Below are 144,179 nucleotides of genomic sequence, written 5' to 3'. Positions count from 1 at the left end.
GGTTGGAGCCAGGGAGGGTGTATGTGTGGGTGGAGCAAGGAAGGGTGTATGAGTGGGTGGAGCCAGGGAGGGTGTATGTGTGGGTGGAGTCAGTGAGGGGGTATGTGTGGGTGGAGCCTGGGAGGGTTTACCAGTGGGTGGAGTCAGTAAGGGTGTATGTGTGGGTGGAGCCATGTAGGGTGTATGTGTGGGTGGAGTCAGGGAGGGTGTATGAGTGGGTGGAGCCAGGGGGTTTATGAGTGGGTGGAGCCAGGGAGGGTGTATGTGTGGGTGGAGCAAGGAAGAGTGTATAAGTGGGTGGAGCCAGGGAGGGTGTATGTGTGGGTGGAGCCAGGGAGGGTGTATGTGTGGGTGGAGCCAGGGAGATTGTATGTGTGGGTGGAGCCAGGGAGGGTGTATGAGTGGATGGAGCCAGAGAGGGGTGTTTGTGTGGGTGGAGCCAGGAAGGGTATATGAGTCGATGGAGCCAGGGAGGTGTATGTGTGGGAGGAGGCAAAGAAGGTGTATATGTGGGTGGAGCCAGTGAGGGTTTATATGTGGGTGGAGACAGGGAGGGTGAATGTGTTGGTGGAGCCAGGGAGGTTGTATGTGTGGGTGGAGCCAGGAAGGGTGTATAAGTGGGTGGACCCAGGGAGTGTGTACGAGTGGGTGAAGCCAGGAAGGGTGTATATGTGGGTGGAGTCAGGGAGGGTGTACGAGTGGGTGGAGCTAGAGAGGGTGTATAAGTGGGTGGAGCCAGGGAGGGTGTATGAGTGGGTGGAGCCAGGGAGGGTGTATAAGTGGGTGGAGCCCGGGAGGGGCGTAAGTGTGGTTGGAGCCAGGGAGGGTGTATGAGTGGGTGGAGCCAGGGAGGGTGTATGTGTGGGTGGAGTCAGTGAGGGGGTATGTGTGGGTGGAGCCTGGGAGGGTGTACCAGTGGGTGGAGTCAGTAAGGGTGTATGTGTGGGTGGAGCCAGGTAGGGTGTATGTATGGCTGGAGTCAGGGAGGGTGTATGAATGGGTGGAGCCAGGGAGTGTGTACGAGTGGGTGAAGCTAGGGAGGGTGTATGTGTGGGTGGCGGCAGTGAGGGTTTATTTGTGGGTGGAGCCAGGGAGGGTGTATGTGTGGGTGGAGCCAGGGAGGTTGTATGTGTGGGTGGACCCAGGGAAAGTGTATGAGTGGATGAAGCCATGGAGGGTGTATATGTAGGTGAAGCTAGGGAGGTTGTGTATGTGGGTGGAGCCAGGGAGGGTGTATGAGTGGGTTGAGCCAAGGAGGGTGTTTGTGTGGGTGGAGCAAGGAAGGGTGTATGAGTGGGTGGAGCCAGGGAGGTTGTATGTGTGGGTGGACCCAGGGAGGGTGTATGAGTGGGTGATGGCAGGTAGGGTGTATGTGTAAGTGGAGCTAGGGAGGGTGTATATGTGAGTGGTGCCAGGGAGGGTGTATGAGTGGGTGGAGTCAGTGAGGGTGTATGTGTGGGTGGAGCCAGGGAGGGTGTATGTGTGGGAGTAGCCAGTGAGGGTTTATGTGTGGGTGGAGCCAGGAAGGTGTATGTATGGTTGGAGCCAGGAAGGTTGTAAGTGTGGGTAGAGCCAGAGAGGGTGTATGAGTGAGTTGGGTCAGGAAGGTTGTATGAGTGGGTGGTGCCAGGGAGTGTGTACGAGTTGGTATAGCCAGGGAGGGTGTATGTGTGGGTGGAGCAAGGGAGGGTGTACGAGTGGGTGGAGCCAGGGAGGGTGTATGAGTGGGTGGAGCCAGGGAGGGTGTATGAGTGGGTGGAGCCATAGAGGGTGTATGTGTGGTTGGACCCAGGGAGGTATATGAGTGGGTGGAACCAGGGAGGGTGTATGGTGGGTGGAGTCAGTGAGGGTGTGTGGGTGGAGAATGGGAGGGTGTACGAGTGGGTGGAGTCAGTGAGGGTGTATGTGTGGGTGGAGCCAGGGAGGGTGTATGTGGGTGAAGCCAGGGAGGTTTATGTGTGGGTGGAGCTAGGGAGGGTGTATGTGTGGGTGGTGCCAGGGAGGGTGTATGTGTGGGTGGAGCCAGTGAGGGTTTATGAGTGGAAGGAGGCAGAGAGGGTGTATGTGTGGGTGGAGCCAGAGAGGGTGTATGAGTGGGTGGAGTCAGTGAGGGTGTATGTGTGGGTGGAGCCAGTGAGGGTTTATGTGTGGGTGGAGCCAGGAAGGTGTACGTGTGGTTTGAGCCAGGGAGGTTGTAAGTGTGGGTGGAGCCAAGGAGGGTGTATGAGTGAGTAGGGTCAGGAATGGTGTATGAGTGGGTGGAGCCAGGGAGTGTGTACGAGTTGGTAGATCCAGAGAGGGCGTATGTGTGGGTGGAGCAAGGGAGTGTACGAGTGGGTGGAGCCAGGGAGGGTGTATGAGTGGGTGGAGCCAGGGAGGGTGTATGAGAGGATGGAGCCAAGGAGGGTGTATGTGTGGTTGGACCCAGGGAAGGTATATGAGTGGGTGGAGCCAGGGAGGGTGTATGTGTGGGTGGAGTCAGTGAGGGTGTATGTGTGGGTGGAGCCTGGGAGGGTGTACGACTGGGTGGAGTCAGAGAGGGTGTATGTGTCGGTAGAGCCAGGGAGGGTGTATGTGTGGGAGGAGTCAGGGAGGGTGTTTGAGTGGGTGAAGCCTGGGAGGTTTATGTGTGGGTGGAGCCAGGGAGGGTGTATGTGTGGGTGGAGCAAGGAAGGGTGTATGAGTGGGTGGAGCCAGGGAGGGTGTATGTTGGGTGGAGTCAGTGAGGGGGTATGTGTGGGTGGAGCCTGGGAGGGTGTACCAGTGGGTGGAGTCAGTAAGGGTGTATGAGTGGGTGGAGCTAAGGAGGGTGTATGAGTGGGTGATGCCCGGGAGGGTGTAAGTGTGGCTGGAGCCAGGGAGGGTGTATGAGTGGGTGGAGCCAAGGAGGGTGTATGTGTGGGTAGAGTCAGTGAGGGAGTATGTGTGGGTGGAGCCAGGGAGGGTGTACCAGTGGTTGGAGTCAGTAAGGGTGTATGTGTGGGTGGAGCCAGTAGGGAGTATGTGTGGGTGGAGTCAGGGAGGGTGTATGATTGGGTGAAGCCATGGAGGGTGTATGTGTGGGTGGAGCTAGGGAGGTTGTGTTGTGGGTGGAGCCAAGGAGGGTGTTTGTGTGGGGGGAGCAAGGAAGGGTGTATGAGTGGGTGGAGCCAGGGAGGTTGTATGTGTGGGTGGACCCAGGGAGGGTGTATGAGTGGGTGAAGGCAGGGAGGGTGTATGTGTGGGTGGAGCTAGGGAGGGTGTATGTGTGGGCGGTGCCAGGGAGGGTGTATGTGTGGGTGGAGCCAGTGAAGGTTTAATTATGAGTGGGAGGAGTCATAAAGGGTGTATGTGTGGGTGGAGCCAGGGAGGGTGTATGAGTGGGTGGAGTCAGTGAGGGTGTATGTGTGGGTGGAGCCAGGGAGGGTGTATGTGTGGGTGGAGCCAGTGAGGGTTTATGTGTGGGTGGAGCCAGGAAGGTGTACGTGTGGTTTGAGCCAGGGAGGTTGTAAGCGTGGGTGGAGCCAGGGAGGGTGTATGAGTGAGTTGGGTCAGGAAAGGTATATGAGTGGGTGGAGCCAGGAGTGTTTATGAGTTGATAGAGCCAGGGAGGGCGTATGTGTGGGTGGAGCAAGGAGGGTGTACGAGTCGGTGGAGCCAGGGAGGGTGTTTGAGTAGGTGGAGCCAGGGAGGGTGTATGAGTGGGTGGAGCCAAGGAGGGTGTATGTGTGGTTGGACCCAGGGAGGGTATATGAGTGGGTGGAGCCAGGGAGGGTGTATGTGTGGGTAGAGTCAGTGAGGGTGTATGTGTGGGTGGAGCCTGGGAGGGTGTACGAGTGGGTGGAGTCAGTGAGGGTGTATGTGTGGGTGGAGCCAGGGAGGGTGTATGTGTGGGAGGAGTCAGGGAGGGTGTATGAGTGGGTGAAGCCAGGAGGTTTATGTGTGGTTGGAGCCAGGGAGGGTGTATGTGTGGGTGGAGCAAGGAAGGGTGTATGAGTGGGTGGAGCCAGGGAGGGTGTATGTGTGGGTGGAGTCAGTGAGGGGGTATGTGTGGGTGGAGCCTGGGAGGGTTTACCAGTGGGTGGAGTCAGTAAGGGTGTATGTGTGGGTGGAGCCATGTAGGGTGTATGTGTGGGTGGAGTCAGGGAGGGTGTATGAGTGGGTGGAGCCAGGGAGGTTTATGAGTGGGTGGAGCCAGGGAGGGTGTATGTGTGGGTGGAGCAAGGAAGAGTGTAAGTGGGTGGAGCCAGGGAGGGTGTATGTGTGGGAGCCAGGGAGGGTGTATGTGTGGGTGGAGCCAGGGAGATTGTATGTGTGGGTGGAGCCAGGGAGGGTGTATGAGTGGATGGAGCCAGAGAGGGGTGTTTGTGTGGGTGGAGCCAGGAAGGGTATATGAGTCGATGGAGCCAGGGAGGTGTATGTGTGGGAGGAGGCAAAGAAGGTGTATATGTGGGTGGAGCCAGTGAGGGTTTATATGTGGGTGGAGACAGGGAGGGTGAATGTGTTGGTGGAGCCAGGGAGGTTGTATGTGTGGGTGGAGCCAGGAAGGGTGTATAAGTGGGTGGACCCAGGGAGTGTGTACGAGTGGGTGAAGCCAGGAAGGGTGTATATGTGGGTGGAGTCAGGGAGGGTGTACGAGTGGGTGGAGCTAGAGAGGGTGTATGAGTGGGTGGAGCCAGGGAGGGTGTATGAGTGGGTGGAGCCAGGGAGGGTGTATAAGTGGGTGGAGCCCGGGAGGGGCGTAAGTGTGGTTGGAGCCAGGGAGGGTGTATGAGTGGGTGGAGCCAGGGAGGGTGTATGTGTGGGTGGAGTCAGTGAGGGGGTATGTGTGGGTGGAGCCTGGGAGGGTGTACCAGTGGGTGGAGTCAGTAAGGGTGTATGTGTGGGTGGAGCCAGGTAGGGTGTATGTATGGGTGGAGTCAGGGAGGGTGTATGAATGGGTGGAGCCAGGGAGTGTGTACGAGTGGGTGAAGCTAGGGAGGGTGTATGTGTGGGTGGCGGCAGTGAGGGTTTATTTGTGGGTAGAGCCAGGGAGGGTGTATGTGGGGTGGAGCCAGGGAGGTTGTATGTGTGGGTGGACCCAGGGAAAGTGTATGAGTGGTTGAAGCCATGGAGGGTGTATATGTAGGTGAAGCTAGGGAGGTTGTGTATGTGGGTGGAGCCAGGGAGGGTGTATGAGTGGGTTGAGCCAAGGAGGGTGTTTGTGTGGGTGGAGCAAGGAAGGGTGTATGAGTGGGTGGAGCCAGGGAGGTTGTATGTGTGGGTGGACCCAGGGAGGGTGTATGAGTGGGTGATGGCAGGAGGGTGTATGTGTAAGTGGAGCTAGGGAGGGTGTATATGTGAGTGGTGCCAGGGAGGGTGTATGAGTGGGTGGAGTCAGTGAGGGTGTATGTGTGGGTGGAGCCAGGGAGGGTGTATGTGTGGGAGTAGCCAGTGAGGGTTTAGTGTGGGTGGAGCCAGGAAGGTGTATGTATGGTTGGAGCCAGGGAGGTTGTAAGTGTGGGTAGAGCCAGAGAGGGTGTATGAGTGAGTTGGGTCAGGAAGGTTGTATGAGTGGGTGGTGCCAGGGAGTGTGTACGAGTTGGTATAGCCAGGGAGGGTGTATGTGTGGGTGGAGCAAGGGAGGGTGTACGAGTGGGTGGAGCCAGGGAGGGTGTATGAGTGGGTGGAGCCAGGGAGGGTGTATGAGTGGGTGGAGCTAGAGGGTGTATGTGTGGTTGGACCCAGGGAGTGTATATGGGGTGGAACCAGGGAGGGTGTATTGGTGGGTGGAGTCAGTGAGGGTGTATGTGTGGGTGGAGAATGGGAGGGTGTACGAGTGGGTGGAGTCAGTGAGGGTGTATGTGTGGGTGGAGCCAGGGAGGGTGTATGTGTGGGTGAAGCCAGGGAGGTTTATGTGTGGGTGGAGCCAGGGAGGGTGTATGAGCGGGTAGAGTCAGTGAGGGTGTATGTATGGGTGGAACCAGGGAGGTTGTATGTGTGGGTGGAGCCAGTGAGTGTTTATGTGTGGCTGGAGCCAGGGAGGGTGTATGTGTGGGTGGAGCCAGGGAGGTTGTATGTGTGGGTGGAGCCAGGGAGGGTGTATGAGTGGGTGGAGTCAGGAGGGTGTGTATGTGGGTGGAGCCAGAGAGGGTGTATGTGTGGGTGGAACCAGAGTGGGTGTATGTGTGGGTGGTGCCAGGGAGAGTGTACGAGTTAGTGGAGCCAGGGAGGGTGTATGTGTGGGTGGAGCCTGGGGGGGTGTACCAGTGGGTGGAGTCAGTGAAGGTGTATGTGTGGGTGGAGCCGGGGAGAGTGAATATGTGGGTGAGTCAGGGAGGGTGTATGAGTGGGTGGAGCCAGGGAGGGTGTATGTGTGGGTGGAGCCTGGGATGGTGTATGAGTGGGTGGAGCCAGGGAGTGTGTACGAGTGGGTGGAGCCAAGAGGGTGTATGTGTGTTTGGAGTCAGAGAAGGTTTACGAGTGGGTGGAGGTAGGGAGGGTGTATGTGTGGGTGGAGCCTGGGAGGGTGTACCAGTGGGAAGAGACATTGAGGGTGTATGTGTGGGGTGGAGGCAGGGAGGGTATATGTGTGGGTGGAGTCAGGGAGGGTGTATGAGTGGGTGGAGCCAGGGAGGGTGTATGTGTGGTTGGAGCCAGGGAGGGTATTCCAGTGGGTGGAGTCAGTGAGGGTGTATGTGTGGGTGGAGCATGGGAGGGTGTACCAGTGGAAAGAGTCAGTGAGGGTGTATGTGTGGGTGGAGGCAGGGAGGGTATATGTGTGGGTGGAGTCAGGGAGGGTGTATGAGTAGGTGAAGCCAGGGAGGGTGTATGTGCGGGTGGAGTCATGGAGAGTGTATGAGTGGGTGAAGCCAGGGAGGGTGTATGTGTTGGTGAAGCCAGGGAGGGTGTATGTGTTGGTGGAACCAGGAGGTGGTATGTGTGGGTGGACCCAGGGAGGGTGTATGAGTGGGTGAATCCAGGGAGGGTGTATGAGTGGGTGGAGCCTAGGAGGGTGTATATGTGGGTGGAGCCAGTGAGGGTTTATGTGTGGGTGGAGCCAGGTAGGGTGTATGTGTGGGTGGAGCCAGGGAGGTTGTATGTGTCGGTGGAGCCAGGGAGGGTGTATGAGTGGGTGGAGTCAGGGATGGTATATGAGTGGGTGGAATCATGGAGGGTGTATATGTGTGTGGAGACAGAGAGGGTGTATGAGCGGGTGAAGCCAGGAAGGGTGTATGTGTGGGTGGAGCCTGGGAGTGTGTATGAGTGGGGTGGAGCCAAGGAGGGTTTATGTGTGGATGGAGCCAGGGAGGGTGTATGTGTTGGTGGAGCCAGGGACGGTGTATGAGTGGGTGGAGGCAGGGAGGGTGTATGTGTGGGTGGAGCCAGGGAGAGTGTATGTGTTGGTGGAGCCATGGAGTGTGTACTTACCTTACCTAATTGTACTTACCTAATTGTGCTTGCGGGGATTGAGCTCTGGCTCTTTAGTCCCCCTCTCAACTGTCAATCAACTGGTGTACAGGTTCCTGAGCCTACTGGGCGCTATCATATCTACACATGAAGCTGTTTATGGAGTCAGCCTCCACCACATCACTTACTAATGCATTCCATTTGTCTACCAATCTGACACTGAAAAAATTCTTTCTAACGTCTCTGTGGCTTTTTTGGGAACTAAATTTTCACCTGTTTCCTCTAATGCGTGAGTCCCTTGTGGTAAATAGCCTGTCTTTATCTACCCTATGAATTCCACTGAGAATCTTGCATGTGGTGATCATATCCCCTCTAACTCCTCTGTCTCCCAGTGACGTGAGGTTTAATTCCCGTAGTCTCTCCTCGTAGCTCTGTCCCCTCATTTTTGGTGCTAGTCTGGTGGCAAACCTTTGAACCTTCTCCAGTTTAGTCTTATGCTTCACTAGATATGCGCTCCATGCTGGAGCCGCATACTCCAGGATTGGTCTGACATATGTGGTATACAAAGTTCTTCATGATTCCTTACACAAGTTTCTAAAGGCCGTTCTTATATTAGCCAACCTGGCATATGCCGCTGATGTTATCGTCTTAATATGAGCTGACGGGGACAGGTCTGGCGTGATATCAACCCCCAGGTCTTTTTCTTTCTCTCTGACACTTAAAGTATTTCATCTTCCAAATGAAATGTATTGTGGGGTGGGTGTATGTGTGTGTATGTGAACACCCTTCTACTTGTTTCTGATCTCCTGCTTCCTACCTCTATCTTCATTACATTGCATTTGCTTGGGTTAACTCTAACAACCATTTGTTCGACCATTCCTGCAGCTTGTCCAGGTCTTCTTCAAACCTCAAGCAGTCCTCCTCTGTCTTAATCTCATAATTTTTACGTCGTCAGCAAACATTGAGATAAATGAGTCTTACCCTGGGAGATCATTTTCGTATATCAGAAACAAGATAGGTCCTATACAGAGCCCTGTGGGACTCAATTTTTGACTTCACGCCAATCTGAGGTCTCACCCGTCACTGTAACTCTCTGCTTCCTTTGTTTAGGTACTCCCTTATCCACTGGAGCGCCCTACCAGTTACTCCTGCCTGTTTCTCCAGCATATGTAACAGCCTTTCATGAGGATACTGAGTCAAAGGCTTTCCGATATTCCAAAAAATGCAGTCCGCCCATCCTTCTCTTTCTTACTTAATCTTTGTCACCTGATCCTAGAATTATATTAAGTCAAAAAGGCAAAATTTACCCTCCCTTAACCCATGTTGATGGGTTCCCACGAAGTCCTTTCTTTCCAGATGTTACTAGGTTTTTTCTCATGATCTTCTCCATCACCTTGCATGGTATACAAGTTAAGGACACTGATCTGTAGTTCAGTGCCTCTTGTCTGTAACCCTTTTTGTATATTGGGACTACATTAGCCGTCTTCTATATTTCTGGTAGGTCTCCCGTTTCCAGTGACCTACTATACACTATGGAGAGTGGGAAGCAAAGCGCTCCTGCACACTCTTTCAATACCCATGGTGAGTTTCCGTCCGAGCCAACAAACTTACTCACGTCCAAACCTAGCAGGTGCCTCTTGACCTCATCTCTTGTAATTTCGAACCTTTCCAAGGCCGCCTTGTTTACTGCCACCTCTCCTAGCGCAGTGACCTCTCCGTCTATTGTGAAGGCCTCCTGGAACCTCTTGTTGAGTTCCTCACACACCTCTTTGTCATTTTCTGTGTACCTGTCCTCACCCGTTCTAAGTTTCATCACCTGTTCCTTCACTGTTGTTTTACTCCTGATGTGACTGTGGAGTTGCTTTGGTTCGGTCTTGGCTTTATTAGCTATATCATTTTCAGACTTTTTCTCAGCTTCTCTTCTCACACTAACATACTCGTTCCTGGTTCTCTGGTATCTCTCTCTTCTGTCTGGTGTTCTGTTATTTCGGAAGTTCTTCCACGCCCTTTTGTTCAATACCTTTGCTTTCATACAATCCCTATTAAACCACGGATTCTTCCTTTGCTTCTCGTTTTTTTCCTGTCGTGCTGGGATAAACCTGTTTACTGCCTCCTGACACTTTTGGGTGACATAGTCCATCATGTCATGTTCGAACTTACTTGTGAGTTCTGTGTCCCATGGTATATCCCCTAGGAATTTTCTCATCTCTTTATAATTTCAATTTCGGTACGCCAGCCCTTTGTTTCCCAGTTCTGTTTTTTGGCTTTCTTATATTAGCCAACCTTATATTAGCCTGCTAGAGCTAGGAGATTCCTAGCTCTACCAGGTACTCAAAGATCAATTCACTGGGATCACTCATTCCTAAGGGGGCTTCCAACTGAACTTCCCTTATATCCGACTCATTTAGGGTAAATATCAGATCAAGCATAGCTGGTTCATCCTCTCCTCTCTCTTCTCGCTCTTTCCCTTGATGTATTGACTTAGAAAGTTTCTTGTAGCTTCGTTCAGCAGCTTAGCTCTCCATGTGTCCGGTCCTCCATGTGGGTCTCTGTTCTCCCAATCTATCATCCCGTGTTGAAGTCTCCCATGATTAGTAGTCTGGATCCGTTCCTGCTAGCAACAGAAACTGCTCTCTCTATTATATTGACGGTGGCCATGTTGTTTCTTTCATATTTCTGTCTGAGTCTTCTGTCGTTTGTTGGGGGTTATATATGACTATTCCTAATAAAATTTGTCCTCCAATTGTTATGGTACCCGTTATGTAGTCACTGAAATCTTCACAGCTCTGAATAACAATCTCCTCAAAACTCCAGCCTTTTCTTATCAGCAAAGCTACACCACCTCCTCCTCCTCCTTCTCTTTCTTTCCTCACTACATAGTAGTCCTGTGAGAACACTGCATCTGTTATGGTTTTCGTTAGCTTTGTTTCTGTAAGTAAGCAACCCGGGACAGCTGACAAACTCCCAGGTACCTATTTACTGCTAGGTAACAGGGGCAGGGGCATTAGGGTGAAAGAAACTGTGCCCATTTTCTCGCCGGCGCCGGGAATCGAACCCGCTACCACAGGATCACGCGTCCAGGGTGCTGACCAGTCAACCACCGGCCCCCTTGTGTGTGTGTACTCACCTAATTGTGCTTGCGGGGATTGAGCTCTGGCTCTTTGGTCCCGCCTCTCAACCGTCAATCAACAGGTGTACAGGTTCCTGAGCCTATTGGGCTCTATCATATCTACATTTGAAACTGTGTATGGAGTCAGCCTCCACCACATCACATCCTAGTGCATTTAGCTGTTAATTACTCTGACACTGAAAACATATTTCTACTGTCTCTGTGGCTCATCTGGGTACTAAATTTCCACCTGTGTCCCCTTGTTCATGTTCCACCCGTGCTGAAGAGTTTGTCTTTGTCCACCCTGTCAATTGCATTTCGACAGGGTGGACAAAGAACAAGGGACACGAACAAGGGGACACAGGTGGAAACGTATTACCCAGATGAGCCACAGCGACGTTAGAATTTTTTTTCAGTGTCAGAGTAGTTAATAGATGGAATGCATTAGGCAGTGATGTGGTAGAGGCTGACTCCATACACAGTTTCAAATGTAGATATGATAAAGCCCAGTAGGCTCAGGAATCTGTACACCAGTTGATTGACAGTTGAGAGGCGGGACCAAAGAGCCAAAGCTCAACCCCCGAAAGCACAATTAGGTGAGTACAATTAGGTGCGCACACACACACACATGATACAGCCCCTAGCAGTTAACTCCCAGGTACCTATTTACTGAATGCACAGGGCCATCAGGTGAAAGAAACTTTGTCCACTGGTTTTTGCCTCAGCCGAGAATTGAACCTGAGTTCTTAGGACTACGACTCCCAAGCCCTGCCCGCGTGTGTATGTACTACATTTACTTTCACATTACACATTACATGTGATTTACACACACATTACATTACATGTATATACACACACATTACATTACATGTGATTTACACACACATTACATTACATGTATATACACACACACATTCACTGAAATATGCTTATATTTTATTGTATATATGTATACATTTAAAAAGTACATAAAACATACTAAACATCCTCGTAAACAATATACTACATACCGCCTTTAACAATACATAACAGCACCACAACACAACAGGTTAAACAGCCCCACTGAACAACAGGTTAAACAGCCCCACTAAACAACAGGTTAAACCGTCCCACTAAACAACAGGTTAAACAGCCCCACTAAACAAAATTATTGACACACAATAGTTACAATGAACAGGTTAAGTGATTTAAAATACACAAATGTTTGAAATCATCACTTTAGCGAGAATTATGTTGATTTTGCTTGATTAAAACCATGTTTGTTTTAATAAGTTTTGTTTTTCCTTGTAAATGTTCGGTTAAATCGTCAGCCTCAAACTGAAACCCTCTTAAAGCTAGTCCAAAGTAAATTTGCTTTGCTTCGTATCACCTCTCCTTAAGGAGCTCCGGTCTCCTCCTCCCACTCTTTGTAGGCTTCGTTATGCATGCACACTTTCTGTTATCTTTCCTTCCTCTCTCTCTTCTCTTGGTGTTACTCCTTTCATCTTCCCCTCCTCCTTTCACCCATGGTCCTGTCTCTCTCTAACTGATAGAGAGAGAGAGAGAGAGAGAGAGGAGAGAGAGAGAGAGAGAGAGAGAGAGAGAGAGAGAGGAGAGAGAGAGAGAGAGAGAGAGAGAGAGAGGAGAGAGAGAAGAGAGAGAGAGAGAGAGAGAGGCAGATAGACAGTTAGACACAGACAGACAGACAGACAGACAGACAGACAGACAGACAGAAAGACAGACAGACAGACAGACAGACAGACAGACAGACAGACAGACAGACGAACAGACAGACAAGCAAACAGAGACACAGAGACACAGAGAGACAAGAGAGACAGAGAGACAAGTGAGGCAGAGAGACAAGAAAGAGAGAAAGAGACAAGAGAGAGACAGAGATACAGATAGAGAGACAGATAGACAGACAGAGAGAGAGAGACACGGAGAGACTGAGAGAGAGAGAGACAGGAAGGCTCACAAAATACGAACAGACAGAGGGGTGATGGAGGACAATACAATCAATCTTTAGATGCCTATCTTATGAAGACGGGAGTAATAATGGCTTCAGACCCGATTGGATATTGCCCCAAAAACGACCACAAAAAAATACGCTCCTCGGAGCATCTTTCCTTCTGGGATATTTTTATCCCCAGCGAAGCGATTATCTCAGGGCGATATCTCCAGCGTAGGAAAAATATTCCGCTTCTTCTCTCATTCTCCTCTTGAAGAAATTTGTGTTATTTTTCCATTTCCTTTCTTAGGCTTGGGTGATAGGTTCGATCTTGCGTCTGGTGGTAATAACTAGCAAAACCCTTCATTTCATCTAAGGTTTCTTTTCTGGTAGAGCTTCTTTTAGCTCTTTTTTCCTCCCCTCATGTTGGGGGTTTCCTATTTTTACTGAGGATTTCTTTCGTCTGGAACTTTTTTTTCAACTTTGCTTTTGTTTGAGGCATCCTCTTTGCTTTTGTGCCTCATCCTTTTTTAGGGGTACACTTTGTGTTTAAGATTTTATGTTCATAAAAGGTTTCTTCTCTGTTGAAGCACATACTTTTGTTTTGGATTACCTTCCTGCACGAGTTCCCTCTTATGTCATTTGTTTATAAAAGCCAGACTCTTTCACTTTTTGTTATGAAGGCTTCCTATCTGTTTAGAGCTGCCTCTGTATATATCTTTTTAAGGTTTCTTCCTTAGGAGTTTCCTCTTTGGGGAAAATCCACGCTATGTAGAGCTTATTCTTTGGTCGGGGTTTCCTCTTTGTATGGAGCTACTGTTCTGCTTGCCGATCACATGCTATTTTTATCACTAATGGTGACAACCATGACTGCCACAGATGTTGGTCACGAGTGCCTTACTGTAAATGTCACTCTAACGAGTGCAGTGCCAGAAGGGGCCAGCTCTAAGCCACAATATTTCTAATGCAAGTCATGACAAAGGAAGTTTGATTATATCAATGTTTGCTGTTGATGGCAAAGAAAGGAGAAGAATGGGAACAGAAGGAAACTGGGAAGAATGACTGAGGGAACTGTGAGGAATGACTGAGGGAACTGTGAACTATGACTGAGGGAACTGTACCTTACAGCATAGAAAGCAAGACAGGACAGGATGAAAGCTTCAGTGTAAGCTTGTTAGACCCCATTTACATTACGCACTTTAGTTTCAGTCGCAGAATTGTGAATATAAATTCATTTGAATGCGCAAAGAGATGCCAGACGTGTAAGGCTTTGTTATTAGAATTCGCAGGATGACCAGTGGGGTGTAGGCTGCTGTCATAGGCAGGTGAAGGTTGGTCCAACTGCAACACTTTAAGGGGGTCAAGCTTCCTTGGACACCCCCAAAAAGTCAGTGGAGGGCAGGCAGGGAGGCCGTGGTGGAGGGCAGGCAGGGAGGCCGTGGTGGAGGGCAGCCAGGGAGGCCGTGGAGGAGGGCAGGCAGGAAGGCCGTGGTGGAGGGCAGGCAGGGAGGCCGTGGTGGTGGGTAGGCAGGCAGGCAGGCCGTGGTGGTGGAGGGCAGGCATGGAGGCCGTGGTGGTGGAGGGCCCGCTAGGAAGGTTGTGGTGGTGGAGGGCAGGCAGGGAGGCCGTGGTGGAGGGCAGGCAGGGAGGCCGTGGTGGTGGAGGGCAGGTTTGGAGGCCGTGGTGGAGGGCAGACAGGGAGGCCGTGGTGGTGGGTAGGCAGGCAGGCAGGCCGTGGTGGTGGAGGGCAAGCAGGGAGGCCGTGGTGGTGGAGGGCCCGCTAGGAAGGTTGTGGTGGTGGAGGGCAGGCTAGGAAGGTTGTGGTGGTGGAGGGCAGACAGGGAGGCGGTGGTGGAGGGCAGGCAGGAAGGCCGTGGTGGTGGAGGGCAGGCAGGGAGGCCGTTGTGGAGGAGGGCAGGCAGGAAGGCCGTGGTGGTGGAGGGCAGGCAGGGAGGCCGTGGTGGTGGAGGGCAGGCTAGGAAGGTTGTGGTGGTGGAGGGCAGGCTAGGAAGGTTGTGGTGGTGGAAGGCAGAAAAGGAGGCCGTGGTGGAGGGCAGGCAGGGAGGCCGTGGTGGTGGAGGGCAGGCAGGGAGGCCGTGGTGGTGGAGGGCAGGCTAGGAAGGTTGTGGTGGTGGAGGGCAGAAAAGGAGGCCGTGGTGGAGGGCAGGTAGGGACGCCGTGGTGGTGGAGGGCCCGCTAGGAAGGTTGTGGTGGTGGAGGGCAGGCAGGGAGGCCGTGGCGGTGGGCTGGCAGGGAGGCCGTGGTGGTGGAGGGCAGGCAGGGAGGCCGTGGTAGTGGAGGGCAGGCAGGGAGGCCGTGGTGGAGGGCAGGCAGGGAGGCCGTGGTGGTGGAGGGCAGGCAGGAAGGCCGTGGTGGTGGAGGGCAGGCAGGGAGGCCGTGGTGGTGGCAGGCAGGGAGGCCGTGGTGGTGGCAGGCAGGGAGGCCGTGGTGGTGGCAGGCAGGGAGGCCGTGGTGGTGGAGGGCAGGCAGGGAGGCCGTGGTGGAGGGCAGGCAGGGAGGCCGTGGTGGTGGAGGGCAGGCAGGGAGGCCGTGGTGGTGGCAGGCAGGGAGGCCGTGGCGGTGGGCAGGCAGGGAGGCCGTGGTGGTGGAGGGCAGGCAGGGAGGCCGTGGCGGTGGGCAGGCAGGGAGGCCGTGGGGGTGGGCAGGCAGGGAGGCCGTTGCGGTGGGCAGGCAGGGAGGCCGTGGTGGAGGGCAGGCAGGAAGGCCGTGGTGGTGGAGGGCAGGCAGGGAGGCCGTGGTGGTGGAGGGTAGGCAGGGAGGCCGAGGTGGTGGGCAGGCAGGGAGGCCGTGGTGGTGGAGGGCAGGCAGGCAGGCCGTGGTGGTGGAGGGCAGGCTAGGAAGGTTCTGGTGGTGTAGGGCAGACAGGGAGGCCTTGGTGGTGGAGGGCAGGCAGGGAGGCCGTGGTGGTGGAGGGCAGGCAGGGAGGCCGTGGTGGAGGGCAGGCAGGGAGGCCGTGGGGGTGGGCAGGCAGGGAGGCCGTAGCGGTGGGCAGGCAGGGAGGCCGTGGTGGTGGGCAGGCAGGGAGGCAGTGGTGGTGGAGGGCACGCTAGGAAGGTTGTGGTGGTGGAGGGCAGGCAGGGAGGCCGTGGTGGTGGAGGGCAGGCAGGCAGGCCGTGGTGGTGGAGGGCAGGCAGGGAGGCCGTGGTGGAGGCAGGCAGGGAGGCCGTGGTGGAGGGCAGGCAAGGAGGCCGTGGTGGTGGAGGGCAGGCAGGCAGGCCGTGGTGGTGGAGGGCAGGCAGGGAGGCCGTGGTGGTGGAGGGCAGGCAGGGAGGCCGTGGTGGTGGGCAGGCAGGGAGGCCGTGGTGGTGGGGGGCAGGCAGGTAGGCCGTGGTAGAGGGCAGGCAGGGAGGCTGTGGTAGAGGGCAGGCAGGGAGGCCGTGGTGGTGGATGGCAGGCAGGGAGGCCATGGTGGTGGAGGGCAGGCAGGGAGGCCGTGGTGGTGGAGGGCAGGCTAGGAAGGTTGTGGTGGTGGAGGGCAGGCAGGGAGGCCGTGGTGGTGGAGGGCACGCTAGGAAGGTTGTGGTGGTGGAGGGCAGGCAGGGAGGCCGTGGTGGTGGAGGGCAGGCAGGCAGGCCGTGGTGGTGGAGGGCAGGCAGGGAGGCCGTGGTGGTGGAGGGCAGGCAGGGAGGCCGTGGTGGTGGGCAGGCAGGGAGGCCGTGGTGGTGGGGGGCAAGCAGGGAGGCCGTGGTGGAGGGCAGGCAGGGAGGCCGTGGTGGTGGAGGGCAGGCAGGGAGGCCGTGGTGGTGGAGTGCAGGCTAGGAAGGTTGTGGTGGTGGAGGGCAGACAGGGAGGCCGTGGTGGTGGAGTGCAGGCTAGGAAGGTTGTGGTGGTGGAGAGCAGGCTAGGAAGGCTGTGGTGGTGGAGGGCAGGCAGGGAGGCCGTGGTGGTGGAGGGCACGCTAGGAAGGTTGTGGTGGTGGAGGGCAGGCAGGGAGGCCGTGGTGGTGGAGGGCAGACAGGGAGGCCGTGGTGGAGGGCAGGCAGGGAGGCCGTGGTGGTGGAGGGCAGGCAGGGAGGCCATGGTGGAGGGCAGGCAGGGAGGCCGTGGTGGTGGAGAGCTGGCAGGGAGGCCGTGGTGGTGGACGGCAGGCAGGGAGGCCGTGGTGGAGGGCACGAAGGGAGGCCGTGGTGGTGGAGGGCAGGCAGGGAGGCCGTGGTGGAGGGCAGGCAGGGAGGCCGTGGGGGTGGGCAGGCAGGGAGGCCGTGGCGGTGGGCAGGCAGGGAAGACGTGGTGGTGGAGGGCAGGCAGGGAGGCCGTGGTGGAGGGCAGGCAGGGAGGCCATGGTGGTGGAGGGCAGGCAGGGAGGCCATGGTGGAGGGCAGGCAGGGAGGCCGTGGTGGTGGAGGGCTGGCAGGGAGGACGTGGTGGTGGAGGGCAGGCAGGGAGGCCGTGGTGGTGGGCAGGCAGGGAGGCCGTGGTGGAGGAGGGCAGGCAGGGAGGCCGTGGTGGTGGAGGGCAGGCAGGGAGGCCGTGGTGGTGGAGGGCAGGCAGGGAGGCCGTGGTGGAGGGCAGGCAGGGAGGCCGTGGTGGAGGGCAGGCAGGGAAGCTGTGGTGGTGGAGGGCACGCTAGGAAGGTTGTGGTGGTGGAGGGCACGCTAGGAAGGTTGTGGTGGTGGAGGGCAGACAGGGATGCCGTGGTGGAGGGCAGGCAGGGAGGCCGTGGTGGTGGATGGCAGGCAGGAAGGCCGTGGTGGTGGAGGGCAGGCAGGGAGGCCGTATTGGTGTAGGGCAGGCTAGGAAGGTTGTGGTGGTGGAGGGCAGGCAGGGAGGGCCGTGGTGGAGGGCAGGCAGGGAGGCCGTGGTGGTGGATGGCATGCAGGGGATTCCGTGGTGGTGGAGGGCAGGCTAGGAAGGTTGTGGTGGTGTAGGGCCGACAGGGAGGCCTTGGTGGTGGAGGGCAGGCAGGGAGCCCGTGGAGGAGGGCAGGCAGGGAGGCCGTGGTGGAGGGCAGGCTAGGAAGGTTGTGGTGGTGGAGGGCAGAAAAGGAGGCCGTGGTGGAGGGCAGGCAGGGAGGCCGTGGTGGTGGAGGGCAGGCAGGGAGGCCGTGGTGGAGGGCAGGCAGGGAGGCCGTGGTGGTGGAGGGCAGGCAGGGAGGCCGTGGAGGAGGGCAGGTCAGGAAGGTCGTGGTGGGGAAGGGCAGGCCAGGAAGTTCGTGGTGGTGAGGGCAGGCCAGGAAGGCCATGGTGGTGGAGGGCAGGCCAGGAAGGTCGTGGTGGTGAGGCAGGCCAGGAAGGTCGTGGTGGTGGAGGGCAGGCCAGGAAGGTCGTGGTGGTGGAGGGCAGGCCAGGAAGGTCGTGGTGGTGTAGGGCAGACAGGGAGGCCTTGGTGGAGGAGGGCAGGCAGGGAGGCCGTGGTGGAGGGCAGGCAGGAAGGCCGTGGTGGAGGATGATATGAGGTGGAGGATGATATTCTTCCCATGATATGAAAACCGCACATTAGCCAATTAATAAACACTGATGCTCTGGGTGCACGTGCACCCAGAGCATCCCCGTGTTACAATGGTGGGAGCGGTGGGATGGTTTCTCGACTTATCTTTCCTTCTTCTCCCCCTCTACCCGTATTCTTACTATTTATTTCTCTACAAGGGACTCCAAAACTTTTACTAAAGCTGAATCCACGCCACGTGGTCCTAAGACGATTGACCAACTTAGGATTCTACAACCAGTATGACGTGACCTAGGCTTTGAGCAAAACCCTAGAGTCGCCTCTGCCGCCACCACTAGACCAGTAACACAGAGCAATGATCGAGGTCTGGATCGATCATGCTAATTAACCAACCTTGGGGCTTGATCCCCACTATAACCGATGACCTTGAGTGTCTTAAGAGTGTGGAATTAATTACACGGGAATGATGAATTCCGACTCGATGTTAGAATCGGCGCCCAATCCAACCCTGCCTCGTGTGGACCACGTGACCAGGACAAGTTCACATACTGTACATATAACAAATACATGGAAACAATAAAAATGCAAATATTAACTAATTAATTTATTAAAAGAAACTAAAACAAAATCTAAATATGTTCACTCCCTGACACTTTAACACTCCCTACTTGACCTGAATGGCAATGAGTTGACTATCCCTATAAATAACAATAGCAACACACCGGGGTAGCTGTCTCGAGATCACCACTACCCACCTGCTGCGTCATCAAGACTGCAGCCATTCCAGCAGTGTTGGAGGAGAGGTCAAGAAATGGAAAGCACGTAGCAGTACTCAAGAATTTCGCCGGAAGATTAATGATTACGTCATCTGAAGTAACAAGAAAGCGGAAGTAAGGCGGTCACAGGTGGAAGGCACGGTTTCCCTACAGAGTACCGGGACTCGCCAATAGAAGGTCGCAAAATTGTCTCCTTTGGCCTAAAGTCGGCGGTACGAGGGTATACACAGTTGGTGTTTACGGCCTAGTAACCTGGTGACATCAAGAAACGCCGGAGATGACATGAGCAATGATGGAAGACGAGATTCACCTGTTCTGCAAACAAGCAACCCGCTTCTACGACCTTCTGACACCACTCCTGCTAAGAGACACCGTTGGTACATCCTTTCCTGCTCTGCTGTGGTCATCTGCGACGTCAAGTTTAACATCAAGACTGCCGTGTGAACTGTGATTGATAAGAAGGCGTGTGGACTGTCGAGAGCAAGATTAATGGCCGAAGTAATAGTATTTTACAGCTGTCACTTGGCACTCCGCTCTACTACACTCTGTCGTCATTCAGGAGTACCGGATGGGAGTACAAGAGGACCAGGTATTGATGTCTACACATGGGAAGAAGCAAGATCGACACCGTCATCGTCAGCGACTACATTCAGCATCCAGCAGCATCGATTTGTTTTTCTCGATTACTCAATATGAACAATTGATACAAACAACAAAGTGGCTCCGAACATCTGTGTAAAGAATATCTGGACACTTTTGTTTAAATGTTGAAAACAGAGTTAGAATCACAATACTTTTTAAATGTTGAAAAACAGATTTAAAATAATTCAGGTATAATATATGAAAATTTTACATCTACAAATTGGTCAGTAATCAAAATCAAAGCCCCTGTGTAATTGTCTCAGCCCAGAACAAACGGTTATGGAAAATTATGTTGTGTGCTATTTTTTTCAGAATGTTTGAACACAGGAGAGGCGGACCAATATAAACATTGACACTCTTACAGTGAGTGAGAACACTTGGCTGTACAGTCAGCTGAAACCTGTGATATAGTATAGGAATTTTTGTTTATATTTTTAGATACATGTAATAAACATTAGGTGTGTTCCTTAGCATGTCAAGGTTGACATTGAGTGGGGAGTGGGTAGTACACGGATGTGAACTTGATAGTTCCGTAGTACGCTCCCGGATGACTGAAAGTTCAGTCTGAAGATATAACTTTAATGTTTGTTTGAGCACGGTGTGGCCGGCTCTAGAGGACACATGGACTTGGCTAGTGAAGAGCCAAGAGAGTTTAATAGCTAGTCTTTGATGGTAGAGTAGGGACATGTTATTTAGCTATGTCAGTAAGGATAGGTTGTATGTTTCCTGATGTTAGAGGATTGCGGTCAGTTGACAGCTGAGAAATTTATGAAATGTGAACATATTTATTATAATGTTGGACTCTATTAATTGTCAAATTTTATTAGTTAGGTTAGCTTTTGTTTGTGGCATGAGTTGAATTCTGGGTTTGGATACTAAACCTCGTGCTTTTTTAACAAATTAACAAGGTTTACTAAGTGCTTGTGCGGGGGGGGTTGTAACAAACTAGGCTGGTTGTAAGAATTATCCAGAGTGGTTTATCGACAAAAGAGAATGGGAAGCTGAGCCCGCGTGGTGACCCGGGACCTGACCCCAGGGGAATTCGCGGTGAAAATAATCGACGCCTTGTTCATAGCTGCGTATAATGAATCATCCTATAGTATTCAATAAGTTAGAGAAATTAGCCTTTATTCCTTTTGTATTAAAATTGTATTGTATAATATTACTGGGTACAATATCAAGAGTATTCTAATTATTGAGTTAAGTCACCATCAGTGACATCACGAATCAGATCTAAGTTGTAAGGCGGAGTGACCTGGCGGTCATAGGTCATCAGTGTTGACATGTCTACTATTTCTCAAAGTTTTAATAACCATTTTGGGGAAGGGGAACAGCTCTGCTGTTAGATGCTTGTGTAAATTAATTTCAGTAAAATAATTCAACCAGTCTGGATCAATTCAGTACAAACAGAGGTTAATTGTTATAACTTAAACCTGGCTAAGTAACTGGGTAAGCGATGCGGAACAATACAATGCTCTAGTCTGGGGTAGACCGGACGAGGAGAGATCAGTGTGGAGTCCAGATCAACTGGGGAGGTCAACCATCTTACCTCTCCCCCAAGACCAGCCCAACATCTTTAGCTGGTAAAATATAGAGGTATAGTTGCTATTGTTATTTATAGGGATAGTCAACTCATTGCCATTCAGGTCAAGTAGGGAGTGTTAAAGTGACAGGGAGTGAACATATTTAGCTTTTGTTTTAGTTTCTTTTAATAAATTAATTAGTTAATATTTTGCATTTTTATTATTTCCATGTATTTGTTATATGTACAGTATGTGAACTTGTCCTGGTCACGTGGTCCACACGAGGCAGAGTTGGATTGGGTGCCGATTCTAACATCGAGTCGGAATTCATCATTCCAGTGTAATTAATTCCACACTCTTAAGACACTCAAGGTCATCGGTTATAGTGGGGATCAAGCCCCAAGGTTGGTTAATTAGCATGATCGATCCAGACCTCGATCATTGCTCTGTATTACTGGTCTGGTGGTGGCGGCGGAGGCGACTCTAGGGTTTTGCTCAAAGCCTAGGTCACGTCATACGGGTTGTAGAATCCTAAGTCGGTCAATCGTCTTAGGACCACGTGGCGTGGAGTCGGCTTTAGTAAAAGTTTTGGAGTCCCTTGTAGAGAAATAAATAGTAAGAATACGGGTAGAGGGGGAGAAGAAGGAAAGATAAGTCGAGAAACCCTCCCCGTGTTACACCACCACCACGGCCTCCCTGCCTGCCCTCCACCACCACGGCCTCCCTGCCTGCTACCACCACGGCCTCCCTGCCTGCCCTCCACCACCACGGCCTTCCTGCCTGCCCTCCACCACGGCCTCCCTGCCTGCCCTCCACCACCACGGCCTCCCTGCCTGCCCTCCACCACCACGGCCTCCCTGCCTGCCCTCCACCACCTTGGCCTCCCTGACTGCCCTCAACCATGGCCTCACTGCCTGCCCTCCACCACCACGGCCTTCCTGCCTGCCCTCCACCACGGCCTCCCTGCCTGCCCTCCACCATTACGGCCTCTCTGCCTGCCCACCGCCACGGCCTCCCTGCCTGCCCACCCCCACGGCCTCCCTGCCTGCCCTCCACCACCACGACCTCCCTGCCTGCCCTCCACCACGGCCTCCCTTTCTCCCCTCCACCACCACAAACTTCCTAGCCTGCCCTCTACCACAAAGGCCTCCCTGCCTGCCCTCCACCACCACGGCCTCCCTGCCTTCCCTCCACCACGGCCTCTCTGACTGCCCTCCACCACCACAACCTTCCTAGCCTGCCCTCCACCACCACAACCTTCCTAGCCTGCCCTCCACCACCACGGCCTCCCTGCCTGCCCTCCACCACCACGGCCTCCCTGCCTGCCCTCCACCACGGCCTTCCTGTCTGCCCTTCACCACCACAACCTTCCTAGCCTGCCCTCCACCACCACAACCTTCCTGGCCTGCCCTTCACCACCACGGCCTCCCTGCCTGCCCTCCACCACCACGGCCTCCCTGCCTGCCCTCCTCCACGGCCTTCCTAGTAGTAGGGGGTAAGCGCTACACATGATATTTTTTTGGGGGGGCAAATATCACGTGTAGCGCTTGGGCGTTTTCAGGTAAATTTAGAAATATCACCTGTAGCGCTTGGAGGTTTTCAGGCTAATTTGGGGAGACACAAATTTGGAATTAAGGATATCTTATGAGCGAGTAATTTCTGAAATTTTAGAAGTTTGTTAAAAGTTCTTATGATGAAAATAAGTTCGTACAAGTTTGTTAAAGTTCTTATGGGAGAAATTCAAATTCGTGTTTATGAGCCAGGGTTTTCAGGTAAATTTTGTCAGTCACAGATTTTAGAAGTTGTTAAAGTTCTTATAATGAAAATAATGTCATACGAATTTGTTAAAGTTCTTATGATGAAAATAATGTCATACGATAATGTCCCTCTCCCCCCTTACCTCACAATATGTGGCCCACCTGTGTTTACTTTTAGACCGTCTGCCAGATGCGGCCTTCAGGTTACCTCTTATCTTATCTTATCTTATCTTCTCCATAATATCTGGACCGTCCCTCACCTTCATATTGTTCATTCATAGTTCCTTTTCATTAAACTATTCAGTTTTACCTATATAAACAAAGTCAGGGACTAGCTCACGTTCCCACCTTAGTTTTACTAATACATCTTCTTTAGTCTCCAATCATTTTCTTCGAGATTTAAAACACAGCTATTTCAAACGTATTAAAATTCAATAATTTTGTTATCGAGCTACAGCTCCTATCCCGCCTTAGTCCCCTGTCGTATAATGAATACTATCAGTCCAATCCCTCTAAAATTTAAAAATAATCATATTTCAAACGTAGTTCAATACAGTAATTTAGTTACCAAACTCTAGCTCTTGTCCTCCGCCTTAGCTCTTTCTCGTATCTTCGTTAATACCTATTCAAATTCCCCGAAATTTCTACCCGCTGTATTTCAGACATAGTTTAGTAAATGCAAACAGTTACCGAACTCTACCTCTTATCCTCCGCCTTAGCTCTCTCTCGTATTTTCGTTAATACCTAATCAAATTCCCTGAAATTTCTACCCTCTGTATTTCAGACACCGTAAATATGATCAAAACAGTTATCGAGCTCCAGCTCTTGTCCCATACCTTAGTTCTCTCTCGTATATTTGTAAATAACCCATCAATTTCCCTGAAATTTTTACCCTCTTTATTTCAGACAGCGTAAATAAGATCAAAACAGTTATCGAGCTCCAGCTCTCGTCCCCCAACTTAGTTCTCTCTCGTATATTTGTAAATAACCCATCAATTTCCCTGAAATTTTTACCCTCTGTATTTCAGACACCGTGAATAAGATCAAAACAGTTATCGAGCTCCAGCTCTCGTCCCCCAACTTAGTTCTCTCTCGTATATTTGTAAATAACCCATCAATTTCCCTGAAATTTTTACCCTCTGTATTTCAGACATAGTATATATGATGTAAACAATTATAAAACTCTAGCTCTTGTCCTCTGTCCAAGTTCACTCCTGTAAATTCATAACTATCAGTCCAAATCCCCCTGAGATTTAAACACCCAACTACATTTTCAGACATAGTAAATAAAAACCAGTTCAGTTATCAAGTTTCAATTCTTGTCCCCCAGCTTAGTTCATTTTGTACAAGTTCTTTATTTTCCAACTAAATCACCCTGAGATTTAAGATCACCTTATTTCTAACGTAGTAAAATTAATCTGGACATTAGCCAAGCTCCATTTCCTCTGTCTTAGATCATCGAACATAAATATATCCGATCAAGTCCCTCTCCAGCCTAACTCTTTATCAGAGTACTCACAAAACCCCAACCTGTGTAATTACCTTCTCATCCCCCAAGGTATCCGAACCTTCAATAATCATACTGTATTTGCATATTTTCTCTATATTCAGCTGTGTTCTTCACATTTTTCCATGTTATCTGTTTTCGCTCCATGTTCTACAAATGTTCACAGCATGCTCTGTTCAATTTTTTTCACCTGTTTTTCTCATTTTTTCTGTTTTCTACCATTTTCCGCATATGTTCACTATGTTCTTTGTCATGTTTTCATGTACATCATATGTTCTCTGTACAACTTTTTATACTCAATATTCATGTTCTCAATGTTCTTAGCTTGTTCTTCACATGTTCTGTGTTCATTCTTTGTATTCCCTATATTCCTTATCACGTTTTCATATTCTCTGTAAGTTCATATTCCCTGCATGTTCACTCTATTCATCAACTTTTCTTACATGTTTTCTGTATTCACCGTATGTTCACTGTGTTCATTCCCTTACCTAGTCTCATTTTTTTATGTTCTTTGTATCTTTAAACCAATTATTTCTTCCATTCAGTAACTAGTTCTTTTTTCAAATATTATCGTCAGCAATACAGTTCCCCCAACAAATTTAGTCACCCAGTTTATTTGCAAAAACTATGTCAAAGTAATTCTCGTAGTCAACTTAATAGTTCTAACAACCCTGTTCTTAAACAAATCTACACTTTATTCAGTTCCAAATTTACAAAGACAAACCTTTCTTGTAACTTCTTAACTAAAAATCTTTTGCCAAACAACTAAAACATAGTCACTTTCGTCATTTCTCAACTAAACTTATTATCCAATCAACTAAAACATAGTCACTTTCGTCATTTCTCAACTAAACTTATTATCCAATCAACTAAAACATAGTCACTTTCGTCATTTCTCAACTAAACTTATTATCCAATCAACTAAAACATAGTCAGGATTAATCTCATTCAACACCGTTCTTAACTAAAAACAACCTTTCTCTTAGCTAAAAATAGTCAGGATTAATCTCATTCAACACCGTTCTTAACTAAAACAACCTTTCTCTTAGCTAAAAATTGTCAAAGGAATCTTTCCAATACTGTTCATAACTAACTTTATCCATCGTCAAGTAATTGAAAATAGTCTTGTTCATCATTTCGTAACAGCCATTATGTTTTCGTCAAGTAAGAAAATATAGTCAAAGATATCTATCATCGTCGTTCTTAACTGACATTTATACTTTGTGGAGCACTAAAATAGTCACTGTCGTCTTATTTTTTTCTTGTCTTTCCTCAACTAAAATAGTCAAATGTAACTTTTTCAGCACTTTCGTAAAAATAATATTTCGTTAAGTAAGAAAAAAAAAAGTAGTCAAAGGTGCTCTCCGTAACACTAAAGTTACTCTTCGAGATAACAAAAGACACTCTCAAACACTCAAAAATTTACTCGCATCCTCAAAGTTATTCTCAGAGTCATCAAAAAGTTAATCTCAGTCATCAAAATGCTATTCTCTGAGTAACCTTTCGTTCATCAGAAAAAACTTTCTAAGACATCTTCGTTCATTAAAGTTAATCTCAGAGGCATAAAAGTTATTCTCAGAGTCATCAAAAAGTTAATCTCAGTCATCAAAATGCTATTCTCTAAGTAGCCTTTCGTTCATCAGAGAATCTTTCTAAGACATCTTCGTTCATTAAAGTTAATCTCAGAGGCATAAAAGTTATTCTCAGAGCTATCAAAATTATTCTCGATGTCATCAAAAAGTATTTTCTCGTTCATCAAAGTTAATCTCAGAGTTAACAAAGGTAATCTCTAACTCACTTTCGTTCAACATATTAATTCTCTAAGTCCTCAAAGTTATTCTCTAAGACAACAAAGTCTTTCTCAGAGCTATCAAACTTGTTCTCAAAGTCATCAAAGTTATTCGAAGAGACGTCAAAGTTAATCTAAGACATCATCTTTCATCAAAGATATTCTCTCTAAGCCATCAATGTTCTTCTCTAAGACATAAAAGTTATTCTCTATGTCATCAAAAAGTTATTCTCTGAGCTAACAAAATACTACTCATGTTCTCAAAGACATTCTCAAAGTCATCAAAGTTATTCTAAGAGCTATCAAACTTGTTCTCAAAGTCATCAAAGTTATTCACAGAGTCATCAAAGTTATTCTCTAACTCACTTTTGTTCATTAAAGTTAATTTCTATGTTATAAAAGTTATTCTCAGAGACATCTAAAGTTAATCTTGCTCATCAAAGTTGATCTCTAAGACATAAAAGTTATTCTCAGAGTCATCAAAAGTTGTTCTCTAAGACATCAATGTTGCTCTCTAAGACATCAAAGATGTTCTCTAAATCATAAAAGTTAATCTTTAAGTCACCTTTGTTCATTAGAGAAACTTTCCAATCCATATTCGTTGACCAAAGTTATTCTCAGAGTCATCAAAGTGATCTCTAATTCACCTTCGTTCTCCAAACGTTGTTCTCTAAGACACCTTCGTTCATCAAAGAAACTCTCCTTCTTCCATCATGTTATTCTTTAAGACATCTTCAGTCATAAAATTTCTCTCCAAAATGTAACTAGTTCAGCTTTTCATACCAAACCTGCACTTCTGTTAAAATATATTTTCTTAGTCGCTTTACCCTAAAACTGTTTTCTGAACTACACTGTTCAAACCTACGTAACCTATCCTCTCCACCCAATGTTACTTAGTTAACGTAACGTTTCTAAACCTAACTTTACATATCCTAACTTAACTTACCTTACCTTTACCTATCTTACCTAACTTAACCTGCATAACCTAACTTTACCTCTCCTAACATAACTTACCTTACCTTACCTATCTTACCTAACTTTACCTATCTTACCTAACTTAACCTGCATAACCTAACTTTACCTATCCTAACATAACTTACCTTACCTTACCTATCTTACCTAACTTTACCTATCCTAACATAACTTACCTAACCTTACCTATCATACCTAACTTACCTAACCTTACCTAACTTATCCTGCTTAACCTAACTTACCTACATTTACCTAACTTATCCTGCTTAACCTAACTTACATAACTTAACCTAACCTAACCTGCATAACCTAACTTTACTTATCCTAACTTAACTTACCTTACCATACCTAACTTACCTAACTTAACCTGCATAACCTAACCTGCTTAACTTAACTTACCTTACCTTACCTATCTTACCTACATTACCTAACTTAACCTGCTTAACCTAACTTTACCTATCCTAACTTAACCTGCATAACCTAACCTGCTTAACTTAACTTACCTTACCTATCTTACCTAGATTACCTAACTTTACCTGCTTAACCTAACTTTACCTATCCTAACTTAACTTACCTTACCTATCTTACCTAAGTTAACCTAACTTATCCTGCTTAACCTAACATACCTACCTTACCTAACTTAACCTAACCTAACTTACCTACCCTACCAAATTTAACCTGCTTAACGTAACTTACCTTACCTAACTTAACCTAACTTACCTACATTACCTAACTTAACCTGCTTAATCTAACTTACATAACTTATCTTACCTATCCTAACCTAACCTAACTTTCTTTACCTAACTTAATCTTACATTCAAAACTGATGTATCCTAACCTATCTAGTCCAACCAGACATGATCTAACTTACATAATTATTCCTACTTGTCTTTTGTGTTTCGTCAATCATTGTCTCATATTCATTTACTCATTTCAAGGGTTAATTTCTCAAATGGACATTTATGCATTTCAAGTGTTATTTGTTTAAGATTGGGTGTCTAACCATTTCAAAGGATTTTTGTTATATATAGGGAATTTACTCGTTTCAAGGGCAAATTTCTCAAATGGTCACTTTTGCAGATCAAGGGTTATTTGTTAAAGTTCATCAAGTTGCTCATAAGTTGTATTTATTATGTTTGTTATCATTTATTCTTATTCCCCAACCCCTTAACCTAACCTCTTGTAATCTTAGTGTATTTCGTAGGTTCTATCATATGTTCTTATTCCCCAACCCCTTAACCTAACCTCTTGTAATCTTAGTGTATTTAGTAGGTTCTATCATATGTTCTTATTCCCCAACCCCTTAACCTAACCTCTTGTAATCTTAGTGTATTTAGTAGGTTCTATCATATGTTCTTATTCCCCAACCCCTTAACCTAACCTCTTGTAATCTTAGTGTATTTAGTAGGTTCTATCATATGTTCTTATTCCCCAACCCTTTAACCTAACCTTTCAGATGTAGTTTATTGTGTTTTTTGACGTATTTGTTGAATATATTATCCTTTTCATAACCTTTCAGATGTAGTTTTGTTTCTCCTTTGTATATTTTTACCCAAACCCACCATCCCACTTAACCTTCTTTCCTTCTTTTACTTTGTTTTCACATACAAGTTCATTCTTTATCTTAGTAATAATAAAATTACAATAATAAAGAATCAGATCTACTAAGACTTGAAATTGAGAAAAAACAAGAGAGCAAGGGAGTGAAAGCATGAAAAGAGGAGAAAAAGAGTAAGAGAGAGGGGGAGGAAGAGCATGGGAGCACTAAGACTTGAATTTGAGAAAAAAGGAAAACTAAGTGAATGAGAGTGAGGGTGAGAGAATGGGAGCATTAAGACTTGAATTTGAGAAACAAGAGAGCATTTGAGCAAATGAGTGAGCGAGAGGGGGAGGAAGAGAGAGAATAAGGGAGAGAGATAGAAAAGGGGGTTAAAAGGGGTAGGAGAAACAAAGTAAAAGAAGGAAAGAAGGTTAAGTGGTATGGTGGGTTTGGGTAAAAATATACAAAGGAGAAGCAAAACTACATCTGAAAGGTTATGAAAAGGATAATATATTCAACAAATACGTCAAAAAACACAATAAACTACATCTGAAAGGTTAGGTTAAAGGGTTGGGGAATAAGAACATATGATAGAACCTACTAAATACACTAAGATTACAAGAGGTTAGGTTAAGGGGTTGGGGAATAAGAACATATGATAGAACCTACTAAATACACTAAGATTACAAGAGGTTAGGTTAAGGGGTTGGGGAATAAGAACATATGATAGAACCTACTAAATACACTAAGATTACAAAAGGTTAGGTTAAGGGGTTGGGGAATAAGAATAAATGATAACAAACATAATAAATACAACTTATGAGCAACTTGATGAACTTTAACAAATAACACTTGATCTGCAAAAATGACCATTTGAGAAATTAGCCCTTGAAACGAGTAAATTCCCATATATAACAAAAATCCTTTGAAATGGTTAGACACCCAATCTTAAACAAATAACACTTGAAATGCAAAAATGTCCATTTGAGAAATTAATCCTTGAAATGAGTAAATGAACATGAGACAATGATTGACGAAACACAAAAGACAAGTAGGAATAATTATGTAAGTTAGATCATGTCTGGTTGGACTAGATAAGTTAGGATACATCAGTTTGGGAATGTAAGATTAAGTTAGGTAAAGCAAGTTAGGTTAGGTTAGGATAGGTAAGATAAGTTATGTAAGTTAGGTTAAGCAGGTTAAGTTAGGTAATGTAGGTAAGTTAGGTTAAGCAGGTTGAGTTAGGTAAGGTAAATTAGGTTAAGCAGGTTAAATTAGGTAGGGTAGGTAAGTTAGGTTAGGTTAAGTTAGGTAAGGTAGGTAAGTTAGGTTAAGCAGGATAAGTTAGGTTAACTTAGGTAAGATAGGTAAGGTAAGTTAAGTTAGGATAGGTAAAGTTAGGTTAAGCAGGTTAAGTTAGGTAATGTAGGTAAGGTAAGTTAAGTTAAGCAGGTTAGGTTATGCAGGTTAAGTTAGGATAGGTAAAGTTAGGTTAAGCAGGTTAAGTTAGGTAATGTAGGTAAGATAGGTAAGGTAAGGTAAGTTAAGCAGGTTAGGTTATGCAGGTTAAGTTAGGTAAGTTAAGTTAGGATAGGTAAAGTTAGGTTATGCAGGTTAGGTTAGGTTAAGTTATGTAAGTTAGGTTAAGCAGGATAAGTTAGGTAAATGTAGGTAAGTTAGGTTAAGCAGGATAAGTTAGGTAAGTTAGGTATGATAGGTAAGGTAAGTTATGTTAGGATAGGTAAAGTTAGGTAAGATAGGTAAGGTAAGGTAAGTTATGTTAGGATAGGTAAAGTTAGGTTATGCAGGTTAAGTTAGGTAAGATAGGTAACGTTAGGTAAGATAGGTAGGGTAAGGTAAGTTATGTTAGGAGAGGTAAAGTTAGGTTATGCAGGTTAAGTTAGGTAAGATAGGTAAAGGTAAGTTAAGTTAGGATAGGTAAAGTTAGGTTTAGGAACGTTACGTTAACTAAGTAACATTTGGTGGAGAGGATAGGTTACGTAGGTTTGAACAGTGTAGTTCAGAGAACAGTTTTAGGGTAAAGCGACTAAGAAAATATATTTTAACAGAAGTGCAGGTTTGGTATGAAAAGCTGAACTAGTTACATTTTGGAGAGAAATTTTATGACTGAAGATGTCTTAAAGAATAACATGATGGAAGAAGGAGAGTTTCTTTGATGAACGAAGGTGTCTTAGAGAACAACTTTTGGAGAACGAAGGTGAATTAGAGATCACTTTGATGACTCTGAGAATAACTTTGGTCAACGAATATGGATTGGAAAGTTTCTCTAATGAACGAAGGTGACTTAAAGATTAACTTTTATGATTTAGAGAACATCTTTGATGTCTTAGAGAGCAACATTGATGTCCTAGAGAACAACTTTTGATGACTCTGAGAATAACTTTTATGTCTTAGAGATCAACTTTGATGAGCAAGATTAACTTTAGATGTCTCTGAGAATAGCTTTTATAACATAGAAATTAACTTTAATGAACAAAAGTGAGTTAGAGAATAACTTTGATGACTCTGTGAATAATCTTTAAGACTTTCCTCCTCAGCTCTCTCTTGCCTATTTAATGCCTGTCCCTACCTGTCCTCATCACAATCGACTTGAGAATGGTCCAGGACGGACCGAAACGTCGTCGTCTCTTCAATTTCTAGTATGTGGTCTGGTCAACTCTGTGAATAACTTTGATGACTTTGAGAATGTCTTTGAGAACATGAGTAGTATTTTGTTAGCTCAGAGAATAACTTTTTGATGACATAGAGAATAACTTTTATGTCTTAGAGAAGAACATTGATGGCTTAGAGAGAATATCTTTGATGAAAGATGTCTTAGATTAACTTTGACGTCTCTTGGAATAACTTTGATGACTTTGAGAACAAGTTTGATAGCTCTGAGAAAGACTTTGTTGTCTTAGAGAATAACTTTGAGGACTTAGAGAATTAATATGTTGAACGAAAGTGAGTTAGAGATTACCTTTGTTAACTCTGAGATTAACTTTGATGAACGAGAAAATACTTTTTGATGACATCGAGAATAATTTTGATAGCTCTGAGAATAACTTTTATGCCTCTGAGATTAACTTTAATGAACGAAGATGTCTTAGAAAGATTCTCTGATGAACGAAAGGCTACTTAGAGAATAGCATTTTGATGACTGAGATTAACTTTTTGATGACTCTGAGAATAACTTTTATGCCTATGAGATTAGCTTTAATGAACGAAGATGTCTTAGAAAGTTTTTTTCTGATGAACGAAAGGTTACTTAGAGAATAGCATTTTGATGACTGAGATTAACTTTTTGATGACTCTGAGAATAACTTTGAGGATGCGAGTAAATTTTTGAGTGTTTGAGAGTGTCTTTTGTTATCTCGAAGTGTAACTTTGGTGTTACGGAGAGCACCTTTGACTATTTTTCTTTCTTACTTAACGACATATTATTTTTACGAAAGTGCTGAAAAAGTTACATTTGACTATTTTAGTTGAGGAAAGACAAGAAAAAAATAAGACGACAGTGACTATTTTAGTGCTCCACAAAGTATAAATGTCAGTTAAGAACGACGATGATAGATATCTTTGACTATATTTTCTTACTTGACGAAAACATAATGGCTGTTACGAAATGATGAACAAGACTATTTTCAATTACTTGACGATGGATAAAGTTAGTTATGAACAGTATTGGAAAGATTCCTTTGACAATTTTTAGCTAAGTGAAAGGTTGTTTTAGTTAAGAACGGTGTTGAATGAGATTAATCCTGACTATTTTTAGCTAAGAGAAAGGTTGTTTTTAGTTAAGAACAGTGTTGAATGAGATTAATCCTGACTATTTTTTAGTTGATTGGATAATAAGTTTAGTTGAGAAATGACGAAAGTGACTATGTTTTAGTTGTCTGGATAATAAGTTTAGTTGAGAAATGAAGAAAGTGACTATGTTTTAGTTGTTTGGCTTAAGATTTTTAGTTAAGAAGTTACAATAAAGGTTTGTCTTTGTAAATTTGGAACTGAATAAAGTGTAGATTTGTTTAAGAACAGGGTTGGTTGAACTATTAAGTTGACTACGAGAATTACTTTGACATAGTTTTTGCAAATAAACTGGGTGACTAAATTTGTTGGGGGAACTGTATTGCTGATGATAATATTTGAAAAAAGAACTAGTTACTGAATGGAAGAAATAATTGGTTAAACGATACAAAGAACATAAAAAAATGAGACTAGGTAAGGGAATGAACACAGTGAACACAGAAAACATGTAAGAAAAGTTGATGAATAGAGTGAACATGCAGGGAATATGAACTTACAGAGAATATGAAAACGTGATAAGGAACATAGGGAATACAAAGAATGAACACAGAACATGTGAAGAACAAGCTAAGAACATTGAGAACATGAATATTGAGTATAAAAAGTTGTACAGAGAACATATGATGTACATGAAAACATGACAAAGAACATAGTGAACATATGCGAAAAATGGTAGAAAAGTGAAAAAATGAGAAAAACAGGTGAAAAAATTTGAACAGAGCATGCTGTGAACATTTGTAGAACATGGAGCGAACACAGATAACATGGAAAAAATGTGAAGAACACAGCTGAATATAGAGAAAATATGCAAATACAGTATGATTATTGAAGGTTCGGATACGTTGAGGGATGAGAAGATAATTACACAGGTTGGGGTTTTGTGAGTACTCTGATAAAGAGTTAGGCTGGAGAGGGACTTGATCGGATATATTTATGTTCGATGATCTAAGACAGAGGAAATGGAGCTTGGCTAATGTCCAGATTAATTTTACTACGTTAGAAATAAGGTGATCTTAAATCTCAGGGTGATTTAGTTGGAAAATAAAGAACTTGTACAAAATGAACTAAGCTGGGGGACAAGAGTTGAAACTTGATAACTGAACTGGTTTTTATTTACTATGTCTGAAAATGTAGTTGGGTGTTTAAATCTCAGGGGGATTTGGACTGATAGTTATGAATTTACAGGAGTAAACTTGGACAGAGGACAAGAGCTAGAGTTTTATAATTGTTTACATCATATTTACTATGTCTGAAATACAGAGGGTAAAAATTTCAGGGAAATTGATGGGTTATTTATAAATATACAAGAGAGAACTAAGTTGGGGGACGAGAGCTGGAGCTCGATAACTGTTTTGATCTTATTTACGGTGTCTGAAATACAGAGGGTAAAAATTTCAGGGAAATTGATGGGTTATTTACAAATATACGAGAGAGAACTAAGGTGTGGGACGATAGCTGGAGCTCGATAACTGTTTTGATCATATTTACGGTGTCTGAAATACAGAGGGTAGAAATTTCAGGGAATTTGATTAGGTATTAACGAAAATACGAGAGAGAGCTAAGGCGGAGGATAAGAGGTAGAGTTCGGTTACTGTTTGCATTTACTAAACTATGTCTGAAATACAGCGGGTAGAAATTTCGGGGAATTTGAATAGGTATTAACGAAGATACGAGAAAGAGCTAAGGCGGAGGACAAGAGCTAGAGTTTGGTAACTAAATTACTGTATTGAACTACATTTGAAATATGATTATTTTTAAATTTTAGAGGGATTGGACTGATAGTATTCATTATACGACAGGGGACTAAGGCGGGATTGGAGCTGGAGCTCGATAACAAAATTATTGAATTTTAATACGTTTGAAATAGCTGTGTTTTAAATCTCGAAGAAAATGATTGGAGACTAAAGAAGATGTATTAGAAAAACTAAGGTAGTCCCTGACTTTGTTTATATAGGTAAAACTGAATAGTTTAATGAAAAGGAACTATGAATGAACAATATGAAGGAGAGGGACGGTCCAGATATTATGGAGAAGATAAGATAAGATAAGATAAGAGGTAACCTGAAGGCCGCGTCTGGCTGACGGTCTAAAAGTAAACACAGGTGGGCCACAGATTGTGAGGTAAGGGGGGGAGGGACATTATCGTATGACATTATTTTCATAAGAACTTTAACAAACACGTATGACATTATTTTCATTATAAGAACTTTAACAACTTCTAAAATCTGTGACTGACAAAATTTACCTGAAAACCCTGGCTCATAAACACGAATTTGAATTTCTCCCATAAGAACTTTAACAAACTTGTACGAACTTATTTTCATCATAAGACCTTTTAACAAACTTCTAAAATCTCAGAAATTACTCGCTCATAAGATATCCTTAATTCCAAATCTGTGTCTTCCCAAATTAGCCTGAAAAACTCCAAGCGCTACAGGTGATATTTCTAAATTTACCTGAAACCCCCAAGCGCTACACGTGATATTTGCCCCCCCAAAAAAATATCACGTGTAGCGCTTACCCCCTACTACTCTCCCTGCCTGCCCTCCACCACCACGGCCTCCCTGCCTGCCCTCAACTATGGCCTCACTGCCTGCCCTCCACCACCACGGCCTCCCTGCCTGCCCTCCACCACGGCCTCCCTGCCTGCCCTCCACCACCACGGCCTCCCTGCCTGCCCTCAACTATGGCTTCACTGCCTGCCCTCCACCACCACGGCCTCCCTGCCTGCACTCCACCACGGCCTCCCTGCCTGCCCTCCACCACCACAACCTTCCTAGCGTGCACTCCACCACCACGGCCTCCCTGCCTGCCCTCCACCACGGCCTCCCTGCCTGCCCTCCACCACGGCCTCCCTTTCTGCCCTCCACCACGGCCTCCCTGCCTGCCCTCCACCACGGCCTCCCTTTCTGCCCTCCACCACCACAACCTTCCTAGCCTGCCCTCTATCACCACGGCCTCCCTGCCTGCCCTCCACCACCACGGCCTCCCTGCCTGCCCTCCACCACCACAACCTTCCTAGCCTGCCCTCCACCACCACAACCTTCCTAGCCTGCCCTCCACCACCACGGCCTCCCTGCCTGCCCTCCACCACCACAACCTTCCTAGCCTGCCCTCCACCACCACAACCTTCCTAGCCTGCCCTCCACCACCACGGCCTCCCTGCCTGCCCTCCACCGCGGCCTCCTTGCCTGCCCTCCACCACCACGGCCTCCCTGCCTGCCCTCCACCACCACAGCCTCCCTGCCTGCCCTCCACCGCGGCCTCCTTGCCTGCCCTCCACCACCACGGCCTCCCTTCCTGCCCTCCACCACGGCCTCCCTGCCTGCCCTCCACCACGGCCTCCCTTCCTGCCCTCCACCACGGCCTCCCTGCCTGCCCTCCACCATGGCCTCCCTGCCTGCCCTCTAACACGGCCTCCCTGCCTGCCCTCCACCACCACGGCCTCCCTGCCTGCCCTCCACCTCCACGGCCTCCCTGCCTGCCCTCCACCATGACCTCCCTGCCTGCCCTCCACCACGGCCTCCCTGCCTACCCACCACCATGGCCTCCCTGCCTGCCCTCCACCACGGCCTCCCTGCCTGCCCTCCACCACGGTCTCTCTTCCTGCCCTCCACCACCACGGCCTCCCTGCCTCCCCTCCACCACCACGGCCTCCCTGCCTGCCCTCCACCACGGCCTCCCTGCCTGCCCTCCACCAGCACTGCCTCCCTGCCTGCCCTCCAACACCACGGCCTCCCTGCCTGCCCTCCACCATGACCTCCCTGCCTGCCCTCCACCACCACGGCGTCCCTGCCTGCCCTCCACCACCACGGCCTCCCTGCCTGCCCTCCACCACCACGGCCTCCCTGCCTACCCACCACCACGGCCTCCCTGCCTGCCCACCGCCACGGCCTCCCTGCCTGCCCACCGCCACGGCCTCCCTGCCTCCCCTCCACCACGGCCTCCCTGCCTGCCCTCCACCACCACGGCCTCCCTGCCTGCCCTCCACCATGACCTCCCTGCCTGCCCTCCACCACCACGGCCTTCCTGCCTGCCCTGCACCACGGCCTCCCTGCCTGCCCTCCACCACCACGGCCTCCCTGCCTGCCCACCTCCACGGCCTCCCTGCCTGCCTGTTACGGCCCTCTCGGGACGCAACGGGGTTCTTACTCTGATGTAGTTAGAGGAAGATATATATCCGGCCCCAAGCCAGTAGAGGCTATCAAGGGATGCGATCCGTGACGCAAGTAACTTAAAGGGAGTAGGGAAAGAAAGGTAAGAACTTAATATAATATAATATAACCTTCACCATTTAAATATATAAAAGTAAAACGTACACAAGGGGGAAGGGTATTAACACTTTACAAAGGGGATCAACACTGTAGTCTTCTGCTGGAGACTATGGATCCTCGAAGCTAGGTGCTGAGTCCGCGGTGCTTTCTTCGTGGCCTCAAGACGTGTCCTTGGAGAACGCCGAGCCTACCCTGGCCACAGGTCAGCCACAACACAGGTCCACTGGGGGCACCGTCGTGGAGGCCGTCAACCACACGTCCAGCAGGTCTGCTGGCAGGTACTGAGCCACCAAGGCTGGTACGGCCACTCCACGAACGATATAAGGGGTACGCCCTAGACAGGAGTCTCGTGTGATATCACCAATCACCCTCCTGTCCTCAATACCCCAGTGGATTATCGTCTCCAACCGTCGGTCCCGGGTAAATCCTTCCACTGCCACTCCACTGGCAGGCTTAACACACCACAGTGTTCTTCCGGGGGGACGACGTCACGACAGCTGCAGCAAACTTCACTGTATGGAGACTGGCTGCCTCGGGTAGACTGACTTCACCTTCAACACAGTGGTCCCAGGTTGGCTCTGTAAGCAGACACGTCATTAATAACCGGGACACTAATACACCACACTCACAGGCTCAGATACAAACGCCCGACATATCCACTCCCTAGATGGCGCTGTCGTCGGAGCACCACCTCACCAGAGGTCAGGAGCGGCGGTGTTTGAGCGCTGAACCAGACTGGAAACTGGTCCTCGAGGCCAGTACACGCTGTCCTCACTAGGTGTCGTCGTTCGTTTGGCGGGGGTTTCGGGAGCTGACCCACAGATGGCGTGTTTGTCACTGCTCCAGGCTCGGACGTTGGATCCGGGTTCGTAACACTGCCCTCCACCACCACGGCCTCCCTGCCTACCCACCACCCCGGCCTCCCTGCCTGCCCTCCACTACGGCCTCCCTGCCTGCCCTACACCACCACGGCCTCCCTGCCTGCCCTCCACCACCACGGCCTCCCTGCCTGCCCTCCACCACCACGGCCTCCCTGCCTACCCACCACCACGGCCTCCCTGCCTGCCCTCCACTACGGCCTCCCTGCCTGCCCTCCACCACCACGGCCTCCCTGCCTGCCCTCCACCACCACGGCCTCCCTGCCTGCCCTCCACCACCACGGCCTCCCTGCCTGCCCTCCACCACCACGGCCTCCCTGCCTGCCCTCCACCACCACGGCCTCCCTGCCTGCCCTCCACCACCACGGCCTCCCTGCCTGCCCTCCACTACGGCCTCCCTGCCTGCCCTCCTCCACGGCCTCCCTGCATGCCCTCCACCACCACAACCTTCCTAGGCTGCCCTCCACCACCACGGCCTCCCTACCTGCCCTCCACCACCACGGCCTCCCTGCCTGCCCTCCACCACCACGGCCTCCCTGCCTGCCCTCCACCACCACGGCCTCCCTGCCTGCCCTCCACCACCACGGCCTCCCTGCCTGCCCTCCACCACCACGGCCTCCCTGCCTGCCCTCCACCACCACGGCCTCCCTGCCTGCCCTCCACCACCACGGCCTACCTGCCTGCCCTCCACCACCACGGCCTCCCTGCCTGCCCTCCACCACCACAACCTTCCTAGCCTGCCCTCCACCACGGCCTCCCTGCCTGCCTTCCACCACCACAACCTTCCTAGCCTGCCCTCCACCACGGCCTCCCTGCCTGCCCTCCACCACCACGGCCTCCCTGCCTGCCCTCCACCACGGCCTCCCTGCCTGCCCTCCACCACGGCCTCCCTGTCTGCCTTCCACCACCACAACCTTCCTAGGCTGCCCTCCACCACCACGGCCTCCCTGCCTGCCCTCCACCACGACCTCCCTGCCTGCCCTCCACCACGGCCTCCCTGTCTGCCTTCCACCACCACAACCTTCCTAGGCTGCCCTCCACCACCACGGCCTCCCTGCCTGCCCTCCACCACCACGGCCTCCCTGCCTGCCCTCCACCACCACGGCCTCCCTGCCTTCCCTCCACCACGGCCTCCCTGCCTGCCCACCACGTCTGCCTCCCTGCCTGCCCTCCACCACGGCCTCCCTGCCTTCCCTCCACCACGGCCTCCCTGCCTGCCCTCCACCACGGCCTCCCTGTCTGCCTTCCACCACCACAACCTTCCTAGCCTGCCCTCCACCACGGCCTCCCTGCCTGCCCTCCACCACCACGGCCTCCCTGCCTGCCCTCCACCACCACGGCCTCCCTGCCTTCCCTCCACCACGGCCTCCCTGCCTGCTCACCACGTCTGCCTCCCTGCCTGCCCTCCACCACGGCCTCCCTGCCTGCCCACCACGTCTGCCTCCCTGCCTGCACTCCACCACCACGGCCTCCCTGCCTGCCCTCCACCACCACGGCCTCCCTGCCTGCCCTCCACCACGGCCTCCCTGCCTGCCCACCACGTTTGCCTCCCTGCCTGCCCTCCACCACGGCCTCCCTGCCTGTACTCCACCACCACCGCCTCCCTGCCTGCCCTCCACCACCACGGCCTCCCTGCCTGCCCTCCACCACCACTGACTCCCTGCCTGCCCACCGCCACGGCCTCCCTGCCTACCCACCACCACGGCCTCCCTGCCTGCCCTCCACCACGGCCTCCCTGCCTGCCCTCCACCACCACGGCCTCCCTGCCTGCCCTCCACCACGGCCTCCCTGCCTGTCCTCCATCACCACGGCCTCCCTGTCTGCCCTCCACCACCACGGCCTCCCTGCCTGCCCTCCACCACCACGGCCTCCCTGCCTGCCCTCCACCACCACGGCCTCCCTGCCTGCCCTCCACCACCACGGCCCCCTGCCTACCCTCCACCACGGCCTCCCTGCCTGCCCTCCTCCACGGCCCCCTGCCTGCCCTCCACCACGGACTTCCTGCCTGCCCTCCTCCACGGCCCCCTGCTTGCCCTCCACCACGGTCTTCCTGCCTGCCCTCCTCCACGGCCCCATGCCTGCCCTCCACCACGGCCTCCCTGCCTGCCCACCGCCACGACCTCCCTGCCTACCCACCACCACGGCCTCCCTCCCTGCCCTCCACCACGGCCTCCCTGCCTGCCCTCCACCACCACGGCCCCCTGCCTGCCCTCCACCACGGCCTCCCTGCCTGCCCTCCACCACCACGGCCCCCTGCCTGCCCTCCACCACGGCCTCCCTGCCTGCCCTCCTCCACGGCCCCCTGCCTGCCCTCCACCACGGCCTCCCTGCCTGCCCTCCACCACGGCCTCCCTGCCTGCCCTCCACCACCACGGCCTCCCTGCTTGCCCTCCATCACGGCCTCCCTGCCTGCCCTCCACCACGGCCTTCCTGCCTGCCCTCCTCCACGGCCTCCCTGCCTGCCCTCCACCACGGCCTCCCTGCCTGCCCTTCACCACGGCCTCCCTGCCTGCCCTCCACCACGGCCTCCCTGCCTGCCCTCCACTACCACGGCCCCCTGCCTGCCCTCCACCACGGCCTCCCTGCCTGCCCTCCTCCAAGGCCCCCTGCCTGCCCTCCACCACGGTCTTCCTGCCTGCCCTCCTCCACGGCCCCCTGCCTGCCCTCCACCACGGCCTCCCTGTCTGCCTTCCACCACCACAACCTTCCTAGCCTGCCCTCCACCACGGCCTCCCTGCCTGCCCTCCACCACCACGGCCTCCCTGCCTGCCCTCCACCACCACGGCCTCCCTGCCTTCCCTCCACCACGGCCTCCCTGCCTGCTCACCACGTCTGCCTCCCTGCCTGCCCTCCACCACGGCCTCCCTGCCTGCCCACCACGTCTGCCTCCCTGCCTGCCTTCCACCACCACAACCTTCCTAGGCTGCCCTCCACCACCACGGCCTCCCTGCCTGCCCTCCACCACCACGGCCTCCCTGCCTGCCCTCCACCACCACGGCCTCCCTGCCTTCCCTCCACCACGGCCTCCCTGCCTGCCCACCACGTCTGCCTCCCTGCCTGCCCTCCACCACGGCCTCCCTGCCTTCCCTCCACCACGGCCTCCCTGCCTGCCCTCCACCACGGCCTCCCTGTCTGCCTTCCACCACCACAACCTTCCTAGCCTGCCCTCCACCACGGCCTCCCTGCCTGCCCTCCACCACCACGGCCTCCCTGCCTGCCCTCCACCACCACGGCCTCCCTGCCTTCCCTCCACCACGGCCTCCCTGCCTGCTCACCACGTCTGCCTCCCTGCCTGCCCTCCACCACGGCCTCCCTGCCTGCCCACCACGTCTGCCTCCCTGCCTGCACTCCACCACCACGGCCTCCCTGCCTGCCCTCCACCACCACGGCCTCCCTGCCTGCCCTCCACCACGGCCTCCCTGCCTGCCCACCACGTTTGCCTCCCTGCCTGCCCTCCACCACGGCCTCCCTGCCTGTACTCCACCACCACCGCCTCCCTGCCTGCCCTCCACCACCACGGCCTCCCTGCCTGCCCTCCACCACCACTGACTCCCTGCCTGCCCACCGCCACGGCCTCCCTGCCTACCCACCACCACGGCCTCCCTGCCTGCCCTCCACCACGGCCTCCCTGCCTGCCCTCCACCACCACGGCCTCCCTGCCTGCCCTCCACCACGGCCTCCCTGCCTGTCCTCCATCACCACGGCCTCCCTGTCTGCCCTCCACCACCACGGCCTCCCTGCCTGCCCTCCACCACCACGGCCTCCCTGCCTGCCCTCCACCACCACGGCCTCCCTGCCTGCCCTCCACCACCACGGCCCCCTGCCTACCCTCCACCACGGCCTCCCTGCCTGCCCTCCTCCACGGCCCCCTGCCTGCCCTCCACCACGGACTTCCTGCCTGCCCTCCTCCACGGCCCCCTGCTTGCCCTCCACCACGGTCTTCCTGCCTGCCCTCCTCCACGGCCCCATGCCTGCCCTCCACCACGGCCTCCCTGCCTGCCCACCGCCACGACCTCCCTGCCTACCCACCACCACGGCCTCCCTCCCTGCCCTCCACCACGGCCTCCCTGCCTGCCCTCCACCACCACGGCCCCCTGCCTGCCCTCCACCACGGCCTCCCTGCCTGCCCTCCACCACCACGGCCCCCTGCCTGCCCTCCACCACGGCCTCCCTGCCTGCCCTCCTCCACGGCCCCCTGCCTGCCCTCCACCACGGCCTCCCTGCCTGCCCTCCACCACGGCCTCCCTGCCTGCCCTCCACCACCACGGCCTCCCTGCTTGCCCTCCATCACGGCCTCCCTGCCTGCCCTCCACCACGGCCTTCCTGCCTGCCCTCCTCCACGGCCTCCCTGCCTGCCCTCCACCACGGCCTCCCTGCCTGCCCTTCACCACGGCCTCCCTGCCTGCCCTCCACCACGGCCTCCCTGCCTGCCCTCCACTACCACGGCCCCCTGCCTGCCCTCCACCACGGCCTCCCTGCCTGCCCTCCTCCAAGGCCCCCTGCCTGCCCTCCACCACGGTCTTCCTGCCTGCCCTCCTCCACGGCCCCCTGCCTGCCCTCCACCACGGCCTTCCTGCCTGCCCTCCTCCACGGCCCCCTGCCTGCCCTCCACCACGGTCTTCCTGCCTGCCCTCCTCCACGGCCCCCTGCCTGCCCTCCACCACGGCCTCCCTGCCTGCCCACCGCCACGGCCTCCCTGCCTACCCACCACCACGGCCTCCCTGCCTGCCCTCCACCACGGCCTCCCTGCCTGCCCTCCACCACCACGGCCCCCTGCCTGCCCTCCACCACGGCCTCCCTGCCTGCCCTCCACCACCACGGCCCCCTGCCTGCCCTCCACCACGGCCTCCCTGCCTGCCCTCCTCCACGGCCCCCTGCCTGCCCTCCACCACGGCCTCCCTGCCTGCCCTCCACCACGGCCTCCCTGCCTGCCCTCCACTACCACGGCCTCCCTGCCTGCCCTCCACCACGGCCTCCCTGCCTGCCATCCACCACGGCCTTCCTGCCTGCCCTCCTCCGCGGCCTCCCTGCCTGCCCTCCACCACGGCCTTCCTGCCTGCCCTCCTCCACGGCCTCCCTGCCTGCCCTCCACCACGGCCTCCCTGCCTGCCCTCCACCACCACGGCCCCCTGCCTGCCCTCCACCACGGCCTCCCTGCCTGCCCTCCTCCACGGCCCCCTGCCTGCCCTCCACCACGGTCTTCCTGCCTGCCTTCCTCCACGCCCCCTGCCTGCCCTCCACCACGGCCTCCCTACCTGCCCTCCACCACCACGGCCTCCCTGCCTGCCCTCCACCACCACGGCCTCCCTGCCTGCCCTCCACCACCACGGCCTCCCTGCCTGCCCTCCACCACCACGGCCTCCCTGCCTGCCCTCCACCACCACAACCTTCCTAGCCTGCCCTCCACCACGGCCTCCCTGCCTGCCTTCCACCACCAGAACCTTCCTAGCCTGCCCTCCACCACGGCCTCCCTGCCTGCCCTCCACCACCACGGCCTCCCTGCCTGCCCTCCACCACGGCCTCCCTGCCTGCCCTCCACCACGGCCTCCCTGTCTGCCTTCCACCACCACAACCTTCCTAGGCTGCCCTCCACCACCACGGCCTCCCTGCCTGCCCTCCACCACGGCCTCCCTGCCTGCCCTCCACCACGGCCTCCCTGTCTGCCTTCCACCACCACAACCTTCCTAGGCTGCCCTCCACCACCACGGCCTCCCTGCCTGCCCTCCACCACCACGGCCTCCCTGCCTGCCCTCCACCAACACGGCCTCCCTGCCTGCCCTCCACCACCACAACCTTCCTAGGCTGCCCTCCACCACCACGGCCTCCCTGCCTGCCCTCCACCACCACGGCCTCCCTGCCTGCCCTCCACCACCACGGCCTCCCTGCCTTCCCTCCACCACGGCCTCCCTGCCTGCCCACCACGTCTGCCTCCCTGCCTGCCCTCCACCACGGCCTCCCTGCCTTCCCTCCACCACGGCCTCCCTGCCTGCCCTCCACCACGGCCTCCCTGTCTGCCTTGCACCACCACAATCTTCCTAGCCTGCCCTCCACCACGGCCTCCCTGCCTGCCCTCCACCACCACGGCCTCCCTGCCTGCCCTCCACCACCACGGCCTCCCTGCCTTCCCTCCACCACGGCCTCCCTGCCTGCCCACCACGTCTGCCTCCCTGCCTGCCCTCCACCACGGCCTCCCTGCCTGCCCACCACGTCTGCCTCCCTGCCTGCCCTCCACCTCCACGGCCTCCCTGCCTGCCCTCCACCACCACGGCCTCCCTGCCTGCCCTCCACCACGGCCTCCCTGCCTGCCCACCACGTCTGCCTCCCTGCCTGCCCTCCACCACGGCCTCCCTGCCTGCACTCCACCACCACGGCCTCCCTGCCTGCCCTCCACCACCACGGCCTCCCTGCCTGCCCTCCACCACCACTGCCTCCCTGCCTGCCCACCGCCACGGCCTCCCTGCCTACCCACCACCACGGCCTCCCTGCCTGCCCTCCACCACGGCCTCCCTGCCTGCCCTCCACCACCACGGCCTCCCTGCCTGCCCTCCACCACGGCCTCCCTGCCTGTCCTCCATCACCACGGCCTCCCTGTCTGCCCTCCACCACCACGGCCTCCCTGCCTGCCCTCCACCACCACGGCCTCCCTGCCTGCCCTCCACCACCACGGCCTCCCTGCCTGCCCTCCACCACCACGGCCCCCTGCCTGCCCTCCACCACGGCCTCCCTGCCTGCCCTCCTCCACGGCCCCCTGCCTGCCCTCCACCACGGCCTTCCTGCCTGCCCTCCTCCACGGCCCCCTGCCAGCCCTCCACCACGGTCTTCCTGCCTGCCCTCCTCCACGGCCCCATGCCTGCCCTCCACCACGGCCTCCCTGCCTGCCCACCGCCACGGCCTCCCTGCCTACCCACCACCACGGCCTCCCTGCCTGCCCTCCACCACGGCCTCCCTGCCTGCCCTCCACCACCACGGCCCCCTGCCTGCCCTCCACCACGGCCTCCCTGCCTGCCCTCCTCCACGTCCCCCTGCCTGCCCTCCACCACGGTCTTCCTGCCTGCCCTCCTCCACGGCCCCCTGCCTGCCCTCCACCACGGCCTTCCTGCCTGCCCTCCTCCACGGCCCCCTGCCTGCCCTCCACCACGGTCTTCCTGCCTGCCCTCCTCCACGGCCCCCTGCCTGCCCTCCACCACGGCCTCCCTGCCTGCCCACCGCCACGGCCTCCCTGCCTACCCACCACCACGGCCTCTCTGCCTGCCCTCCACCACGGCCTCCCTGCCTGCCCTCCACCACCACGGCCCCCTGCCTGCCCTCAACCACGGCCTCCCTACCTGCCCTCCACCACCACGGCCCCCTGCCTGCCCTCCACCACGGCCTCCCTGCCTGCCCTCCTCCACGGCCCCCTGCCTGCCCTCCACCACGGCCTCCCTGCCTGCCCTCCACCACGGCCTCCCTGCCTGCCCTCCACCACCACAGCCTCCCTGCCTGCCCTCCACCACGGCCTCCCTGCCTGCCCTCCACCACGGCCTTCCTGCCTGCCCTCCTCCACGGCCTCCCTGCCTGCCCTCCACCATGGCCTCCCTGCCTGCCCTCCACCACGGCCTCCCTGCCTGCCCTCCACCACGGCCTCCCTGCCTGCCCTCCACCACCACGGCCCCCTGCCTGCCCTCCTCCACGGCCTCCCTGCCTGCCCTCCTCCACGGCCCCCTGCCTGCCCTCCACCTCGGTCTTCCTGCCTGCCCTCCTCCACGGCCCCCTGCCTGCCCTCCACCACGGCCTCCCTGCCTGCCCTCCACCACGGCCTTCCTGCCTGCCCTCCTCCACGGCCCGCTGCCTGCTCTCCACCACGGCCTCCCTGCCAGCCCTCCACCACGGCCTCCCTGCCTGCCCTCCACCACGGCCTCCCTGCCTGCCCTCCACCACGGCCTCCCTGCCTGCCCTCCACCACGGCCTCCCTGCCTGCCCTCCACCACGGCCCCCTGCCTGCCCTCCACCCCGGCCTCCCTGCCTGCCCTCCACCACGGCCTCCGTGCCTGCCCTCCACCACGGCCTCCCTGCCTGCCCTCCACCACGGCCTCCCTGCCTGCCCTCCACCACGGCCTCCCTGCCTGCCCTCCACCACCACGGCCCCCTGCCTGCCCTCCACCACGGCCTCCCTGCCTGCCCTCCTCCACGGCCCGCTGCCTGCCCTCCACCACGGTCTTCCTGCCTGCCCTCCTCCACGGCCCCCTGCCTGCCCTCCACCACGGCCTCCCTGCCTGCCCTCCACCACGGCCTTCCTGCCTGCCCTCCTCCACGGCCCCCTGCCTGCCATCCACCACGGCCTCCCTGCCTGCCCTCCACCACGGCCTCCGTGCCTGCCCTCCACCACGGCCTCCGTGCCTGCCCTCCACCACGGCCTCCCTGCCTGCCCTCCACCACGGCCTCCCTGCCTGCCCTCCACCACGGCCTCCGTGCCTGCCCTCCACCACGGCCTCCGTGCCTGCCCTCCTCCACGGCCCCCTGCCTGCCCTCCACCACGGCCTCCCTGCCTGCCCTCCACCACGGCCTCCCTGCCTGCCCTCCACCACCACGGCCTCCCTGCTTGCCCTCCATCACGGCCTCCCTGCCTGCCCTCCACCACGGCCTTCCTGCCTGCCCTCCTCCACGGCCTCCCTGCCTGCCCTCCACCACGGCCTCCCTGCCTGCCCTCCACCACGGCCTCCCTGCCTGCCCTCCACCACGGCCTTCCTGCCTGCCCTCCACTACCACGGCCCCCTGCCTGCCCTCCACCACGGCCTCCCTGCCTGCCCTCCACTACCACGGCCCCCTGCCTGCCCTCCACCACGGCCTCCCTGCCTGCCCTCCTCCAAGGCCCCCTGCCTGACCTCCACCACGGTCTTCCTGCCTGCCCTCCTCCACGGCCCCCTGCCTGCCCTCCACCACGGCCTTCCTGCCGGCCCTCCTCCACGGCCCCCTGCCTGCCCTCCACCACGGTCTTCCTGCCTGCCCTCCTCCACGGCCCCCTGCCTGCCCTCCACCACGGCCTCCCTGCCTGCCCACCGCCACGGCCTCCCTGCCTACCCACCACCACGGCCTCCCTGCCTGCCCTCCACCACGGCCTCCCTGCCTGCCCTCCACCACCACGGCCCCCTGCCTGCCCTCCACCACGGCCTCCCTGCCTGCCCTCCACCACCACGGCCCCCTGCCTGCCCTCCACCACGGCCTCCCTGCCTGCCCTCCTCCACGGCCCCCTGCCTGCCCTCCACCACGGCCTCCCTGCCTGCCCTCCACCACGGCCTCCCTGCCTGCCCTCCACTACCACGGCCTCCCTGCCTGCCCTCCACCACGGCCTCCCTGCCTGCCATCCACCACGGCCTTCCTGCCTGCCCTCCTCCGCGGCCTCCCTGCCTGCCCTCCACCACGGCCTTCCTGCCTGCCCTCCTCCACGGCCTCCCTGCCTGCCCTCCACCACGGCCTCCCTGCCTGCCCTCCACCACTACGGCCCCCTGCCTGCCCTCCACCACGGCCTCCCTGCCTGCCCTCCTCCACGGCCCCCTGCCTGCCCTCCACCACGGTCTTCCTGCCTGCCTTCCTCCACGCCCCCTGCCTGCCCTCCACCACGGCCTCCCTACCTGCCCTCCACCACCACGGCCTCCCTGCCTGCCCTCCACCACCACGGCCTCCCTGCCTGCCCTCCACCACCACGGCCTCCCTGCCTGCCCTCCACCACCACGGCCTCCCTGCCTGCCCTCCACCACCACGGCCTCCCTGCCTGCCCTCCACCACCACGGCCTCCTTGCCTGCCCTCCACCACCACGGCCTCCCTGCCTGCCCTCCATCACCACGGCCTCCCTGCCTGCCCTCCACCACCACGGCCTCCCTGCCTGCCCTCCACCACCACAACCTTCCTAGCCTGCCCTCCACCACGGCCTCCCTGCCTGCCTTCCACCACCAGAACCTTCCTAGCCTGCCCTCCACCACGGCCTCCCTGCCTGCCCTCCACCACCACGGCCTCCCTGCCTGCCCTCCACCACGGCCTCCCTGCCTGCCCTCCACCACGGCCTTCCTGCCTGCCCTCCACTACCACGGCCCCCTGCCTGCCCTCCACCACGGCCTCCCTGCCTGCCCTCCACCACGGCCTCCCTGCCTGCCCTCCACCACGGCCTCCCTGTCTGCCTTCCACCACCATAACCTTCCTAGGCTGCCCTCCACCACCACGGCCTCCCTGCCTGCCCTCCACCACCACGGCCTCCCTGCCTGCCCTCCACCAACACGGCCTCCCTGCCTGCCCTCCACCACCACAACCTTCCTAGGCTGCCCTCCACCACCACGGCCTCCCTGCCTGCCCTCCACCACCACGGCCTCCCTGCCTGCCCTCCACCACCACGGCCTCCCTGCCTTCCCTCCACCACGGCCTCCCTGCCTGCCCACCACGTCTGCCTCCCTGCCTGCCCTCCACCACGGCCTCCCTGCCTTCCCTCCACCACGGCCTCCCTGCCTGCCCTCCACCACGGCCTCCCTGTCTGCCTTGCACCACCACAATCTTCCTAGCCTGCCCTCCACCACGGCCTCCCTGCCTGCCCTCCACCACCACGGCCTCCCTGCCTGCCCTCCACCACCACGGCCTCCCTGCCTTCCCTCCACCACGGCCTCCCTGCCTGCCCACCACGTCTGCCTCCCTGCCTGCCCTCCACCACGGCCTCCCTGCCTGCCCACCACGTCTGCCTCCCTGCCTGCCCTCCACCTCCACGGCCTCCCTGCCTGCCCTCCACCACCACGGCCTCCCTGCCTGCCCTCCACCACGGCCTCCCTGCCTGCCCACCACGTCTGCCTCCCTGCCTGCCCTCCACCACGGCCTCCCTGCCTGCACTCCACCACCACGGCCTCCCTGCCTGCCCTCCACCACCACGGCCTCCCTGCCTGCCCTCCACCACCACTGCCTCCCTGCCTGCCCACCGCCACGGCCTCCCTGCCTACCCACCACCACGGCCTCCCTGCCTGCCCTCCACCACGGCCTCCCTGCCTGCCCTCCACCACCACGGCCTCCCTGCCTGCCCTCCACCACGGCCTCCCTGCCTGTCCTCCATCACCACGGCCTCCCTGTCTGCCCTCCACCACCACGGCCTCCCTGCCTGCCCTCCACCACCACGGCCTCCCTGCCTGCCCTCCACCACCACGGCCTCCCTGCCTGCCCTCCACCACCACGGCCCCCTGCCTACCCTCCACCACGGCCTCCCTGCCTGCCCTCCTCCACGGCCCCCTGCCTGCCCTCCACCACGGCCTTCCTGCCTGCCCTCCTCCACGGCCCCCTGCCAGCCCTCCACCACGGTCTTCCTGCCTGCCCTCCTCCACGGCCCCATGCCTGCCCTCCACCACGGCCTCCCTGCCTGCCCACCGCCACGGCCTCCCTGCCTACCCACCACCACGGCCTCCCTGCCTGCCCTCCACCACGGCCTCCCTGCCTGCCCTCCACCACCACGGCCCCCTGCCTGCCCTCCACCACGGCCTCCCTGCCTGCCCTCCTCCACGGCCCCCTGCCTGCCCTCCACCACGGCCTCCCTGCCTGCCCTCCACCACGGCCTCCCTGCCTGCCCTCCACCACCACGGCCTCCCTGCTTGCCCTCCACCACGGCCTCCCTGCCTGCCCTCCACCACGGCCTTCCTGCCTGCCCTCCTCCACGGCCGCCCTGCCTGCCCTCCACCACGGCCTCCCTGCCTGCCCTCCACCACGGCCTCCCTGCCTGCCCTCCACCACGGCCTCCCTGCCTGCCCTCCACCACCACGGCCCCCTGCCTGCCCTCCACCACGGCCTCCCTGCCTGCCCTCCTCCACGTCCCCTGCCTGCCCTCCACCACGGTCTTCCGGCCTGCCCTCCTCCACGGCCCCCTGCCTGCCCTCCACCACGGCCTTCCTGCCTGCCCTCCTCCACGGCCCCCTGCCTGCCCTCCACCACGGTCTTCCTGCCTGCCCTCCTCCACGGCCCCCTGCCTGCCCTCCACCACGGCCTCCCTGCCTGCCCACCGCCACGGCCTCCCTGCCTACCCACCACCACGGCCTCCCTGCCTGCCCTCCACCACGGCCTCCCTGCCTGCCCTCCCCCACCACGGCCCCCTGCCTGCCCTCCACCACGGCCTCCCTGCCTGCCCTCCACCACCACGGCCCCCTGCCTGCCCTCCACCACGGCCTCCCTGCCTGCCCTCCTCCACGGCCCCCTGCCTGCCCTCCACCACGGCCTCCCTGCCTGCCCTCCACCACGGCCTCCCTGCCTGCCCTCCACCACCACAGCCTCCCTGCCTGCCCTCCACCACGGCCTCCCTGCCTGCCCTCCACCACGGCCTTCCTGCCTGCCCTCCTCCACGGCCTCCCTGCCTGCCCTCCACCACGGCCTCCCTGCCTGCCCTCCACCACGGCCTCCCTGCCTGCCCTCCACCACGGCCTCCCTGCCTGCCCTCCACCACAACGGCCCCCTGCCTGCCCTCCTCCACGGCCTCCCTGCCTGCCCTCCTCCACGGCCCCCTGCCTGCCCTCCACCACGGTCTTCCTGCCTGCCCTCCTCCACGGCCCCCTGCCTGCCCTCCACCACGGCCTCCCTGCCTGCCCTCCACCACGGCCTTCCTGCCTGCCCTCCTCCACGGCCCGCTGCCTGCTCTCCACCACGGCCTCCCTGCCAGCCCTCCACCACGGCCTCCCTGCCTGCCCTCCACCACGGCCTCCCTGCCTGCCCTCCACCACGGCCTCCCTGCCTGCCCTCCACCACGGCCTCCCTGCCTGCCCTCCACCACGGCCCCCTGCCTGCCCTCCACCACGGCCTCCCTGCCTGCCCTCCACCACGGCCTCCGTGCCTGCCCTCCACCACGGCCTCCCTGCCTGCCCTCCACCACGGCCTCCCTGCCTGCCCTCCACCACGGCCTCCCTGCCTGCCCTCCACCACCACGGCCCCCTGCCTGCCCTCCACCACGGCCTCCCTGCCTGCCCTCCTCCACGGCCCGCTGCCTGCCCTCCACCACGGTCTTCCTGCCTGCCCTCCTCCACGGCCCCCTGCCTGCCCTCCACCACGGCCTCCCTGCCTGCCCTCCACCACGGCCTTCCTGCCTGCCCTCCTCCACGGCCCCCTGCCTGCCCTCCACCACGGCCTCCCTGCCTGCCCTCCACCACGGCCTCCGTGCCTGCCCTCCACCACGGCCTCCGTGCCTGCCCTCCACCACGGCCTCCCTGCCTGCCCTCCACCACGGCCTCCCTGCCTGCCCTCCACCACGGCCTCCCTGCCTGCCCTCCACCACGGCCTCCGTGCCTGCCCTCCACCACGGCCTCCGTGCCTGCCCTCCACCACGGCCTCCCTGCCGGCCCTCCACCACGGCCTCCCTGCCTGCCCTCCATTGACTTTTTGGGGGTGTCCAAGGAAGCTTGACCCCCTTAAAGTGTTGCAGTTGGACCAACCTTCACCTGCCTATGACAGCAGCCTACACCCCACTGGTCATCCTGCGAATTCTAATAACAAAGCCTCACACGTCTGGCATCTATTTGCGCATTCAAATGAATTTATATTCACAATTCTGCGACTGAAACTAAAGTGCGTAATGTAAATGGGGTCTAACAAGCTTACACTGAAGCTTTCATCCTGTCCTGTCTTGCTTTCTATGCTGTAAGGTACAGTTCCCTCAGGCATAGTTCACAGTTCCCTCAGTCATTCCTCACAGTTCCCTCAGTCATTCTTCCCAGTTTCCTTCTGTTCCCATTCTTCTCCTTTCTTTGCCATCAACAGCAAACATTGATATAATCAAACTTCCTTTGTCATGACTTGCATTAGAAATATTGTGGCTTAGAGCTGGCCCCTTCTGGCACTGCACTCGTTAGAGTGACATTTACAGTAAGGCACTCGTGACCAACATCTGTGGCAGTCATGGTTGTCACCATTAGTGATAAAAATAGCATGTGATCGGCAAGCAGAACAGTAGCTCCATACAAAGAGGAAACCCCGACCAAAGAATAAGCTCTACATAGCGTGGATTTTCCCCAAAGAGGAAACTCCTAAGGAAGAAACCTTAAAAAGATATATACAGAGGCAGCTCTAAACAGATAGGAAGCCTTCATAACAAAAAGTGAAAGAGTCTGGCTTTTATAAACAAATGACATAAGAGGGAACTCATGCAGGAAGGTAATCCAAAACAAAAGTATGTGCTTCAACAGAGAAGAAACCTTTTATGAACATAAAATCTTAAACACAAAGTGTACCCCTAAAAAAGGATGAGGCACAAAAGCAAAGAGGATGCCTCAAACAAAAGCAAAGTTGAAAAAAAAGTTCCAGACGAAAGAAATCCTCAGTAAAAATAGGAAACCCCCAACATGAGGGGAGGAAAAAAGAGCTAAAAGAAGCTCTACTAGAAAAGAAACCTTAGATGAAATGAAGGGTTTTGCTAGTTATTACCACCAGACGCAAGATCGAACCTATCACCCAAGCCTAAGAAAGGAAATGGAAAAATAACACAAATTTCTTCAAGAGGAGAATGAGAGAAGAAGCGGAATATTTTTCCTACGCTGGAGATATCGCCCTGAGATAATCGCTTCTCTGGGGATAAAAATATCCCAGAAGGAAAGATGCTCCGAGGAGCGTATTTTTTTGTGGTCGTTTTTGGGGCAATATCCAATCGGGTCTGAAGCCATTATTACTCCCGTCTTCATAAGATAGGCATCTAAAGATTGATTGTATTGTCCTCCATCACCCCTCTGTCTGTTCGTATTTTGTGAGCCTTCCTGTCTCTCTCTCTCTCAGTCTCTCCGTGTCTCTCTCTCTCTGTCTGTCTATCTGTCTCTTTATCTGTATCTCTGTCTCTCTCTTGTCTCTTTCTCTCTTTCTTGTCTCTCTGCCTCACTTGTCTCTCTCTCTCTCTCTCTCTCTCTCTCTCTCTCTCTCTCTCTCTCTCTCTCTCTCTCTCTCTCTCTCTCTCTCTCTCTCTCTCTCTCTCTCTCTCTCTCTCTCTCTCTCTCTCTCTCTCTCTCTCTCTCTCTCTCTCTCTCTCTCTCTCTCTCTCTCTCTCTCTCTCTCTCTCTCTCTCTCTCTCTCTCTCTCTCTCTCTCTCTCTCTCTCTCTCTCTCTCTCTCTCTCTCTCTCTCTCTCTCTCTCTCTCTCTCTCTCTCTCTCTCTCTCTCTCTCTCTCTCTCTCTCTCTCTCTCTCTCTCTCTCTCTCTCTCTCTCTCTCTCTCTCTCTCTCTCTCTCTCTCTCTCTCTCTCTCTCTCTCTCTCTCTCTCTCTCTCTCTCTCTCTCTCTCTCTCTCTCTCTCTCTCTCTCTCTCTCTCTCTCTCTCTCTCTCTCTCTCTCTCTCTCTCTCTCTCTCTCTCTCTCTCTCTCTCTCTCTCTCTCTCTCTCTCTCTCTCTCTCTCTCTCTCTCTCTCTCTCTCTCTCTCTCTCTCTCTCTCTCTCTCTCTCTCTCTCTCTCTCTCTCTCTCTCTCTCTCTCTCTCTCTCCCTCCCTCCCTCCCTACCTCTCTCTCTCTCTCTCTCTCTCTCTCTCTCTCTCTCTCTCTCTCTCTCTCTCTCTCTCTCTCTCTCTCTCTCTCTCTCTCTCTCTCTCTCTCTCTCTCTCTCTCTCTCTCTCTCTCTCTCTCTCTCTCCCTCTCCCTCTCCCTCTCTCTCTCTCTCTCTCTCTCTCTCTCTCTCTCTCTCTCTCTCTCTCTCTCTCCCTCTCCCTCTCCCTCTCTCTCTCTCTCTATCAGTTAGAGAGAGACAGGACCATGGGTGAAAGGAGGAGGGGAAGATGAAAGGAGTAACACCAAGAGAAGAGAGAGAGGAAGGAAAGACAACAGAAAGTGTGCATGCATAACGAAGCCTACAAAGAGTGGGAGGAGGAGACCGGAGCTCCTTAAGGAGAGGTGATACGAAGCAAAGCAAATTTACTTTGGACTAGCTTTAAGAGGGTTTCAGTTTGAGGCTGACGATTTAACCGAACATTTACAAGGAAAAACAAAACTTATTAAAACAAACATGGTTTTAATCAAGCAAAATCAACATAATTCTCGCTAAAGTGATGATTTCAAACATTTGTGTATTTTAAATCACTTAACCTGTTCATTGTAACTATTGTGTGTCAATAATTTTGTTTAGTGGGGCTGTTTAACCTGTTGTTTAGTGGGACGGTTTAACCTGTTGTTTAGTGGGGCTGTTTAACCTGTTGTTCAGTGGGGCTGTTTAACCTGTTGTGTAGTGGTGCTGTTATGTATTGTTAAAGGCGGTATGTAGTATATTGTTTACGAGGATGTTTAGTATGTTTTATGTACTTTTTAAATGTATACATATATACAATAAAAATATAAGCATATTTCAGTGAATGTGTGTGTGTATATACATGTAATGTAATGTGTGTGTAAATCACATGTAATGTGTAATGTGAAAGTAAATGTAGTACATACACACGCGGGCAGGACTTGGGAGTCGTAGTCCTAAGAACTCAGGTTCAATTCTCGGCTGAGGCAAAAACCAGTGGACAAAGTTTCTTTCACCTGATGGCCCTGTGCATTCAGTAAATAGGTACCTGGGAGTTAACTGCTAGGGGCTGTATCATGTGTGTGTGTACGCACCTAATTGTACTCACCTAATTGTGCTTTCGGGGGTTGAGCTTTGGCTCTTTGGTCCCGCCTCTCAACTGCCAATCAACTGGTATACAGATTCCTGAGCCTACTGGGCTTTATCATATCTACATTTGAAACTGTGTATGGAGTCAGCCTCTACCACATCACTGCCTAATGCATTCCATCTATTAACTACTCTGACACTGAAAAAAAATTCTAACGTCGCTGTGGCTCATCTGGGTAATACGTTTCCACCTGTGTCCCCTTGTTCGTGTCCCTTGTTCTTTGTCCACCCTGTCGAAATGCAATTGACAGGGTGGACAAAGACAAACTCTTCAGCACGGGTGGAACATGAACAAGGGGACACAGGTGGAAATTTAGTACCCAGATGAGCCACAGAGACAGTAGAAATATGTTTTCAGTGTCAGAGTAATTAACAGCTAGAATGCACTAGGATGTGATGTGGTGGAGGCTGACTCCATACACAGTTTCAAATGAAGATATGATAGAGCCCAAAAGGCTCAGGAACCTGTACACCTGTTGATTGACGGTTGAGAGGCGGGACCAAAGAGCCAGAGCTCAATCCCCGCAAGCACAATTATGTGAGATCATACACACAAGGGGGCCGGTTGTTGACTGGTCAGCACCCTGGACGCGTGATCCTGTGGTAGCGGGTTCGATTCCCGACGCCGGCGAGAAAATGGGCACAGTTTCTTTCACCCTAATGCCCCTGCTCCTGTTACCTAGCAGTAAATAGGTACCTGGGAGTTAGTCAGCTGTCCCGGGTTGCTTACTTACAGAAACAAAGCTATCGAAAACCATAACAGATGCAGTGTTCTCACAGGACTACTATGTAGTGAGGAAAGAGAGAGAAGGAGGAGGAGGAGGTGGTGTAGCTTTGCTGATAAGAAAATGCTGGAGTTTTGAGGAGATTGTTATTCAGAGCTGTGAAGATTTCAGTGACTTCATAACGGTTACCATAACAATTGGAGGACAAATTTTATTAGGAATAGTCATATATAACCCCCAACAAACGACAGAAGACTCAGACAGAAATATGAAAGAAACAACATGGCCACCATCAATATAATAGAGAGAGCAGTTTCTGTTGCTAGCAGGAACGGATCCAGACTACTAATCATGGGAGACTTCAACCACGGGATGATAGATTGGGAGAACAGAGACCCACATGGAGGACCGGACACATGGAGAGCTAAGCTGCTGAACGAAGCTACAAGAAACTTTCTAAGTCAATACATCAAGGGACCAACGAGAATGAGAGGAGAGGATGAACCAGCTATGCTTGATCTGATATTTACCCTAAATGAGTCGGATATAAGGGAAGTTCAGTTGGAAGCCCCCTTAGGAATGAGTGATCCCAGTGAATTGATCTTTGAGTACCTGATAGAGCTAGGAACTATCTCCTAGCTCTAGCAGGCTAATATAAGGTTGGCTAATATAAGAAAGCCAAAAAACAGAACTGGGAAACAAAGGGCTGGCGTACCGAAATTGAAATTATAAAGAGATGAGAAAATTCCTAGGGGATATACGATGGGACACAGAACTCACAACTAAGTTCGAACATGACATGATGGACTATGTCACCCAAAAGTGTCAGGAGGCAGTAAACAGGTTTATTCCAGCCCGACGGGAAAAAAACGAGAAGCAAAGGAAGAATCCGTGGTTTAATAGGGATTGTATGAAAGCAAAGGAATTGAACAAAAGGGCGTGGAAGAACTTCCGAAATAACAGAACACCAGACAGAAGAGAGAGATACCAGAGAACCAGGAACGAGTATGTTAGTGTGCGAAGAGAAGCTGAGAAAAAGTATGAAAATGATATAGCTAATAAAGCCAAGACCGAACCAAAGCAACTCCACAGTCACATCAGGAGTAAAACAACAGTGAAGGAACAGGTGATGAAACTTAGAACGGGTGAGGACAGGTACACAGAAAATGACAAAGAGGTGTGTGAGGAACTCAACAAGAGGTTCCAGGAGGCCTTCACAATAGACGAAGGAGAGGTCACTGCGCTAGGAGAGGTGGCAGTAAACAAGGCGGCCTTGGAAAGGTTCGAAATTACAAGAGATGAGGTCAAGAGGCACCTGTTAGGTTTGGACGTGAGTAAGTTTGTTGGCTCGGACGGAAACTCACCATGGGTATTGAAAGAGTGTGCAGGAGCGCTTTGCTTCCCACTCTCCATAGTGTATAGTAGGTCACTGGAAACGGGAGACCTACCAGAAATATAGAAGATGGCTAATGTAGTCCCAATATACAAAAAGGGTTACAGACAAGAGGCACTGAACTACAGATCAGTGTCCTTAACTTGTATACCATGCAAGGTGATGGAGAAGATCATGAGAAAAAACCTAGTAACATCTGGAAAGAAAGGACTTCGTGGGAACCAATCAACATGGGTTAAGGGAGGGTAAATTTTGCCTTTTTGACTTAATATAATTCTAGGATCAGGTGACAAAGATTAAGTAAGAAAGAGAAGGATGGGCGGACTGCATTTTTTGGAATATCGGAAAGCCTTTGACTCAGTATCTCATGAAAGGCTGTTACATATGCTGGAGAAACAGGCAGGAGTAACTGGTAGGGCGCTCCAGTGGATAAGGGAGTACCTAAACAATAGGAAGCAGAGAGTTACAGTGACGGGTGAGACCTCAGATTGGCGTGAAGTCAAAAATTGAGTCCCACAGGGCTCTGTACTAGGACCTATCTTGTTTCTGATATACGAAAATGATCTCCCAGAGGGTATAGACTCATTCATCTCAATGTTTGCTGACGAAGTAAAAATATGAGATTAAGACAGAGGAGGACTGCTTGAGGTTTGAAGAAGACCTGGACAAGCTGCAGGAATGGTCGAACAAATGGTTGTTAGAGTTTAACCCAAGCAAATGCAATGTAATGAAAATAGGGGTAGGAAGCAGGAGATCAGAAACAAGTAGAAGGGTGTTCACATACACACACATACACCCAACCCACAATACATTTCATTTGGGAGATGAAATACTTTAAGTGTCAGAGAGAGAGAAAAAGACCTGGGGGTTGATATCACGCCAGACCTGTCCCCTGCAGCTCATATTAAGAGGATAACATCAGCGGCATATGCCAGGTTGGCTAATATAAGAACGGCCTTTAGAAACTTGTGTAAGGAATCATGAAGAACTTTGTATACCACATATGTCAGACCAATCCTGGAGTATGCGGCTCCAGCATGGAGCGCATATCTAGTGAAGCATAAGACTAAACTGGAGAAGGTTCAAAGGTTTGCCACCAGACTAGCACCAAAAATGAGGGGACAGAGCTACGAGGAGAGACTACGGGAATTAAACCTCACGTCACTGGGAGACAGAGGAGTTAGAGGGGATATGATCACCACATGCAAGATTCTCAGTGGAATTCATAGGGTAGATAAAGACAGGCTATTTACCACAAGGGACTCACGCATTAGAGGAAACAGGTGAAAATTTAGTTCCCAAAAAAGCCACAGAGACGTTAGAAAGAATTTTTTCAGTGTCAGATTGGTAGACAAATGGAATGCATTAGTAAGTGATGTGGTGGAGGCTGACTCCATAAACAGCTTCATGTGTAGATATGATAGCGCCCAGTAGGCTCAGGAACCTGTACACCAGTTGATTGACAGTTGAGAGGGGGACTAAAGAGCCAGAGCTCAATCCCCGCAAGCACAATTAGGTAAGTACAATTAGGTAAGGTAAGTACACACTCCATGGCTCCACCAACACATACACTCTCCCTGGCTCCACCCACACATACACCCTCCCTGCCTCCACCCACTCATACACCGTCCCTGGCTCCACCAACACATACACCCTCTCTGGCTCCATTCACACATAAACCCTCCTTGGCTCCACCCACTCATACACACTCCCAGGCTCCACCCACACATACACCCTTCCTGGCTCCACCCGCTCATACACCCTCTCTGTCTCCACACACATATACACCCTCCCTGGTTCCACCCACTCATATGCCCTCCCTGACTCCACACACTCATACACCCTCCCTGGCTCCACCCACACATACAACCTCCCTGGCTCCACCCACTCATACACCCTGCCTGGCTCCACCCACACAAACGCCCCTCCTTGGCTACATCTACTCATACACCCTCCCTGGCTCCACCCACACATACAACCTCCCTGGATCCACCCACGCATACGCCCTCCCTGGCTCCACCCACACATACACCCTCCCTGGCTCCACTCACTCATACACCCTCCCTGGCTCCACCCATACAAACACCCTCCCTGGCTCCACCCACTCGTACACCCTCCCTGGCTCCACCCACACATACACCCTCCCTGGCTCCACCCACATATACACCCTCCCTCTCCCCACCCACACAAACACCCTCCATGGCTCCACCCACACATGCAACCTCCCTGTCCCCACCCACACAAACACCCTCCATGGCTCCACCCACTCATACACCCCCCCTAGCTCCACCTCAAATACACCCTCCCTGGGTTCACCCACTCATACACCCTCCCTGGGTCCACCCACATATACCACCTCCCTGGCTCCACCAACACATACACCCTCACTGGCTCCACCCACACATACACCCTCCCTGGCTTCACACACATATACACCCTCCCTGGGTCCACCCACATATACCACCTCCCTAGCTCCACCCATACATAAACCCTCACTGGCTCCACCCACACATACACCCTCCCTGGCTTCACACACACATACACCCTCACTGACTCCACCCACTCATACACCCTCCATGACTCCACCCGCACATACACCCTCCCTGGCTCCACCCACTCATACACCCTCCCTGACTCCACCCACACATATACCCTCCCTGCCTCCACCCACACATACACCCTCACTGACTCTTTCCACTGGTACACCCTCCCAGGCTCCACCCACACATACACCCTCACTGACTCCACCCACTGGCATACCCTCCCTGGCTCCACCCACTCATACACCCTCCCTGACTCCACCCACACATATACCCTCCCTGCCACCACCCACACATACACCCTCAATGACTCTTCCTACTGGTACACCCTCCCAGGCTCCACCCACACATACGCACTCACTGACTCCACCCACTGGAAGACCCTCCATGGCTCCACCCACTCATACACCCTCCCTAGCTCCACCCACTCGTAAACCCTCTCTGACTCCAAACACACATACACCCTCTCTGGCTCCACCCACTCCCTGGCTCCACCCACTCATACACCCTCCCTGGCTCCACCCACACATACACCCTTCCTGGCTCCACCCACTCATACACCCTCCCTGACTCCACCCACATATTCACTCTCCCTGGCTCCACCCACACATACACCTTCACTGACTCCACCCACTGGTACACCCTCCCACGCTCCACCCACACACACACCCTCACTAACTCCATCCACACATACACTCTCCCTGGCTCAACCCACTCGGACACCCTCCCTGGCTCCACCCACACATATGAACAACCAACCGATATACGCTCTGTTTATTGGTGGAGGTTCTCAGCTAGTGCTATATTCTCAGCACCTTTTTAATCACTTTTCTCTCTTTATTTTAAATGTAGAGTAACGTCACCCTTGTTCTTAGTTTTTATGTTGTATTTTTGACTTGTTTGTTTGCACTGTACATAGCCAAGGGATTCTATTTGTTCAAAATTTTTAAAGTTAATTAAAAGTTCATTGTTCATACTATGTGTTTTGCGTGTCTTCCCTTACTTTACCACAGACAACAGCCAAGCAGTCGATCTTTTTTTTCTAAAATGTGATAGGCATTGACACCAGCCATTAGGAGGACTGCCGAACACTAACACTTCTACACTTTCCCGTCACAATATATATATATATATATATATATATATATATATATATATATATATATATATATATATATATATATATATATATATGCACAGACTACCCTATTCCAGTAGCTGAAGTTTATAACTTTTTAGACACTCAACCCACCAGGAGACTCGAACACTGGCCAACAAGGTGGCAGTTGTACGCTGTATCCACTACACCATACTTCAAAGCCATTAAGAGATGTAGGAATTCTGGGGTATTTAACCAACCAGAACTCCAATCCTCTCCCAGGCATTGAGATAGTGTGGTACCCCCGATGCTCTTTCATCGAGCCCTGTTATATGGGAAAACTCAGTGCCAAATGCTTAATGCACAGACTACCCTATTCCAGTAGCTGAAGTTTATAACTTTTTAGACACTCAACCCACCAGGGGACTCGAACACTGGCCAACAAGGTGGCAGTTGCACGCTGTATCCACTACACCATACTTCAAAGCCATTAAGAGAGGTAGGAATTCTGGGGTATTTAACCAACCAGAACTCCAATCCTCTCCCAGGCAATGAGATAGTGTGGGACTCCCGATGCTCTTTCATCGAGCCCTGTTATATGGGAAAACTCAGTGCCAAATGCTTAATGCACAGACTACCCTATTCCAGTAGCAGAAGTTTATAAATTTTTACACACTAAATATATATATATATATATATATATATATATATATATATATATATATATATATATATATATATATACATATCTATATATATATATATATATATATATATATATATATATATATTTATATATATATATATATATATATATATATATATATATATATATATACATACATATATATATATATATATATATATATATATATATATATATATATATATATATATATATATATATATATATATATACATACATATATATATATACATACATATATATATATATATATATATATATATATATATATATATATATATATATATATATACATATATATATATATATATATATATATATATATATATATTTATATATATATATATATATATATATATATATATATATATACATACATATATATATATATATATATATATATATATATATATATATATATATATATATATATATATATATACATACATATATATATATATATATATATATATATATATATATATATATATATATATATATATATATATATATATATATATATATGCAAGTGTACGGACCCATAGCTTCGGAGAAGAAAATAAAGAATTCTCTGAGAAGACCCTGTGAATCCTCACTGAACACTTTGATATTTTCCTCTCCTACCAGCCCTATTCCCTTAGTGTATGTGTGTGTATGTATATCTAACTTCATTTTAAAATTTCATTACACAAAAAGGGTTACAACATTGGTTACATGCAGGATGTGTATGTAAACAAGGGCCATTTGGAGGTAGGCCCACCCCGATTACCCACTGTGTGTGTATTCTTCCAAATAGTGTAACTTACTCAGGTAACTAGTGCCCAGACACAGAAACTAGATGCCTCCTCTGTAAAATATCTAGTGGGAAATTGCAAGTAATGCAATCTAACAAGTGAACAAAACAAATTAGGAGTGCGACATACATACATATATATATATATATATATATATATATATATATATATATATATATATATATATATATATATATATATATGTATATATATATATATATGTATATATATATATATATATATATATATATATATATATATATATATATATATATTTATATATATATATATATATTTGCAACAATGATCACAAAAACACTGATCCAAGTATGCAGAATAACCACATGTGAAAAATAGAAAATGCTTAACGCGTTTTCGGCTAATTCGCCTTCAACAGAGCAAAGTAGAATGAAGATAAGATTGCTGATCAGACCTTTATATCCGCCTGGGCAGATCACCTGACCACCAAAAATAAGTGGAGGAAAGGAATTATAAGAAAGAAGGTAACTATTGGTCCATACGAGGCCGCTCCTATTAATATCTCCAAGTGCCATACGTGTTAAATGATTGCTGTATTGTTTTGACGTGCTATAATGAGGCTTAAATAGGGATCTAACTTGTACATACCGGGGCTCACATTAAGGCTGTTGTTACAATGTTTGATCAGAGCAGACTCGATCACGTTTCGTTCAACAAAATCCTTACTTTCAACAATACATTTTGCCCCTGTGAAGTCGATAGAATGATTACATAAACTGGAATGTAAATACAATGCACTGGATTGCTGGGCTGTACGAATAGCATATGAATGCTGTTTTAAACGCGAGGAAAGAGATTTACCTGTCTGGCCGATGTAAACACATGCACACTCATTACAAGGGATGGAATACACACAACCTGCTACAGACGAGGGCGAGTTCTTAATTAACATGGACTTAACTGTATTATCATTTTTGAACACTAGATTAATATTAAGGTTATTCAGGGCTGGGGCAAGATTTACTAGACCCTCAGAATATGGTAATACCAACGAATTTTTCAGTTCTGGTTTAGACTTAGTAGTCTGTTTGTAGAAAGTCCTTTTTGCTTGACCAAACGCAAGATCCAAGATCGATTTTGGGTATTTTAACTTCATCCCAATTTCAAATATATTTGCTATTTCTTCATCGAAAAACTCCGGACTGCAAACTTTCAGTGCTCTGAGAAACATACCAGAAAAAACTGCCAGCTTGACCTGAACATGATGATTTGAATAGAAATGTACATACGAGCACACATTGGGACGTTTCCTATACACATTGAATTTGAAACTCCTACCAATTCTATGAATCATGATGTCTAAAAAAGGCAGAACACCATTCACTTCGTTCTCAATTGTGAATTTAATTGACGGAACCAGCAAATTAATTTGATTGAGGATAAAGAGGGCCATAGTTCCTCTAGCACGAACCTTAGTTGCTGAATTGGGACCTCAGCAGCAGTTCTCGTCACCAGTTGACACCTCGCACCCCTACACACCGGTCAGAGATGAGGATACTTACCTAGGTTGGGAATTAGCCTTCTTTTTTCAGAGCACAAAAGTTCGCTAATTCTGTAAGTATCATATTTCATTTTAGTGGGAAAAACTTGCTTATGTCCTATAGAGACTCGGCAATGTATGCCTACATTCTTGGACTACCTAATTCACTTTTGAGGCAATTAAATGTTTCATTTGTTTTAGAAACTCAGTTTCGCTTACTTAGTAGGATTTTCTTGCCCTTATCCTCTTACATGAGTACCGGGTACAAGATTTCCTGCGATCTTGATTTATTAATCATTTACCATCTTGAAATTAACATTAATTGTTAACGATTCCACAGGATAGGTACCAGTTGCCACGTTGTCCTGTTTCTGACATTCACCATATCACAACAGTATATTCGTTGTATATTTATTTGCTAATTTCACCATGTTTCGTCTCCAAGCTTTCCGTGCAGATCCAGCAGGTGAAATAGGGAACTTAAGTCGTGCCAAGAGGATCGAATTACAAGCTCTTGCACACGAGTATTAGCTAGATGTTCCCCATGGAGCCAACAAAAATGAACTGTATAACATGTTACTGGATCATCTCTTAGAGGAAGGTAAGATTGACTCTGAAACTCACGAAACTTACTCTATTGCAGATAAACCTGATTTGGCAACGATGAAACTCAAACTAGAGCTTGCCAAGATCGAACGAGAGCAGCAAAGGGAAGCAACTGCAATACGAAAGGAAGAAAAAGAACGAGAAGCTGCCATACGGAAAGAAGAACAGGAACGTTAAATCGCCTTCAAGGAACGAAAAGCTGCCTTGAGGAAAGAAGACCAAGAACGTGAGATTGCAATACTCCGTGAACGTGAGCGAGTACAGCTTGAAGCAAAACAACGCCACCTGGAGATGCAACGCGAGCATGACAAACAACAAGCTGCTATGGCTATGGAATGTCGTCAACAAGAACTCGCGTTGGAAACTACACACCTCACTGAACGCCAGCAAGCTACCGCCAATCTTCCCGTCAGTTTCAATATCTCACATGCAAGTAAGTTAATGCCACCATTCGTAGAGACAGAGGTTGACGTATTTTTCACCACCTTTGAGACCCTTGCTAATCAACTTAGTTGGCCTGCCGACCAATGGGCTACCCTTCTCAGAGTACATCTCACAGGTAGAGCTGCAGTTACACTCAGTACTTTTGCGTCTGAGAATGACTAGCAGACTCTGAAACAAGGAGTGTTGGACACCTACCTTCTCTCCACCGAAAGCTACCGAAGAAAATTCCGTGACCACCTAAAGGCAAGTACCACTACCTCTCTAGAATTTGCTAATACCAAAAGGAGATATTTTATGAAATGGCTGGAAGCAGCACATGTTTCTACCTTTGCAGAACTCGTCAACCTCATGCTAGTTGAAGAATTCTTGTGGCGTGTGCCGCCTCCTGTCCGTTTATATTTAGCAGATAAAGAAGAGACCGACTACCTAAAGTGTGCTAAGTCGGCTGACACTTACAGCCTCATCCACCGGCTGACACCAGAACCGCCTTCCAGTAAGAAGTCTTGGTACAGTTACGAGAAAGTGAGTACCGATCAAGCTGGCTCGCAATTGTACTGTAAGTATTGTAGACTCTATGGACATACCATAGATAAATGTGGTAAGTCTCAATACAAAGGTACTACTGAATCCACTAAACCCAAACAGACTCCTCCTAAGTCCGGTAAGCCTGTGATGAATGTTGGTGTTCATGTTAATGATCTTTCTCTTTTCAGTAAACACCTGTATACTGGAACTGTCTCTACCAACGGTTCAGATCCGGAGGGACGTTTCAAACCGAAGATCTTGAGGGACACAGCGACTCTTCAATAAATCCTTTTGAAATCAGCTGTGCCCAATATCGCCTACACCGGGGAAACCGTCTTCATCACTGACCTCACTGCTACCACTCCTCATCCTCTCGCCAGAGTCCACCTGGATTGTCCCTTCGTGACCGGAGAAGTCCAAGTCGCCATCAGGGAAAAGCCTTTTCCCATGCCTGGAGTGCAACTTCTCCTGGGCAACGACTTGGCAGAAGACCTGCAACCGACCAACCTGGTCGTCATGGACAAACCCCAGGTGTGTACCTCTGTAATGGATAATCCCATCTTTGAGTATGTTCCAGCAAAGGTTCAAGAGAGTGATGAAGTTTTTCCACCGGTTTTAGTGACCACCCGTGCACAAGCTGCACGACCACAGCCAGCTGACTCTAATGCTATCGCTGTCCCTCAAGACCCTCAGAAACTACCCCCGAATCTGACCACGTTGGAGTTCCGTAAGTTACAGAGGGAAGATCTATCATTAACACCATTATTCTTCCAGGCTGAGACTCAACATGACAGTATCCCTGGGTTCTTTCTTGAGAATCAGTTGCTCTACCGCAGATACAGACCCTGTAAACTGAAGGAGGAGGACGATTGGGCCAACGTCGAACAACTAGTGATTCCTGCCAGCCTGCGGCCCACTATTCTACACCTGGCCCACGGAGCACTCTCCCACTACGGATTTAACAAGACCTACCACGGAATCCTTCAAGACTACTACTGGCCAGGTATGGTAAATAGCGTCAAACAGTACGTCAAACAGTGTCATACATGTCAGTTGGCAGGTAAACCGAACATCTCTATCCCCAGAGCACCACTGACTCCCATACAGGTGCCTGCAGAACCTTTCCACAGACTTATTATACACTGTGTTGGTCCTGTACCTCGGACCAGTTCTGGTAACGCCTATATACTAACCATCCTGTGTCCTACCACCAGATTCCCCATAGCAGTTCCAGTAAAGAATATTACGGCTGCTACGGTTGTGAAACACTTATTGAAGATCTTCACCCAGAATGGATTTCCAAGGGAGGTTCAGAGCGACTGTGGCACCAACTTCACCAGTGATCTCTTCAGAAGGACACTGGAAGAGTTCAACATCACACAGGTATTGTCCAGACCCTATCATCCTGCTTCATAGGGTTCTCTTGAGCGTAGTCATCAGACTATTAAAGCACTCCTGAAGAAGTTTTGCAATGAAACCTCTAAGGATTGGGATAAACAAATAGATTTAATTATGTGCATATTTAGAAGTCTTCCCAATGAGTCTTTAGGAGTATCTCCTTATGAGATGCTCTACGGACGTAAGTGTCGTACTCCTCTCAAAGCTTTTAAAGACTCTCTACGTGATGCCACCTTCAGTGAGCATCAGAATGTGCCCCAGTTTCTTCAAAACCTACAACACATTCTAGAGAGGGTGCATAACTTTGCCAAGGATAATCTATTGAAAGCACAGGAGAGGATGAAGACTCATTACGACCAGAACAGCAAAGTAAGGAAATTTAAACCTGGAGACTTCGTGCTTGCCTATTTCCCTATCCCAGGTTCTCCTTTGCAAAACAGGTTTTCAGGACCATACCGCATCAAGGAGTGCAGAAACAACCACAACTACGTTCTAGAGACTCCAGATAGGCGGCGGAAGACCCAGTTGTGCCACGTCAACCTCCTGAAGCTATATAACGGTACTCCTCCCACTGTATTGATAACATATTCTTCCTTTAAAGGTCCATACATCCACAGTGAGATCTTCCCTGCTTCTCCTCCCGAAAGCACTGACACTGAGTCAGCGCTTTCCAATTCGGAAATCCTAACTGATCTTCCTAACCATTTTCAGGACCATAATAGTGCTCCGTTGCCATATTCTAATCCTATTCTCACCTCGTCAGATATCACCAAGCCTTTCGTCGTCCATGTCGACGCCAGTGGTACCGGCATCGGGGGTGATCTAATGCAACAACGAGGCGAGGAGAATATACCTGTTAGCGACCACAGCTACAAGGAACTACAGAACAATCGACAGGGAGCTACTCATCGTCCTGAACTTGCAGCACTTCAAATAATACCTGAAAAGTGCTTGGTCTACCACCATCAACACGGACCACAACACCCTACACCCATTGCAGCAAGCCCAATTCCACACTCAACGTCTTCTACGATGGGCTTGATAACTGCAGAAATTCAACCTGGAGATCTCTACAACAAGGGGTCTGATAACATCATAGCCGACGCCCTCTCCAGAGTCTATGAAGTAGAGGCAACTCCACCTATCACTCTACCACATGAAGACGTAACTTCTTCCGGAACCGCAGGCTTCGGGGGAGAGTTGTGACGATAATCTCTTTCAAGAGAGATTGAGCCTGCTCTTCCCTACATCATTCACGTCACATTACAAGTACAAGATACTATATTGAAGATACATCCACCAGTATCGCCAAACGTTTTGCCCAGGAAGCAAAGCATACCTTGCACCACCAGACACGCCGGCTCCTCCGCCCGCCTTCAACGAGCAAACTACCCATTCTCCGCCTGCCTGCTCCTGATTGGCTGGTGTATCGCCGACCGCACCTGCACCTGCACTCACGCCCACTACCTGAGTCGACGTCTGGGCCAGCACACGCCGTACTCCTCAGAATATCTCTGTGCTCTTAGGAGTTGACATCTCTCTCTGGTAGACAAAGCCCTGGCTGCCGTGTACTAAGGGAGGTGGCAGCTTAAGCCAGTATTCTCAGCACCTGATTATATTATCATTATTGTATTGCACTTCAGTTTATATTAGAGTAAATTTCACAGCTATTAATTATTCATGTTGTTTTGTTTGTTGACTTGTTTTGAATTTTACGTAAGCCAAGGGATTGTCTTTGTTCATATCTTGTTTTCTAGAGTAATTAAAATAAGCTTAAGCCAGTATTCTCAGCACCTGATTATATTATCATTATTGTATTGCACTTCAGTTTAGGGGCCATGGTACCAGGATATAAGAAATTGTTGTAGGGTATTCATAATTTATTATCCTGATACATGTGAAAGGTGCTGCACCTAGGCCAAGTTTCAGCATCTCAGCCTAAATAGAGACGGAGAAAAAAAAAATTGAATTTTTCAACCATGTTCAATTGATTTCACAGCCCACAATTGTGAACCAAAATCATTTCTACGACACGCAGGTATGACCTTACTATATAATAAAGATTTGCATGTCACATCATTATCCCAGATGTATTTAGTGCAATAATACAGATTTATAAAAGTTTCCCAAAAACGCATGCAACAAAATGAAGTGTATCATTATTTATAAAATCAATAAATCTACGTAGATAAGAATAATGACATAAGTTTATAGAGGCGTAAACTGTACATATAATGTGCAAGTTTCAAGTAAATTGAATAATAAATAAAGGCTGTGAGACCGGATCTAATTGTAAAAGTTGGAGTTGCGTAGCGCGACAAGATACTCTACTCGCGGTCACTCGTGACAATGCGTGATTTACGCATTGCGGGCAGCTCGTACCTTCTATGGAGAGCTCGCATGCATCTGGCTTTCAATGCTTGTCTCTTGTTCGTTTGGTAAGTCATATTGCAGAACAAATAACAATAATAGCATGAGTTCTGGGAGATAGTGTGAGAGCGCGTCAGCGATACAACCACCCCCCACGAGAGACACAGAGTCACTGATGGGGCTGAGCCACATACCACCCTCTCTCTCACATGATACTGTTGCCAATGAGTGAGCTTATATTCATTTTATGCATAACATGTTATTTTCAACGCTATTACGAAAAATAAGACTTCTACAACGTAAGATACAATACCCCACGGCGCACTCACGCCGCGAGGACTAGATTCACGAAAGTTGCAGTGGGAAATTTGACTCTAATTACGTTAATTTTCAAGATATCATTAAACGGTTTGGACCACAGTGTTGCCAGAACGTTGTAGTATTTTTTGTAATTTTTCGTAAATATTCCATTTTTCTTCGGATTTTCGGTTACCATGGCTCCTTATATTAGAGTAAATTTCACAGCTATTAATTATTCATGTTGTTTTGTTTGTTGACTTGTTTTGAATTTTACGTAAGCCAAGGGATTGTCTTTGTTCATACCTTGTTTTCTAGAGTAATTAAAATTTCATTGTTTATACTTTGTGTTTTGTGTGTCTTCCCATTACCTTACCACAGACCAACAGGCAAGCAGTCTCTTTTTTTTCTGTAAATGTGACAAGGCATTGCCACCTGCCATAGGAGGAGTGCCGAACATCATCACTCGAACACTTTACCATCATAGTATATATGAGTGTATATATATATATATGTATATATATAATATATATTATATATATATATATATGAATGAAAACTCACACCCCAGAAGTGACTCGAACCCATACTCCCAGAAGCAACGCAACTGGTAACTACAGGGCGCCTTAATCCGCTTGACCATCACGGCCGTCAAAAGGAAGTGATAGCCGAGGCTATTTGAGCCACTTCCCCGACGGCAACTCGGATGGTAATCTTGGGCATAGCATTTCACCAAATCACCTCATTCTTTGGGGCACACGTGAGGAACACAAATGCAAACAAGCCTGAATGGTCCCCAGGACTATTCAGGCTTGTTTGCATTTGTGTTCCTCACGTGTGCCCCAAAGAATGAGGTGATTTAGTGAAATGCTATGCCCAAGATTACCATCCGAGTTGCCGTCGGGGAAGTGGCTCAAATAGCCTCGGCTATCACTTCCTTTTGACGGCCGTGATGGTCAAGCGGATTAAGGCGCCCTGTAGTTACCAGTTGCGTTGCTTCTGGGAGTATGGGTTCGAGTCACTTCTGGGGTGTGAGTTTTTATTCGCATATAGTCCTGGGGACCATTCAGGCTTGTTTGCATATATATATATATATATATATATATATATATATATATATATATATATATATATATATATATATATATATATATATATATGTCGTACCTAGTAGCCAGAACATACTTTTCAGCCTACTATGCAAGGCCCGATTTGCCTAATAAGCCAAGTTTTCCTGAATTATTATATTTTCTCTAATTTTTTTCTTATGAAATAATAAAGCTACCCATTTCATTATGTATGAGGTCAATTTTTTTTTATTGGAGTTAAAATTAACGTAGATATATGACCAAACCTAACCAACCCTACCTAACCTAACCTAACCTATCTTTATAGGTTAGGTTAGGTTAGGTAGCCGAGAAAGTTAGGTTAGGTTAGGTAGGTTAGGTCGTCGAAAAAACATTATTTCATGAAAACTTGGCTTATTAGGCAAATCGGGCCTTGCATAGTAGGCTGAGAAGTGCGTTCTGGCTACTAGGTACGACATATATATATATATATATATATATATATATATATATATATATATATATATATATATATATATATATATATATATATATATATAAATAATATATATATATATATATATATATATATATATATATATATATATATATATATATAATATATATTATATATATACATATATATATATATATATATATATATATATATATATATATATATATATATATATATATATATATATATTATTAAATATGACCGAAAAAGTATGATTAATAATTCTAACACGAATTTTCTCAATCTTTCGCACATTTCTTTTCACTGTTGGAGGTAAATAAAAAATCAATTCTCCAAAATTCATTTTTATTTCTAGTCTGACGCGACACGAGCGCGTTTCGTAAAACTTATTACATTTTCAAAGACTTTAGTTCACAAATACACAACTGAATAGAACTTACGCATCTCTGATTTTATATCTACATTTGAGTGAGGTGGGAGGGGTGATGTGGCATTAACACAAGACAGAACAAGAGGGGATATTAATAGGGTATTAAAAGTATCAACACAAGACAGAACACAAACAATGGGTATTGAATAGAAGTGTTTGTAGAAAGCATATTGGTCCATATTTCTTGATGCTTCTATATTGGAGCGGAGTCTTGAGGTGGGTAGACTATAGTTGTGCATTAATTGGCTTAAATTAATAATATATGTCTACAGGAAAGACTGCTACCAAAATATACTAATATATATATATATATATATATATATATATATATATATATATATATATATATATATATATATATATATATATATAATATATATATATATATATATATATATATATATATATATATATATATATATATATATATATATATATATATATATATATATATATATATATATATATATATATATATATATATGACAATGTCAGACCACGGAGGAAATTCCTGTTTCATTTTCCTCCGTGGTCTGACGTTGTCACATTCTTAATCACGTGTTTATTTTCGTGTTATACACACACACACACACATATATATATATATATATATATATATATATATATATATGTCGTACCTAGTAGCCAGAACGCAATTCTCAGCCTACTATGCAAGGCCCGATTTGCCTAATAAGCCAAGTTTTCATGAATTAATGTTTTTTCGAATACCTAACCTACCTAACCTAATCTAACCTAACTTTTTCTGCTACCTAACCTAACCTAAACTATAGAGATAGGTTAGGTTAGGTTAGGTAGGGTTGGTTAGGTTCGGTCATATATCTACGTTAATTTTAACTCCAATAAAAAAAATTGACCTCATACATAATGAAATGTGTTGCTTTATCATTTCATAAGAAAAAAATTAGTGAAAATATATTAATTCATGAAAACTTGGCTTATTAGGCAAATCGGGCCTTACATAGTAGGCTGAGAAGTGCGTTCTGGCTACTAGGTACGACATATATATATATATGTCGGGGTGGGCGGTCCGGGGGCTCTGCTAACACTCGGCTGCTAGGGGCTCAAAGGCCCAAATACTCAGCCCCTCCGACTCCCTGGATTCACCGGAGTCTCCTTGGTCACACAAGAGAGGACCAACAATGCCCACCTCTGCAGGTCTTTGCTTCCACCACAAAGGGGTGCCACTGATTCACCCTGGAAGCCCTTCAGTCAAACACGGGGAAACTGCTGTTAACAGTTCCGGCTAAGACCCGTGGGGGAGTGAAGGAAGACTCAGGCTTACCTTGTAACCATAACCTCCCTGAGCCTTGCCTGCCAGACAAAAAAAGGTTGCAGGAACTCCTTTCCCACCTGTCTTCTCTATCTTCCTCTTAGCAAGGTCGCCAGCTGGGTTATTATATCTGCACCCCAGCAATGCAGTTCAGTGGGTGTATTATATATTGTTTGTAGCCAGAAATGTATGCTCATAGAGAAATATCATAAATGGAGGCACACTCAAACACAGTAATAAAATGTGTGGATTTACTGATGCAAATTACATGAACACACACACACAATCACAAGTAATACATGAATATGGAATATGGATAATGAGTCTGGAGATCGTCAGCCTCTTCTTCCACGACCTCCAACACTCCTTCAACTGGGCAGGAAGACAGGAGTCTCACACACTCACAGGAGGGCCTCTTCACCAGGTCGGCACCTCTTCTTCACTGTCCTGCCATCCATACACACTGTCCTCTCTGACAGTCCTGGACACAAGCTGCCTTGCAGCCTATTCTACTATTAAAGTAATCAAGTCTTGCTGCCACATACACAAGCAAATATTGTGGCCTAACTAGCCTACTCATACAAGGGGTAATGGGAGGGAAAAATGATCTACCTTACACTCCTGGCTCACGACGCCTGTCCCTCGATGGTGTGAGGTTCCCACGCTTCCTTGGGTCGATCCTCGACGATCCAGGACGTTCCACAAGTCCTCAGGTGTCGTGAAGCCTTCGCGTCGTCGCCGTTCCAATCCCTGAGATTCAGCTGCCCCAATCCTGGTTCATCGATGGGCGCTGAGCTAATCACTATTTTTCCCCACACTCGCCTTTCCCACAGGGCGTTGCTCCTTGTCCTAGGCACAGTGTCGTCCTTCCAAGATTCTCAGTGGATGTGACCCCAGTCACAGCTAGGCCTGCCCGCCCACCTTCCAGACCTCAACGTCCAGCCGGCGGCGCCGCCCAGCGTCGTCGCCGACTATTTTCCAAGTTTGGCAATCCTCTGCTCACTGAACTTGGTTCCTCTTTTGCTTCCCAGAAGCGCAGGGTCTCCAATAATTGCGATGGGCTGCGATGGCCAGCTCAATCCACTGAACAAGGCTTGCAGAGCCTCCAATCCTTGAGAGCAGACCGAGGCGCGTCCTGTCGCTTCCACGGTCAGAACCACTCTGACGTTGGCGCCGCCCGGTGGACTCGGTGACGTCATGGCGGGCCCTGATTTGTCGCCCGCGACCTACGTCGGCCAATCCGCGATCGGCTTGTGTCCCTTCCAAAAGGTCATATCTGCCGTAGGGGATACTGTTTCATTTTATATCAGGGCGCCAATTTCTCCTTATTTACAACTTATAATGTAACCTCCTTCCATTAACTGGCAGCCGGTCTGGTCGCCACATATATCATTAGACTCCCTGAACCTCAGAGAATCAGTAGGGAGGGCTGATATGACTCTTTAAGCCGGCAAACGAAAGAAATAGGAGAGGGCACCGTAACATACCCCTCCCCTTAAAATAAGAGTCATATCGGAAGAGCGGCACTCAAGAGGGCAACCTATACTCTTGCTCCCTCCGTCCCTGAAGTGTCACTCCTCCAGTTGGTGACGTGGCTCATACCACTTTGCCAGTCACTTGCCTCACTGTATCTCCACCTCGCATAGGAACGGGTGTGATGGGTGTTCCCTGAACACCTACAAGAAATCCTCTCGCCGTGGCTACGAGTGTACCCCCACGGCTCGTTACCACTATACGATTCAGTGCATGCAGCCTCTCCACCGCGTCGTGCACTCCGAGATAGTCTTGCATTTCCACTGCGCCCTACAGGTACTCCATGTTTCCTCTCATGATCTCCTCTTCGCCAATCTTCTCTCTTCTCGGTTCCTCTTCTCCCATAGGTGCGTTGTCTCCTCACAGTGGCACTTGTAACCTGTACTCCATCCAGCAGCTTCCTCTCTTCCACACTAGGCTTTTGCGATGGCCCAATGCCCCTCTGGTTAGGCTGGCGCCTATCCTGGGTGTACCTATTCCCTGCTTTCTTCGTATTGCCTTTCCTATACCATTCGCTCCTTCGCTCCCGACGAACATCTTCACTCCTCCATGAGATTTTCTTACCTGCAGACGTCTTCTTCGGTTCGTGGTTGGGCTCTTCCACCTCCCTAAGGCTCACCTCACCACGGTGGTTCATCTTGCACCTCCCACTATTCATCTGGCCGGCATAGGGTGCACTGCGTCGTGACTCCTCCACTCTGCCCCTCACCGCCGTTCGCTCATCCACTGAGCTTACTTTATTCACGTTTCGGTATGGAAGTAGTGCGGTCTGCAGCCTCTTCACCGCCCCAGGCGTTTGTACAGCTGCTCCTCGCCACTCCTCCACACGCATCATCATGCTTAGTCGGAGGTCCCCGTCGGGGTTTTCCACAACCTCCGACGACCTCTCTGCACTCTCGCCCTCGTTGTCGTCGTCTCTGGCGACGTTTCCCCTGGCGAAGTCGGCTTCCTCACTATTATTTGGAGCGACCGATACCTCACCTGGCAGGGTTGTACCGCTGCTTGCAACATAGGCACTCTTGGCCCAATCGGGTTGTATCCTGCCTCCTCCGAGGTCATTACCCAGCACCATCTGTACATGCTCTAGGGGTAACTTAGGGGCTACAGCTACTATAGCTTTCTCGACTCCGCAGTCGGCAATCAGCTGTACTTCGTGAAGTGGCAACCTGTATTCCTCCCCCACACTGCGTATCCTCACCACTCCCACAGGTGAATCATTAAATTCCTTGGGGAGAATACTCCTGGTTACCATACTTATGTCAGCACCCGTATCTCGAAGCACGGCAACCTCCACTGGGTCTGACCTTCCAAACTTCACGTTGGCCCCGAAAACGAAGGGATGTTCACCCAACTTCACTTCCCAACCATTCACGTTGGGTCCACTATAATATGGGGTGTGAACAAACACTCTCTCCTCTTCCAACATTAATCCTACATTCCTTTGGTGCTCCTCACACTCGCGGGCATAATGTCCTCTCACACCACAGTTGTAGCATCGGCCACCTCCCCTGGGCAGCCACTCGCTAGTCACTCTGGCGGTACCACTTGCAGACGTCCCCTGGGTCCTCCTTGGACTCCCTGTCGTCGTATCCGGGACTGCAGCACTTGCTCCCGAGCTAGGTCCACTGCTCATAGCTTGGGGCTTCCTCCCCGCGTCTCTTGAGCTCTTGAACCGCGTTACTTCATCGGGCACACTACTCTTGGGAGAGTCCCCACTCGTCCTCGCTCCTCCTGAACTCCTAAAGTTCCCTCCCGACCTGGGGTAAGGCGGGTGTCTGGGTGGCCCCTCCCTCCCGAGATGTAGTGCCTCCTCCAGCATGTCGGCTCGGTCCGCTGCAGCCTTCAGGTCCTTAATACCTGCTTCTCTCAACCTTACTCGCAACTCAGGATGGAGCACTGACATAAACTTCTCCATCACTATCAGTCGTTTGATATCATCCACCGACTCCGCTTCCTCCGCCTTCAACCATCGTAGGAATTTCCGTTCCATATCCCTGGCGGTCTCGGCGTAAGTCTTTCCCGACGCTCTTGTACACTCTCTGAACCGCTTCCTATACATCTCCGGAGTCAGCCGGAATGAGTGGAGAACCGCATTCTTAATCGCGTCGTAACTAGTACACTCCTCTAGGTCCAGCATGTTATAGGCTTCCCGGGCCTGACCAGTCAACCTGCCCTGGACCAGAGCAGCCCAATCACCTTCCGGCCACTCCTTCAGAGTTGCTATCCGTTCAAAGTGTTCGAAGAACGCCTCAGCTTCTTGTGGTTCGAACGTAGGTAAGTCACGTTCCCTTACCTTGAGGTCATCCCGCCGTGCAGGTAGTGAGGGCAGACCACGTTCAACGCGACGCAATTCGACTTCTTTCTTTGCCCTTATCTCCTCCAGTCGCAGTTGTCTCTCTCTTTCTTCCCGCTGCAGCCGAGCTTCTCGCTCCTCTCGCTGCAGCTCAGCCGCACGTTCCTCTCGCTGCAGCTCAGCCGCACGTTCTTCTCGCTGCAGCTCAGCCGCACGTTCCTCTCGCTGCAGCTCAGCCGCACGTTCCTCTCGCTGCATTTGCGCTTCTCTCTCCTCTCGTCGCAGCTGGGCTTCCAGTTGCATCTTCATTATTTCCAGTTGCAGGCTCCTCTTACTACAGCTGGACCTTCCACTGCTCCCATGTTCACTGTGAATTCTGCCCACACTGGTAGGCGCTTGGGGAGGCCCTAGTCGGGACGGTTCACCTTGCGACGGCTCTCCTCGGGACAGCTCCTCTTGAGATGGCTCCTCTCCCGTCGCTTCCTCTCGAGCTGTGAGCTGTGCCATGATCTCTATCCTTCGCTCCGCTACCTTAGTCGTCCTCAACCTGATCCCAAAGTGGTTTGCCACTTGTTGGAGCTGGGCCTTGGTACACTCTGCCAAAATTCTCTCGTCCCTTGTGTCAATAAATTTCTTTACTTTGTCTTCCTCCATCTCTATATCATCAAGCATACACGACAGCACAGACAAGTTAGTAGGCACTAATTTCACCGTTTCAGTCCCTTAGCTGGTTGAGTAACAGTACCACCGAATTCACTGGCCACACTGTATTAGTACCCTGGCAACACTTGTCTTGAAATTTGGTCCACACTGTAGCTTGATCCACGCTTCCTGGCGAGGTTCCCAGTTCTTGGCTACTGGGGTTCGAATCCTGGCAAGGTCGCCAGTTCTCTGTCACGTGGGGGTGGGCGGTCCGGGGCTCTGCTAACACTCGGCTGCTAGGGGCTCAAAGGCCCAAATACTCAGCCCCTCCGACTCCCTGGATTCACCGGAGTCTCCTTGGTCACACAAGAGAGGACCAACAATGCCCACCTCCGCAGGTCTTTGCTTCCACCACAAAGGGGTGCCACTGATTCACCCTGGAAGCCCTTCAGTCAAACACGGGGAAACTGCTGTTAACAGTTCCAGCCTAGACCCGTTGGGGAGTGAAGGAAGACTCAGGCTTACCTTGTAACCATAACCTCCCTGAGCCTTGCCTGCCAGACAAAAAAAGGTTGCAGGAACTCCTTTCCCACCTGTCTTCTCTATCTTCCTCTTAGCAAGGTCGCCAGCTGGGTTATTATATCTGCACCCCAGCAATGCAGTTCAGTGGGTGTATTATATATTGTTTGTAGCCAGAAATGTATGCTCATAGAGAAATATCATAAATGGAGGCACACTCAAACACAGTAATAAAATGTGTGGATTTACTGATGCAAATTACATGAACACACACACACAATCACAAGTAATACATGAATATGGAATATGGATAATGAGTCTGGAGATCGTCAGCCTCTTCTTCCACGACCTCCAACACTCCTTCAACTGGGCAGGAAGACAGGAGTCTCACACTCTCACAGGAGGGCCTCTTCACCACGTCGGCACCTCTTCTTCACTGTCCTGCCATCCATACACACTGTCCTCTCTGACAGTCCTGGACACAAGCTGCCTTGCAGCCTATTCTACTATTAAAGTAATCAAGTCTTGCTGCCACATACACAAGCAAATATTGTGGCCTAACTAGCCTACTCATACAAGGGGTAATGGGAGGGAAAAATGATCTACCTTACACTCCTGGCTCACGACGCCTGTCCCTCGATGGTGTGAGGTTCCCACGCTTCCTTGGGTCGATCCTCGACGATCCAGGACGTTCCACAAGTCCTCAGGTGTCGTGAAGCCTTCGCGTCGTCGCCGTTCCAATCCCTGAGATTCAGCTGCCCCAATCCTGGTTCATCGATGGGTGCTGAGCTAATCACTATTTTTCCCCACACTCGCCTTTCCCACAGGGCGTTGCTCCTTGTCCTAGGCACGGTGTCGTCCTTCCAAGATTCTCAGTGGATGTGACCCCAGTCACAGCTAGGCCTGCCCGCCCACCTTCCAGACCTCAACGTCCAGCCGGCGGCGCCGCCCAGCGTCGTCGCCGACTATTTTCCAAGTTTGGCAATCCTCTGCTCACTGAACTTGGTTCCTCTTTTGCTTCCCAGAAGCGCAGGGTCTCCAATAATTGCGATGGGCTGCGATGGCCAGCTCAATCCACTGAACAAGGCTTGCAGAGCCTCCAATCCTTGAGAGCAGACCGAGGTGCGTCCTGTCGCTTCCACGGTCAGAACCACTCTGACGTTGGCGCCGCCCGGGGCACTCGGTGACGTCATGGCGGGCCCTGATTTGTCGCCCGCGACCTACGTCGGCCAATCCGCGATCGGCTTGTGTCCCTTCCAAAAGGTCATATCTGCCGTAGGGGATACTGTTTCATTTTATATCAGGGCGCCAATTTCTCCTTATTTACAACTTATAATGTAACCTCCTTCCATTAACTGGCAGCCGGTCTGGTCGCCACATATATCATTAGACTCCCTGAACCTCAGAGAATCAGTAGGGAGGGCTGATATGACTCTTTAAGCCGGCAAACGAAAGAAATAGGAGAGGGCACCGTAACACATAGTAGGCTGAGAAGTGCGTTCTGGCTACTAGGTACGACATATATATATATATATATATATGTCGTACCTAGTAGCCAGAACGCACTTGTCAGCCTACTATGCAAGGCCCGATTTGCCTAATAAGCCAAGTTTTCCTGAATTAATATATTTTCTCTAATTTTTTTCTTATGAAATGATAAAGCTACCCATTTCATTATGTATGAGGTCAATTGTTTTTTATTAAAGATAAAATTAAAGTAGATATATGACCGAACCTAACCAACCCTACCTAACCTAACCTAACCTATCTTTATAGGTTAGGTTAGGTTAGGTAGCCGAAAAAGTTAGGTTAGGTTAGGTTAGGTAGGTTAGGTCGTCGAAAAACAATTAATTCATGAAAACTTGGCTTATTAGGCAAATCAGGCCTTGCATAGTAGGCTGAGAAGTGAGTTCTGGCTACTAGGTACGACATATATATATATATATATATATATATATATATATATGTCGTACCTAGTAGCCAGAACTCACTTTTTGGCCTACTATTCAAGGCCCGATTTGCCTAATAAGCCAAGTTTTCCTGAATTAATATATTTTTTCTAATTTTTTTCTTATGAAATGATAAAGCTACCCATTTCATTATGTATGAGGTCAATTTTTTTTTATTGGAGTTAAAATTAACGTAGATATATGACCGAACCTAACCAACCCTACCTAACCTAACCTAACCTATCTTTATAGGTTAGGTTTGGTTAGGTAGCCGAAAAAGTTAGGTTAGGTTAGGTTAGGTAGGTTAGGTAGTCGAAAAACAATTAATTCATGAAAACTTGGCTTACTAGGCAAATTTGGCCTTGCATAGTAGGCTGAGAAGTAAGTTCTGGCTACTAGGTACGACATATATATATATATATATATATATATATATATATATATATATATATATATATATATATATATATATATATATGTCGTACCTAGTAGCCAGAACACACTTCTCAGCCTACTATGCAGGGACCAATTTGCCTAATAAGCCAAGTTTTCATGAATTAATGTTTTTTCGACTACCTAACCAACCTAACCTAACCTAACCTAACTTTTTCGGCTACTTAACCTAACCTAACCTATAAAGATAGGTTAGGTTAGGTTAGGTAGGGTTGGTTAGGTTCGGTCATATATCTACGTTAATTTTATCTCCAATAAAAAAAAAATTGACCTCATACATAATGAAATGGGTAGCTTTATCATTTCATGAGAAAAAAAATTGAGAAAATACATTAATTCAGGAAAACTTGGCTTATTAGGCAAATCGGGCCTTGCATAGTAGGTTGAGAAGTGCGTTCTGGCTACTAGGTACGACATATATATATATATATATATATATATATATATATATATATATATATATATATATATATATATATATATATATATATATATATATATATATATATATATATATAATATATATATATATATATATATATATATATATATATATATATATATATATATATATATATATATATATATATATATATATATATATATATATATATATATATATATATATATATATATATATATATATATGTCGTACCTAGTAGCCAGAACGCACTTCTCTGCCTAGTATGCAAGGCCCGATTTGCCTAATAAGCCAAGTTTTCACGAAATAATTGTTTTTCGACTTCCTAACCTACCTAACCTAACCTAACCTAACTTTTTCGGCTACCTAACCTAACCTAACCTATAAAGATAGGTTAGGTTAGGTTAGGTAGGGTTGGTTAGGTTCGGTCATATATCTACGTTAATTTTAACTCCAATAAAAAAAATTTCACCTCATACATAATGAAATGGGTAGCTTTATCATTTCATAAGAAAAAAATTAGAGAAAAAATATTAATTCAGGAAAACTTGGCTTATTAGGCAAATCGGGCCTTGCATAGTAGGCTGAGAAGTACGTTCTGGCTATTAGGTACGACATATATATATATATATATATATATATATATATATATATATATATATATATATATATATATATATATATATATATATATATATATATATATATGACAATGTCAGACCACGGAGGAAAAATGAAACAGGAAATTTCCTTAAGTACTTTCGTATATTAAATACATCTTCAGAAGGTCCATCTTTCTTTTTTTTTTCATTCTTTCTTTCTTTTTCGTATATTAAATGTACTTTCGTATATTTAATATACGAAAGTACTGAAGGAAATTTCCTGTTTCATTTTTCCTCCGTGGTCTGACATTGTCACATTCTTAATCACGTGTTTATTTTCGTGATATACACACACATATATATATATATATATATATATATATATATATATATATATATATATATATATATATATATATATATATATATATATATATATATATATATATATATATATGTCGTACCTAGTAGCCAGAACGCACTTTTTGGCCTACTATGCAAGGCCCAATTTGCCTAATAAGCCAAGTTTCCATGAATTAATATATTTTCTCTATTTTTTTTCTTATGAAATGATAAAGCTACCCATTTCATTATGTATGAGGTCAATTTTTTTTATTGGAGTTAAAATTAATGTAGATATATGACCGAACCTAACCAACCCTACCTAACCTAACCTAACCTATCTTTATACGTTAGGTTGGGTTAGGTAGCAGAAAAAGTTAGGTTAGGTTAGGTTAGGTAGGTTAGGTAGTCGAAAAACAATTATTTAATGAAAACTTGGCTTATTAGGCAAATCGGGCCTTGCATAGTAGGCTGAGAAGTGCGTTCTGGCTACTAGGTACGACATATATATATATATATATATATATATATATATATATATATATATATATATATATATATGTCGTACCTAGTAGCCAGAACGCACTTCTCAGCCTACTATGCAAGGCCCGATTTGCCTAATAAGCCAAGTTTTCCTGAATTAATATATTTTCTCAATTTTTTTTTATGAAATGATAAAGCTACCCATTTCATTTTGTATGAGGTCATTTTTTTTTTATTGGAGTTAAAATTAACGTAGATATATGACCGAACCTAACCAACCCTACCTAACCTAACCTAACCTATCTTTATAGGTTAGGTTAGGTTAGGTAGCCGAAAAAGTTAGGTTAGGTTAGGTAGGTTAGGTAGTCGAAAAATAGTTAATTCATGAAAACTTGGCTTATTAGGCAAATCGGGCCTTGCATAATAGGCTGAGAAGTGCGTTCTGGCTACTAGGTACGACATATATATATATATATATATATATATATATATATATATATATATATATATATATATATATATATATATATATATATATATATATATATATATATATATATATATATATATATATATATATATATATGTCGTACCTAGTAGCCAGAACGCACTTCTCAGCTTACTATACAAGGCCCGATTTGCGTAATAAGCCAAGTTTTCATGAATTAATGTTTTTTCGACAACATAACCTACCTAACTTAACCTAAACTAAGTTTTCCGGCTGCCTAACCTAACCTAACCTATAAATATAGGTTAGGTTTGGTTAGGTTCGGTCATATATCTAAGTTAATTTAAACTCCAATAAAAAGCAATTGACCTCATACATAATGAAATGGGTAGCTTTATCATTTCATAAGAAAAAAAATAGAGAAAACATTTTAATTCAGAAAAAATTGGCTTATTAGGCAAATCGGGCCTTGCATAATAAGCTGAGAAGTGCATTCTGGCTACTAGGTACGACATATATATATATATATATATATATATATATAACTGAAAACTCACACCCCAGAAGTGACTCGAACCCATACTCCCAGAAGCAACGCAACTGGTATGTACAAGACGCCTTAATCCACTTGACCATCACGACCGGACATAATGAGGTGATAGCCGAGGCTATTTGAACCACCCCACCGCCGGCACTCGGATAGTTATCTTGGGCATAGCATTTTACCAAATCACCTCATTCTTTGGGGCACACGTGAGGAACACAAATGCGAACAAGCCTGAATGGTCCCCAGGACATATGCAACTGAAAACTCACACCCCAGAAGTGACTCGAACCCATACTCCCAGAAGCAACGCAACTGGTATGTACAAGACGCCTTAATCCACTTGACCATCACGACCGGACATAATGAGGTGATAGCCGAGGCTATTTGAACCACCCCACCGCCGGCACTCGGATAGTTATCTTGGGCATAGCATTTTACCAAATCACCTCATTCTTTGGGGCACACGTGAGGAACACAAATGCGAACAAGCCTGAATGGTCCCCAGGACATATGCAACTGAAAACTCACACCCCAGAAGTGACTCGAACCCATACTCCCAGAAGCAACGCAACTGGTATGTACAAGACGCCTTAATCCACTTGACCATCACGACCGGACATAATGAGGTGATAGCCGAGGCTATTTGAACCACCCCACCGCCGGCACTCGGATAGTTATCTTGGGCATAGCATTTTACCAAATCACCTCATTCTTTGGGGCACACGTGAGGAACACAAATGCGAACAAGCCTGAATGGTCCCCAGGACATATGCAACTGAAAACTCACACCCCAGAAGTGACTCGAACCCATACTCCCAGAAGCAACGCAACTGGTATGTACAAGACGCCTTAATCCACTTGACCATCACGACCGGACATAATGAGGTGATAGCCGAGGCTATTTGAACCACCCCACCGCCGGCACTCGGATAGTTATCTTGGGCATAGCATTTTACCAAATCACCTCATTCTTTGGGGCACACGTGAGGAACACAAATGCGAACAAGCCTGAATGGTCCCCAGGACATATGCAACTGAAAACTCACACCCCAGAAGTGACTCGAACCCATACTCCCAGAAGCAACGCAACTGGTATGTACAAGACGCCTTAATCCACTTGACCATCACGACCGGACATAATGAGGTGATAGCCGAGGCTATTTGAACCACCCCACCGCCGGCACTCGGATAGTTATCTTGGGCATAGCATTTTACCAAATCACCTCATTCTTTGGGGCACACGTGAGGAACACAAATGCGAACAAGCCTGAATGGTCCCCAGGACATATGCAACTGAAAACTCACACCCCAGAAGTGACTCGAACCCATACTCCCAGAAGCAACGCAACTGGTATGTACAAGACGCCTTAATCCACTTGACCATCACGACCGGACATAATGAGGTGATAGCCGAGGCTATTTGAACCACCCCACCGCCGGCACTCGGATAGTTATCTTGGGCATAGCATTTTACCAAATCACCTCATTCTTTGGGGCACACGTGAGGAACACAAATGCGAACAAGCCTGAATGGTCCCCAGGACATATGCAACTGAAAACTCACACCCCAGAAGTGACTCGAACCCATACTCCCAGAAGCAACGCAACTGGTATGTACAAGACGCCTTAATCCACTTGACCATCACGACCGGACATAATGAGGTGATAGCCGAGGCTATTTGAACCACCCCACCGCCGGCACTCGGATAGTTATCTTGGGCATAGCATTTTACCAAATCACCTCATTCTTTGGGGCACACGTGAGGAACACAAATGCGAACAAGCCTGAATGGTCCCCAGGACATATGCAACTGAAAACTCACACCCCAGAAGTGACTCGAACCCATACTCCCAGAAGCAACGCAACTGGTATGTACAAGACGCCTTAATCCACTTGACCATCACGACCGGACATAATGAGGTGATAGCCGAGGCTATTTGAACCACCCCACCGCCGGCACTCGGATAGTTATCTTGGGCATAGCATTTTACCAAATCACCTCATTCTTTGGGGCACACGTGAGGAACACAAATGCGAACAAGCCTGAATGGTCCCCAGGACATATGCAACTGAAAACTCACACCCCAGAAGTGACTCGAACCCATACTCCCAGAAGCAACGCAACTGGTATGTACAAGACGCCTTAATCCACTTGACCATCACGACCGGACATAATGAGGTGATAGCCGAGGCTATTTGAACCACCCCACCGCCGGCACTCGGATAGTTATCTTGGGCATAGCATTTTACCAAATCACCTCATTCTTTGGGGCACACGTGAGGAACACAAATGCGAACAAGCCTGAATGGTCCCCAGGACATATGCAACTGAAAACTCACACCCCAGAAGTGACTCGAACCCATACTCCCAGAAGCAACGCAACTGGTATGTACAAGACGCCTTAATCCACTTGACCATCACGACCGGACATAATGAGGTGATAGCCGAGGCTATTTGAACCACCCCACCGCCGGGGTGGTGGTCGTGATGGTCAAGTGGATTAAGGCGTCTTGTACATACCAGTTGCGTTGCTTCTGGGAGTATGGGTTCGAGTCACTTCTGGGGTGTGAGTTTTCAGTTGCATATGTCCTGGGGACCATTCAGGCTTGTTCGCATTTGTGTTCCTCACGTGTGCCCCAAAGAATGAGGTGATTTGGTAAAATGCTATGCCCAAGATAACTATCCGAGTGCCGGCGGTGGGGTGGTTCAAATAGCCTCGGCTATCACCTCATTATGTCCGGTCGTGATGGTCAAGTGGATTAAGGCGTCTTGTACATACCAGTTGCGTTGCTTCTGGGAGTATGGGTTCGAGTCACTTCTGGGGTGTGAGTTTTCAGTTGCATATGTCCTGGGGACCATTCAGGCTTGTTCGCATTTGTGTTCCTCACGTGTGCCCCAAAGAATGAGGTGATTTGGTAAAATGCTATGCCCAAGATAACTATCCGAGTGCCGGCGGTGGGGTGGTTCAAATAGCCTCGGCTATCACCTCATTATGTCCGGTCGTGATGGTCAAGTGGATTAAGGCGTCTTGTACATACCAGTTGCGTTGCTTCTGGGAGTATGGGTTCGAGTCACTTCTGGGGTGTGAGTTTTCAGTTGCATATGTCCTGGGACCATTCAGGCTTGTTCGCATTTGTGTTCCTCACGTGTGCCCCAAAGAATGAGGTGATTTGGTAAAATGCTATGCCCAAGATAACTATCCGAGTGCCGGCGGTGGGGTGGTTCAAATAGCCTCGGCTATCACCTCATTATGTCCGGTCGTGATGGTCAAGTGGATTAAGGCGTCTTGTACATACCAGTTGCGTTGCTTCTGGGAGTATGGGTTCGAGTCACTTCTGGGGTGTGAGTTTTCAGTTGCATATGTCCTGGGGACCATTCAGGCTTGTTCGCATTTGTGTTCCTCACGTGTGCCCCAAAGAATGAGGTGATTTGGTAAAATGCTATGCCCAAGATAACTATCCGAGTGCCGGCGGTGGGGTGGTTCAAATAGCCTCGGCTATCACCTCATTATGTCCGGTCGTGATGGTCAAGTGGATTAAGGCGTCTTGTACATACCAGTTGCGTTGCTTCTGGGAGTATGGGTTCGAGTCACTTCTGGGGTGTGAGTTTTCAGTTGCATATGTCCTGGGGACCATTCAGGCTTGTTCGCATTTGTGTTCCTCACGTGTGCCCCAAAGAATGAGGTGATTTGGTAAAATGCTATGCCCAAGATAACTATCCGAGTGCCGGCGGTGGGGTGGTTCAAATAGCCTCGGCTATCACCTCATTATGTCCGGTCGTGATGGTCAAGTGGATTAAGGCGTCTTGTACATACCAGTTGCGTTGCTTCTGGGAGTATGGGTTCGAGTCACTTCTGGGGTGTGAGTTTTCAGTTGCATATGTCCTGGGGACCATTCAGGCTTGTTCGCATTTGTGTTCCTCACGTGTGCCCCAAAGAATGAGGTGATTTGGTAAAATGCTATGCCCAAGATAACTATCCGAGTGCCGGCGGTGGGGTGGTTCAAATAGCCTCGGCTATCACCTCATTATGTCCGGTCGTGATGGTCAAGTGGATTAAGGCGTCTTGTACATACCAGTTGCGTTGCTTCTGGGAGTATGGGTTCGAGTCACTTCTGGGGTGTGAGTTTTCAGTTGCATATGTCCTGGGGACCATTCAGGCTTGTTCGCATATATATATATATATATATATATATATATATATATATATATATATATATATATATATATATATATATATATATATATATATATATATGTCGTATCTAGTAGCCAGAACACACTTCTCAGCCTACTATGCAAGGCCCAATTTGCCTAATAAGCCAAGTTTTCATGAATTAATATATTATCTCAAATTTTTTTCTAATGAAATGATAAAGCTACCCATTTCATTAGGTATGAGGTCAATTTTTTTTATTGGAGTTAAAATTAACGTAGATATATGACCGAACCTAACCAACCCTACCTAACCTCAATAGGGTGACTTGAACTGGCGTTCTAGAGGGTAAGTGTGATACACCATTCCCCAGAGGCCAGAGTGTAGGCGGGCCAATCGTAAAATCCTGGTTGGGCACCATTTCGGGCTTCCAGAACCTCCTAGTGAGTTCAGTAGAGGTCTGGGGCTGGTTGGATTTTGTTCTATCGTGACTTCGGACATGATTAGACAAAAGGTAGGTGCCCGGGAATCACCCGAACGCCGGCTCATATTACCCGATTTCCCCAAATTTATTTTCTCATTACGTATCACGCAAGTGTGCTTTCTGTTTGATAGATATAAATAATTTGTGATCTATATAAAGTTGAGAAAGCTATGCACATGATTGTTTAATTAATGATAGTCTAAATTTTGTAGGAAATGAAATTTTAAGATTATATGAAAAACTGATGGTAAATAAATTTGGTCAACTGGTAATTAATTGTTAAATATCTTTTTTGGATATCCAAAACTGTAAACTTGATAAAATTCTTAGTAGGTGTGTCTTTCACACACACACATACACACACACACACACACACACACACACACACACACACACACACACACACACACACACACACACACACACACACACACACACACACATACACACACACACACACACACACACACACACACATACACACACATACACACACACACACACACACACACACACACACACACACACACACACACACACACACACACACACACACACACACACACACACACACACACACACACACATACACCAATCCGGGAGTATGCGGCCCCAGCATTGAGCCCTGACCTTGTCAAGCACAAGACGAAGCTGGAAAAAGTCCAAAGGTATGCCACTAGACTAGTCCCAGAACTAAGAGGCATGAGTTACGAGGAAAGGCTGCGGGAAATGCACCTTAAGACACTGGAAGACAGAAGAGTAAGGGGAGACATGATCACAACCTACAAAATTCTTAGAGGAATCGACCGGGTAAACAAGGATAAACTATTCAACATTGGTGGGACGCGAACAAGGGGACACAGGTGGAAACTGAGTACCCACATGAGCCACAGAGACGTTAGAAGGAACTTTTTCAGTGTCAGAGTAGTTAACGGATGGAATGCATTAGGCAGTGATGTGGTGGAGGCTGACTCCATACACAGTTTTAAATGTAGATATGATAGAGCCCAATAGGCTCAGGAATTTGTACACCAGTTGATTTACAGTTGAGAGGCGGGACCAAAGAGCCAATGCTCAACCCCCGCAAGCACAAATAGGTGAGTACACACACACACACACACACACACACAAACACACACACACACCTACTGATGTAGTAGGCTCAGGAATCGGTACACCAGTTGATTGACAGTTGAGAGCCGGGACCAAAGAGCCAAAACTCAACCCTTGCAAGCACAAATAGGTGAGTACAAATATATGAGTACACACACACTCACACAGGGGCCTGTGGTTGAGTGGACTGCGTTTCGGACTTGTAATCCTAGGGGTTCGGGTTTGATCCCCGGTGATGACAGAAACAAAATGGGCAGAATTTCTTTCCCCCTTGATGCCCATGTTACCTAGCAGTAAATAGGTACCTGGGAATTACACAGCTGTTACGGGCTGCTTCCTGTGTGTACTCACCTAGTTGTACTCACCTAGTTGTGTTTCTGGGGATTGAGCTTTGGCTCTTTGGTCCCGCCTCTCAACCGTCAATCAACATGTGTACAGATTCCTGAGCCTATTGGGCTCTATCATATCTACACTTGAAACTCTGTATGGAGTCAGCCTCCACCACATCACTTCCTAATGCATTCAATTTGTCAACCACTCTGACACTTAAAAAGTTGTTTCTAATATCTCTGTGGTTCATTTGGGCACTCAGTTTCCACTTGTGTCCCCTTGTGCGTGTTCCCCTTGTGTTAAATAGACTGTCTTTATCTACCCTATCAATTCCCTTCAGAATCTTCAATGTGGTGATCATGTCCCCCTTAACTCTTCTGTCTTCCAGCAAAGTGAGGTTTAATTCCCGTAGTCTCTCCTCGTAGCTCATACCTCTCAGCTCGGGTACTAGTCTGGTGGCAAACCTTTGAACCTTTTCCAGTTTAGTCTTATCCTTGACTAGATATGGACTCCATGCTGGGACTGCATACTCCAGGATTGGCCTGACATATGTGGTATACAAAGTTCTGAATGATTCTTTACATAAGATTCTGAATGCCGTTTGTATGTTGGCCAGCCTGGCATATGCCGCTGATGTTATCCGCTTGATATGTGCTGCAGGGGATAGGTCTGGCGTGATATCAACCCCCAAGTCTTTTTCCTTCTCTGACTCCTGAAGAACTTCCTCTCCCAGATGATACCTTGTATCTGGCCTCCTGCTCCCTACACCTATCTTCATTACATTACATTTGGTTGGGTTAAACTCTAACAACCATTTGTTCAACCATTCCTTCAGCTTGTCTAGGTCTTCTTGAAGCCTCAAACAGTCCTCTTCTGTTTTAATCCTTCTCATAATTTTAGCATCGTCCGCAAACATTGAGAGAAATGAATCGATACCCTCTGGGAGATCATTTACATATAACAGAAACAAGATAGGACCGAATACAGAGCCCTGTGGGACTCCACTGGTGACTTCACGCCAATCGGAGGTCTCACCCCTCACCGTAACTCTGCTTCCTATTGCTTAGATACTCCCTTCTCCACTGGAGCACCTTACCAGCTGCACCTGCCTGTCTCTCCAGCTTATGTACCAGCCTCTTATGCGGTACTGTGTCAAAGGCTTTCCGACAATCCAAGAAAATGCAGTCCGCACAGCCCTCTTCTTCTTGCTTAGTCTTTGTCACCTGATCGTAGAATTCTATCAAGCCTGTAAGGCTTGATTTACCCTCCCTGAACCCATGTTGGCGATTTGTCACGAAGTCCCTCCTCTCCCGATGTGTTACCAGGTTTTTTCTGACGATCTTCTCCATCACCTTGCATGGTATACAAGTCAAGGACACTGGCCTGTAGTTCAGTGCCTCTTGCCTGTCGCCCTTTTTGTATATTGGGACCACATTCACCGTCTTCCATATTTGTGGTAGGTCTCCAGTATCCAGTGACTTACTATACACTATGGAGAGTGGCAAGCAAAGTGCCTCTGCACACTCTTTCAGTATCCGTGGTGAGATCCCATCTGGACCAACAGCCTTTCTAACATCCAGACCCAGCAGGTGTCTCTTCACCACCTCTCTTGTAATTTCGAACTCTTCCAAGGCCGCCTGGTTTACCTCCCTTTCTCCTAGCACAGTGACCTCACCTTGTTCTATTGTGAAGACCTCCTGGAACCTCTTGTTGAGTTCTTCACACACCTCTCTGTCATTTTCTGTATACCTGTCCTCGCCTGTTTGAAGTTTCAATACCTGTTCTTTCACTGTTGTTTTCCTTCTGATGTGACTGTGGAGTAGCTTTGGTTCGGTCTTGGCTTTGTTTGCTATATCATTTTCAAAACTTTTCTCTGATTCTCTTCTCACCCTGACGTACTCATTCCTGGTTCTCTGGTATCTCTCTCTGCTTTCTGGTGTTCTGTTATTCCGGAAGTTCCTCCACGCCCTTTTGTTCAGTTTCTTCGCTTCCATAAATGCCCTATTATACCATGGATTCTTCTGTTCCTTCTCGGATTTTTCCCTTTAGGCCGGGATGAACCTGTTTACTGCCTCCTGACACTTTTGGGTAACATAGTCCATCATACCCTGTACAGACTTATCTCTGAGGTCTGTGTCCCAAGGTATTTCACTTAGGAAACTTCTCATCTGTTCATAATTCCCCTTTCGGTATGCCAGCCTTTTGATTCCTAGTTCTTTTTTGGGGGAGATAAGTCCTAGCTCAACCAGGTATTTACAGTTCAATACAAAGTGGTCACTCATTCCCAAGGGCGCTTCCATCTTAACTTCCCTTATATCCCACTCATTTAGGGTAAATATCAAATCAAGCATTGCTGGTTCATCTTCTCCTCTCATTCTTGTTGGTTCTTTGATGTGCTGGCTTAGAAAGTTTCTTGTTGCCACGTCCAGCAGCTTAGCTCTCCATGTTTCTGGTCCTCCATGCGGGTCTCTGTTCTTCCAATCTATTTTCCCATGGTTGTAGTCTCTCATAAATAGTAGTCCAGATCCATTCCTGCTAGCAACAGAAGCTGCTCTTTCTGTGTATGTGTGTGTGTGTGTGTGTGTGTATACTCACCTGTTTGTGCTTGCAGAATTGAGCATTGACTCTTGGATCCCGCCTTTCCAGCCATCGGTTGTTTACAGCAATGACTCCTGTCCCATTTCCCTATCATACCTAATTTTAAAAGTGTGAATAGAGTTTGCTTCCACAACCTGTTCCCCAAGTGCACTCCATTTTTCTACTACTCTCACGCTAAAAGAAAACTTCCCAACATCTCTGTGACTCATCTGAGTTTCCAGTTTCCACCCATGTCCCCTCGTTCTGTTATTATTACGTGTGAACATTTCATCTATTTCCACTTAGTCAATTCCCCTGAGTATTTTATATATCCCTATCACATCTCGTCTCTCCCCTTTCTTTTCTCTAGTGTCGTAAGGTTCAGTTCCTTCAGACGCGTTTCATATCCCATCCCTCGTAACTCTGGGACAAGCCTCGTCATAACCTCTGAACCGTCTCCAGTTTCCTTATGTGTTTCTTCAGGTCGGGGCTCCATAATGGCGCGGCATACTCTAAGATTGGTCTCACGTAGGCAGTGTAAAGCGCCCTAAAAGCCTCCTCACTTAGGTTTCTGAATGAAGTTCAAATTTTCGCCAGTGTAGAGTACACTCCTGTCGTTATCCTATTTACATGTGCCTCAGGAATTAGACTGGGTGTCACATCCACTCCCAGGTCTCTTTCTCGAATCGTTACAGATAGGCAGTTCCCCTTCATTGTGTACTGTCCCTTTGGTCGCCTATCACCTGATCCCATTTCCATAACTTTACATTTTCTCGTGTTGAACTCCAGGAGCCATTTCCCTGACCATCTCTGCAACCTGTTTAAGTACTCCTCGAGGATCCTACAATCCTTATCTGTCACAACTCTTCTCATTAATTTTACGTCATCCGCAAACATTGACATGTATGATTCCATTCCTGTAAACATATCATTTACATAAATTAGAAAGAGGATTGGTCCCAGCACAGATCCTCGTGGTACTCCACTCGTTACTGTTCGCCAGTCCGACTTCTCGCCCCTTACCATTACCCTCTGGCTCCTTCCTGTTAGGTAGTTCCTCACCCATGCTAGAACCTTTCCGCTTACTCCCGCCTGCCTCTCAAGTTTGTTCAGCAGTCTCATGTGCGGTACTATATCAAAGCCCTTTTGGCAGTCAATAAATGTGCAGTCTGCCCAGCCTTCTCTGTCCTGCCTTATCCTTGTTACTTTATCATAGAATTCTAAAAGGTTTGTTAGGCAAGATTTTCCTGTCCAGAACCCATGTTGGTGCTTGTTTACAAACCCAATGCTCTCCAGGTGCTCAACAAGTCTTAGCCTAATTATTCTTTCAAGTATTTTGCAGGGGATGCTTGTCAGTGATACGGGTCTGTAGTTAAGTGCCTCCTCCCTATCACCTTTCTGAAAAATCGGTACGACATTTGCCTCCTTTCAGCAACTGGGCAATTCTCCCGACATAAGTGACTCATTAAAGATCATTGCTAGAGGCACGTTGAGAGCCTGCGCTGCCTCTTTTAGTATCCACGGTGATACTTTGTCTGGTCCAACCCCTTTAGTTGCATCCAGTGTTGTCAACTGTTTCATTACCTCCTCTGCTGTCACCTCTATATCTGATAGTCTTTCATCTAGGGTATTCTCTTCTAACAATGGGAGCTCCTCAGGCTCGGTTGTGAACACTCCATGGAAACTGGCATTCAGTACCTCGCAGATTTCCTTGTCCCTTTCTGTATATGCCCCTTCTGTTTTCCTCAGTCTTGTCACTTGGTCATTTACCGACATCTTCCTTCTTATATGGCTATGTAGTAATTTAGGTTGCTTTTTCGCTTTGATTGCAATATCATTCTCATAATTTCTTTCCGACACTCGTCTTATGTTAATGTATTCGTTCCTAGCTCTGCTACATCTAATCCTGTTGTCCTCTGTCCTTTGTCTTCTGTACTTCCTCCACTCCCTCCTGCTTCTCACTTTTGCTTCCTGACACTGTCTATTAAACCATGGGTTATTATAATCCATCCTGCTTTTTTCCTTTACTGTTGGAATAAATCTCTCTTCAGCCTCCTTGCATTTCCATATGACTTGGTTCATCATACCTTGCACTGTTTTTCCTCTAATTCCTTCTTCCCAGTGCACTTCTCCCAGGTAGCCACTTATCCATCTGTAGTCACCTTTTCTGTAATCAAGTCTCCTTTCCCGGACCTCTTGTCCTTTGGTCACAATTTTAAGCTCCATCATGTAGTCAAAGACTTGGACACAATGGTCACTGGCTCCAAGTGGTATTTCATGCTCCAAATGCTCGATGTCTTCTACATTCTGGGTGAAAATGAGGTCTAATAGACTGGGCGTATCCCTCTCCTCTTTCCCTAGTGTCTTCCTTCGCATGTTGTGTTAGGAAATTCCTGTCAATAACGTCTACCAGCTTCGCTCCCCAGGTCTCCTCCCACGCCATGGGGATTCTCGTTTCCCAATCTATCTCTCCGGGATTTAAGTCCCCCATGACCAGCAGCTTCGCTCTCATTCTATGCGCTGTTGTTGCTGCCCTCTGCAGTTCATCTATACATGCTTTGTTGCTGTCCTTATACTCCTGCCTGGGCCTTCTACTGTTTGGTGGGAGATTGTAGAGTATTCAGATTACAATCTTCTTCCCATTCACTGTCAGAGTTCTTTGTATGGAGTTCGTGCTTTCATTGGTACCCGGATTTTCCAGCTTATCAAACTTCCATTTCTGCTTTACTAGGAGTGCCACTCCTCCTCCCTGTCTCTGTGTCTTTTCTCTTTTTTTCTTTTGGTACCCTTCTGGAAAGATTGCATCCGAGATCATGCCATTTATTTTAGTTTCCACTATTGCCACTATGTCTGGGTCTGCCTCACTAACTCTTTCTTTTATCTCTTCTGCTTTATTTATTTTATTTTATTTTATTTATTTATATACAAGAAGGTACATTGGGTTTGTGAGAATGCATTGAATAGTACAGTATTTACAATCTTGTAAAGCCACTAGTACGCATAGCGTTTCGGGCAGGTCCTTAATCTAACAGATAATTTTAAGCAGGTAATTTATATCAGAATTGATAAATGATAACAAATACATTGCAAGAGAAAAATGAGATGAGAGAGCTTAGTAAGAATATTAAAGCACATTGTTATATTAAAGCTCTGATTGATTACATTGACAGCTTGATTGGTAATTTAAACAAGATTAATAGACACCATACAGCAGATTGACAGCACATATAAGACAGCAATGATCACCATGGTAAAGATGCTCATATTGGGTGCATAAAGATTGGGAGACTGGGTAGCAATAGATACAGATAAACAAGATTAATTAACACCATACAGCCAATTGGCAGCACATATAAGAAGACAGCAATGATCACAATGGTAAAGATGTTCAAATTGGGAACATAAAGGTTTGGAGATTGGGTAGCAATAGATATAGTGCAATTTTAAGGCAAAAGGTGAAAAGCTATGAAGATGAAATTAGGTACTTTTTAGTATTGATTTTGAATGATGTAAAAGTTGGACAGCTTTTCAATTCAATAGGGAGTGAGTTCCATAAACTGGGTCCCTTTATTTGCATAGAGTGTTTACACAGATTAAGTTTAACTCTGGGGATATCAAAGAGATATTTATTTCTGGTGTGGTGATAATGGGTCCTATTACATCTGTCCAGGAAGAGTTTCAGAGCAGGATTTGCATTTAAGAACAGGGTTTTGTAAATGTAGTTGACACAAGAGAATTTATGGAGTGAGATTATGTTTAGCATATTTAGGGAGTTAAACAAGGGGCCGAGTGTTGCCTGAAAGCAGAATTTGATATTATTCTGATAGCAGATTTTTGCTGGGTGATGATGGACTTGAGGTGGTTTGTAGTGGTTGAACCTCATGCACAGATACCATAGTTGAGATAAGGATAGATTAGTGCATAATATAGAGAGATGAGAGCAGAGTTAGGTACATAATATCTGATTTTGGAGAGTATACCAACTGTTTTAGAGACTTTCTTAGTTATGTGTTGTATGTGGGTACTGAAGTTGAGTCTCTTGTCTAGGAATATGCCAAGAAACTTCTCATCATTTTTATTGCTAATGTTTACATTGTCTATCTGAAGCTGAATTGCATTTGTAGATTTGCTTCCAAATAAGATGTAGTAGGTCTTTTCTATGTTAAGTGTTAGTTTGTTGGTTGACATCCAAAAGTGGACTTTTTTTTAGTTCATTATTAACAACATTATTTAGTGTATGTGGGTTGGGGTTGTAGTAGATGAGGGTAGTATCATCAGCAAACAAAATAGGTTTCAGAATGTTAGAGACATTAGGCAGATCATTGATGTATATAAGAAATAGAAATTTATTGGATACCCCATCACCATTGGTGTACCAAACCTTGAGACTCTTCTTGGAAACTCTGGTGCCATAGTTCCCCTTTTCACTGGGGATCTGGGGGTAGTGATTGGCCTACTAGGGGGTGTCTGGGGGCAAATGGGGGCTGTGGGGGTGTCTGGGGGGGTGCTAGGGGGTGCCTGGGAGTGCCTGGTAGGCGAATCGGGTCTGGGCATCTAGGGGGTAGGAAGGGCATAATGGGTCTGAAAGTTAGGGGAGTCTGAATGGCATTGGGGGATTGAGAAACAGAGTTAGACTGAGTGTCTTATAGAGGTTGAGAGGTTGTGGGGGGGGGGGAGATATTGAGGGTAGAGGGCTGAGAGGAGAATGGAGCATGGGTGCTGGGAGTGGAAGAGAGGGTGTATTAGTTAGGGGGGGGATCAGGGGTAGGTGGGGGTTTTGTGGTAGAAGAGGGGAAGAGGTAGATGGGGGAAGGTGTTAGGGTGGTCACAAGGTGAGAGGGTTAAATGAGGGCTGGAGGTGCATAGGAAGGGTGAGGGTTGGGTGGGGTTTGGGGGTGAGTGGAAGAGGGGTGCAGTGGAAGCTGGGATGGAGCAGATGGAATTGAAAGCAGTAGGGTAGAAGGGGCAGGGGAGTAGGAGGGGGTATTAGGGGAGAGGGGGATGGGGAATCCACAAATCCCTTGTGGATTTGTGTGTGTGTGTGTACTCACCTACTTGCACAATAGGTGTACTCACCTAGTTGTGTTTGTGGGGATTGAGGTCTGGCTCTTTGGTCCCGCCTCTCAACCGTCAATTAACAGGTGTACAGATTCCTGAGCCTATTGGGCTCTATCATATCTACACTTGAAACTGTGTCTGGAGTCAGCCTCCACCACATCACTTCCTTATGCATTCCATTTGTCAACCACTCTGACACTAAAAAAGTTCTTTCTAATATCTCTGTGGCTCATTTGGGCACTCAGTTTCCACCTGTGTCCCCTTGTGCGTGTGCTTCTTGTGTTAAATAGCCTGTTTTTATCTACCCAATCAATTCCCTTCAGAATCTTGAATGTGGTGATCATGTCCCCCCTAACTCTTCTGTCTTCCAGCGAAATGAGGTTTAATTCCCGTAGTCTCTCCTCGTAGCTCATACCTCTCAGCTCGGGTACTAGTCTGGTGTCAAACCTTTGAACCTTTTCCAGTTTAGTCTTATTCTTCACTAGATATCGACTCCCTGCTGGGGCTGCATACTTCAGCATTGGCCTGACATATGTGGTATACAAAGTTCTGAATGATTCTTTACACATGTTTCTGAATACCGTTAGTATGTTGGCCAGCCTGGCATATGCCGCTGATGTTATCCTCTTGATATGTGCTGCAGGAGACAGGTCAGGCGTGATATCAACCCCCAAGTCTTTTTCTTTCTCTGACTCCTGAAGAATTTCCTCTCCCAGATGATACCTTGTATCTGGCTTTCAGCTCCCTACACCTATTTTCATTACATTACATTTGGTTGGGTTAAACTCTAACAACCATTTGTTCGACCATTCCATCAGCTTGTCTAGGTCTTCTTGAAGCCTTAAACAGTCCTCTTCTGTCTTAATCCTTCTCATAATTTTGGCATCGTCTATCAAACATTGAGAGAAATGAATCGATACCCTCTGGGAGATCATTTACATATATCAGAAACAAGATAGGACCGAGTAAGAGCCCTGTGGGAATCCACTGGTAACTTCACGCCAATCACAGGTCTCACCCCTCACCGTAACTCTCTGCTTCCTATTGCTTAGATACTCCCTTATCCACTGAAGCACTTTACCAGCTACACCTCTCTCAAGCTTATGTACCAGCCTCTTATGCGGTACTGTGTCAAAGGCTTTCCGACAATCCAAGGAAATCCAGTCCACCCAGCCCTCTCTTTCCTGCGTATTCTTTGTCACCTGGTCGTAGAATTCTATTAAACCAGTCAGGCAAGATTTACCCTCCCTGAACCCAATGTTGGCGATTTGTCACAAAGTCCCTTCTCTCCAGATGTGTTACCAGGTTTTTTCTCACAATCTTCTCCATCACCTTGCATGGTATACAAGTCAAAGACCCTGGCCTGTAGCTCAGTGCCTCTTGCCTGTCGCCCTTTTTGTATATTGGGACCACATTCGCCGTCTTCCATATTTCTGGTAGGTCTCCCGTCTCCAGTGACTTACTATACACTATGGAGAGTGGCAAGCAAAGTGCCTCTGCACACTCTTTAAGTACCCATGGTGAGATCCCGACTAGATCAACAGCCTTTCTAACATCTAGATCCATCAGATGTCTCTTGACCTCCTCTCTCGTAATTTCGAACTCTTCCAAGGCCGCCTGGTTTACCTCCCTTTCTCCTCGCACAGTGACCTCACCTTGTTCTATTGTGAAGACCTCCTGGAACCTCTTGTTGAGTTCTTCACACACCTCTTTGTCATTCTCTGTATACCTGTCCTCGCCTGTTCTAAGTTTCAATACCTGTTGTTTCACTGTTGTTTTCCTTCTGATGTGACTGTGGAGAAGCTTTGGTTCGGTCTTGGCTTTGTTTGCTATATCATTTTCAAAACTTTTCTCTGCTTCTCTTCTCACCTGACGTGCTTTCTGGTGTTCTGTTATTCCGGAAGTTCCTCCACGCCCTTTTTTTCAGTTTCTTCGCTTCCATACATGCCCTATCATACTATGGATTCTTCTGTTGCTTCTCGGATTTTTCCCTTTGGGCCGGGATGAACCTGATTACTGCCTCCTGACACTTTTGGGTAACATAGTCCATCATACCTTGTACAGACTTATCTCTGAGATCTGTGTCCCAAGGTATTTCCCTTAGGAAACTACTTATCTGTTCATAATTCCCCTTTCGGTATGCCAGCCTTTTGATTCCTAGTTCTTTTTTGGGGGAGATTGTTCCTAGCTCTATCAGGTACTCAAAGTTCAATACACTGTGATCGCTCATTCCCAGGGGTGCTTCCATCCTAACTTCCCTAATATCCCGCTCATTTAGGGTAAATATCAAATCAAGCATTGCTGGTTCATCTTCTCCTCTCATTCTTGTTGGTTCCTTGATGTGCTGGCTTAGAAAGTTTCTTGTTGCCATGTCCAGCTGCTTAGCTCTCCATGTTTCTGGTCCTCCATGCGGGTCTCTGTTCTCCCAATCTATTTTCCCTTGGTTGACGTCTCCCATAATTAGTAGTCTAGATCCATTCCTGCTAGCAATAGAAGCTGTTCTTTCCGTTATGTTAATGGTGGCCATGTTGTTTCTATCATATTCCTGTCTGAGTCTTCTGTCATTTGGTGTTGGATTATATATGACTACGACTAAAAAAACATTCCCTCCATTTGTTATGGTACCTACTATGTAGTCACTGAAACCTTCACAGCCCTGAATAACCATCTTCTCAAAATCCCAGCCTTTTCTTTTCAGCAGAGCTACACCACCACCACCTCTTCCTTCCCTCTCTTTCCTTATACCATAACAGTCCTGTGGGAACACTGCATTTGTTATCGATTTCGTTAGCTTTGTTTCTGTGAGGGCTATTATGTCTAGGTTTTCCTCTAGTACCCTTTCTCCAAGTTGATTTGTGGGAACCGACCTGTGAGATTTATATTTATTTAATTTATATGAATTTATATTTACGTTAATTTATATACTTCGATAGCAATTTGTATAATGTTAAGTGGACTGTATTTCTGCAATAATCTCAATCTCACAAATCGATCCTCTACACATTAGGGGGGTTTATTAATTGAATATATGCAGCCAATCAAACTACAGTAATAGACTACATACATTGAAGAGGTTCCTTATCCTATAGTACAGCAGGTTAGTCCACCAGGTATAACTAGGGTGTAGACACCAAATTATCCTCTTTGAGGTAGCTTCCATCACCCAGTAACTGATGCACAAAGCCTTGCTTCCTCGTCTTGACCTGTTAAAAGGGCGCTAGCTGTAAAGCCAGATACCTATATATGACAAGCTATATCAGAGAAAATACTGTACATGGAACATTGAAGACCTGGCTTAATTACCTTTAGTATGAGGCGATTTCGTGATCTAACCAGGTCACCCTACCCAATGACATTAATGGCCACTAATGATAGATATCCAGGTTTCGGAAAGACACTTAACTTGAATTTGTTGACAGCGTGTGATAATGGTACACCTTTGGTTTCCATAACACTTCGTCCAAGTAAAATTAACAGGAGCCGTATTTGCTCCCTGCGCCTCTGGTCTCAATAATGTCTAACACTCCATACTATTGACGCTACTGGCCGACATTGTCCAGATATGATAGGAGCCGAATTTGCTCCACACGTCTCGGAGGTGACACAACAATGGCTGCCCTCCTTCCCCACTGACGCCTGGCCTACATTGTCCAGATGACGGAAAGTGATAGAAGGGTCACATTTACTCTACTTTAATACTGATAATTAAGTTAATTTATATGAGATGTTTTATGATGGTAAAGTCCAAAGACTAATGTATTTAAGAATAATTCCCAGCAGAATAGCTGGTGAATTTATAATCGTATGTGGTGATGATATCCCGTTTTCTTTAGACGGTAATTCCACTACAAGTTACATTTTCTATGGGTAACTTGTTGGTAATACAGCAGCAATTATTATCTGTCTGTATGATATATTAAATGGTGTCGGATTTTCCGACATGATTTGCTTTATTCGTAATCCCTCTATGTTTGTGTACATTGCTTTGAGGCTCACTTTCTTCTGTCCCTTCTCAAATCTCCTCCTTGGTGAGTGTTCTGCTGGTTGGGGGGGGGGGAAGCTGTTCCATGGGTGTGAGGACCTGTGAGGTGGATAACAGGGTCTCAGAGAATACTGGGATGGGGGGTGGGGGGATCCAGTGAAGGGAGAGAGACAGGGAGGGTATGGGGTGAAAGGGGAGGGAGGACAGCAAGGAAAAGGGGGAAGGTGGACTCGGTGGGAGGAGGGGAGGGGGGACTCGGTGGGAGGATGGGAGTGGTAGAAGGGTGGGGATTGGGGTTTGGGGGGAGGGAGGGTGAGGGCAGGGAGGGTTTGGGGTAGGAGGGTGTTCTATGCTGAGGAGGGTGGCGGGGTTGTTCTTCCCGCTGGTGTTACTGGGTAGTTGCTTGTGGGTTCCCCCTCGCCTCTGGGGGTGTTGTGTTGGGAGCTGTGATTTCCTGGTGTTCCCCTCTCGCCCTGCGCCTCTTCCTTGCTTCTGCCTCCACGGCTCTCTCCTCCCTCATCATGTCTCTCTGGAGGAATACATTTTTGAGCTCTCCCACATTTTTCAGGCAGCTCTTCCTTGATAGAATCTTCTCCTTTGTGCTCTCGTTTGCAAACACTATCTTTAACACTCAGTCTCAGTCTTTGTTGTACCATCCTAGCCTGAAAACCTTCTCAATGCTATGCTCAGCCCCTTCCATGTCTAGTGCCTTCAGTATTTCATTCACTGCTGCTTTGTCCTTGTCATTCCACTCTGTCGTATTGGAGCCTTCCTGCTCTTTAATGCCCACAGCAACCACTGATCTTTTCCTTTCCAGCAGTTGGCTAGTGGAGCGTGCCACTTCCTGTGAGGTGGCTGCTTTCATGGCCACCTCCATCACTGCAGACATTACTTCAGAGTTATTTTTTTTTAGCATTTCTGCAAATGTTACTTTTATTGTGGCATTCTCTTCCAAAGTACTATTACCACCTTCTGTGTGTGTGTGTGTGTGTGTGTGTGTGTGTGTGTGTGTGTGTGTGTGTGTGTGTGTGTGTGTGTGGAAAAAAACAATTAGTAGTTTGTAACAGTAGATTTATTGGCAGTTGAGAGACGGTGTTATGGCCACAATGGGTCGGAACCGGGTTCTTTTCTGGGGGTACTAAAGTTCTGGTATCCTACCCCAAGTTAGTAGTGGCTTTCAAGGAGTGAGCTCGGTAATGCAAGTTAAACAAATAGGGGGGTGCAGTAAATACTACACTTCATTGATTATCCATATATTCACATATATAATTAATTTCCCATCACCTCATGTATATAGTCCTAACAGAAGTATTTCTACACTTAACATGTACAAAAATGTCTCTCATGGAACACTATGAATTCTTCGATGCTCAATCGATGCAGTCTTGTAAGCTACCGTGTTTCCTCATCCATAGTACTATCCTTAGCCGGTACTTTGAAACAACAATCAGTCTACCCTGTCCACGGGCCAGCCAAACCACAGCCTCACTAAGTGCTTCCTCGTGAATGCTCACAATCACAGTCCAGCCTGTGTTGGCAGATACCATCAGCCTCGCGCTGCTGGGCCACTTCACGTGCAAATACTAGGGTAGCGAGACCTAGGCAGGAGCTTCATGCAACTCGCTTGTTACTCTCCTCCTCAGCACCTTAGTCAGTCGTCTCTTCTGTTAGCCAGCCCCGGGTACGTCGAATCCTGTCACTGCCACTCCACAGGCAGACAGTACAACACTTCACAGTTCTTCTCCAGCGGCGGCTCACTGCTTCCGTAAAGCAGAATGGTGTAGAGAGACCTTGGCTGCCCTGGGTAGACTGACTGTCCTCGTATCACAGCAGCCCTACATCGACTCTGTGGATACAGACACGTCGTCAGTACACTGGGACACTAGGAAACAACACTTACTGACTTAGACACATACATCCAACTTTGATTATGATAGATGGCGCTGTTTTTCTAGGCCCCACCTCACTAGAGGTCAGCACCAGCTACCTCACGAGCTGACTAGGACTGGAATCTAGTGCCTTTTGACGATATAGTCCTGTCACTACTAGATGCTGTCGTCCATGTTGTGGGGGGGTTTCGGGAGCAGACTCACAGATGGCATTGACGTCGCTACTCCGTGCTCTGACGATGGACTTGGGTTCATAACAGACGGGCCGAAAGAGCAGAGCTCAATCCCCGCAAGCACACCTAGGTGAATACAACTAGGTGGATACACACAGAAATCACAATAGGGTAATGCATCAAGTGAACAAATCCACAAGGGCCGTGATGAGGGTTTGAACTTGTTCATTTGATGCATCACCCTATTGGGATTTTTGTGTGTAATGAAGTGATGGCAAAGAAGTACAGCAGCTTGTTGGCAGAGCTCAGGTGCATGGGGGAATTGTGGAAAACCCTTGTTTGTGTCTCGGAGAGGCTGCAGGATCCGTGCGAATTCAGTGCAATTCCTGGTTGCCATTCTTTTGACCATGTCGTGGCCTAGTCGAGTAAGGCAGTGTCTGGGATCATCCTGTGTGTAAGTTCGAACCCTCATCACGGCCCTTGTTGATTTGCTCTTTAGGTGAATACAAGTCGTATTCGACTTGTATTCCCCTAAATACAAGGTGAAGTCGTACGCACAATGGGCACTACGACTCCCAAGGCAGAAACAAATGGGCAGAGTTGCCATCACCTGATGGGCCTGTTCACCTAGAAATAAATAGATACTTGGAAGATAGACAGGACATCCTGCAATAAGTGTAAGATGCGTGTAGTAGAGATGCTAGAGGAAAATAGGTTGTGAGTCAGAACATTAGACAGACACAGTTTCAAGTGTAGATATGATAGAGCCCAATAGGCTCAGGAATCTGTACACCTGCTAATGGACGGTTGAGAGGCGGGACCAAAGAGCCAGACCTCAACCCCCACAAACACAACAAGGTGAGTACACAGACACACACACACTAGGTGAGTACACCTATTATGCAAGTAGGTGAGTACACACACACACAAATTCACAAGGGATTTGTGGATTCCCCATCCCCCTCTCCCCTAATACCCCCTCCTACTCCCCTGCCCCTTCTACCCTACTGCTTTCAATTCCATCTGCTCCATCCCAGCTTCCACTGCACCCCTCTTCCACTCACCCCCAAACCCCACACAACCCTCACCCCTCCTATGCACCTCCAGCTCTTGCGTATTTCTTGCGTATTCTTTGTCACCTGGTCGTAGAATTCTATTAAACCAGTCAGGCAAGATTTACCCTACCTGAACCCATGTTGGCGATTTGTCACGAAGTCCCTTCTCTCCAGATCTGTTACCAGGTTTTTTCTCACGATCTTTTCCATCACCTTGCATGGTATACAAGTCAAAGACCCTGGCCTGTAGTTCAGTGCCTCTTGCCTGTTGCCCTTTTTGTACAATGGGACCATATTCGCGTCTTCCATATTTCTGGTAGGTCTCCCGTCTCCAGTGACTTACTATACACTATAGAGAGTGGCAAGCAAAGTGCCTCTGCACACTCTTTAAGAACTCATGATGAGATCCCGTCTAGACCAACAGCCTTTCTAACATCCAGATCCATCAGGTGTCTTTTGACCTCCTCTCTCGTAATTTCGAACTCTTCCAAGGCCGCCTGGTTTACCTCCCTTTCTCTTAGCATAGTGACCTCACCTTGTTCTATTGTGAAGACTTCCTGGAACCTCTTGTTGAGTTCTTCACACACCTCTTTGTCATTCTCTGTATACCTGTCCTCGCCTGTTCTAAGTTTCAATACCTGTTGTTTCACTGTTGTTTTCCTTCTGATGTGACTGTGGAGAAGGTTTGGTTCGGTCTTGACTTTGTTTGCTATATCATTTTCAAAACTTTTCTCTGCTTCTCTTCTCACCCTGACGTGCTTTCTGGTGTTCTGTCATTCCGAAAGTTCCTCCACGCCGTTTTTTTCAGTTTCTTCGCTTCCATACATTCCCTATCATACTATGGATTCTTCTGTTGCTTCTCGAATTTTTCCCTCTGGGCCGGGATGAACCTGATTACTGCCTCCTGACACTTTTGGGTAACATAGTCCATCATACCTTGTACAGACTTATCTCTGAGGTCTGTGTCCAAAGGTATGTGTCGTGGTGTATAGTGTCGTGGAGTGTAGTGTCGTGGAGTAAAGTGTCGTTGTGTATAGTGTCGTTGTGTATAGTGTCGTTGAGTATAATGTCATGGAGTATAGTGTCGTAGAGTATAATGTCGTGATGTATAGTGTCGTGGTGTACGGTGTCGTGGTGTATAGTGTCGTGGTGTATAGTGTCGGGGAGAATAGTGTCGTTGAGTATAGTGTCGTGGTGTATAGTGTCGTGGAGTACAGTGTCGTGGTGTATAGTGTCGTGGTGTATAGTGTCGTGGAGTATTGTGTAGTGGTGTATAGTGTCGTGGAGTATAGTGTCGTGGAGTATAATGTCGTGGTGTATAGTGTCGTGGTGTATAGTGTCGTGGAGTATAGTGTCGTGGTGTATAGTGTTGTGGTGTACGATGTCGTGAAGTATAGTATCGTTGTGTAAGGGATCGTGGTGTTTAGTGTCGTGAAATATAATGTCGTGGTGTATAGTGTCGTTGAGTATAGTGTCATGGTGTATTGTGTCGTGGAGAATAGTGTCGTGGTGTATAGTTTCGGTGAGAATAGTGTCGTGTGGATTATAGTGTTGTGGAGTATAGTGTCGTGGTGTATTGTGTCGTGGAGAATAACGTCGTGAAGTATAGTGTCGTGGTGTATAGTATCGTGAAGTATAGTGTCGTGGAGTATACTGTCATGGATTATAGTGTCGTGGAGTATAGTGTTGTGGAGTATAGTGTCGTGGTGTATAGTGTAATGGAGAATAGTATCGTGCAGATTATAGTGTTGTGGAGTATAGTGTCGTGGTGTATTGTGTCGTGGAGAATAGTGTTGTGGAGTATAGTGGCGTGGTGTATAGTGTCGTAAAGTATAGTGTCGTGGAGTATAGTGTCGTGGATTATAGTGTCGTAGAGTATAGTGTTGCGGAGAATAGTGTCGTGGAGTATAGTGTCGTGGATTATAGTGTCGTGGAGTATAGTGTTGCGGAGTATAGTGTCGTGGTGTATAGTGTCGTGGAGTATAGTGTCGTGCAGTATAGTGTCGTGGAGTATAGTGTCGTGGTGTACAGTGCCGTGGAGTATAGTGTCGTGGATTATAGTGTCGTGGATTATAGTGTCGTGGAGTATAGTGTTGCGGAGTATAGTGTCGTGGTGTGTAGTGTCGTGGAGTATAGTGTCGTGCAGTATAGTGTCGTGGAGCATAGTGTCGTGGTGTATATAGTTGTGGAGTATATTGTCGTGGAGTATAGTGTTGTGGTGTATAGTTTTGTGGAGTATAGTGTCGTGGTGTATAGTGTTGTGGAGTATAGTGTCGTGGAGTATATTGTCGTGGAGTATAGTGTTGTGGTGTATAGTTTTGTGGAGTATAGTGTCGTGGTGTATAGTGTTGTGGAGTATAGTGTCGTGGAGTATATTGTCGTGGAGAATAGTGTCGTGGAGTATAGTGTCGTGGAGTATAGTGTAGTTGAGAAAAGTGTCGTGGAGTATAGTGTCGTGGAGTATAGTGTCGTGGAGTATAGTGTCGTGGAGAATAGTGTCGGTGTGGATAGTGTCGGGGAGTATATTATCGTTGTGTATAGTGTCGGTAAGTATAATGTCGTGGAGTATAATAACGTAGGGTATAGTGTCGTGGAGTATAGTGTAGTTGTGAATAATGTCGTGGTGTATAGGGTCGTGGAGTACAATGTCGTGGTGAATAGTGTCGTGGAGTATAGTGTCGTAGAGTATAGTATCGTGGTGTATCGGGTTGTGGAGTATAGTGTCGTGGTGTATAGTGTCGTGGTGTATAGTGTCGTGGATTATAGTGTCGTGGAATACTCCACGACACTATACTCCACGACACTATTAAAAACGACATTGTACTCCACGACCCTATACACCACGACACTATACACCACGACACTATACACCACGACACTATACTCCACGACACTATACTCCATGGAGTGTAGTGTCGTGGAGTATAGTGTAGTGGAGAATAGTGTCTTAAAGTATAGTGCGGAGTATAGTGTCGTGGAGAATAGTGTCTGTGTGGATAGTGTCGTGAAGTATAGTGACGTGGAGAATAGTGTCTGTGTGGATAGTGTCGTGAAGTATAGTGTCGTGGAGAATAGTGTCCGGGAGTATTGTGTCCTGGAGTATAGTGTCGTGGAGAATAGTGTCCGGGAGTATTGTGTCCTGGAGTATAGTGTCGTTGTGTATAGTGTCGTTGTGTATAGGGTCGTGGAGTATAATGTCGTGGAGTATAATAACGTAGAGTATAGTGTCGTGGAGTATATATTGTCGTGGAGTATATATTGTCGTTGTGTATAGTGTCGTGGTGTATAGTGTCGTGGAGTATAGTGTCGTGGAGTATAGTGTTGTGGAGCATAATGTCGTGGTGTATAGTATCGTGAAGTATAGTGTCGTGATGTATAGTGTCATTGTGTATAGTATCGTGGATTATAGTGTCGTGGAGTATAATGTTGTGGTGTATAGTGCCGTGGAGTATAGTGTCGTGGAGTATAGTGTCGTGGTGTATGGTGTCATTGTGTATAGTGACGAGGTGTATAGTGTTGTGGAGTATAGTGTCGTGGAGTATAGTGTTGTGTAGTATAGTATCGTGGAGTATAGTGTCCTGGAGTATAGTGTCGTTGTATATAGTGTCGTTGAGTATAATGTCGTGGAGTATAGTGTCGTGGAGAATAATTTCGTGGTGTATAGTGTCGTGGTGAATAGTGTCGTGGAGTATAGTGTCGTGGAGTATAGTGTCGTGGAGTATAATGTCGTGGTGTATAGTGTCGTGGAGTATAGTGTCGTGGAGTATAGTGTCGTGGAGTATAGTGTCGTGGAGAATAGTGTCGGTGTGGATAGTGTCGGGGAGTATAGTGTCGTTGTGTATAGTGTCGGTAAGTATAATGTCGTGGAGTATAATAACGTAGGGTATAGTGTCGTGGAGTATAGTGTAGTTGTGAATAATGTCGTGGTGTATAGGGTCGTGGAGTACAATGTCGTGGTGAATAGTGTCGTGGAGTATAGTGTCGTAGAGTATAGTATCGTGGTGTATCGGGTTGTGGAGTATAGTGTCGTGGTGTATAGTGTCGTGGTGTATAGTGTCGTGGATTATAGTGTCGTGGAATACTCCACGACACTATACTCCACGACACTATACACAACGACACTATACACCACGACACTATACTCCACGACACTATACTCCATGGAGTGTAGTGTAGTGGAGAATAGTGTCTTAAAGTATAGTGCGGAGTATAGTGTCGTGGAGAATAGTGTCTGTGTGGATAGTGTCGTGAAGTATAGTGTCGTGGAGAATAGTGTCTGTGTGGATAGTGTCGTGAAGTATAGTGTCGTGGAGAATAGTGTCCGGGAGTATTGTGTCCTGGAGTATAGTGTCGTGGAGAATAGTGTCCGGGAGTATTGTGTCCTGGAGTATAGTGTCGTTGTGTATAGTGTCGTTGTGTATAGGGTCGTGGAGTATAATGTCGTGGAGTATAATAACGTAGAGTATAGTGTCGTGGAGTATATATTGTCGTGGAGTATAGTGTCGTTGTGTATAGTGTCGTGGTGTATAGTGTCGTGGAGTATAGTGTCGTAGAGTATAGTGTTGTGGAGCATAATGTCGTGGTGTATAGTATCGTGAAGTATAGTGTCGTGATGTATAGTGTCATTGTGTATAGTGTCGTGGATTATAGTGTCGTGGAGTATAATGTTGTGGTGTATAGTGCCGTGGAGTATAGTGTCGTGGAGTATAGTGTCGTGGTGTATGGTGTCATTGTGTATAGTGTCGTGGTGTATAGTGTTGTGGAGTATAGTGTCGTGGAGTATAGTGTTGTGTAGTATAGTATCGTGGAGTAAAGTGTCCTGGAGTATAGTGTCGTTGTATATAGTGTCGTTGAGTATAATGTCGTGGAGTATAGTGTCGTGGAGAATAATGTCGTGGTGTATAGTGTCGTGGTGAATAGTGTCGTGGAGTATAGTGTCGTGGAATATAATGTCGTGGTGTATAGTGTCGTGGAGTATAGTGTCGTGATGTATAGTGTCATGGTGTATTGTGTCGTGGAGTATAGTGTCGTGGAGTATAGTGTCGTGGAGTATAGTGTCGTGGTATATTGTGTCGTGGAGTATAGTGTCGTGGAGTATAGTGTCGTGGTATATAGTGTCGTGGTATATTGTGTCGTGGAGTATAGTGTCGTGTACACCTGACAGGGGATCAGGCACACTTTCCAGGGGGTCAATTACATTGGTCCGGGGATTGGTTTCACTGGTCAGGGGTTCCTCCTCCGGGATCATTGCATTTTCACTGTAGGATTGGAGGGAGTTTCTTCCAATTAGGAGACACAAACTCCACCATCCCCTGATCTTTTCCCGTATTTTTGAGGATTCGACTGGGAAAGGCTTCTCGACATGGGCTATTGCATAGTATCTACCCACAAGGGGCAGGGTGCTAAGCCATCCCCTGACCTTATCCCGTATTGATGAGGGCTCGACGGGGAGGCGCTTCACGATATGGTCTATGGAAAAGTATCCACCCACAAGGGGCAGGGTGCTAAGCCATCTCCTGACCTTGGCCAACAGGGAAGAGGCTGCGCGGGCAGAGATTTCCTGTCATGTGGCTGGGTGCCTAATCCAAAGATATTAACGAAGATACTCCCAACTGTGGGGATGGATTTTATCTTCTCCTTTAGGCCGTGACTTTTCTGGTCTGCTTTGTTAGGTATCTCGGTAAGTATCAGTTGCGTCCTTCATCTTCCCCTCGCTGGGAACAACACACATTATTCCCCACCACACCAAGCTCACGAGAAATACGTACCTGAAGTATTTCATCTTTACTACTTTGAAAATTAACGAAAAAATATTCAAAGTATTAAATACTCTAATACTATGATAGGAGTAATAGTAATAATACTATCATTTGTTAGGCACATGTCTTAAGTGATATCAGCAATGTTTCTTTATAGGGAGGATGGAATTTTGACATTTAAAGCGAAGATGGTGACTTACGGTACAAATGGTGATGATGTCTTGGTGACTGACCGTAGAGGTGAAAAAAGGGAATTATCAGGAGAAAACGCCTATATATTTAGCAATACCGCTATATAGCACTTGGATGGGGGTCAGGATAATGATTTGGGATGGGACGGGGGGAAGGAATGGTGCCTGGACGGTCGGGAATTAAACGCCGACCTGCATTAAGCAAGAGCGTTGCTCTACCGTCCAGCCCAAGTGTGACTGGTATTAGAGGTGGTTGATGGTGTGTGGGTACCTGTTTGTAGAAGTGAGTGATGGTAAGTATCTTGGTAACTGGTAGTGAGAGTGAATGATGGTGAATATCTTCGTGATTGGTAATAGAGTTGCTAGATAGTGAGTGTCTTGGTAACTAGTAGTGAAAGTGATTGTTGGTGAGTGTGTTGATGACTGACTGTGCAGCTCACTGTCTTTAGACTGGCAGTGGAAGTGACTGTCTTAGACAGGGAGTGGAGGTGACTGTCTTAGACAGGAAGTGGAGGTGACTGTCTTAGACCAGCAGTGGAGGTGACTGTCTTAGACAGGCAGTGGAGGTGACTGTCTTAGACTGGCAGTGGAGGTGACTGTCTTAGACTGGCAGTGGAGGTGACTGTCTTAGACTGGCAGTGGAGGTGACTGTCTTAGACAGGCAGTGGAGGTGAATGTCTTAGACTGGCAGTGGAGGTGACTGTCTTAGACTGGCAGTGGAGGTGACTGTCTTAGACTGGCAGAGGTAAAAGTCTTAGACTGGCAGTGGAGGTGATTGTCTCAGACTGGCAGTGGAGGTGACTGTCTTAGACTGGCAGTGGAGGTGACTGTCTTAGACTGGCAGAGGAGACGACTGCCATAGACTGGCAGTGGAGTTGACTGTCATATATTGTCAGTGGAGGTGACTGTCTTAAACTGGCAGTGGAGGTAACTGTCTTAGACTGGCAGTGGAGGTGACTGTCTTAGACTGGCAGTGGAGGTAACTGTCTTAGACTGGCAGTGGAGGTGACTGTCTTAGACTGGCAGAGGAGACGACTGCCATAGACTGGCAGTGGAGTTGACTCATATATTGTCAGTGGAGGTGACTGTCTTAAACTGGCAGTGGAGTTGACTGTCATATATTGTCAGTGGAGGTGACTGTCTTAGACTGGCAGTGGAGGTGACTGTCTTAGACTGGAACTAGCAAGGAAATTAAGTGGTGAAGGTTACGAAAGGAGATGAAGTGTACGACAGATCGTAAATCGTAGGGAAAGTGGAGAAGGGTAATGAAGGTGGTGAAGGGTAGGGAAGGTGATGAAGGGTAGGGAAGGTGATGAAGGGTAGGGAAGGTGATGAAGGATGGGGAAGGTGATGAAGGGTATGGAAGGTGATGAAGGGTAGGGAAGGTGATGAAGGGTAGGGAAGGTGGTGAAGGGTGGGGAAGGTGATGAAGGGTAGGGAAGGTGATGAAGGGTAGGGAAGGTGGTGAAGGGTAGGGAAGGTGATGAAGGGTGGGGAAGGTGATGAAGGGTAGGGAAGGTGATGAAGGGTGGGGAAGGTGATGAAGGGTGGGGAAGGTGATGAAGGATGGGGAAGGTGATGAAGGGTATGGAAGGTGATGAAGGGTAATGAAGGTGGTGAAGGGTAGGGAAGGTGATGAAGGGTGGGGAAGGTGATGAAGGGTAGGGAAGGTGATGAAGGGTGGGGAAGGTGATGAAGGGTGGGGAAGGTGATGAAGGATGGGGAAGGTGATGAAGGGTATGGAAGGTGATGAAGGGTAGGGAAGGTGATGAAGGGTAGGGAAGGTGGTGAAGGGTGGGGAAGGTGATGAAGGGTAGGGAAGGTGATGAAGGGTAGGGAAGGTGGTGAAGGGTAGGGAAGGTGGTGAAGGGTAGGGAAGGTGATGAAGGGTAGGGAAGGTGATGAAGGGTGGGGAAGGTGATGAAGGGTGGGGAAGGTGATGAAGGATGGGGAAGGTGATGAAGGGTAGGGAAGGTGATGAAGGGTAGGGAAGGTGATGAAGGGTGGTGAAGGTGGTGAAGGGTAGGGAAGGTGATGAAGGGTATGGAAGGTGATGAAGGGTAGGAAAGGTGATGAAGGGTGGGGAAGGTGATGAAGGGTAGGGAAGGTGATGAAGGGTAGGGAAGGTGATGAAGGGTGGGGAAGGTGATGAAGGGTGGGGAAGGTGGTGAAGGGTGGGGAAGGTGATGAAGGGTAGGGAAGGTGGTGAAGGATGGGGAAGGTGGTGAAGGATGGGGAAGGTGGTGAAGGGTGGGGAAGGTGATGAAGGGTGGGGAAGGTGATGAAGGGTGGGGAAGGTGATGAAGGGTGGGGAAGGTGATGAAGGGTGGGGAAGGTGGTGAAGGGTAGGGAAGGTGATGAAGGGTAGGGAAGGTGATGAAGGGTGGGGAAGGTGATGAAGGGTAGGGAAGGTGGTGAAGGGTAGGGAAGGTGATGAAGGGTAGGGAAGGTGATGAAGGGTGGGGAAGGTGATGAAGGGTGGGGAAGGTGATGAAGGGTAATGAAGGTGATGAAGGGTAATGAAGGTGGTGAAGGGTAGGGAAGGTGATGAAGGGTGGGGAAGGTGATGAAGGGTGGGGAAGGTGATGAAGGGTTGGGAAGGTGATGAAGGGTGGGGAAGGTGATGAAGGGTGGGGAAGGTGATGAAGGGTGGGGAAGGTGATGAAGGGTAGGGAAGGTGATGAAGGGTAATGAAGGTGGTGAAGGGTAGGGAAGGTGATGAAGGGTGGGGAAGGTGACGAAGGGTGGGGAAGGTGATGAAGGGTGGGGAAGGTGATGAAGGGTGAGGAAGGTGATGAAGGGTGGGGAAGGTGATGAAGGGTAGGGAAGGTGATGAAGGGTAATGAAGGTGGTGAAGGGTAGGGAAGGTGATGAAGGGTGGGGAAGGTGATGAAGGGTGGGGAAGGTGATGAAGGGTAGGGAAGGTGATGAAGGGTGGGGAAGGTGATGAAGGGTAGGGAAGGTGATGAAGGGTAGGGAAGGTGATGAAGGGTGGGGAAGGTGATGAAGGGTGGGGAAGGTGATGAAGGGTAGGGAAGGTGATGAAGGGTGGGGAAGGTGATGAAGGGTGGGGAAGGTGATGAAGGGTAGGGAAGGTGATGAAGGGTGGGGAAGGTGATGAAGGGTAGGGAAGGTGATGAAGGGTAGGGAAGGTGATGAAGGGTGGGGAAGGTGATGAAGGGTAGGGAAGGTGATGAAGGGTAGGGAAGGTGATGAAGGGTGGGGAAGGTGTGGAATTGCAGGAAGTTCACAAAGGATAGGGAAGGTCTTGAAGGGTAGGGAAGGTAGTAAAGGAAAGAAGAGGGAAGACAAGGCAGCGGCGATAAGGTTTTTAGGGGATGGGTAGGGAAGAAGGTGAATGGTAGGGTAAAGAAAATGGTGAAATGTAGGGTAGGAAAGGTGGTGAGGGGTATGGAAAGTAGTGGAAGGTTGGGAAGGTGGTGACGGGTAGGGAAGGGAAGGTGGTGAAGGGTAGGGAGAGTGGTGAATGGTAATGAAGGTGGTGAAGGGTCGGGAAGGGAAGGGGTTATTTGGAAGTGAAGGTGGTGCAGGGAAAAGTTGGGAAGGTGTGAAACGTATGGAAGGCGGTGAATGATAGGGGTAGGGAAGGAGGTGAAAGGTAGAGAAGGTGGTGAATGGCAGGGAAGGTGGTTAAGGTAGGGTAGGGAAGATTGTAAAGGGAAGGGAAGATGGTAAAAGGAAGGTCACGTGGTGAATTACTGGGTAAGCAAGGTCGTGAACAGTAGTGTAGGGAAAGGGGTGAAAGATAGTAAAGGTGGTAAAGGGAAGGGAAGGTAGTGAATAGTAGGGTAGAGAAGGTGATGAATAGTAGGGTAGGGTAGGTGGTGAAAGGTAGGGAAGGTGGTAAAAGGTAGGATAGGGAAGGTGGTGAATGGTAGGGGTGGTGGTGAAGGGTAGGGAAGGTGGGAAAAGATAGGTAAGGTTGTGAAGGGTTGGAAAGATGATGAATGGTAGGGAAGGGAAGGTGATGAATTGTTGGGTAAGGAAGGTGGTGAATGGTAGGTGGGGAAGGTGGTGAAAGGTAGGGAAGGTGATGGAGGGTAAGGATGGTGAGAAAAGATAGGGAAGGTGGTGTAGGGTAGGAATGGTAGCGAAAGGAAGGGAGGGTGGTGAATGGTAGGGTAGGAAAAGTGTTGAATGTTAGGGAAGTTATTAAAGGGTAGGGAAGGTGGTGAAAGGTAGGGAAGGTGGTGAGAGGTAGAGAAGATGGTAAATGGTAGGATAGGGAAGGTGGTGAAGGGAAGGGAAGATGGTGAAGGGTAGGATAAGGAGGGAAAAGATAGGGAAGGTGGTGAAGGGTGGGATAAGGAGGGAAAAGATAATGAAGGTGGTGAAGGGTAGGAAAGGTGGTGAATGGTAGGGTAGGGAAAGTGGTGAATGGTAGGGTAGGAAAGGTGGGAATGGAAGGGTAGGGAAGGTGGTGAAAGGTAGGGAAGGCGATGAAGGGTAGGGATGGTGGGAAAAGATAGGGTAGGTGGTGAAGGGTATGACAGGTGCTGAAAAGTAGGGAAGGTTCCGAGTGATAGAGTAGGGAAGGTGGTGCAAGGTAAGGGAAGGGAGTGAATGATAGGGTACTGAAGCTGGTGAAACGTAAGGAAAGTGGTGAAGGAAGCATAGGATAGGGCAATTGGGGAAGGTGGTGAATGGTAAGAAGTTGTTGAAGGGGTAAGGAAGGTGGTGAAGGGTAAGTAGGAAAGGTGGTGTAAGGTTGGTAAGATGGTGAAGGATAGGGAGGGTAAAAAAAAGGAGGGTAGATGGTTAATGGTAGGGCAGGGAATGTTGTGAAAGGTAGAAAAAGTGTAGAATAATAAGGGGGGGAAGGTAGTGAATAGTAGGGTAGGGAAGGTGGTGATAGGTGGGGAAGGTGGCGAAGAGTAAGGAAGGTGGAAATGGAAGGTTAGGGAAGAAAGGTGAATGGTAAGAAAGGTGGTGAAAGGTAGGGAAGGTTGCGAATGGTAGGGAAGGTTGCGCAAGAAAAGGAGGGTGATGAATGGTAGGGAAGGTGGTGAAGGGTAGGGATTGGAAGGTGGTGAATGGTAGGACAGGTGGTGAAGGGTAGGGTACGAAAGATGGTGAAGGGTAGGGTAGGGAATGTGGTGAAAAGCAGGGAAGGTGGTGAATGGTAGGGTTGGAAAGGTGGTGAATGGTAGGGTTGGAAAGGTGATGAAGAGTAGAGAAGGTGATGAATGGTAGAAACGCTGGTGAAGGGTAGGGAAGGTGCTGAAGGGTAGGGAAGGTGGTGAAGGGAAGAGTAGCAAAGGTTGTGAAAGGTAAGGAAGGTGGCGAGTGGTAGAGTAGGGAAGGTAGTGAAAAGTAGGGATGGTGGTGAAGGGTAGGGAAGGTTGTGAAAGGAAGGGAATGTTGTGAATGGTAGGGAAAGTGGGGAAAGAGATGGAAGGTGGTGAAGGGTAGGGAAGGTGGTGAAGGGTAGGGAAGGTGATGAAAAGTAGGGTGGGTGGTGAATGGTAGGGGAGGGAAAGGAGGTGAGGGTAGGGAAGATGGTGAAAGGTAGGGTAGCGTAGGTGGTGATTGATGAGGTAGGGAAGGTGGTAAAGGGTAAGAAATGTGGTAAAAGGTAGAGAATGCGCTGAGAGGTAGGGTAGGGAAGATGGTGAATAGCAGGGTAGGGAAGGTTGTGAAAGGTAGGGAAGCTGGAGAACGGTAGAGTAGAGAAATTGGTGAATGGTAGGGAAGGTAGTGTAGGGTAGGGTAGGAAAGGTGGTGGATGGTAGGTAAGGTGTTGAAGAGATGGGTAGGGGAGTTGGTGATTGGTAGGGAAGGTGGTGAAGGGTAAGGAAGGTGGTGAAGGGTAGGGAATGAGGGGAAAGGTAAGGAATTTAGTGACTGGTAGGGTAGGGAAGGTGATGAATGGTAGGGTAGGTAAGGTGGTGAAAGGTAGGGAAGTTGGCGAAGGGTAGCGAAGGTGGGGAAAAGATGGAAATTGCTGAAAGGAAGGGAAGATGGTGAAAGGTAGAGGAGGAGGTGAAGGGTTTGGTAGGGAATTTGGTGAAGTGTAGGGAAGGTGGTAAAGGGTAGCGTTAAGAAGGTCGTGAAGTGAAGCGTAGGAGAGGATGTGAAAAGTAGGGTAGGGAAGGTGGTGAATGGTAAGGCAGGGAAGGTGGACAAAGGTAGGTAAGGTTGAGATAGATAGTGCAGAGACGGTGGTGATTGGTAGCGAAGGTGGTGAAGGGTAGGGTAGGGGAGGTTGTGAAAGGTAGGAAAGATAGTAAATGGTAAAGAAGGTAGTTTAGAGTAGGGTAGGAAAGGTGTTGAATGGTAGGTAAGGTGGTGAAGGGTTGGGTAGGGGAGATGGTGATTGGTAGGAAAGGTGGTGAATGGTAGGGTATGGATGGTGGTGAATGGAAGGATAGGGAAGGGTAGGGAAGGTGGTGCAAGGTATGGAAGGTGATGAAGGGTAGAGTAGGGAAGATAGGGATTGATCGTCATGGTTGTGAAGTGTAGGGTAGGGAAGGTGATGATGGGTTTGGTAAGGAAGGGGTTGAAGGGTAGGGGTGGGGAAGATGGTGATTGGTAGGGAAAGTGATGAATTAGAGAAGGTGTAGAAGGGTATAGTAAAAAAGGTTGTGAAAGGTAGGGAAGGTAGTGAATGGATGGTAAGGTGGTGAAAGATAGGAATGGTGGTGAATCGTAGGATAGGAAAGGTGGTGAAGGATTGGGTAAGGACGATGGTGAATGGAAGAGAAGGTGGTGATGGGTAGGGAAGGTTGTAAATGGTAGGAGGAGGGAAGGAGGTGAATGGTAGGGTTGAGAGGTAGTGAAGGTTCGGGTAAGAAATGTGGTGAAGGGTAGGGAAGGTGGTCAAAGGTAGGGAAAGTGGTGAATAGTAGGGTAGCGAAGGTAGTGAATAGTAGGGTAGAGTAGGGAAGGTGGTGAAAGGTAGAGAAAGTAGTGAAGGGTAGGGAAGGTTGTGAAAGGAAGGAAATGTGGTGAATGGTAGGGTAAGGAAGGTGGTGAATGGATGTGTAGCTAAGATGGTGAAAGGTAGGGAAAGTGACGAAGGGTAGGGAATGTGGTGAAAGGTAGGGAATGAGGTGAAAGGTAGGGTAGGGAAGGTGGTGAATAGCAGGGTAGGGAAGATTGTGAAAGGTAGGGAGGATGGTGAACGGTAGGGTAGGGAAATTGGTGAATGGTAGGGAAGGTAGTGTAGTGTAGGGTAGGAAAGGTGGTGAATGGTAGGTAAGGTGTTGAAGAGTTGAGTAGGGGAGATGGTAATTGGTAGTGAAGGCGGTGAAGGGTAAGGAAAGTGGTGAAGGGTAGGGAATGTGGGGAAAGGTATGGAATGTGGTGAATGGTAGGGTAGGTAAGGTGGTGAAAGGTAGGGAAGTTGGTGTAGGGTAGGGAAGGTGGGGAAAAGAAGGAAATTGGTGAAAGAAGTTGAAGATGGTGAAAGGTAGAGAAGGATGTGAAGGGTTAGGAAGGGAAGTTGGTGAAGTGTAGGGAAGGTGGTAAAGGGTAGCGTTACGAAGGTCGTGAAGTGAAGCGTAGGAAAGATAGTGAAAAGTAGGGTTGGGAAGGTGGTGAATAGTAGGGTAGGGAAGGTGGACAAAGGTAGATAATGTTGTCATAGATAGCGTAGAGGTGGTGATTGGTAGCGAAGGTGGTGAAGGATAGGGAATGTGGTGAAAGGTAGGGAATGTGGTGAAAGGTAGGGTAAGGAAGGTGGTGAATAGCAGGGTAGGCAAGATTGTGAAAGGTAGGGAGGATGGTGAACGGTAGGGTAGGGAAATTGGTGAATGGTAGGGAAGGTAGTTTAGGGGTAGGGTAGGAAAGGTTTTGAATGGTGGGTATGGTGGTGAAGGGTTGGGTAAGGGAGATGGTGATTGGTAGCAAAGGTGGTGAGAGGTAGGGATTGTGGTGAAAGGTAGGGAAGGTGATAAAAGTTTCGGAAAGGGGTGATTGGTTGCGGAGGGAAGGTGGTGAAAGGTAGGGAAGGTGGTGAAGGGTAGGGGAGGGAAGGTCGTGAATGGTAGGGGAGGGGTGGAAGTTGGTGGAGTGTACAGAAGATAGTGATGGGTAAAAAAGGTGGTGAAGGATAGTGAAGGTGGTAAATGGTAGGTTAGGGAAGAAAGATGAATGGCAGGGAATGTGGTAAATGGTAGAGTAGAGAAGGTTCTGGACCTGAAGGGCTGGGAAGGTGATGAAGGGTATCGTAGGGAAAGGAGTGCAGGGTAGGGTTGGAACGGTGGTGAAAGGAAGGGAAGGTGGTGAAGTAAAGCGTAGAGAAGGTGGAAAATTGTAGGGTAGGGTAAGTTATGAAGGGTAGGGAAGGAAAGGTGGTGAAAGGTAGGGAAGGTGGTGAAGTATAGCTTAGAGAAGGTGGAAAATTGTAGGGTAGGGTAAGTTATGAAGGGTAGGGAAGGAAAGGTGGTGATTCGTAGTGAAAGTGTTGAAGGGTAGGGTAGGGACGGTGGTGAAGGGTAGCGTAGGGAAATTGGTGAAGGGTAGGGTTGGGAAGGTGGTAAAAGTTAGGGAAGATGGAGAAAGGTAGGTAATGTGGTGAATGATACGGTAGGGAAGGTTGTGAAAGGTAGGGAAAGAGTTTAAGGGTAGGGTAGGAAAAGTGGTGATTATTTGGGAAGGTGGAATAAGGCAGAGAAGATGGTGAATGGTAGAGTAGAGTAGGGAAGGTGGTGAATTGTAGGGAAAGGAAGGGAAGGAGGTGAAAGGTAGGGAAGGTAGTGAACGGCATGTAAGGAATGTGGTAAATGGTAGGGAAGGTGTTTAAAATTAGGGAAATTGTTGAAAGTAGGTTAGGGAAGGTGGTGAATGGCAGGGAAGGTGGTGAAGGGTAGGGTAGTTGGTAAAGGTTAGGAAAGAGAAGGTGGTGAAAGGTAGGGAAGGTGGTGAAGGGTAGGGTAGTTGGTAAAGGTTAGGAAAGAGAAGGTGGTGAAAGGTAGGGTAGGGAATGTGGTGAATGGTAGGGTAGGGAAGGTGGTGAAGGGTAGGAAAGGTGGTGAAAGAGAGTTAAAGTTTTGAAGGGTAGTGTAGGGAAAGTGGTGAAGGGCAGGGAAGGTGGTGAACGGGAGGGAAGGTGGTGAATGGCGGGGTAAAAAAGGTGGTGAATGATAGGGTAGGGAACATGCGAAAGGTAGAGAAGGTGGTGAAGGGTAGGAAAGGAGGTGAAAGAAAGGGAAGGTGGTGAATGTTAGGGTAGGGAAGGTGGTGAAGTGTATGGAAGGTGGTGAGGTGGTCCTCACCTCAGTTAACATGGAAGATTTTGGGTGAGGGGGATGGATATTTTAATGAGAATTTGAATGGGGACAAGAAGGGTTCAGGGAAAAAAGGTTTCTATGAACAGGAAAGTTGGGAGTTCCCCACTCCCCTCCGGTATTCTTGTGTTGGGGGTTGTGGTTCTCCCATCACAACAGTGATTGTGAGTGTGTGTATTCACCTAGTTGTGTTCACCTAGTAGTTCTTGCAGAGGTTGAGCTCTGCTTTTTTGGCCCGCCTCTCAACTGTCAATCAATTAAACTGAAACTAACTACTAACTAACTAATTTTGGTTCCCACACACACATACAGACACACCCAGGAAGCAGCTCTGTAACAGCTGTCTAATTCCCAGGTACCTATTTACTGCTAAGTAACAGGCCCATCAGGGTGAAAGAAACTTTGCCTATTTGTTTCTGCCTGGTCCGGGAATCGAACCCTGGCCACAGAATTACGAATCCTGTGCACTGTCCGCTCAGCTTCTAGACCGCCCTATGAGTGAGTGTATTCACCTAGTTGTATTCACCTAGTTGTGCTTGCAGGGGTTGAGCTCTGCTCTTTTGGCCTGCCTCTCAACTGTCAATCAACTGTTTCTACTGCTACTATTTTTTTTTAACACCACACCAGGAAGCAGCCCGTGACAGCTGACTAACTCCCAGGTACCTATTTACTGCTAGGTAATAGGGTGCAAGAAACTCTGCCCATCGTTTCTCGCCGGCGCCCGGGATCGAACCCGGGACAATACGATCACACGCACAGCATGCTGTCCACTCCGCCACCAGCTCCTACAACCTTACCTGTGTGTGTACTCACCTAGTTGTGTTTGCGGGGGTTGAGCTCTGGCTCTTTGGTCCCGCCTCTCAACCGTCAATCAACAGGTGTACAGATTCCTGAGCCTAAACTAAAAAAGTTCTAAAAAACTAAAAAGAACTAAAAAAGTTCTTTCTAATATCTCTGTGGCTCATTTGGGCACTCAGTTTCCACATGTGTCCCCTTGTGCGTGTTCCCCTTGTGTTAAATAGACTGTCTTTATCTACCCTATCAATTCCCTTCAGAATCTTGAATGTGGTGATCATGTCCCCCCTAACTCTTCTGTCTTCCAGCGAAGTGAGGTTTAATTCCCGTAGTCTCTCCTCGTAGCTCATACCTCTCAGCTCGGGTACTAGTCTGGTGGCAAACCTTTGAACCTTTTCTAGTTTAGTCTTATCCTTGAGTAGATATGGACTCCATGCTGGGGCTGCATACTCCAGGATTGGCCTGACATATGTGGTATACAAAGTTCTGAATGATTCTTTACACAAGTTTCTGAATGCCGTTCGTATGTTGGCCAGCCTGGCATATGCCGCTGATGTTATCCGCTTGATATGTGCTGCAGGAGACAGGTCAGGCGTGATATCAACCCCCAAGTCTTTTTCCTTTTCTGACTCCTGAAGGATTTCCTCTCCCAGATGATACCTTGTATCTGGCCTCCTGCTCCCTACACCTATCTTCATTACATTACATTTGGTTGGGTTAAACTCTAACATCCATTTGTTCGACCATTCCTTCAGCTTGTCTAGGTCTTCTTGAAGCCTCAAACAGTCCTCTTCTGTTTTAATCCTTCTCATAATTTTAGCATTGTCCGCAAACATTGAGAGAAATGAATTGATACCCTCTGGGAGATCATTTACATATATCAGAAACAAGATAGGACCGAGTACAGAGCCCTGTGGGACTCCACTGGTGACTTCACGCCAATCGGAGGTCTCACCCCTCACCGTAACTCTCTGCTTCCTATTGCTTAGATACTCCATTATCCACTGGAGCACCTTACCAGCTACACCTGCCTGTCTATCCAGCTTATGTACCAGGCTCTTATGCGGTACTGTGTCAAAGGCTTTCCGACAATCCAAGAAAATGCAGTCCGCCCAGCCCTCTCTTTCTTGTTTAATCTTTGTCACCTAATCGTAGAATTCTATCAAGCCTGTAAGGCAATATTTACCCTCCCTGAACCCATGTTGACGATTTGTCACGAAGTCCCTTCTCTCCAGATGTGTTACCAGGTTTTTTCTCACGATCTTCTCCATCACCTTGCATGGTATACAAGTCAAGGACACTGGCCTGTAGTTCAGTGCCTCTTTCCTGTCGCCCTTTTTGTATATTGGGACTACATTCGCCATCTTCCATATTTCTGGTAGGTCTCCCGTCTCCAGTGACTTACTATACACTATGGAGAGTGGCAAGCAAAGTGCCTCTGCACACTCTTTCAGTATCCATGGTGAGATCCCATCTGGACCAACAGCCTTTCTAACATCCAGATCCAGCAGGTGTCTCTTGACCTCCTCTCTCGTAATTTCGAACTCTTCAAAGGTCGCCTGGTTTACCTCCCTTTCTCTTAGCACAGTGACCTCACCTTGTTCTATTGTGAAGACCTCCTGGAACCTCTTGTTGAGTTCTTCACACACCTCTCTGTCATTCACTGTATACCTGTCCTCGCCTGTTCGAAGTTTCAATACCTGTTCTTTCACTGTTGTTTTCCTTCTGATGTGACTGTGGAGTAGCTTTGGTTCGGTCTTGGCTTTGTTTGCTATATCATTTTCAAAACTTTTCTCTGCTTCTCTTCTTACCCTGACGTACTCATTTCTGGTTCTCTGGTATCTCTCTCTGCTTTCTAGTGTTCTGTTATTCCGGAAGTTCCTCCACGCCCTTTTGTTCAGTTTCTTCGCTTCCATACATTTCTTCGCTTGCTTGTGTGTGTGTGTGTACTCACCTAGTTGTGCTTGTGGGGGTTGAGCTCTGGCTCTTTGGTCCCGCCTCTCAACCGTCAATCAACAGGAGTACAGGTTCCTGAGCCTATTGGGCTCTATCATATCTACACTTGAAACTGTGTATGGAGTCAGCCTCCACCACATCACTTCCTACTGCATTCCATTTGTCAACCACTCTGATACTTAAAAAAAAAACACACACACACTGTGTGTGTGTGTGTACTCACCTACTTGTAATCACCTATTTGTTCTTGCAGGGGTTGAGCTTTGGCTCTTTGGTCCTGCCTCTCAAATGTCAATCAACTGGTGTTCAGATTCCTGAGCCTACTGGGTTCTATCATTTCTACATTTGAAACTGTGTATAGAGTCAGCCTCCACCACATCACTGCTAAATGCATTCCATCCGTTAACTACTCTGACACTGAAAAAGTTCCTTCTAACGTCTCTGTGGCTCATGTGGGTACTCAGTTTCCACCTGTGTCCCCTTGTTCGCGTACCACCAATGTTGAATAGTTTATCCTTGTTTACCCGGTCGATTCCTCTGAGGATTTTGTAGGCTGTGATCATGTCTCCCCTTACTCTTCTGTCTTCAAGTGTCGTAAGGTGCATTTCCCTCAGCCTTTCCTCGTAACTCATACCTTGTTGGAAATTTCCAACACTAAATACAACACTGTTGTATTCTCATTATTTATTACTAATTCTACTAATCATTGTAGTGATAAAATTAACCAAGCGTAGAGTTCACATGTACTAATGATTACATCTGTACAATAAGGCTAGAATTCTTACGTCACCCGACGCCAGTATTGCGTCAGATTCCATTGTAATAAACACATTTATATCCAGTGTGGCAGAGAATTGAATTTGATTCTCTATAAACAACGGTGTTCTGTGTGATAATTAATTACAGATAAACTGATCCCCAACTAAAGCCAAATAGAGCGTTTATAGTTATAACTGTTATCTAGTAATAAATTTAATGTCACGCTTGAATGCCCTGGAGAGACTTTAATTCATCTCCATTGTTCGTTTACTATCATAAAACGGGCAAATAATAATATTTAACTCCTCTAAATAATAAACCCGTCCTTATCCGAGCATTTCAATCACAACTGCAAGGAATGATAATATCCGTAATAAATAATTTGAGTAACAAATGCGGGACGCGGAGCAGGGTGGAGAAGACGCCAGTTCACGAGGTGACGCGCTCACGACGAGACGCCATTACCCCAGCCTCCAGGGTAGACGCCATCAAGACCTCTAGAAGAAAGTCGCCACTGTGAGGAGTGAAGAACCTTTGCAGACTTTAACTTCACTGGTGTCAGTGTCATTTACATAACCAGTCGAATGATCAAGAGATTAATTTGACATTCGGCCAGAACCTGTTAAATTTGGTTCTATGTAATACCACGTGACCGGCCAGTGAAGCGCGTCAGTATCTAGGATAGGCTGGACCGGAACCTAGGACGCGAACTTCGGCAAGCCTTAACTTACACAGTGCCCATATTAGCTAAGTACCTTTATTCTTATTTGATGCATCATATAGGGGGTGGGTTTATAGCTGGGTAGCTTGTCGTGATGCCGTGCGACAATAAAAAACTACAGGTCATTATTTCCTCTTATTATTAATCTCAATTTCTTGAACATAGATATCTAGTAGCTTAATCTGTTGCTACTGAAAACAATTTGATTTACAGCATGAGTGAAGAATTCTCCGAGCTGTCATTTCCCATGTTAATCAACTCCCAGTGTTCCATGACGAGTCCAGGAGAATCAGAGGATGAGTCGTAACTAACTTCTTGGAAATCGTCTTTAAGCTAAGATTCCTTTTGTATTCCTTGATTTCTATTATCTGTATTCCTTTACATGCAGAACTCTGTTCATTGGATTAACATGTGTTTATTACAATTATTATTTTCATGTTCGTAATCTATGTTCTCATTGATGATAAAGATAATGACTCTATAAATGTTCATAGGATTAGATTATTATACATTGGACTGGTGAACGAACCACACTAGTTCCTGGACGTATTGAGTTCCAGTAATACCCCCCTAATGTAGGTGTTTGAGGCTTTGATTCATTTAATTATACAGCCCATTAATTATTTTCAGTGATCATATTCTCTAGTATTTTATCCATAGTTACTGGTTCATCTAGGAAATTTTAATGATCATGTTTTCTTAGTTTCCCTCTTTCCTATAAAAGCGGGTGGTCCTTCGTAATTGATTTTCATTACATTAATATTTAAATAAATAGAGTCAAGCCCCAAATGTCCCACATTATGGTCCTTCGAACCGGATAAACATAAATTATAATTACAAATACTAATTAATAGTAACTAATCCTTGTGTGATGTAATGAAGACTAACCCTTTTAATTAATTGTGTCTACTAACAACGTAACACATAGGTTAGCCTAAGTCACACCAATTCAGTGCTACTTATACCTTATGTATAAGGTAGCACTCGTGGGACGCAGTTTATTGCCCACAACACTTAGGCCTACACTTCATACTGAAGTAAGAATCTTTAGGTCACCAGGAGCAACAGCTCATAACCTTATATTAATCACTAACACCAATTATGTGTTAACCATTTAGGCTATACAAATGTTTCAATATATGGCTGTCAGCAGACTGTCCATTATAGCCTGAATCCATGTTATAGTTACTGATTCACTCAAGTCAGTGGATCATTAACATTTTTGAATCCAGTATACTAATATAAATTACTGATCTCATACTAGTTAATCATTAATAACCCTGATAACATTTTATTTCACAATTAGGAGTACATTCAGGAGTTAGATAATATTTACGGCAGTAGAATACTTGCCAAACACAATTAATTCTCTTGTGTTCATTTAATTTCTTATACACATAATTATTCAAGTGTATATTATATAAAATCCAAAAAACCCAAAAACACAGCACAATTATTTGCACATTATTGCACCACAATATAATCTTTGCCAACCTTTATTAGGTAGCAATTTAGACTGTGATTGTGTTGAATTTGGCACAAGCATAGACTAAATATAGTTTTAGTTTCTTAAGTAGAAATTCTCACGACTAGGCTTGAGCTAGTTAGTAGCATATATATTATTCATTTTTGTGCTGACCCTATCAAGGGTGGGATTAACCATTTATTGTGTAATTATATTTTATTGCATATTTCTATGTATGTCTTTGAGTGTTACTGTAAGTCCACTACCCATCCGAAGCTGATTTTGAAGAGCTAAGCTGAGGAACACCTGTAGTGAGACCAAGGTACCACTCAAATCTTAGTTGCTTATTATTAGGTAGGTAGCTAACCTCTAAATGAGGTAAATTACAACCAGCCTCAAGAAATATCAGGCTGTCAATAATTATATCTGCTCTACATCAAGGAGCAGATACCATAGCTGTACAAGTAGCTACATAAACCCTATCAGGCTCAATTTACCACAAGAATGAATCCTCTAGAAAGGAATGCAAAATTCTTGACAGCTCTTCAAATTCAGCTTGGAAAACTTTCTAAAAACTATCAGATGTGACAACTGTGTAGAAACTGACCCAGATTACGTTTACAGACTAGCAAGTTCCATAAGGAGCGCTAACCAAAAATATGATTATATAAAGACTGTAATCGAGTCCCACAGGAATTTACTCCAGGTCGGTCATACTGTCTCAGACAACTTACGTCTAACAGAATCTGATCTTGATAACTATGAACGTAGCGTTCAAACCAGGTTAGACCAATATAACAAGGTGCTTGCGAGACTAGATATTCCCGAGTGGATAGATCAGATCATTAATAGACCTACACCCGAGTCAACACTCAGCTCAGATGAAATACTTGAGCTATCTCAAGATGAGGAGAATCCTCCAATCAATACTGATCACTACACAGGATCCACAACTGAAGTTCAACCTTCATTTTCTAACCTCTCATCTAATACAGCTTCCTGTGATGATTTGTTTACAGAGTCTGACCAATTTTCAGACCACTCTTCTCCATGTTCCCTGGATTCTATAAGTTCAATACATGAGGCTACTGAATTAACTAGCTTATCACAAGAACCCAGAGAAACAAGTGAAGCTGCAGATGAAACAAGTGAAGCTGCAATAATCAGTGAATCTGAACCAGAAAATGATAAAGCTAAGGCTGCAGCAGCAGTCGAAGCTGTAATCAAAGCTGAGGCTAAACAAGAAGCCTTAAGCAACACAAGTAATGGTCACAATTGCTCACAACAGCCTTCTAAAGTAAGTGCTAACAATGAGAAGACTGTTATAAATCTTGTGCACCAATTATTAAATTTATCTTCACCAGAACAATCAGTTGACTCTTTACAAGCCTTTAGTTTCCAGCTTGAGTCACTGATGAATTCTTTCAGTAAAGAGGTGGATCACCCAACTACTGAGTGGATGACTAAAATTATCATCCAGAGAAAGTTGTCTGGTGACACACTTAATAAATTATATGTATACCAGAATGGTAATACCCTGTCAATGCAGGATATCTTTACAGGTTTGCGCAATATGAGCAATCATACAGCAGACCAGGCAATTAATGCTAAATCTGAATGCACCAAAACTGTACCTACATCAGTTTCCTTACCTGAAACTACTAAAGTGACACTGTCACTAGGAAACAAAGGTGCTAATAATCAATGTAACAACAATCAGTCAAACACTGATTCATCAGTAAGGCCTAAGAGCCCCACAGGTGCTCCTAAGAGACCTAATAGTCCAAAGAGCACCCCCAATGACTCCACAGGTGCTCCTAAGAGACCTAATAGTCCAAAGAGCACCCCCAAGAGCCTATTAATGGTTCCCCAGAGTACACCAAGTACTCACAAGAGAATAAATAACAAGCAAATGCAAGCAGCAAAACCATCACAACCTGCAAGTACTGTTTTACCTAAACCGGTAACTCCTAAACGAGCTGCAGGAAGGGGAATGTGCTTGTTTTGCAATCAAAAACATTCTCTGTACAAATGTACTAATTACCCTAATAGAGACACAAGAGTCAGACGACTCAAACAGTTACACAAATGTACTAGGTGTCTCAAATCACATAATGTTAATAGCTGTGAAACCCCACTGAACACCTGCAATAGGTGTAGAAGGGGCAAGCATCATGCTGCACTGTGCAAATTAGTTGGGACAAATTATGTCAATCCTATAATAGGAGGTAGAGAATCTACACCAGTACAGTGCTGCAAGGTGCGAGATGTGTACAGCGTAACTTCACAAGCATCTCAAGTGGATGCTGCTTTGCCTACTGCCCAACTTCAAGTGAAGAACAGAGGAGCCAAGATCACCACACGTGGACTATTTGATCAAGGTTCCCAGAGAACTTTCATTACTCAAAGGGCAGCAGAGGCACTTAATTTGCAACCAATAGGACAGGTAAAATTAAACTTGTCAGGGTTCATGATAAATCGAGGAACCCATGAATACTCAGTAGTTCAACCGCTTGTACGACTAGGTAGTCATGCCAAGGCTGTCCAAGCCATTGTTGTAGATCAAATACCTTTAGACTTAAATATTAAGGGTCTGGGGTACACTGCCCACTTCCTGCAGGAACGTGAAATTAATTTGGCTGACAACAAGTTAACGTCTGACCGCCTTAACAATGTAGATGTACTAGTAGGAGCCGACTACTATTACCAGTTCATAACTGGACATGTTAAACGATTGGAAATGAATATGCTCCAATCTGCAGGTGGCTACTTTCTTACTGGTAAAGTTCTGAATGTGAACAAGCCTAAGCCTGCCAACAATAATAAATTAGTCAGCAGTAAATCAATTCTCCAGCAGCAAGCTAAAGGGAGAAACACAGCTGAGTAATAAACTCAGATTGAATGTAGTACAATTGATACTCGCCGAGATGTTTCATAGCTCTCAGTGAAAACCAATGGTCCGTACTCAAACAAGTACAAGTCACAGCGACCAAGCCATTGAATTCACTGCAGACCTAGAATTATTCTCGACAAGTAATAATTGACCACACTCAGTCTTCCTAGGTAAATTGTAATGTTGGGCTAGAGAATCTAGTACTCCCTAGGTAATTAATAATGTTAGGCTAGAGAATCTAGCACTCAATGCCACTGGCATTTCCTGAATTTAGTAATACTATGAAGTCATCAAGCAACTTCTGTAATTATAAATTCATTAGGACCACTGGTCCACTATACTTGCGCTTAAAGGTTTGCCAAGAAAACCTTCTTAATACCATGTTTTCTGCACTAAGAGTTAGTGATAAATACTTGCATCAATTTGTTTGAGTTGTTTTTCTTTCGTTTCTGCTTAATTAGTGTAGGAGCGCAGCACGAACAAACTTGCAAACTTGCAAACTTACCAATACGTAAGTGAATTTACAGAGAACTAATAACCCGTGAAGCGTTTAGGTTGGGAAAATGTTACAAATTATCTTGAATAGGATTAGTCGTAGCAGTAATTTAATTTAAAGCAAACTTAAGTTTCTCTTTGTTTAATGCATTATCGTTAAACATCAGCATTGTTAATTAACATGCTTCATGAGCTTAATATAGCTCACCTTAGAATTAACGTAATAATTGAGTGCTTATTGTTCCCCATGCGCATACAAGCTCAATATTGCTCGCCATGACAATCGAACGCTTTAATGTTCCCCATGCCACGAGCACTGCTCGCCATGATAATTGAATGATGCAATACTCCACCTCGTTAATTCGAGCTCACTGTAGCTCACCCAGTTAACACTGTTAACGAGCTCACTGCAGCTCACCCTGTCAACACTGTTGACGAGTTCAATATAACTCACCCTGTTAACGAGTTCACCCTGTCAACACTGTTGACGAGCTTAATATAGCTCACCATGTTCACGAGTTCAATATAACTCACCCTGTTAACACTGTTAACGAGCTCACTGCAGCTCACCCTGTCAACACTGTTGACGAGTTCAATATAACTCACCCTGTTAACACTGTTAACGAGCTCACTGCAGCTCACCCTGTCAACGCTGTTGACGAGTTCAATATAACTCACCCTGTTAACACTGTTAACGAGCTCACTGCAGCTCACCCTGTCAACACTGTTGACGAGTTCAATATAACTCACCTTGTTAACATGCTTACCGAGCTCAATATAGCTCCCCATGTTAACGAGCTCACTGTAGCTCACCCTGTCAACACTGTTGACGAGCTCAATATAGCTCACCATGTTCACGAGTTCAATATAGCTCGACCTGTTAATGAGCTCAATATAGCTCCCAATGTTAATTTGAGTACATTTTGCTCACAGTTAGCTTAGTCCCTTACTTAGGTAGGTTAGAAATTTAAACCATTTATTTTGGTAGGTTTAGGGACTTTAGTTAGTGTCAACTGAGTACTAGCCTAATCTGTACTCAACATTAATTGCAGTTGACTATACTTATAGAGACTGATTTAATAAACTCAATTTCATGTAAAGGTTGATTTCGTATTAATAAGTTTACAGTGTCAAGCCTATGAGCTGCCATTCAATTAGCTCATAAGTCAGAATGACTAGGCTACTAATCTCACTGTCGACTCAGAATCTTCCTTGATTTTAATGAATAAACTTTTCAGTTCTCTATTTTTCTATTATTTTACCTAGTTAACAAATTAGTTGTACCATCAGTCAGAATGACTACTGCACGGCAGTGCACATTAAATTCAATTTCCTCATTTGATTTGGGGTGATCATGATGCTGCGTGATGTTATTGTCTAGAAACTCAATAGTTACAAGTCACAGTGACCTTACTGTAGTGTCATAGTCTCCTTGGTCTTAAATGACTAATAATACTTTGCTGTATAATTATACAATAGTGTTATCAGTTCTTAGGAACTTTTTCTGAGTTTACCTACGATTCAGCAGCTACGTAATACACCATTACATGTCACTGCGACCCTAGTTGTTGAGTTTATTGTGAGCTTTAGAGGGTTCCTGATTACCGATAACTTAATCATTTAATGTTTCAATATTTAATACATGTTTCCACTAAGGGAAACTACAAGCCTATTATAGTTCTTAACTAAGGGCAAATTACTTTACACCCAATTTAAGCAACCATGATGATACTGTGGTGTAGTGTCAAGTAACAAACATTACAAGTCACTATGACCCAAGACATTCTCATCACAGTAGATTCTCAGTTGTTTGAATTGTGTGATTTAAATCTTTAATTGTTGTATAGGCTATAAGTAATTCATAATATCATGTTCCTTTTAACATGAAAATCAGCAAGACTTAAGTTTCTTGTATGTCCTTGACAAATACGGGACATTCCTTATGTGTGTACGAACATACTAACATACTAATATTAATACCAACTTCGGGATAGGTGTCAGTACTCCACATTACACTACGACCCTAGAATCCTCCCCCTGGAGTTATGTTGGAAATTTTCAACACTAAATACAACACTGTTGTATTCTCATTATTTATTACTAATTCTACTAATCATTGTAGTGATAAAATTAACCAAGCGTAGAGTTCACATGTACTAATGATTACATCTGTACAATAAGGCTAGAATTCTTACGTCACCCGACGCCAGTATTGCGTCAGATTCCATTGTAATAAACACATTTATATCCAGTGTGTCTGAGAATTGAATTTGATTCTCTATAAACAACGGTGTTCTGTGTGATAATTAATTACAGATAAACTGATCCCCAACTAAAGCCAAATAGAGCGTTTATAGTTATAACTGTTATCTAGTAATAAATTTAACGTCACGCGTGAATGCCCTGGAGAGACTTTAATTCATCTCCATTGTTCGTTTACTATCATAAAATGGGCAAATAATAATATTTAACTACTCTAAATAATAAACCCGTCCTTATCCAAGCATTTCAATCACAACTGCAAGGAATGATAATATCCGTAATAAATAATTTGAGTAACAAATGCGGGACGCGGAGCGGGGTGGAGAAGACGCCAGTTCACGAGGTGACGCGCTCACGACGAGACGCCATCAAGACCTCTAGAAGAAAGTCGCCACTGTGAGGTGTGAAGAACCTTTGCAGACTTTAACTTCACTGGTGTCAGTGTCATTTACATAACCAGTCGAATGATCATGAGATTAATTTGACATTAGGCCAGAACCTGTTAAATTTGGTTCTATGTAATACCACGTGACCGGCCAGTGAAGCGCGTCAGTATCTAGGATAGGCTGGACCGGAACTTAGGACGCGAACTTCGGCAAGCCTTAACTTACACAGTGCCCATATTAGCTAAGTACCTTTATCCTTATTTGATGCATCATATAGGGGGTGGGTTTATAGCTGGGTAGCTTGTCGTGACGCCGTGCGACAATAAAAAACTACAGGTCATTATTTCCTCTTATTATTAATCTCAATTTCTTGAACATAGATATCTAGTAGCTTAATCTGTTGCTACTGAAAACAATTTGATTTACAGCGTGAGTGAAGAATTCTCCGAGCTGTCATTTCCCATGTTAATCAACTCCCAGTGTTCCATGACGAGTCCAGGAGAATCAGAGGATGAGTCGTAACTAACTTCTTGGAAATCGTCTTTAAGCTAAGATTCCTTTTGTATTCCTTGATTTCTATTATCTGTATTCCTTTACATGCAGAACTCTGTTCATTGGATTAACATGTGTTTATTACAATTATTATTTTCATGTTCGTAATCTATGTTCTCATTGATGATAAAGATAATGACTCTATAAATGTTCATAGGATTAAATGATTATACATTGGACTGGTGAACGAACCACACTAGTTCCTGGACGTATTGAGTTCCAGTAATACCCCCCCAATGTAGGTGTTTGAGGCTTTGATTCATTTAATTATACAGCCCATTAATTATTTTCAGTGATCATATTCTCTAGTATTTTATCCATAGTTACTGGTTCATCTAGGAAATTTTAATGATCATGTTCTCTTAGTTTCCCTCTTTCCTATAAAAGCGGGTGGTCCTTCGTAATTGATTTTCATTACATTAATATTTAAATAAATAGAGTCAAGCCCCAAATGTCCCACATGCCTCTTAGTTCTGGGACTAGTCTAGTGGCATACCCTTGGGCTTTTTCCAGCTTAGTCTTGTGCTTCACAAGGTACGGGCTCCATGCTGGGGCCGCATACTCCAGGATTGGTCTTACATATATGGTGTACAAGATTCTGAATGATTCCTTATACAGGTTCCTGAACACTGTTCTGATGTTAGCCAGCCTCGCATATGCCGCAGACATTATTCTTTTTATGTGGGCTTCAGGAGACAGGTTTGGTGTGATATCATCTCCTACATCTTTCTCTCTGTCCGTTTCATTAAGTACTTCATCTCCTATTCTGTATCCTGTGTCTGACCTCCTTTTTCCACTGCCGAGTTTCATTACTTTACATTTACTCGGGTTGAACTTCAACAGCCATTTGTTGGACCATTCACTCAGTCTGTCTAGGTCATCTTGTAGCCTCCTACTATCGTCCTCAGTTTCAGTCCTCCTCATATTTTTTGCATCATCGGCAAACATTGAGAGAAACGATTCTATACCCTCTGGGAGATCATTTACATATATCAGAAACAATATAGGTCCAAGGATTGACCCCTGCGGGACTCCACTCGTAACGCCTCGCCAATCTAAGACCTCACCTCTCACACTGACTCGTTGTCTCCTGTTACTTAGGTACTTCTCTATCCACCGGAGTACCTTCCCTTTCACTCCAGCCTGCATCTCCAGCTTTTTCACTAGCCTCTTGTGTGGCACAGTATCAAAGGCTTTCTGACAATCCAAAAATATGCGTGTGTGTACTCACCTAGTTGTACTCACCTAGTTGTGCTTGCGGGGGTTGAGCTCTGGCTCTTTGGTCCCGCCTCTTAACTGTCAATCAACAGGTGTACAGGTTCCTGAGCCTATTGGGCTCTATCATATCTACACTTGAAACTGTGTATGGAGTCAGCCTCCACCACATCACTTCCTAATGCATTCCATTTGTCAACCACTCTGACACTAAAAAAGTTCTTTCGAATATCTCTGTGGCTCATTTGGGCACTCAGTTTCCACCTGTGTCCCCTAGTGCGTGTGCCCCTTGTGTTAAACAGCCTGTCTTTATCAACCCTGTTAATTCCCTTGAGGATCTTGAATGTGGTGATCATGTCCCCCCTAACTCTTCTGTCTTCCAACGAAGTGAGGTTTAATTCCCGTAGTCTCTCCTCGTAGCTCATACCTCTCAACTCGGGTACTAGTCTGGTGGCAAACCTTTGAACCTTTTCCAGTTTAGTCTTATGCTTGACTAGATATGGACTCCATGCTGGTGCCGCATACTCCAGGATTGGTCTGACATATGTGGTATATAATGTTCTGAAAGATTTCTTACACAAGTTTCTAAAGGCCGTTCTTATGTTAGCCAACCTGGCATATGCTGCTGCTGTTATATGTGTGTGTGTGTGTGTGCGTGTGTGTGTGTGTGTGTGTGTGTGTGTGTGTGTGTGTGTGTGTGTGTGTGTGTGTGTGTGTGTGTGTGTGTGTGTGTGTGTGTGTGTGAGTGTGTGTGTGTGTGTGAGTGTGTGTGTGTGTGTGTGTGTGTGTGTGTGTGTGTGTGTGTGTGTGTGTGTGTGTGTGTGTGTGTGTGTGTACTCACCTAGTTGTGTCTGCAGGATCGAGCATTGACTCTTGGATCCCGCCTTTCGAGCATCAGTTGTTTACAGCAATGACTCCTGTCCCATTTCCCTATCATACCAGGTTTTAAAATTATGAATAGTATTTGCTTCCACAACCTGTTCCTGAAGTGCATTCCATTTTCCCACTACTCTCACGCTAAAAGAAAACTTCCTAACATCTCTGTGACTCATCTGAGTTTCAAGCTTCCATCCATGTCCCCTCGTTCTGTTACTATTCCGTGTGAACATTTCGTCTATGTCCACTCTGTCAATCCCTCTGAGTATCTTATACGTTCCTATCATGTCCCCCCTCTCCCTTCTTCTTTCTAGTGTCGTAAGGCACAGTTCCCTCAGGCGCTCCTCATACCCCATCCCTCGTAGCTCTGGGACGAGTCTCGTTGCAAACCTCTGAACCTTTTCCAGTTTCATTATATGCTTCTTCAGATGGGGACTCCATGATGAGGCGGCATACTCTAAGACTGGCCTTACGTAGGCAGTGTAAAGCGCCCTAAATGCCTCCTTACTTAGGTTTCTGAACGATGTTCTAACTTTTGCCAGTGTAGAGTACGCTGCTGTCGTTATCCTATTTATATGTGCCTCAGGAGATAGATTAGGTGTTACGTTCACCCCCAGGACTCTTTCACGCGTTGTTACAGGTAGGCTGTTCCCCTTCATTGTGTACTGTCCCTTTGGTCTCCTATCTCCTAGTCCCATTTCCATAACTTTACATTTGCTCGTGTTGAATTCCAGTAGCCATTTCTCTGACCATCTCTGCAACCTGTTCAGGTCCTCTTGGAGGATCCTGCAATCCTCATCTGTCACAACTCTTCTCATCAACTTTGCGTCATCCGCAAACATCGACATGTAGGACTCTACGCCTGTAAACATGTCGTTAACATATACAAGAAATAGAATTGGTCCCAGCACCGATCCTTGTGATACTCCACTTATTACTGTTCGCCAGTCCGACTTCTCGCCCCTTACCGTAACTCTTTGGCTCCTTCCTGTTAGGTAGTTCCTTATCCTTGCGAGGACCTTTCCCCCCACCCCCGCCTGCCTCTCAAGCTTGAACAGCAGTCTCATGTGCGGTACTGTATCAAAGGCTTTTTGGCAGTCCAGAAATATGCAGTCTGCCCAACCATCTCTGTCCTGTCTTATCCTCATTATTTTATCATAGAATTCAAGAAGGTTTGTTAAGCACGATTTCCCTGTCCAGAACCCATGTTGATGTTTGTTCACAAACCTAATGTTCTCCAGGTGTGCAACCAGTCGTAGCCTAATTATTCTTTCCAGTATTTTACAGGGGATGCTTGTCAGTGATACAGGTCTATAGTTAAGTGCCTCCTCCCTATCACCTTTCTTGAAGATCGGCACGACATTTGCCTTCTTCCAGCAACTGGGCAATTCTCCTGACATAAGTGACTCATTAAAGATCATTGCCAGAGGCAGGCTGAGGGCCTGTGCTGCTTCTTTTAGTATCCACGGTGATACTTTGTCTGGTCCAACTGCTTTAGTTGCATCTAGAGTTGTCAACTGTTTCATTACCTCCTCTGCTGTCACCTCTATATCTGATAGTCTTTGTGTGTGTGTGTGTGTGTGTGTGTGTGTACTCATCTAATTGTACTCACCTAATTGTGCTTGCGGGGTTTGAGCTGTGGCTCTTTGGTCCCGCCTCTCAATCAACTGGTGTACAGATTCCTGAGCTACTGGGCTCTATCATATCTACATTTGAAACTGTGTATGGAGTCAGCCTCCACCACATCACTTCCTAGTGCATTCCATATATTAACTACTCTGACACTAAAAAAATTCTTTCTAACGTCTCTGTGGCTCATCTGGGTACTAAGTGTCCACCTGTGTCCCCTTGTTCTTTTCCCAGCCGTGCTGAAGAGTTTGTCTTTGTCCATCCTGTCAATTCCCCTTGAGAATTTTTTAGGTTGTTATCATGTCTCCCCTTACTCTTCTGTTTTTCAGAGATCTGTGGTTCAGCTCCTTTAGTCTTTCCTCGTGTTTCCTCGTAGCTCATTCCTCTCAGTTCCGGGACGAGCCTGGTGGCATACCGCTGAATGTTCTCTAACTTTGTCTTGAGTTTAACTAGGTATGGACTCCATGCTGGAGCTGCATACTCCAGGATTGGTCTTACATAAGTGGTATACAGGGTCCTGAACGATTCCTTACAAAAGTTTCTAAGGGCAGTTCTTATGTTGGCCAGTCTAGCATATGCCGCTGATGTTATTATTTTGATGTATGCCTCTGGGGACAGGTTCGGTGTGATATAAACCCCCAGATCCTTCTCTCTATTTGACTCTTGCAGGATTTCACCTCCCAGATGGTACTTTGTGTTCAGCCTTCTGCTCCCTTCGCCTAATTTCATTACCTTACACTTTCCTGAATAGAACTTTAGCAGCCAATTTCTAGACCGTTCCTCCAGTTTGTTCAGGTCATCCTGTGGTCTCTGTCTATCTTCATTTGTCTTGATTCTTCTCATAATATTTGCATCACCAGCAAACATTGAGAGGAACGAGTCTATACCTTCCAGAAGATCGTTTACATATATTAGAAACAGGATGGGTCGAAGTACTGAGCCCTGTGAGACTCCGCTGGTGACATCTCGCCATTCTGATGTCTCCCCCCCTCACCGTTACTCGCTGTTTCCTGTTGCTTAATTACTCCCTTATCCACTGGAGCACCTGCCCTTTTACTCCTGCCTGTTGCTCCAACTTTTTTAACAGCCTTTTATGGGGTACTGTGTCAAAGGCTTTCTGGCAGTCCAGGAAAATGCAGTCGACCCACCCTTCTCTTTCCTTCCTAATTTTTGTTGCCTGGTCATAGAATTCTATTAAACCTGTGAGGCACGATTTAACATCCCTGAACCCATGTTGGTGGTGTGTTACAAAGTTATTTCCCCTCCAGATGCTCTATGAGCCTTTTCCTCACGATCTTTTCCATCACCTTCCCTGGTATAGAAGTTAGGAAAACTGGCCTGTAGTTCAGTGCCTCTTGCCTGTCAACCTTCTTGTATATTGGGACTATGTTAGCTATCTTCCAACTTTCTGGTATGTCTCCTGTTTCCAGTGCCTGTTATACACTATAGAGAGTGGCACACTTAGTGCTTCTGCACCTTCCTTTAGTATCTATGGTGAGATTCTGTCAGGCCTAACAGTCTTTGTCACATCCAGCTCCAGCAGACACCTTTTGACCTCATCACTGGTGAGGTCAAATTCCTCCAAGGCTGCTTGGTTTGCCTCCTCCTCATTTAGTGCAGGGGCTTCTCCTTCTTCTATTGTGAACACCTCTTGGAATCTCTTGTTGAGTTCTTCACACATCTCCTTGTCATTATCTGTGTATCTGTTCTTCCCTTTTCTCAGTTTCATCACTTGACACTTCAATGCTGTTTTCCTCCTGATGTGGCTGTGGAGCAGCTTTGGTTGAGTCTTGGCTTTACTCGCTATGTCATTTTCAAATTGTCTCTGCTTCCCTCCTCACTCTGAGGTACTCATTTCTGGCCCTCTGGTATCTCTCCCTGCTCTCTGGTGTTCTGTTATTTCTGTAGTTTCTTCATGTTCTTTTACTCAGTTGCTTCGCCACCTTGAATTCCTGGTTGAACCATAGGTTTTTCTGTTGTTTTACGTTTTTCACCTTTTGGACGGGGATAAACCTGTTTGCAGCTTCCTGGCACTTCTGGGTGACAAAATCCATCATGTCCTGCACATTCTTGTCTCTAAGTTCTGTTTCCCATGGTATTCCCCTGAGGAAGTTCCTCATCTCGTCATATTTTCCTCTTCGGTAATTCAGTCTTTTTCCCTCTACTCCCATCCTTGGATAGGTTATCCCTACCTCCACCAAGTATTCAAAAGTCAGTACACATTCCTATGGGGGCTTCAACTTTGACTTTCCTTATTTCTGACTCATTCAGGGTGAATATAAAGTCAAGTATAGCTGGTTCATCATTGCCTCTCACTCTTGTGGGTTCCTTGACATGCTGGCTCAGAAAGTTCCTTGTTGCCACTTCCAAGAGTTTACCTCTCCATGTACCTGCACCACCATGTGGGTCCCCATTCTCCCAGTCTTTCTTTCCATGGTTGAAATCGCCCATGATTAAAAGTCTTGAGCCATTCCTGCAGGCAACTGAAGCTGCTCTCTCTATTATATTAATGGTTGCCATGTTGTTCCTATCAAACTCCTGTCTAGGTCTTCTGTCATTTAGGGGAGGGTTGTAAATGACTGGCACTATTATCTTAGCTCCAGCCATTGTTATAGTTCCTGTTGTGTAATTTCTGAACCCGCCACAGTCTGTAATTTCCATCTCATCAAAATTCAGTCGTTCCTTATCAGCAGGGCCACTTGCCGCCTCCTCTCCCTGTGTGTGTGTGTGTTGTTATGATCTCAGCCTGCAGGAGAAACGAGTCTCCCTTCTTGAGAGTTATTCAGCAAGCCTGACCTAACTAGGTCTAGCAAATATAGAGGTGATAACCCATATGTAAAATGGCTGGTTGGATATGTATAACAGTTTGAGATTATGGGCAAGGCAGAAGAAAATAGATAAATGATTGGCGAGGAGATGTGGACATTTTGCTGGAGGCGTGAGGCTCGCTTCCGGAGGACCTTGACCTCACTTGAGTGCCAGACATCGCAGGGGGAAGCCGCGCTCCGTTGAACTCCCGTCAGAAGGGAACCCCTAGTGATATATCTCTAAGAGAAGAGAAGTGTGCAGACGTGCCAGCTGTGGAATTGAGCTGAGAACGTTGTGGTGTCAAGTCTTGGACGGCGAGGAGAGTTTAATAAGCTGCTCAGAGGCATTTTCGTGGGCTGTGTGGAGCGCCCTGACCAGACGCCGTCAGAGGGAAAGCGCCCTCGATCAGTTAATCTGTGGTAAGCACGATATACGCCAGTTCATAGTGATTGCTTGTAGTTGGTCGTGTGCCCAGCGACAGTAGCAATGTTTATTTATAAGTTAGACATGTTTTAATAAGGCAGAAAGCCTGAAATAAGAGAGTGGAGAGGGAGGAACACGGAGCGACGTCCGCCCCCTCTGAGCGCTGGCGGACGACTGAGGGAGCCTGGCTCCTGATGGAGGAAGACCCTCCCAGCGAGTGAGGACCGCCGCCAGGCGAGGTGGAGTATGGACCCGCCCAAAGCGGGGGAGTCCACTCTCACTGTATGTAGAGGACAGATAGAGGTTTGAGGCAAGCATATTGTGTGGTTATTTTTGTTTATGTGTTAAAGGGGAACATTTTATTGGAGTGTCGATGGGTTGCAGGTTTGTCTTTGGGGAAGAAGTTGCTGAGAACTTCGAAGCCAGCACAGATGAAGTAGTTGATGAGACTCCAAGGTAGTGGAGGAGAGGACCTCGAGCTGTGAGGAGAAGCAGCAGTGAAGAGGAGTGTCACATGCTTCTGTAGAGGTGGAGAAGCACCATAGTTGCTCGAGGAAACTTCAGGGTGTAGCAGCCAAGAGAGCTGTGTGGAGGAGCCTAGCAGAAGGGTGAAGCACCGTAGTTGCTCAAGGAAACTTCATGATAGCAGCCTGGAGGAGCTGCAGAGGATCCTGGTAGTGAAGCCCGGAAGAACCTAAGGATATTAGGGTAGTGAACTTCCAGAGGTGGAAGGGAAGTTCTGGTGGATTACTTATAGGGAGTTGATAGTGTTTGGTTGTCAGTAGCGTGCAAGACGCAGTGAGAGGTGAGTGACTGTTTGCATTCTTATGTCAAGGAGTGATTTACACTGAAGTTTAGAGTTACAGTCGTAGGTTGAATTACCTACAGATGTATGCGTTCCAGGACTGACAGTGATCGATTGATCATTGTTGTGTATCAATGAACATTTACACTGATATATGTTATTGCATTCGAATGCTGATTTTCTATATATACATTATCTTGCTGATGGTGCAACAGTGTATGTAGACTTGATCAACTTGAGGAGGTTAATAGTATCAGGTGGTGAACCAGGAGATAGGATACCACTTGATAAGCTGATAATAGAGTTCTGATGGTGTTGGAGTGCAACCTGATTGTGATATTATAGAGTATAGGATTCATTATTATTATATGTGTGTATGTATCGTGTATGTGCTTTGTCCAGTAAATGTGTCACAATTTGCTGGTGTTTGCCCTTGTCCTAGTGAGGCTTCCCAGGAGGTAGTAAAGAAGGAGAGAGAGAGAGAGAAAGAACCAAGAACCACTGCTTTGGACAGGGTAGAAGGTAATACTAATAAGCCAAAAAGGGGATCGAGGAGATCATATTACCTAAGGAGAGAGTGGGGAGTCACAGCGGCTCGAGTGGGTGTGTGCACGTGACAACGAGGCTAGGTGTTGGAGCCGCATCCCCTAAACGTGTGACGTTGAGCCCCTCTCCAAGAGCCAGAAGCGCCAAGGGTGATCTCCTAGTATAAGCACTCTGCCGAGTTGTGGGTTGGGTTGTCCATAGAGAAGGATCAACGACGACAACACCAACCAACCCACAGTCTATAATAAATTGGGGGCCTGTGTCCGGAAGAGTGAACTGACACACCCACACCCTGTCCAAGAGTGGATTTGTACACCCGTGCTGAAATAGATAAACTGTGTGACCGCAGGTGTATACTCTCTCTTGGGAAGACTCACAGGACAAGATGGATAAGGTGCAAGCGTTTGTGGAGTCAGGCAAGCCTGAGGACTTAGAAGGTTGCACGAGGGATCAATTGAAACAAATAGCAGAAAAATGTGGCATCAGGTTGAAAGCATCTAAAGTAGCTGGGATGAAGGATGAGATCCTGAGGCAGTTAAGAGCCAAAAATGAAGCGGCAGAACAAGGAGCCCAGAAAGGTGCTGAAAGTGGAAAGGAGGACGATGGGCAGGATGAAGTGAGATCCCAGGGATCGAGTAGGAGCAGCATGAGTAGCCGCAGTAGTAGGAGTAGCCGAAATAGGAGCTTGGAGAGATTCCAGTTAGAGCTCCAGATCCAACAACAGCGTGAGGAGAGACAGTTCCAGCTGGAAAAGATGAAATTGGAACTCCAGATGAAAAATGAAGCCGAGAAGGAAAAAGAGAAAACCAGACTGGAAATAGAAAAAGAGAAAGCAAGACTAGAGGTGGAGAAAGAAAAAGAGAAAACCAGAGTAAGAGAACTGGAGTTGGAACAGGAGAAAGAAAAAGAGAAAGCAAGGCTAGAGGTGGAAAAAGAAAAAGAGAGAACAAAACAAATGCAGATAGAAGCGAACAGAACCTTGGCTGAGCAAAGGATTGAACATGGGTTGCCAGAGAGCACCACCCAGGTATCACACCCACCAGATGTTAGGGTTAGGGAGAAGGACATTCCCTTGTTTGTGCCCGAAGAGGCAGAGAGCTTCTTCGAGCATTTTGAGAAAGTAGCACGTATCAAGGAGTGGCCACAGGAGGAATGGGCCCAGCTGGTCCAGTTAAGATTGACCGGTGCAGCCAGGGAGGCATACACCCAATTGTCACTGGAAGAGTGCCAGGATTATGCCACAGTAAAGAGCAGCATATTGCGCTCGTTTCAGTTAACCCCAGAAGCTTATAGGAAGCGCTTCAGAGAGATGATCAAAGTTGGAGCGTGTACGTTTGCTGAGACAGCAAGAGATCTGGAAAGACGATTCCAGAAGTGGATTGAGGCTGCTGGAGTTGGATCTTACGCTGACCTGAAGCAACTGATGGTCATGGAGAAGTTCTTGGAGATGATGCATCCCGAAACAAAGTTCAAGATCCAAGAAGCAGGGATAATGGAGGTGAAAGATGCCGCAGATAGGGCGGATATGATTACCGAAGCATATAAGAGCTTGAGGGAGAACAGAGTGAGAAGCGAGGCGAGACGCAGCAATGGCAGATCCAGTGGAGTCTGGAGAGAAAGAAATTATGAAAGACCCAGAAGAGTCTGGGGTGAGAAAAATTTTGATAAATGGGCAGATAAAAGTAAGTACCCTAAAACTCAGAAGAGTAGGTCGCGCACTTCGTCTGAAAGTGAAGATGGAGGAGCAAAACGAGAAACTGATCGTTATCCAGGAAATCAAGAGTCCAGTAAAGCCCCACAGAGTACGAGTAGTACGTCTGGCCCGAGGAACTCCAATACGAGTGGGCAGAGTCAGAGCTACTCTGGTACATATAGAAGAGACTTTTCCCAATGTGAGGTGTTACAATTGTAACGGATTGGGTCACGTGATGCGAGACTGTCGGCAGGGCAAGAGAGTTGTGACCCTGGCCATGTGTGACCCCCGAAGTAAATATGCCAATGTGTTCCAAGACAAACCACAGAGATCGAACTTAGTGAACAAGAGGTATAGGCCGTTCATGAGCAAAGGTTGGATCAGTGTAGGAGGCCAACCTGAGGTAGAAGTTGGTATCTTAAGAGATACCGGAGCTAATCAGAGCTTGATTACGAGAAGCCTGATTGGGAATGATCGACGGTTAGCTGGCAAGAGTAAGATGAGAGTATATGGGTTATTGTCGGAGAGTGACATGCCCGTTTGTACTGTCCAGCTAAGGTCGGAATATGTGTCGGCAGAGGTGATGTTGGGAGTGTGCCCCGACATACCTGTTCCAGGAGTCCAAGTGATCCTGGGGAATGACTTGTGCGGGACAAAGGTGTTGCCAAGAGTCATAGCGGAGACTGTGCCAGAGGAGTGCCCAGAAGGCCATGGCACGGGTGGGACACCTGAGAGTGTGAACCTGACTGACATCCGAGGAGATGAGTCAGGAGACCGCCAAGCCATTGAGTACCCTGTCTCGGTAGTGATGAAGGCAGAGTTGGCCGACGAGGAAGACACTGGAGAAGATGAGACAGTGTCGATTAAACCGGTAGAAGATATCGACGTAGATATAGCGTGGCTGTTTGATGAAGGTCCAGCCCAGGAGAATGAAGTCTCGGTGAGGTCAAAAGTGAAGATGGCCCAGCCGAAGAAGAATACTGTGGAGAGAGTTGACCTGAGTAAAGCCCAGACTGCTGAAATTAAGGGTCGGAAGGTGAATGCAACTGTGCTGAGTAGGAATGAGGAAAGATGTGGACATACAGAGGACGAGAGTAGAGCGTCAAGTTGTCCACGAGCACAGAGGCATATGGATAGTGGAGTTAAGTTGTTTGAGATGTCAAGAGTTGACATGTTTCTCAGAAAACGTGAAGAAGAGATAGTGAAGAAGAGTAATAGCCGAGAAAATGAAAGGAGAAGAGACAGTATGTGTGGAGAGATGCTTACGAGCACTCTGGGAGAGGCAAAGCGACATGTATGGTCGAGTGCTGTTGGATGTAGTGCAGTGCTCGAAGAAACTTTTAGGGAACGAAGAAGAGTTGAAGGAGAAGAAATGGAGTTGTATAGAGGTGAGAAATGTGAGAAGAGGATGATGATACAAGCATGGAGGAATAGAAGAAAGCCGAGGACTCGATGGAGGTCAAACAGGACGATGTCTCGGATAAATGAGGAGACGAAAGGGAGAATCGTCGGTGAAGACGAGGGAGTGAAGTATGATGACAGGAGGCGGAAGTATAATGGCAGTAGATGGAAGTATGAAGACGACAGAGGAGGTACAGACAGTAGATGTCTGACTCTGGACGGGAAGAGAAGAAGACGAGGAAACGGAGGGTGGAGACAGTAAGTAGAGTGGACCAATGGATTGCAGGCGTCCAAGGAGGACAGCCTAGCCAAGAGGTGCCAGAGAAGTCAAATCGTTTATGAGAAGATCGTGTTTCTGGAGAGTTGTGAGCCAGATGTTGCAAGGAGCAACGAACTAATTGTAGACTCCTAAGGGGGTACGTAAGCAGATCAACCGTTTGAATCAATCGGTTGAAGAAAGAGACAGTCTAGTGGCGGATGTATTATCCCGAGCTTTGCCACTGGAATAACTCTCAAAAATAAGGGGAGGGGAGTGTTATGATCTCAGCCTGCAGGAGAAACGAGTCTCCCTTCTTGAGAGTTATTCAGCAAGCCTGACCTAACTAGGTCTAGCAAATATAGAGGTGATAACCCATATGTAAAATGGCTGGTTGGATATGTATAACAGTTTGAGATTATGGGCAAGGCAGAAGAAAATAGATAAATGATTGGCGAGGAGATGTGGACATTTTGCTGGAGGCGTGAGGCTCGCTTCCGGAGGACCTTGACCTCACTTGAGTGCCAGACATCGCAGGGGGAAGCCGCGCTCCGTTGAGCTCCCGTCAGAAGGGAACCCCTAGTGATATATCTCTAAGAGAAGAGAAGTGTGCAGACGTGCCAGCTGTGGAATTGAGCTGAGAACGTTGTGGTGTCAAGTCTTGGACGGCGAGGAGAGTTTAATAAGCTGCTCAGAGGCATTTTCGTGGGCTGTGTGGAGCGCCCTGACCAGACGCCGTCAGAGGGAAAGCGCCCTCGATCAGTTAATCTGTGGTAAGCACGATATACGCCAGTTCATAGTGATTGCTTGTAGTTGGTCGTGTGACCAGCGACAGTAGCAATGTTTATTTATAAGTTAGACATGTTTTAATAAGGCAGAAAGCCTGAAATAAGAGAGTGGAGAGGGAGGAACACGGAGCGACGTCCGCCCCCTCTGAGCGCTGGCGGACGACTGAGGGAGCCTGGCTCCTGATGGAGGAAGACCCTCCCAGCGAGTGAGGACCGCCGCCAGGCGAGGTGGAGTATGGACCCGCCCAAAGCGGGGGAGTCCACTCTCACTGTATGTAGAGGACAGATAGAGGTTTGAGGCAAGCATATTGTGTGGTTATTTTTGTTTATGTGTTAAAGGGGAACATTTTATTGGAGTGTCGATGGGTTGCAGGTTTGTCTTTGGGGAAGAAGTTGCTGAGAACTTCGAAGCCAGCACAGATGAAGTAGTTGATGAGACTCCAAGGTAGTGGAGGAGAGGACCTCGAGCTGTGAGGAGAAGCAGCAGTGAAGAGGAGTGTCACATGCTTCTGTAGAGGTGGAGAAGCACCATAGTTGCTCGAGGAAACTTCAGGGTGTAGCAGCCAAGAGAGCTGTGTGGAGGAGCCTAGCAGAAGGGTGAAGCACCGTAGTTGCTCAAGGAAACTTCATGATAGCAGCCTGGAGGAGCTGCAGAGGATCCTGGTAGTGAAGCCCGGAAGAACCTAAGGATATTAGGGTAGTGAACTTCCAGAGGTGGAAGGGAAGTTCTGGTGGATTACTTATAGGGAGTTGATAGTGTTTGGTTGTCAGTAGCGTGCAAGACGCAGTGAGAGGTGAGTGACTGTTTGCATTCTTATGTCAAGGAGTGATTTACACTGAAGTTTAGAGTTACAGTCGTAGGTTGAATTACCTACAGATGTATGCGTTCCAGGACTGACAGTGATCGATTGATCATTGTTGTGTATCAATGAACATTTACACTGACATATGTTATTGCATTCGAATGCTGATTTTCTATATATACATTATCTTGCTGATGGTGCAACAGTGTATGTAGACTTGATCAACTTGAGGAGGTTAATAGTATCAGGTGGTGAACCAGGAGATAGGATACCACTTGATAAGCTGATAATAGAGTTCTGATGGTGTTGGAGTGCAACCTGATTGTGATATTATAGAGTATAGGATTCATTATTATTATATGTGTGTATGTATCGTGTATGTGCTTTGTCCAGTAAATGTGTCACAATTTGCTGGTGTTTGCCCTTGTCCTAGTGAGGCTTCCCAGGAGGTAGTAAAGAAGGAGAGAGAGAAAGAGAAAGAACCAAGAACCACTGCTTTGGACAGGGTAGAAGGTAATACTAATAAGCCAAAAAGGGGATCGAGGAGATCATATTACCTAAGGAGAGAGTGGGGAGTCACAGCGGCTCGAGTGGGTGTGTGCACGTGACAACGAGGCTAGGTGTTGGAGCCGCATCCCCTAAACGTGTGACGTTGAGCCCCTCTCCAAGAGCCAGAAGCGCCAAGGGTGATCTCCTAGTATAAGCACTCTGCCGAGTTGTGGGTTGGGTTGTCCATAGAGAAGGATCAACGACGACAACACCAACCAACCCACAGTCTATAATAAATTGGGGGCCTGTGTCCGGAAGAGTGAACTGACACACCCACACCCTGTCCAAGAGTGG

The sequence above is a fragment of the Procambarus clarkii genome, chromosome 7, assembly GCF_040958095.1.
Source record: "Procambarus clarkii isolate CNS0578487 chromosome 7, FALCON_Pclarkii_2.0, whole genome shotgun sequence".
Classification (NCBI taxonomy): domain Eukaryota; kingdom Metazoa; phylum Arthropoda; class Malacostraca; order Decapoda; family Cambaridae; genus Procambarus; species Procambarus clarkii.
The sequence above is the reverse complement of the archived record's forward strand: the minus strand, read 5'-3'. Positions refer to the sequence as shown.